The sequence below is a fragment of the Ahaetulla prasina genome, chromosome 1 (genome assembly GCF_028640845.1).
Source record: "Ahaetulla prasina isolate Xishuangbanna chromosome 1, ASM2864084v1, whole genome shotgun sequence".
Taxonomy (NCBI): domain Eukaryota; kingdom Metazoa; phylum Chordata; class Lepidosauria; order Squamata; family Colubridae; genus Ahaetulla; species Ahaetulla prasina.
In genome coordinates, this window is record NC_080539.1 from 360602243 (window position 1) to 360746421 (window position 144179).

The 144179-nt window shown below is 41.4% G+C and overlaps 3 protein-coding genes and 1 non-coding gene across 8 annotated transcripts in view; 2 read left to right on the forward strand and 2 right to left on the reverse strand.

Moving 5' to 3' along the window:
- Positions 1-4093: 4093 nt before the first annotated feature.
- MISP (mitotic spindle positioning) lies at positions 4094-64288 on the forward strand. Of its 3 annotated transcripts, XM_058163293.1 has the most exons (7): positions 4094-4272; positions 36637-38746; positions 45688-45875; positions 47292-47330; positions 48048-53047; positions 54970-55085; positions 62871-64267. In XM_058163293.1, the coding sequence occupies exons 1-5, from the start codon at positions 4096-4098 to the stop codon at positions 48141-48143; spliced, it is 2610 nt and encodes an 869-aa protein (XP_058019276.1). In that variant the 5' UTR covers positions 4094-4095; the 3' UTR covers positions 48144-53047; positions 54970-55085; positions 62871-64267. The 3 variants fall into 3 exon arrangements, with proteins under 3 accessions (XP_058019276.1, XP_058019275.1, XP_058019277.1); XM_058163292.1 differs by having other exon boundaries at positions 48048-55085; positions 62871-64288; XM_058163294.1 differs by lacking the exon at positions 4094-4272 and adding an exon at positions 23741-23925 and having other exon boundaries at positions 48048-55085; positions 62871-64284.
- On the reverse strand, positions 39057-39163 carry LOC131189442 (U6 spliceosomal RNA). Its single transcript, XR_009153047.1, has one exon. It is a non-coding gene; the product is annotated as a U6 spliceosomal RNA (small nuclear RNA).
- Positions 64289-80324: 16036 nt separating the features above from the next.
- PTBP1 (polypyrimidine tract binding protein 1) lies at positions 80325-114958 on the forward strand. Of its 2 annotated transcripts, XM_058163308.1 has the most exons (15): positions 80325-80451; positions 86169-86199; positions 93559-93634; positions 96018-96190; positions 96385-96531; positions 97469-97639; positions 98823-98933; positions 99634-99808; positions 101660-101737; positions 103163-103311; positions 106846-106879; positions 107329-107421; positions 109303-109519; positions 110562-110639; positions 111618-114958. In XM_058163308.1, the coding sequence occupies exons 1-15, from the start codon at positions 80444-80446 to the stop codon at positions 111748-111750; spliced, it is 1674 nt and encodes a 557-aa protein (XP_058019291.1). In that variant the 5' UTR covers positions 80325-80443; the 3' UTR covers positions 111751-114958. The 2 variants fall into 2 exon arrangements, with proteins under 2 accessions (XP_058019291.1, XP_058019292.1); XM_058163309.1 differs by lacking the exon at positions 93559-93634 and having other exon boundaries at positions 80335-80451.
- A 15614-nt stretch (positions 114959-130572) lies between these two features.
- Positions 130573-144179, reverse strand: part of PLPPR3 (phospholipid phosphatase related 3) — a 16546-nt gene continuing 2939 nt past the window's right edge. The window contains exons 3-7 of one of the 2 annotated variants that reach the window (XM_058172003.1): positions 142961-143090; positions 139623-139818; positions 137544-137601; positions 134105-134278; positions 130573-131880 (exon numbers count right to left, since the gene is read on the reverse strand). In XM_058172003.1, coding sequence (XP_058027986.1) covers positions 130573-131880; positions 134105-134278; positions 137544-137601; positions 139623-139818; positions 142961-143090 — 1866 coding nt within the window. The remainder of the gene's footprint in view (positions 131881-134104; positions 134279-137543; positions 137602-139622; positions 139819-142960; positions 143091-144179) is intronic. The other variant, XM_058172013.1, reaches the window with a different exon arrangement.

The window sequence follows — 144179 nt, forward strand, 5'->3', positions numbered from 1 at the left end:
TCTGGCCTTTGTCCCCAAATATTCTTTTTCTCTAGAGAAAGAATGTGGAAGGTGCTGCTTTTAAAAATGCTTACAAAGAGCAAGGATGATCTTCCAGATTTAATTTCCAGATCTCTGGAAATAATATAAAAACCAATCTAAAATTTAGCAAAAAGAAAGGGAGGTATTGCGAATGTGAGCATAATGTAGGTTTAGTTTTCTTTCTTCCCCTTATCCCATGCCTCTAATTTTGTGGGCTATTTCAGCTTTCCATTCTACATTTTGTAAAAACTATTTACCATAACAGATTTCCTCATTTGTTCGCATCTAAGGTAGACTGCCTCTGAAAACTGAAATTCCATTTAGCTATAATGATGAACCTGTGAAAAGCAGGGGGCTTCTTATGTATTAATCCCCAAGCTGCATCATCTGAGGTAGACTGCCTCTGAATACTGAAGTTCCACTCACTTTAATTAAGAATTTATGGAAGGCGAGGATCTTCTTCTGAAGCTGGGGTGTCCTTAGAGGAGTCAAAAAGGTTAAGATGAAGGCTACAACCTTATCAACAAAGTCCTGCCCCCTTTTTATGTGACTCCTTCAGAAAGAATATCCAACTGCTGTTAGCTGAGTTACTTGCAGGACTGTCATTATTTCTGCCTGGCCAGTATGAACTGTCGCCACGTACATTCCTGAAGAGGAGACTCCAAAATACAAGACGTTTATATGAAAGAAACAATAGAGGTTTCACTTTGATCTAGTCATTAAAAAGAGCAGGTTAGAAAGTGGGAGGCAGTGAGTTCTAGTTCTGCCTTTGTTCTGCTTTAACAATATAACAATATAACAACAGAGTTGGAAGGGACCTTGGAGGCCTTCTAGTCCAACCCCCTGCCCAGGCAGGAAACCCTACACCATCTTAGTCAGATGGTTATCCAACATTTTCTCAAAAATTTCCAGTGTTGGAGCATTCACAACTTCTGCAGGCAAGTCTTTCCACTTATTAATTGTTCTAACTGTCAGGAAATTTCTCCTTTAGGCATGGAGTCAGCTGGATAGTCTTAGGCCAGCCACTTTCTCTTAGCCCTGGGAAAAAAGAAGACAAGGGCAAGCATCTTCTGAAAAATATGGTAAAGAAAACTGCAGGGATTTGTCCAGGCAGTCAATAGGCATCAAGACTGCCTAAAACTAATAATTGTAAAACGTGATTTGAGTGCAATCCTAAAACACCCAAAGCACCACGTAAATACAATCAGCATATCCTCATCAGTAATTGCAAAAGGCAGCTTTTCTTGAATGGTTTACATCTCGTGATGATACCTTTAACATCATCAGACAACAATATCTGCCTATCCCAGGTTCTTGGAAGGACTCATAAGTGAACAAAAGTACCAAATCCAGGGTAAACATGTGGCTGACTGGATGATCAACCATAATAATAGTAAGATGTTTGAATTTGTGCTTCCAAACTGGGACTGCAGAGTCACCTCTGTGCCCAACTGTTCGTTTTCTTCAAACCTCAAAGATGACCAACTTAATAATATACAGCTCTCTGTGTTACATATGCATTCCTAATTTCCAATTTAGTTTAGGCCACTAAAACATGAAAAAATGAGGGAAGCCAAAGGCCAAATTTGTGTTTCTGAGGAGAAAAAAGCCCTGGCTGTGTTTTTACCCTGGGTCTCCATCTAGAGTCCAAAGAGGGAATTGCAGGGAATTACCTTCATGTGAAATGTTCCTTTTTTTCTGAAGGTTCTTCTTTTTTCAATCTGATCATTGATTCTTTTATAGTATTGCTCCCGTTCTTCTTAATCTAAGACTCACTCCTCCAAATCTCTCTTTAGATGTTGACAGTCCTGATGATCGAGGATACCTTTTGAACTGGAATGGTGTTTGGAATCTGTCCTTATGCCTTTCTTGTTTTATGTATCTAGATTTTATCAGGGGTGAAATGCTACAGGTTCGCACAGGATAACTGGTAGTGGCGGCTGGTTTGGAGAACCGGTAGCGGCAGCAGCACGAGGCTCCACCCACCTGCCCGGACATTGTAACTTCCTGGTTTGTTGGAAGAAATATCCATCTGGGTTCAGTTTCAAGTGGGGACAAAGACACTGGAAACATGGAGGCTGCTTGGAAAGATGGTTTAATGGTGGTCAGGATCACATGGCTTGAGTTCCTGAACAGAAAAGGGATGAGATCCTGTGTGCTCCCTGGCTTTATGCTTTTTCTGAGCTTTAAACTTTCTGGGGCACAAGAAGAGTACCCTGATTGGCTGTCAGACTCCCAGGGGGTGGGGGTCTTAGCTAGCCTTGCTGGCTGATGTATTCTTCCCAGGTGCCATGTGGTGAGTTTCAGTTGCTAGATGGGTTCTATTATGATGCAGATGATGGCCCATTGACAAAGGTGGGGGGTGGCAGGAAGTTGCAGGGAGCTGCTTTGTCTTTAAAACATGTTTCTCCATTTCTCATCCAGGGAAATATATTCTGCCTTTTTAAATATTTTCTAAAATATTTCATTCTTCTAGGAGGGGGGTGGGTGCTAAATTCCTACAGGTTTTAACCAGGAAGTAACCTGTTTTTTACCCTCTGCGCATGCACAGAAGGTTTTGCACACGCGCAGAGGATCCAAAATCGCATGTGACACCTACATGCTTCTGAACCAATAGAGAAAGTAAGTAGATTTCACCCCTGGGTTTTATGATACAGTGCCATGCCCGCAACTTTTCAGCTTATCTTGTAATCCTTGATTTATGACCACTATGGAGCCCAAAATTTCCATCACTAAACAAGACAGTTATTAAGTGAATTTGGACCTGTTTTACCATCTTTCTTGGCATGGTTGTCAAATGACTCACTGCAGTTGTGTAACATGGTTGTTAAATGAAGCTGGCTTCCCCACTGACGTTGCTTGTCAGATGATCTTCCTGCCCAAGTCAAGATTATCCTTCAAGGCAACTGAATTGGGGGTACTGTGCCATATTGAAGCATCCTCCTTCTCATTCCTTTAGACCCTAGAACCACTCTATATTTAGGTAACACTGATGCCTCCATTATAAAATATTGTTTTTACAAGGTTTTTAAAAATATTTTAATTACCATCATATTTTAATGTTAACTATGCCCAATGAGGGGGTATGATGGCTCAGTCGTTAAAAAGACACTGAGCTTGTCGGTTGGAAAACTGACGGCCTGGGTTTGAGACCCGAGTGCTGCATGACAGGATGAGCTCCCATTACTTGACCCAGCTCCTGCCCACCTAGCAATTCGAAAGCAAGTAAATGCAAGCAGATAAATAGGTACCACTTCGGTGGGAAGATAACAGCATTCCATGTTCCTTAGGTGTATAGCCATGCTGGCCACAGGACCATAGAAAACATCTTTGGACAACACTGCTCCCTCAGCCAAGATACAAGAGATGAGCACTGCACTCTAGAGTCGGACACGACAGGAAAGGGGAAATCTATGCACAAAGATGTAAGTTCTTTCATTCAATTTTTAAGTTTTTGTTATGCAACTTAGAATTTACGGTTGTTTGGATGTTAATATTATTTTATTCAGTGGTGGGATTCAAGTAATTTAACAACCGGTTCTCTGCCCTAGTGATTTCTTCCAACAACCAGTTTGCCAAACTGCTCAGAAAGTTAACAACCGGTTCTCCCAAAGTGATGCGTACCGACTGAATCCCACCACTGTTTTTATTCCCTGTTTTATCTCAGTTCTTTTTAAAAGTAATTTTAAAAAGTTTGGTAAGTTAACTTGAGTAACCTTTGCTGCCAGAGAAAAAGATTGTCCTCCTGACGTGAAACTCCTGCCAATTCTCTCTTTGTTAAGAAAAATCTTCCTCCTTATTCAGTGTAACAACTCTGAAAGGAGACACTGTTTGCTTTGCCCTGATTGCTTTTGACCCATATTCATCTGCAGTTTTCTCATCTTGTTTCCTCCTTCCAGCTTCTCTCTCTCTTACTGGGAGGAGGAGACAATGCGAAGAAGTATATGTCAAGGTGTGGCAATGTGACAGGGAGTTTACCTGGACAGGTGTGTGCCGATTCACTTTCCTTTTCCTCCAGCTCTCAATTTGACTCTGAATCTCAGCAGATGCTGGTTGCGTGCAACATCCGAGACCATGTGGGGTTCGAGAAATGGGAGCCTTTCTTATGACCAGTATACTGAAGCTGAGCCGGAGCATCCTCCTTCTGCCATCTGCAATCCTCAACTCAAACAGGCTGGTTCAAGAACGTCTCTTTTTAAATACACTCCACCGTGGCAGGTTTTCTGTGCAGCTCTAGGTTCCAAGTTGCAGGTAAGAAGATGAAGTTCGAAGTGTGGCTATCAGCTGATTGGTCCAAAGTGTGTTTATTTGTTTATATATCCCACCTGAATTACTTTTACAAATAACTCAAGGGGGCAAACATTCAACACAATAACTCTGTGAGGAAGGTTGGGCTGAGAGAGAGTGACTGGCCCAAAGTCACCCAACTGGCTTTCATGGCTAAAGCGGAATTTGAACTCACAATCTCCTGCTTTCTAGCCTGCTGCCTTAACCACCAGATCAAACTGACTCTCAGTTTTTATTAGTTTGAAGTTTGAATGGTGTGTGTGTGTATGTGCGTGTGTGTTTGTATCATTAACTTTAACTTTGTTTAATTTTGAATCAAATTTAAATCTGGATTAGATTGCCTCATTGTTGGTCTGATCCACTTCTTTATCCTGGTCATGCCCACTTTGGGGGATGTTATTCTGTCCACTCTGAAAGAAACTCTCCCCCACCTCCAATTTATAAGATGGTCCCTGCTGCCTTTCACAGTGCAGAGCTGGCATTGATCCCATCTTAGCTTCCCAAGAGCCCTGTGAGGTAGATTCTTCCTGGGTTTTCTCTTTTTTCATGTTGAAGCCAGGCTGAACAATAAATTGCTGTTCCTCATCCAGAATTCTCCAGAGTCTTAAAGAGTAATAGTAGTTTTAAATAACAGTTGAAGGACTATATTTGATGAGACATTGTCAAAGCTTCCTAGGTACTTAAAACAGCCATCTGTCAGATATTCCCACCTGGATCTAGCTGCAGGTATGGAGGTATTCAGAGTGGGAATCCTGTCTCCTATATAGGGGAAAGCATTGTTCACTAGCAGTGATTCCTCAGGATAGACTGACTCAAAACATGCATGATCTAATCCAACCATCAGATAAACTTCTTTACCAAGAAAATATCAAAATATCTAAACATTTATCTGATTAAACTGAAAATAGTCTAGTTAATACTTTGTTTTTCTATGCTGCAAGTAGTCCTTGTTGAGCCTGCAATTTTGGTCATAAGTTATAACAGTCATTAAGTGAGTCACAATAGGGCCACGCCTGATTTTATGAACTTTTTTGCAATGGTGGTTAAGCAAATGCTATGATCATAAAGCGAATGCCCTGGTTTTTAAGCAGACCCACTGTTCACTATGGGGTGGTTTTTGCTGCAAAACCTGTAGTAAACACAGGTTTCTGGCAAACCCATCATAAATTAGTCACATGATTGTGAGGGAGGGCAGCTATTGAAACTTGAAATCTAGTTACTAAGTAGCTTAGTCTGTCACACCTTTGAATGGTCCCTAAGCAACCGGTTGTAAGTCAAGGACTACCTGTAATCAAATGGAGGCCTTTAGGAAGCACAACGGCATGATTTTAAACGTTAGGGTCCTTTATTCAATCTGGATTTCCGCTGTTGTATTCTGCCATTGTTGGGGGGGAGCTAAGACCCGATTATACAAGCACGCATCCCATTTTATTCTCACAATAAACCTAGAAAGTCACTTTGAACCAGTGACCTAATTAATCACTGAGCACGGATTGCAATCCGAATAAAAGTGCCATTGTTTTCCTTTCAGGACACTGGGTGAACTCTATAGAGATGGTTTTTCTAATGAAACTGAGTAATTTTGCTGCATTGTGAAGGTGTGGGTCTAGTCCAATGTTTCTCCATCTTAGTCATTTTAAGATGCATGGATATCAGTTCCCAGAATGCTCCAGCCAGCATTTGTGTGGGAGTTGGAGTCCACACATCTTTCTTTCTTTCTTTCTTTCTTTCTTTCTTTCTTTCTTTCTTTCTTTCTTTCTTTCTTTATTTATTTATTTATTTATTTATTTATTTATTTATTTTTGTCACAACAATATATGTAGGTATCATACAAAAAGATTATATAGTATATAAACACATATATGAGTAAATATAAGGAGGTATAAGCATATATAGGAAGAAGAAAAGAAAAACAATAGGACAGGAACGGTAGGCACGTTTGTGCGCTTATGCACGCCCCTTATGGTCCTCTTAGGAATGGGGTGAGGTCAATAGTAGAAAGTTTTTGGATAAAACTTTTAGGATTATGGGAAGAGACCACAGAGTCAGGTAAAGTATTCCAAGCACTGATGATTCTGTTACAGAAGTCATATTTTCTGCAATCTAGATTAAAGCGGTTGACATTAAGTTTAAATCTATTAGTTGCTCTAGTATTATTGCAATTAAAGCTGAAGTAGTCTTTAACAGGAAGGACATTACAATAGATGATTCTATGAGTTAAACTTAGGTCTTATTGAAGGCGACAGAGTTCCAAGTTTTCTAAGCCTAGGATTTCAAGTCTGGTGGGATAAGGTATTTTGTTGTTTTCAGAGGAATGGAGAACTCTTCTTGTAAAATATTTCTGGACACGTTCAATTGTATTGATGTCAGAGATGTGGTGAGGGTTCCAAACAGGCGAGCTGTATTCTAGAATTGGTCTAGCAAATGTTTTATATGCTCTGGTTAGTAGTGTGGTGTTTTGGAAAAGAAGCTATGCAAAATTAGGTTTACAACTCTTAGAGCTTTTTGCTATGTAGTTGCAGTGGGCTTTGGCACTTAGATCATTTGACATGAAAACTCCAAGGTCTTTAACGGGATGGGGTCGTCTGTAAGGTAATGTCCATCTAGTATGTACTTAGTTTTGGGTTCTTTTTCCTATATGTAAGACTGAGCATTTGCTGGTTGAAATTTGGAGCTGCCAATTTTTAGACCAAGCGGATAGATGATCAAGGTCGTTTTGAATGATAGAAGTATTGTCTGTGGTGTTAAATAGTTTGATATCATCAGCAAAGAGAACACAATTACTTGAGATGTGGTCACAAAGATCATTAATGTATAGTATAAAAAGTGTTGGTCCAAGGACGCTGCCTTGAGGAACGCCACTCTTGACAGGAACAGGATTTGATAAAGCATTGCCAATTTTGACCACTTGTTGTCTGTTAGACAGAAAAGCAGATATCCATTTGTGGAGGGGTCCTGAGATGCCATAGGATGTTAGTTTTAGGAGAAGTTTATCGTGTACTACTGAGTCGAAAGCTTTGCAGAAGTCTATGTAGATTGCATCTATTGATTTGCCTTGATCGAGATTTGAAGTCCATATGTTTTTGCAGTGGAGAAGTTGTAAGTTACATGATTTTTTCCTGAAACCAAATTGTTTGTTGGAGAGTAGGTTGTTAGTTTCTAAGTGTGAGGTAATGGATTGGTTGATGATAGATTCCATGACTTTGCAAGTGACGCAGCAAAGGGAGATTTTAAGCAAAGATCTTAAAATGGTTAAGGTCGAGAAACGCTGGCCTAAAAAGCCACTTGCTGATCCTTGACTCAAGGGAGGCATCAGCTTTTCAGTGCTCAGTTCTTCATGTAATCCACAGTCCACTTAATTGCTGTTCAATTGCTTCTAACCAGAAGTATCTGCTGGACGGGGTCAAAAAAACCAAGATGGTGGCCACAATCATGTGATCAAAACCTTGCTCTTTTTATGTGTGTCGTAACACCAATAATAGTTTGAGGAACCATCTCCGGATTCATAGTTCAAAAATGTCTATCCTCTTTCTTTTGTTTTTTTGTTGATCTCCAGCTTTTATAACCAACCTTTCTCTTCTCTTGGAAATACCACTGCTTTAAATTATTGTGATGACCATCTTTATTGCCATAAAAATATCCTTCTCTTTTACAATCTTGCCTGCTTGTGTTTATTTATTTTTATTTATTTATTTTATTTATTTATTTTGTCACAACAGTATATATAAGCATAAGCATGAAAGTAACTATATAATATATAAGCATATATATAAGTATAAGCATGCAATAACTATATTAATTGGATATAATGAAAGGAAACAAGAGGACAGGAACGGTAGGCACGTTTGTGCTCTTATGTACACCCCTTACAGACCTCTTAGGAATGGGGTGAGGTCAATAGTAGACAGTTTTTTGTTAAAGCTTTGGGGATTTTGAGAAGAGACCACAGAGTCAGGTAGTGTGTTCCAAGCATTAACAACTCTGTTACAGAAGTCATATTTTCTGCAATCAAGATTGAAGCGGTTAACATATTAAGTTTAAATCTATTGTTTGCTCTTGTATTGTTGTGACTGAAGCTGAAGTAGTCTTCAACAGGAAGGACATTGCAATAGATGATTCTATGAGTTAAACACAGGTCCTGTCAAAGGCGGCGGAGTTCTAAGTTTTCTAAACCCAAGATTTCAAGTCTGGTGGCATAAGGTATTTTGTTGTATTCAGAGGAGTGGAGAACTCTTCTTGTAAAATATTTCTGGACACGTTCAATTGTATTGATGTCTGAAATGTGGTATGTGTTCCAGACAGGCGAGCTGTATTCAAGAATTGGTCTAGCAAATGTTTTATAAGCTCTGGTTAGTAGTGTACTGAGTAGTGTAGTGTAGTGTAATAGTGTTATTGTCTTCCTCCTTAGGATTAATTTCCTCTTTATTTCTTCAACATACCTTTGTCATTATCAATATTTAATCCTCCTCCCTGCAAACAAAGAAATAAGTATGTCCACTAAATATTTTGGTTGACATTACCTTTGACATCTTAATATTCAGTGCTAACCCAGATTTCTTTTTCATGTCTCATTTACTTTTAGCTAGCACAGTAGTATCATCTTCATATCTGGTGTAAATACATGCCGGTTGCCAAGCAACCAAAATTTTGATCACGTGGCTATGGAGATGCTGTGACAGTTATAAGTGGAAGGACAAGTCATGCCACTTTTTATAGTGCCATTGTAACTTTAAATAATCATTAAACAAATAAATCAAGGACTATGTATAATAGAATACCGTATTTTTTAAATATAAGATGCACCTTATTTTTGGAGGAGGAAAATAAGAAAAAAACTGATTGGCAATTGGATCGGCCTCTTGAATACCCCCAGTCAGCTGTTTCTAGAGCGAATTTTAGCAACAGGTTCATTGGTTGAGAGCTCTGTGCCTTGCTTTTTTTTCTGCCTCTGAAAGCCTCCAAAACAGAGCTTCAGAAAAAAAGCCTCTTTTTTTTTGAAGCTTTGTTTCGGAGGCTTTTTTTCCTGAAGCTTCTTTCAGAGGCTTTTTCCAGCCTCTGAAATCTCTGTTTGAGAGGCTGAACGAGGCTACATTCAGAGTATAAGATTTTCACTCTCTTTTTTGGGGGGGAAATCTGCGTCTTATACGCCGAAAAACACAGTACATTATCTGGAAGTTAAATACATTTAAGGTCAAGGTGCATCCTACTGCAATTCTATGCTATATTGTAAACCATTCTTGCTTTCTAAACTTAGTTTTCAGAGTAGCATCTTGTTCACTCTAAAGATTCCTCCAAAGAATAACCAGATGTTTTGGCTCATCGTATATGCCCCATTTTTGTTGACCTGTACAATCAAAGGACTTACTCTAGTTACAAAAACCTGCTCAGCAATGTGAGGCAGCAGCCAAAAAAAAAAGCTAATACAATCCTTGCTTATACAAACAGAGGCATAGAATCAAAACCACATGAAGTATTAGTACTGCTTTATAACTCCTTGGTAAGGCCATACCTAGAATACTGTATCCAGTTTTGGTCACCAGATTACAAAAAAAGATGTTGACATTTTGGAAAAAGTACAAAGAAGAGCAACTAAGACAATTAAGGGCCTGGAGACAAAAACATATGAAGAACAGTTGTAGGAATTGGGTATGGCCAGTCTAGAGAAAAGAAGGACTAGAGGGGACATGATAGCAATATTCCAGTATTTGAGGGACTACTGCCACAAAGAAGAGGAGTCAACTTATTTTCCAAAGCACCAGAAGGCAAGACAAGAAACAATGGAAGGAAACTAATCAAGGAGTGAAGCAACCTGGAATTGAGGAGAAACTTCCTAACCATGAAGACAATTAACCAGAAGGAACAGCTTTCCTTCAGAAGTTGGTCGTGCTTTATCACTGGAGGTTTTTAAGAAAAGACTGGACAGCCACCTATCTGAAATGGTATAGGGTCTCCTGCTTGAGCAGAGGGTTGGACTAGAAGACCTCCAAGATCCCCTTCCAGCTCTGTTCTGATTGATGGATTCCACATCTCTTCTGTGATTACTTCTTGGTAAACATCTATATGGCACAGTGCTGGGTTACATCATCAGGCAAACGCCTTCCCAGAACTAAAATGGCTTGTCTGGTCTGAACATCTTGTGATGACTTCTTGAGGATCCTCATCTCTCAAGACAGCATTTCTAAATCTTGGCAGCTTGAAGATGTCTGGACTTCAACTCCCAGAATTCCCCAACCAGCATTTTTCCCCCCACAACCAGCAATTCTGGGAGTTGAAGTTCACACATCTTCAAGCTGCCAAGTTTGGGTTCATTGCCTGAGAGAAGCAAGCAGTTTAGGGTAAATAATAGGTTTTGTCCCCACTCTTTGAAATGTGCTATATCTCTGGAAGCATCTCTTCTGGTGGGACAAAGGGAGGGAGCAGAGCTTGATGCCAAATTTTGAAAAGCAAAGGCATTGCCTTTTGGTGCCACTCTGGCTGCCTGTTTTATGATAGTTATTCGTGCTTTGTTATTCATCACTCAAAGTCTGATCAGATTGGAGCGTTGGCAAAGATTATCCATAACTGTTTCTACCTGAGTTGCTGGAAGTGGACGCTGTATATTAAGTGTGTTTGTAAGAGAGAGCCTGGATGTGTAAACAATGCAACCTTGAGAAGTGAAAGTGAAATTCAATGGTGGAAAAAGTAAGGTTCTACATTTAGGCAAGAAAAACAAAATGCACAGGTACAGTATATGTGCTAGCTCGCTCAATAGTAGTAACTGTGAGAGGGATCTCACAATATGCACCAAGACAAATTCCTTGTGTGTCCAATTACACTTGGCCAATAAAAAATTCTATTCTATTCTATTCTATTCTATTCTATTCTATTCTATTCTATTCTATTCTACTCTACTCTACTCTACTCTACTCTACTCTACTCTACTCTACTCTACTCTACTCTACTCTACTCTACTCTACTCTATTCTAATCTTGGAGTCCTAGTGGACAACCATTTAGATCTGAGCCAGGAATATGCTGCAGCTGCCAAAAAAGCCAACACAGTTCTAGGCTGCATAAACAGAGGGATAGAATCAAGATCATGTGAAGTCTTAATACCACTTTATAATGCCTTGGTAAGGCCACACTTGGAATACTGCATCCAGTTTGGTTGCCATGATGTAAAAAAGATGTTGAGTTTCTAGAAAGAGTGCAGAGAAGAGTAACAAAAATGATTAGGGGAGTGGAAGCTAAAATATATGAAGAACGATTGCAGGTACTGGGTATGTGTAGTTTGATGAAAAGAAGGACTATGGAGACATGATAGCAGTGTTCCAATATCTCAGGGGCTGCCACAAAGAAGAAGGAGTCAAACTATTCTCCAAAGCACCTGAGGGTAGAACAAGAAGCAATGGGTGGAAACTAATCAAGGAGAGAAGCAACTTAGAACTAAGGAAAATTTTCCTGACAGAACAATTAATCAATGGAACAACTTGCCTCCAGAAGTTGTGAATGCTCCAACACGGAAAGTTTTTAAGAAGCTGTTGGATAACCATTTGTCTGAAGTGGTGTAGGGTTTCCTGTCTAAAAAGGGGATTGGACTAGAAGACCTCCAAGGTCCCTTCAAACTCTGTTATTCTATTCAATTATAAATAAGTAGTTGGTGTATCTCTTATGGCTTGCAGTGAAACTAGGAGACCTCATCTGAACTATATCTTCAGCTATGGGAGTTCAGTTTTATGCTTAGGTGTTCATGCAACACTTATCCCCAAACCTATTAAAGAATCTAGCAGCTGCATTCTCACATTAAACTATGGTAAAGGTAATCCTCAAATTATGATCAGTTGTTTAGCCACTGACATTACAATGGACTCCCAAAAAGGTACTTACAACCCAATTTCAAAGGTATGATAGCTTTCTACGGTTAATGAAATCTGGGGCTCTTTAGGGGATCTATAGTTTTAAATTTTTTAAGGTGGGAGGTTATGTATATTTTGTATACTTTAGCTTGTGATTGTTGGTTATAATACCCGGTATTTGCTCTGGGAAGTCTGGGGGGGGGGAAGGGGGAGGAGTGGGGGAAGGAGGTGGGAAATGAATCAACAAGTGATACATGGACTGATTATTAATGTACAGTAATTTTTGAAGATATGAAATTAAAAAATTTAAAATGATATTGGGGGTGCTCGACTGCCATTTCAGGAAGAAAAGGAGAGAGGAGTAGGAGGAGGGAAGAAAGTAGGTAGGAAAGTGTAGAGAAGGAGGACGGGAATAAGAGGGTTAGATAGGGTGGAAGAAGGGAGGAGTGGAGAAGGAGGAGAGGAAGTAGTAAAGTGAAGGGGATGAAGGATGGGAAAGTAGTAGAGGGTAGAGAGGGAGGTTGTGTAGTAAGGAAGTGGCAGTCGGGCAGGCCTGAATCAGTAATAAATAAAAATTAATGATTAATGATGGATAATAGTTTGTACATAAATATGATGTTGAAAAATGGAAATAAAAAATTATTTAAAAAAAAAAGAAAGAAATCTGGGGCTCTTTAAATATATTGGGTTACATCTGATGCACCTTTTGGCCGGGATCATAGTCAAGAGATCTGGAGGATAAGAAGTTGGGGAGTTACCATTTCTCAAAATTTTTGCAGCAAAGCAGGAATGTATTTTTGTGGCAAGATGGGGGTGCGAAGCCTCATCCTGTGGGAATTTTAAAAAAGTTCTTCAACAGTTGTTGGGCTGAAAGAAAATAAAAATGAAAGCAATATAGTTTCTATTGGGCCATAAAAATGGAACTGTCTCAAGGGTGGTGCCTGATGTTTTCAGCAGTAGCTGTGGACTTTGTCTTGGACATGCCATTAAGGTGAGATTTACAAGGTCATGTACTGGCACCTAACAAGTTTTCCTTTGTCATAAAGAAATATTCTGGGAACTAGACTGACACACACCTATTCTTTCCTGGATCTAGGCTATCTTGGGGTAAGATTGAGTACTTTGAGCCTTCAATGAATTACCGCAGGCTCTAAGAAAGAGGCTCCTGAATGTAGAAGTAGCCCTTGATAAATATATACAAATACCTCAGAGGCAGGGGTGAAATCCAGCAGGTTCTGGAGAACCGGTAGCAGAAATTTTGAGTAGTTCAGAGAACCGGCAAATGCCACCTCTGGCTGGGCCCAGAGTAGGGAGGGAATGGAGATTTTGCAATATCCTTCCCCTGGAGTGGGGAGGGAATGTGGATTTTGCAGTATCCTTCCCGTGGGGTGGGAATGGAGATTTTGCAATATCCTTCCCCTGGAGTAGGGTGGGAATGGAGATTTTGCAATATCCTTCCCCTGGAGTGGGGAGGGAATGGAGATTTTGCAGTATCCTTCCCCTGCCATTCCCACCAAGCCACGCCCACCAAACCACACCCACAGAACCAGTAGTGAAAAAAATGGATTCCACCACTGCTCAGAGGATAAATGGCACCCTTCCAGCCTTGCAAGGGTGAATATGGCAAAAGTTCCTGGTGGTAGAGTACTCAGAATGCATAGAAACAGCTAGTCCTTGACTTACAACAGTTCAAAACTACAATGGCAGTGGAAAAAAGTGACTTAAGACTATTTTTCACACTTACAACCTTTGCGGCATGCAAATGGTCATGTGATCAATCAATCAACCAACCAGTTTATTACAATCTTAGACCACAGCCTAGAACAAATAAAAACGCTCAGTAAATATACCATTGGAAATTCTTGTATAAAATAATAACAACTAAAATCTATAATAAAATCCACTCTGTCAATTATACATGGTCTAACTAAACTAAAATTACAATCCATAAACTGTGTGGCCCGTTGTAGGTTCAACACTAAAAGGGAAATGACTAAGCAGTACAAAGAGTTTGCCACAATTGTTATATAACATAACTGTGATCAAAATGCGGATGCTTGGCAACCGACTCAAATTTATGACAGTTTCAGTGTCCTGGGGTCATATGATCCCCTTTTGTGACCTTCATACAGGTAAAGTCAATGGGGAAGCCAGCTTCACTTAACAGCTGTGTCACTAACTTTAACAACTGCAATGATTTGCTTAGGTTGTAAAATGAGGCAAAACTCACTTAACAAATGTTTCACTTAGCAAGGGAAATTTGGAGCTCAGTTATGGTCGTAAATTGAGGACTGCCTGTATTGGAGGCTAATTCTGCCCACAGTCTGACTGGCTGAAGTTTGACTCAGCCTTCCATCCTTCTGAGGCCAACAAAATGAGGACCCAGATTGTTGGGGGCAATAGGCTATAAACCACTCAGAGTGGGCTGTAAAGCATTATGGAGCAATATATAAACATAAGTGCTGTTGCTACTGCTATGGAGCAGGATTGTCAACCTGGTTATAGAATTTGATTGCTCTTTCTGCCTTGCTACCATGGTCTAAGAACTGAGATACAGATAGCCCTCAACATATGACCACAATAGGGCCTGGAATCACTAAGCAAGTATGGTTATGAATAGAATAGAATAGAATAGAATAGAATAGAATAGAATAGAATAGAATAGAATAGAACAGAATAGAATAGAATAGAATTTATTGGCCAAGTGTGATTGGACACACAAGGAATTTGTCTTGGTGCATATGCTCTCAGTGTACATAAAAGAAAAGATACCTTCATCAAGGTACAACATTTACAACACAAATGATGGTCATAGGGTACAATTTAAAGAAAAAAGAAAAAGAAAAAGAAAGAGATTATGTGAGGATCACACAACTGCACCCAATTTTATGGCTATTTTTCCTGCAGCTGTTATGTGAATCGCTGCAGTCATTAAGCAAGACATTACATGACCATAATTTGCAATCTTCCCTGCTGGCTTTTTCATCTAGTTCAGTGGTTCTCAACCTTTATAGTGCTACGACCCCTTTAATACAATTTCCCACGATGTGGCAATCCCCAACCGTAAAATTATTTTTGTTTTGAATTTATCGCGCCTGAAGCCATATTGGCTAGCGATCTGAACTGCTTGCGATTGCCTTGAGGACGGAGGCATTAAAGCGGAGACTCCTCCCCTATAAAGTTTATCGCGCCTGAAGCCAGATTAGGCCAGCGATTGGGAGTGATTGCAGCTGGCTTGAGAGGGAGACATCAAAGCAAAGATTTATCTCTTCTTTAATTGATCACGCCTGAAGCTGAATTCGCCTAGCGATTTGAAGAGCCTGTAACTGGCTTATGAATTCAACCATTGGAGCACGATTCTTCAACTCGCAAGTATACTTCCCATATTTTCGATGGTCTTAGGCGACCCCTGGCAAATCGTCATTCGACCCCCAACGGGGTCCCGACCCACAGGTTGAGAACCGCTGATCTAGTTGCTGTTGTAACTGCACAACGGTTGCCAAGTCCCTGAATTACAATGAGGTGACTGGGTGGATGCTGAGGTATTTGTAAGTGCTAGTACAGGTCATAAATAACTTTTTTCAGCATCTCTGCAAATTTGAACAGTCATTAAATAAAAGGTTGTATACGGGTAGTCCACAACTCACAACCACAGTTAGGACCAAAGTGGGAAGAAGAGCAACTAAGTAAGAGGATTAAGGGCCTGGAGACTAAAACATATGAACATATTGCAGGAACTGGGTTTGGTCTGTCTAGAGCAGGGTTCTGCAAACTTGGCTCTTTTAAGACTTGTGGACTTCAACTCCCAGAGTTCCTGAGCCAGCAAAGCTGGCTTCCAGTATTTGAGGGGCTGCCAGAAAGAAGAGGGGGTCAACCTATTTTCCAAAGCACCAGAAGGCAGGACAAGTAACAATGGATGGAAACTAATCAACGAGAGAAGCAACCTGGAATTAAGGAGAAATTTCCTAACACTGAGGACAATCATCCAGTGGAACAGCTTGCCTCCAGAAACCATGGGTGCTCCATCACTCGATATTTTTAAGAAAAGACTGGATAGCCACATATCTGAAATAGTATAGGACAGGGGTGTCAAACTCATATCACAACAGCGTAATGTGACATAGCAAGACTTCCCCCCCTTCGCTAAACTGGGTGTGGGCGTGGCTAGCACATGACGCATCGGGCCTGCAGGCCAGGAGTTTAACAGCCCTGGTGTAGGGTCTCCTGCTTGAGCAGGGGGTTGGAGTAGAAGAGGGGTCTGCAACTTTGTCAACTTTAAGACTTGTGGACTTCAACTCCCAGAATTCCTCAGCCAGCAAAGCTTCCCACTCCAAAGCTGGCTGAGGAATTCTGGGAGTTGAAGTCCACAAGTCTTAAAGTTGATAAGGTTGGAGACCCCTGGACTAGAAGACTCCAACATCCCTTCCAGCTCTATTCTGATTGATTGACCAGAATTTCTGTTGCTAAACAATATGATTGTTAAGTGACTTCCGGTGGCGCCACCTCTTCGCTGAACTCCTAATTAAGGGGCTCCGTACTGAACATCGTAAAGCCAAGAAAAGCCGGCTTTAATCTCTTTCCCTGGATGAAAGGGAAAAGATAAGAGCAGCAGGGAAGTGTTGGTAGACCTCCCCAGGGGCTTTGTTTTTAATTAAGCAGAGCCCTGAAGGGTCGACGGTCCCATAAATATTCCTGCCATGCTCCGACTTCAGTGCGTGCCTGCAAAAGCAGGAAAAGAAGAAAGTGTCCATCTCTGCTAGTTGTCTTATCTTTATGGATCTCTTTAAGCAGACGGAATGAGTGCGAGCGAACAATTACTGGATTGCAAGTATTTTTGATTTCCTGACTTCTACCTTTTAAAAAAGAGAAACTTTTTTTCCTTTGTTTTAATTGACTCTTAAAGATGGCGCCTGAAAGGGAGTGAAAGTGACGAATGGAATTTCAAACAGCCTGTGTAACTAAGAAGATAAGAAATGTTATGTGTGGATTTTAATGAAGTGAAGTGAGCTCTCCTATACTTAAAGGGGAAAAGAGAAGTTTCTAGACTTATATTTTGTGAATTTTAAAAACTGAAATGGCTACTAAACCACCTAAGACTGGGGGTAGAAGGGGTTCTGAACCAGCTTTAGAAGATCTGATTAAAGAGCAAGGGAAAGTGTCTGAAGAAAGGTTTAAGGAGATTATGGATAATAATGAGAAAATAAGAGAAGAAATAAAAGAGAATAATAAAAAAATAAGAGAAGATATCTTGATGGCTTTTCAAGGTTTGGCAAAAAGACTGGAGGTGGTGGAGGAGGAGGTGCAAGAAATTGTTCAGTCAAATCAACAAATAGAAAATAGAATGGGGGGAATGCAAATCAAATTGGACAAAAATGAAGATCAAGTGGTGGTGATGCAGTATAGAATGATGGAAGGAGCTCTGAGAATTAGGGGCTTGAATGAGGAGAAAGGGGAAGATTTAAAAAAAATTTTATCAGAAGCTCTGGCTGAATTTATTGAACTTGATCCACAAGAGGTTGCTTATCAAATTGACAAAATTTATAGAGTTAATTCTTGGATTGCTAGGCAAAAGAAACTTCCTAGAGACATTGTGGTTTATTTTTTGAAAAGAACAGTGAGGAATCAAATTTTGCAAGTTGCTTTTCAGAAAAACTTGAAAATAGGAGAACAGGAGTTGAAGGTTTTGAAAGAGATTCCTCCCAAGATGTTAAGGGATAGAAAGGACTTTACATTTTTTACACAAGAACTTAAGAAATACCAGATTCAATTTAGATGGGAGGTTCCAGTTGGTTTGACAGTGTATTATCAAGGAAGGAGATATCGTATTGACACAGTGCTTAAGGCCAAAGATTTTCTTTCTACAGTGCTGAAACTTGAAATAGAAATAATAGAAAAAAGAATTCAAGAGACTCAAATGGGTGTGGAAGCTGAGGTGATTCCAGTGATGTTACCATCTGAGGAACAACCACAAGAACAAAGACTGACGAGGGGAGCCCTTAAGCGTAAAGAAAAGGAGCAACAAACTCAAAGTAAAGTTCAGGATTCTGCTACAGAAGCGGTGGAGGAGCACGGCCGAAGATACGGGAGGACGATCTTCAGTTGATTGCTCAAAAGCTTCAGCAGCCCAGTAATGGCAAATAAAATCTTGACTTGGAATGTCAATGGTTTGAATTCAGCTCAGAAGAGAAGAAAAATATTTCATTATTTGAAACAATTTAAAATGATGTTATTTGCTTACAAGAAACATATTAAATTATCAGATCAAAAGTACTTAATAAACTCAAAGTTAGGTAAACATTTTGTTGCTTCAGCTTTGGAGAAAAAACATGGCATAGTGGTTTATTTGAGAAAAGATATACCAGCCAAGTTAATAGAGGCAGATATTCACGGAAGATATATTGCTATTGAACTTACAATAGAAACAAAAAGGACTCTCTTGTTTGGTATATATGCACCCAATCAGCAACAAGAAAAATTTTATAGAATGTTATATGATAAGTTGATTCTATGGGATTATAAATCGTGCATTATATTGGGAGATTGGAATGGAGTAATAGATACACGAAAGGACAAGAGAATTTCTTCCAAGAAGATACCTGCACATGCAAAGCTGCCTAAATCCTTTTTTGATATGATAGAAGATTTCGAGTTAAGAGATGTATGGAGACTGCGGAATTTGGAGGAAAGAGACTATACTTTTTTCTCTGATAGGCATCAATCCTTCTCACGTATTGATTTTATTTTAATTTCTAATGATTTGCTTTTTAGGGTGAAGAAAACTAAGATATTTCCAAGATGTTTGTCTGATCATAGTCCTGTTTGGATGGAATTGCAATATGGAAAAGAGGGTAGAAGAACTTGGAGATTAAATGAAAATTTGTTTAGATATCAGGATAATGTAAATCAATGTAAAAAGCAGATGAAAGAATTTTTTGATTATAATTTGAATAATGAAACATCGATAGAAATGGTTTGGGACGCCAGTAAAGCTTTTATGAGAGGTGTATTAATATATCTTAATAATAGACAGAGAAATAAGCAACAAAGACAGCGTAGGTATCTAGAAGAGGAAATTTATAAGAAACAACAATTATTAATACATAATCCACATGATCAAAAACTTAAAGATGCAATAAAGTTACTACAGAATCAATTTAATATGATAATGGCTGATCAGGTGGCAACAAATATACAATATGCCAAACATAATACTTTTTGTAACGCAAATAGACCTGGTAGGTGGTTAGCATACACCTTAAGGAAAAGACAAAAACAACGTACTATAGAAAAAATAGAATACAAAGGTAAAGAGAGATATCAACAGGATAAAATTAAAAAAGCTTTTTTAGAATATTATACAAATTTATATCTTAAAGATAATATATTGAATAGGGATATTGATAATTATTTGAAGGAATATAAGGTTAAAAATTTAACTTTAGAACAAACGGATGAACTGAATCGGCCTATAACCTCTGAAGAAATTATTTTGGTAATTAAACAATTAAAATGGGAAATCTCCTGGTACGGATGGGCTCACAGTTAGTTATTATAGGAATTTACAGGATGAGATGTTAGGTCCACTTAAGGAATTATTTAATCAGATACAACTAGGAGAATTCCCCTCATGGAGAACCTCTTTTATTTCATTGATACCAAAGAGGAACAGGATTGTTCTAAACCTGGGAATTATAGGCCAATCTCACTTTTAAATAATGATTATAAGATTTTGTTAAAATAATAGCTAATAGATTAATGTTGATTCTGCAGCGAAGAATTCATAATGATCAATCTGGATTTATAAAAGGGAGACAGATGAGGAATAATGTTAGGCAGATTGTTAATTTACTGGAGTACTTAGAAAAGAAAAATTTTATTCCAGCAGCATTTATTTTTCTCGATGCAGAGAAAGCTTTTGATCGATTGCATTGGGATTTTTTATTTAAATTAATAGAAAAGATGCAATTTGGAGATGGTTTTTTAAGAATAATTAGGGCAATTTATGGAGAGCAAACAGCACAGATTATAATCAATGGTAGCTTAACAGAACCTTTTAAGATTGCGAAAGGAACAAGACAGGGATGTCCTTTATCACCATTATTGTTTATTTTAACTCTAGAACCATTATTGGATAAAATACGAGAAGTAAAGGAGATAGAGGGAATTAGAGTTAGACAATATGAATATAAACTAAGAGCTTTTGCAGATGATTTGGTGATTACTTTAACAAACCCTATAAATTCTAGTAAATCTTTGTTGGAAATAATTGATCAATATGGGAATGTTTCAGGGTTTAAGGTAAATCAGAAAAAGACAAAAGTGATAATAAAAAATATGGCCAGACAACAGAAAGAAAAACTAGAGGAAATAACAGGATTTGAAATTGTAAAGAAGGTTAAGTACTTAGGGATTTATATATATAGACGATATATATATCGTCAAATGTGAAATTGTATAAGAATAACTATGAGGTTTTATGGCAAAAAGTTCAGAAGGAGTTGACTGTTTGGAAAAAATTGCAATTATCTTTGCTGGGGAGAATTGCTGCTATTAAAATGAATGTTTTACCTAGATTTTTATTCCTCTTTCAGATGATACCAATAATTAAGAAAGATAAGAATCTTGAGGAATGGCAGAAGGGAATTAATAAATTTATATGGGAAGGTAAAAAAGCTAGGGTTAAAATGAAAATAATTCAAGATTCTCGGAAAGGGAGGTTTAAAATGCCTAATTTTAAATTATATTATGAAGCAGCTGCTCTCTCTGCAATAAGTGATTGGTTTAATTTAACAGAGGACAGAATTTTGAATATAGAAGGTTATGATTTGCTATATGGATGGCATGCATATTTAATTTATGACAAAAAGTGGATAAGGCCTTTAAAAATCATGTGCTAAGAAATGCCCTTCTGTGTTTGGAAAAATACTCTTATAAACTAAATTATAAGGTTCCTATATGGGCAAGTCCTAGACATACAATAGAAAATATAAACATAGAACAGAATCAGGAAATGATTACATATAAAGATCTTTTGTATACTGAAAGAGGTAATTTGCAGTTAAAATCTCTGCAAGTATTAAGAGAGGAAGGGAAAAATTATACTTGGTTTCAATATGAGCAACTACGTGCTAGATGGAAGGGAGATCAGAAAATTGGTATAGAGCAGAACGAGGGAAATTTGGTAAAGCAAATTAGAAATCAGTCTCAGGAGCATATAAAGAGATTGTATAATGTGTTACTTGAAATAGATTCTGAAAGGGACTTGGTAAAGGACTGTATGATAAAGTGGGCACAAAATTTTCAGGAGCCAATATTATTGGAAACTTGGGAAAAATTTGGGTTAGAAATGTTAAATTCACATGAGGCACAGAATCTGAGGAAAATTTTTATAAAATGTTTTATAGATGGCATCTAGATCCTAAAAAATTATCGTGTATGTATCCAGATATGCAAGCAAAATGTTGGAGATGTAATTGTGATGACGCTACATATTTTCACATTTGGTGGACTTGTAAGGACATAAAGGCCTTTTGGATAAAAATTTGGTGGATTTTACAAAATGTTTTGAAAAAGAAGATAAAGTTCCTGCCGCAATTTTTCTTGTTGGGAATTATTACGGATTGTACAGTAATTGAGACTAAATTGATTTTAAATCTAATAACTGCAGCAAGATTACTAATAGGACAATACTGGAAGAAAAAAGAAGTACCTACAATAGAAGAATGGATATTGAAGGTTGCCAATTTGGCTGAGATGGCGAAGATATCAGCCTTTTTGAAAGACAATACGCAAGAAAGATAAAGGAATGGAAAAAATGGATTGACTATATTCAACGTAGATATCAGACTAAGAGTTATCAGACTGTTTTTGAATGATTATGATGCATTATTCTTGATTGTTTTTGGGGGAAGTTAGGAATTGATGATTGTAGGGGTATAATTAAGTTGGGATGAAAAATTTTTAGCATATGTTTGTTTTATTTTTAACTATACCTTGTGCCCGTTCCGGGAAGTCGGGGGGGGGAGGGGGGTTGTGAAGGGAGGGGAGAGGAGGGGGGGAAAGGGGGAAAAAAAATTTTGTAAAACTTTTTGAATAAAAAAAAAAAAAGATGATTGTTAAGTGAGTCACATCCAATTTTATGACTTTTTTTGGCACAGTTGTTAAGCGACTCATTGCAGATGTTAAATGAATCCGACTTCCCCCATTGACTTTACTTATCAGAAGCCAGATACGATGGTCACAGTGGGCAATCAGGTGATCCTGAGATATTGTAACCATCATCTGTGGTGTGCTATGGTGGCACAGTGGTTAGAATGCAATACTGCAGGCTACTACTTCTACTGACTGCCGGCTGCCTGCAATTTGGCAGTTCGAATCTCACCAGGCTCAAGGTTGACTCAACCTTCCATCCTTCCAAGGTGAGTAAAATGAGGACCCAGATTTTTGGTGGCAATATGCCGACCCTGTAAACTGCTTAGAGAGGGCTGTAAAGCACTGTGAAGCCGTATATAAGTCTATGTGCTATTGCTATCTATTGTACATACTGGTTGCCAAGCACCTGACGTCATACGACTATAGGGATGCTGTAACAATCATAAGTGTGAGGATCAGTTGTAAGTCACTTTTTCAGTGCTGTTGTAACTTTGAAGAGTTGCTAAATGAATGGTTGTAAGTCAAGGACAACCTGCAATGAGCTCCATCATTTAACTAATCTCTTAAAACCCCAAAGCAAAGATATAACAATGAGTTTAGCCATCCTAAACCAATTGTTTAGGAGGGTGCTTCAATGCCAAATGGGTATGACAGAAATTCATCAACACAGGCTTTCAAAGGGCATCCATAGGTTTATTAAATGAATTTTTTTTTCTAAGTCTTATTTTCCAGGCTTCTTGAAATGACAATTGCAGAACAATTGACCATTGTTACACAGGAGATAAAAACCAGCAGAAAGCAACCAAAACAAATCCAGAAACAGATGAAACTGCAAGAACTGTAAAGACTTTTCAAAATGCAAAAAGGGTTAATTAAATCCCCACAAAAGTCTGATGTAACAGATAGGACTTTGCACAGTACTTTGAAAAAGCATGTCATCTCTGGAATCCAGCAGGATTAAACAAACCATCCTCACCTTTAATTTTCATACAGTCTCTAGACAGTTTACAAAAGTGGTTCTGTTTTTTAGATAATTAGGGATCATTTCTGAACAAATGCAACCTGAACGTGTGACCTCAGATAATTAATATCTACCTTAAGGCAGATTCAGGGTAGGAATTTAAGGCCGTGGGGCAGTGGGAGGCTTGGCTAATTTCCTTCTTTGTTGTTTTCCCAGTGTTGACTTTCTTCCTTGAAAAATCAGTAGGAACACTTTCCTTTCCGTAACAGGTGGCAAAGTGAGAAGGGGGCATGCTTTGACCTGAAATTAATTGCATCTCTGCTGTTTCAAGTTCTAGGAATTTGTGTGTGTGTTAGAGTGAGTGTGTGTGGGTGAGATCCTGGTTGAGAAAGCTTATCAGTGTGACACAGCCCACAGACTAGTAGTGTCTCTGCCCCTCCCATTCTTACTCTTGTTCAAAACTGCCAACGCAGCTCAAACTTGCAAATACCTCTCCGATGAGATGCCCCCGAGCAGGCCTCTCACAGCAGACAAGCAATCAAGTTGGGAAGTGTTGGTCTGGACTCAGAAGGCTGGGACTGGCCGACATTTTTGGTTCTGCCTGTGCTAGGCATGGATTTGGGACGCTACCTGTGCAAATTCAGACATGGGTCTCTGGGATCCTGTGCAGGTGAGTCCTCAGGGACGTGGGAAGGGTTTGCTCAAATATGGGCTTGTAAGGAGGAACGAAGAGGGCAAAGATAGGATTCCGAGCCAAATTTTGAACATGGCTCCTGATTCCAGACTTAGGTCCCTGAACAACCTTAGAATGTGGTATCAGACAAGCATGTGAGAAATTGGGTTAGAACAGGGGTCTGCAAACTTGGCTCTTTTAAGACTTATGGACTTCAAACCCCAGAGTTGAAGTCCACAAATCTTAAAGGGACCAAGGTTGGAGACCCCTGGGTTAGAAGGTGTTTGAGGGCAAACTTACCTAATTTCCTTTCTAAACTCAGATGACATTTAACTATGGTTTGAAAGTCACAGCTCTGCCAAGTTTGCAATATATTTGATTAATAATGATGGAAAATGATAGAAGTGAATGTACATACAGTGTAAAATGTAAAAACAGTGAGCAAGCATAATATAGAACTTGGTTTTAACAGGTGAATATCATGCTGAATTGCATATAGGAATCTTGAGTTTCGAGAAATGTTAATGCAATCTTTAAACATATTAATGAAGATTGTGAAAATGAGGGGAACTGAGTATTTGCTTATTCTTAGCAACAGGTAGATTTGTATTCCTAAAATCTTTGGATCTCCTTTTATTTGACTTCCTGGAAGCAAACAACGACTCTGGAAAGTACAGGAAAAACTGAAAGATATTTGAAGAGATGGGTGGTTTAAAAATGTGATTAGATAGATAGATAGATAGATAGATAGATAGATAGATAGATAGATAGATAGATAGATAGATAGATAGATAGATGGTGGATAAGGAGAGATGGCTGCCTAGCCAGAATGCTGGCTGGGGAATTCTGGGAGTTGAAGTCCACACATCTTAAAATTGTCAAGGTTGAAAAAAAACACTGATCTAGTCTCTGAGGGAACACATCCAATGACAGGAAGTCGATCAGTTGAAATGTGCAACTGCTTTTATTGTTACACATTGAAAAGCGACTTTTTTGACTGCACTCTGCAAACACTTGTGATGTAACTTTAATCCATTATTTCTCTCTAGAACAAGAGAGAACAAGTGTTCTTCTTTAGAGTTTTTTTCGAGTTGATCTTTTAATTCCTAAACAAAATGTCAAAAAAAAAATTGAAAATCAGGCAAATAAGGAAGGAAACTAAATAAGACTTATATAAAGATCTCTGCTAGATTCAATCAACGTGCCCCAAACTATTTATATCCCAGCATCCTTTTTCCAGCAGGGTTCAATCAGCAGCCTCTGAGAAACTCAGAATATGGAGGCAAGAGTTCTTCATAATTCAGAGATAGACTGCCTCTGCATCTGGAAGCCATCATGATTAAGTCATTAACTTAATTTGTGTTGTAAATGTTGTACCTTGATGAACGTATCTTTTCTTTTATGTACACTGAGAGCATATGCACCAAGACAAATTCCTTGTGTGTCCAATCACACTTGGCCAATAAAATTCTATTCTATTCTATTCTAACAGTACAATCTTCAATTTGTTTTTGAAATAATTTTGGATGATGCTTTTTACCTTTGGGTGGAAATGTATTTCATAGGTATCATGTAAAGGTGGAATACTGGAATAAATTGTTTCTGAATATGGAGGCACCATTGTTGACCACTTTGGATGGGAGCTGCTGATGGCCAAAGTGAATCTATGAATAACAGAGTTGGAAGGGACCTTGGAGGTCTTCTAGTCCAACCACTTGCTCAGGCAGAAGACATACCATTTCAGACAAATGGTTGTCTAACCTCTTAAAAACCTCCAGTGTTGGAGCATCCGCAACTTCTGGAGGCAAGTCATTCTCCTGATTAATTGTTCTAACTGTCAGGAAATTTCTTTCTTTCTTAGGTTGCTTCTCTACTTAGTTAGTTTCCACCAGTTGTATCTTGTGCTGTCTTTAGGTACTTTGGAGAATAGGTTGACCCACTCTTTACTTTGTGGCAGCCCCTCAAGTCTACTTTTCTCTTTCCAAGATGCCAAGACAGGAGGTGGGCAAATAATGGATGTTCCCTTTTTTCCCCCTCAGCATTTGGTTTTCCAAGCTAGACATCCACTTTGCCTCAGTAATACAAGCTGTGCTGACATATAACAAGTTAACAGTAATCCTCAAACTATTTAGGACAAGACTCCAAATGAATTGTTAATGTGCTTCAAGAAAGACATAAGTAGCTTTCTTTGGATGACCAAACAGGATAGTCTTTGTTCTTCTTATGCTAATTCACTGAAACCTGAAGATGAAAAGGCAGAATCTTTTATTTTTACATAGTGGGGATACATTCTTGGGAAGCAATCAGCCTGGCTCCTCCATTTTGTTATAAAATGCCCCGCCCAATCCGTTTCCCCCCAAGGGTGGAGCCTCTAAACTCAGAGGCAGTATACCTTTTGAGGACCAGTTGCTTAAGTCAAAGATCAGGGGAGTGGGGGAGCATTTGGCCTTCTCAGTGGACCTTGTCTTACAACCATTTGTTTAGTGACCAAGGTTACGACAGCGCTGAAAAAAATTGACTTATACCTGGTCCTCACACTTACAACCATCGTAGCATCCCCACAGCCATGCGATCAAAATTCAAGCACTTGGCAATTGGCATGGATTTTCGATGGTTGGAGCATCCTGGTGTCATATGATTTCCAATAAGCAAAGACAATGGGGGAGGCAAATTTGCTTAACCACCACATGATTCACTTAACACGGGGTGTCAAACTCAAGGCCCAGGGGCTGGATCCGGCCTGCAGGGTGCTTAGATCTGGCCTGCGGGGCCGCCCTAGAAACAGTAAAGGACTGGCCTGTGGTGCCTGTGCCAGCAAAAATGGAGCTCAGGAGGGCCGTGCATTGCCCCCACAGGCCCCATTTTCAGCCACAACTGTCTCCTGCAGCCCTTTGCCAGCGAAAACAGAGATCCGTTTTTGCTGGCAGTGGGTTGCAGGAGGTCATCACGGCTGAAAATGGGGCTTGGAGGGGGCAAGTGCGGCCCTCCCGAGCTCTGTTTTCTCTGGCAGAGGGCTACAGGAGACCATCGCGGCTGAAAACAGAGCTCAGGAGCCCGTTTTTGCTGGCAGAGCGCTCAGGCCACTACAGGCACCCCCGACACATCAAGCTGGGCATGCCCACCCTGGCCACGCAGGTCAAACACAACCCTGATGTGTCCCTCAATGAAATCAAGTCTGACACCCCTAACTCAACAAGTGGAGTGATTCGCTTAACAACCGTGGGAAGAAAGGTCATACCATTGGGCGGGACTCATTTAACGACAGCCTTGCTTAGGAATTCTGGCCCCAATTGGGGTCAAAAGTTGAGGAGTACCTGTATCGAAAAGGGGGTGTTGGACGAGAGGCTGGACCCGTTTGGAGCTCTTTAAATTTCTGGATTAGAGTTCAGACACCGATTATAGCAGAGACACTGATAAGCATGCATGGGAAGTTTACTTTGAAACATGAAAGGGCCAGGTTTCATTCCAACCTGATTTAGGAGGCACTTTACTTGTCAGCCACAGAGGCAATGATTTACAGATGTCTTCTCATTTTTTTTTATTACCTCTGCTACCTGGTCAGCAAGGAAGGAGGGAAGTATCGATTGTAGGGAAAAGAGGACTCTGTGTGTGTGTGTGTGTGTATAAGAGAGGGAGGGAGGGAGGGAGGGAGCGCTTCTAGAGCTTCTAGCAACCTCGCAGTTCATTCCCATCCAGCCTCAGACTGTCCTATCCTGGGTTTGTTCTGAATTTTCTCAGCAACTGCATTCTCCAAACTCAAACAGCAGCCTGAGCAAAGGGAAGGGGGAGGAGGAATATTTCACATTGATGCCAACTATAAGCTAATGCCTGACTGGCGTTTCTGCAAATAGCAAGAACCCTCTTTGGGTGGACTTTTGACTCCCAGGCGTGATAAGCTGAAGAGAGGTCATAAACCTCTATCTTGGCTATGGCCAAAGGTCAGACCGAGAAGACAGAACAAACTGTGGGTGGAATGAGTACAACTCGAAGAATTTGGCAAAAGGGGGGGGGAGAAATACCTGGGGACAGTGGGGATGGGCTGAGGGTGTGGACAGAAATTCCTGAGTTGCTACTTCAGCTTTACCTTGTGGGGGAGGACATGGAACAAAACCGCCTTCCTGCTCTCCGAAAAGCCAAGAAATAGCTGCTGAACTAAGTCAATATCTAACTCAACTAAGCAGAATTCCAGGCGATTAATTCAAAGTACATTTTAATATATTAGGACGTGGGAGATAGCAAGGCATCATAACAAAGGAAGTGTGTCAACAGGTCCTTTTGTCATCCACCCAAAAATAAAAGCAGGCATAAAACAAGAAGAAAACAGGCAGCAGAACAATTTTTGGTACCGCCTTTCTTCAAGACAAATGAGGGTTTTGTTCAGTTTGGTTTGGTAGTTCTTTTGTTTGTTTGTTAACATGTTTTTAAGTGATTTAAATACCCCAACAACAGCCAAGGAATAAAATAACTATTAGCAAAAATCGATGGGGAGAATCCAGAGAAAAGGGGCATGCATTAGAGCACAAATGTGCCTACCGTTCCTGTCCTAATGTTTCCTTTCATTATATCAAATTAATATAATTATTACATACTTTTGCTCATATATATGCTTATATGATATTTTGCTGATTTATGTTGATGCTTGTGTATACTGTTGTGACAAAATAAAAAAAAGAGAGAGAGAGAGAGAGTTGTAGAACCAACCTACCTGATCACGTAAATCAGGTGTGGCAAACCTGTTGCGCTTCTGATGTGGCTGAACAATAAATGGGGGGGAGTCCTTGGTGCTCTCTGACCTTGGTGGTTTTCTTGCAAACATTTCATTACCAAACTAGGTAACATCATCAGCACCAAGGACCCCATAGTTCAACCCTGAGACGTAAATATTTTCTTCTATTTGAACCATAAAACCAGCATCCCTCATCATTTATGATAAGGTGTTTCTGAGGGTGCTGTGAATTATAATTCAGCAACATCTCAATCCCGTTCTCTGATTGGTCCTTCACTGCGTTAGCATACTGCAAGATTGAAACACCTTTTAAGAACTATCGTGCTAATTCAAAGCAAGTTTGTCTAGTTGCTTTGGTATACTATAACAGTGGGAGGGGTATTTCTAGGAAGCCGACAATCAGGCGCATGAAAGCAACAATTCATTCACCCATTACGTATCTGCCATAATAATTATTTGCAGATAGACTGTTTATGCCTACAGAGAATCTGACAAAAATAAATGTTCCTCTGGCTTAAATCAAAAGAGACATCTGGCTCACTCTGGTATGCCAACCAGGTGTTTCTGCAAAGCTTTGGGGGGGGGATAGAATAGAATAGAAGAGAGTTGAGTAGAATAGAATAGTATAGAATAGAACAGAGCAGAGCAGAACAGATCAGAACAGAACAGAACAGAACAGAACAGAACAGAACAGAATAACAGAGTTGGAAGGGACTTTGGAGGTCTTCTAGTCCAACCCCCTCCTCAGGCAGGAAAGCCTATACCATATCAGACAAAAAAGATTCTTCCATTCTTGCCCATACCTACCAGATTCAAGCTGATTGGCCCAGTAGAAGCGGGCCCTTACAAAGCTTGGCTGCTCAAAAATATTTCTTTTTAATTTTCATCAGTCACGGTGAAGTCACTGGTTTCATATCTTGTGCCTGGGCTAAGATGTAATGTGGTTTATCTAGGCCTGGGCCTACGACTAGATTGGGGTGGGCAACCTTCAGCCCTCTTGTAGCTCATCTGCCCATTTTCTAGTACATTTGGGGCCCCGCCAGAATTCAATAGTCCCATTCTGGGTGGTGCTGGAGGAATAAGAGGCGAAAAGATCAAGCAAAAACAGGCCTATCAAATCTCAGCTTGATTTCATCCACTTTTTTTAACCTCCTTCCCTCCGAAAACTGCCTCCTAGAATTGTCCAAACCAGCGTTTCTCAACCATGGCAACTTGAAGATGTGTGGATTTCAACGCGTTAAGTCCATACATCTTCCAGTTTTTTAAGCTGAGAAACGCTGGATCGAACATTTCAATCCTGTTCCCTTGGTTTGTGGCTTGGCACGTGTGAATCCAGTAACAGCAACTCATTTAAAAACCAACAAACCTGGGTTAAACCACAATCTGTGCGCCATCTCAGTTTGCCTGCATAGTGGAGATTCTCGAGTAATTCCTTTCGCACAGAAGCCTCTGAGCTGAGCGTTCAAGGAAAAGAAACAAGGCGGCATTAGATACCAAACACCTGAGAGCACACAATAGATGTGATTCCCACTGCGAGGTGAGAATTAAACAAGGCCAGCTTGTTCTCCTGGGGAGAGAACCTGTGACTCAGATAACGGCAGTCTATTGCACTTTGTTCTCCCCACCCCACATCCGCCTGAAACATCCCTCTGCTCCCTGGGGGGGCAAAGGAAAGCATCTGGCTTGAAGCCTGAACAAACCGAGCTACGTAGTTGGCGGGGGGAGGGAGGCAGCAGCCAAAATATACCTTCTGGACATCAAATTTCCCTTTCCCCACATCACAGTCAAACTAGTCGCCCCCTCTGTTGTCACTGTGGGATTGTTTACACAACAGGCACCATCTGCAGCATCTCTCCAGGTAACGTATAAAGAATGGGATTGGGCTGGGTTCATTTGGGGACATCTAAGCAGTCTGGGGAGATGATAAATCTGGATGAAGCCCTGAGGAGGTTGGTCTTGAGCCCAGAAATTTGGCAGAGGGGTTAGGGGCTCCAATCCAGATTAGGAGTTAGGGGTTTTAATCACCTCAGCTCAGTACAGAAGGTGTACTGAATTAGTTCTCTCCTGGGCTGAAAGTGGCCTGTAAGGGATGTGTTAGCTTCCTCCAATTTGAGGATGGATTTCAATTCCCCTAATCCTTTATTTTATTTTTCTAGTGAACGCTCTTTCAAATGGAGTTGCAGACTGCACTGATGTGTCATTTAATCCTGAGCATCTCAGTGGAGTTTACAAAGTCTCCAGAGGCAATCTTGGAAACAATATATACTGGAGGCTCAAGATGCTCTTTTTCTTTTAATTAAAAGAAACTTCCCTTTAAGGTAAAGGTACATCAGAAGCCTGGCAGGTGCCAAGAAATAGCTCAAAAATGACTCTTAGATAGTACCTCTGGTACCCTTTTGCTGATGTGAATGCTGCTCTGAGACATCAAAGTTTGTCTCCAGCTTGTTGTGTTAAGGTTTCCAAAATCAGCTTGAATTACACCTGGTGTGGGGATGGAAGAGAGATTCTTAGTTCACCACATTTTATTTTTAGGTTGGTGCAAGAATTTACAGCAATCTCAGTTTTGCAATATAGTTCTTTTTTAAAGATAAGAAGATAAAATATAATTTGCAAAATACACATGTGAATGCAAAACACTAGGAAAAGTGCTCACTTGCAAAAACTTTGAGCAGGAAGAGAGACGTGCATACCAAAGCATGTACAAATGTACCTGCAAACTTTTTTTTTAATTCTCAGACTGATGTAGGAAAAGAATAAAATTTAAGATTGCAAAAATGAAAGAAGACGAAATCTGACAGCTCTCCAACTTGGAGCTGGGCAGTTTCTTCTTTTTGGGTCTAATTTTTCTTCTCTTGCAAAGAAATTTGATCCCATTTCTAAAACCAGAATTACTAGCTCCACTGGACTGTGGGTCCTGAAATGCTCTCCAGAGGGAACTTATCTGGGTTTGGTTTCCTTTGGAAGAAGGGCTCCAAAAAAACAGTCAGTAGGGCTTTTTTTTTTTTTTGTATTTTGCATAATAAGTTTTTTTCCCCACAAATGTACAAATTAAATTTAAATGGAAAAAAACAGCATGACGCAGATCTAAATGACATAATCTGAACTGAGGGAGGAAAGCCATTTAATATAGCAGGGGTCTCCAGCCTTGGCAACTTTAAGACTTGTGGACTTCAACTCCCAGAATTCCTCAGCCAGCTTTGCATAACTGTCAATTTTAGTCCTGATTTAGACAGCCAGACACCGGAGTGTATTTGGGCCAGTCCCTTTTCCTCAACTCAAGAACCAGTTTGACATATGGGTGAAGGTGCTGGACTAGAAACATTGAACCTGAGTTCTAATCTTGTTTTGGGTATCAACTCAATTGGGTGACCTTGGGCCAGTCACTCCTACTCAGCCCTAGGAAGAAGCAAGCAATGAGAAGCCACTTTTGAAAAATGTGGCCAAGAAAACTGCAAAGACTTGTCCTGATGCTCAGCAGAAATCAAGATTGATTCAAAGGCAGAAAAAAGAAGTGTATGTGTATTAGTGAAACTTATTTGGTTAGTTTAAGCCCAGTTTTCCACCCCCTTCAACCCAGATTCCTTTTTGTTGTTGTTGTTGTTGTTAAAGAATGAAAAATGAAACTAGCAGATTTCTTCTTGCTGAAATCATCCATCGTTAGCACGTCTTTACGGAATTGTTGAATATCCAAGCCTGAGGAATGGAGTTTAATTGGAAGTTGCATGACCTTTGGGTTTAAAGTTCAGGTAGTCCTTGACTTACAACAGTTTGTTTAGTGACTGTTCAAAGTTACGACGACACTGAAAAAAGTGACTTACGATCATTTTTCATGCTTACAATGTTTGAGCATCCCCATGGGCATATGATCAAAATTCAGATATTTCGCAACTGGTTTGTATTTATGGCAGTTGTGGTGTCCTGGGATCATATGATCACCTTTGGTGACTCGCTGACAAGCAACATTAATGGGAAAGCCAGATTCACTTAACAACTGGGTTGCTAATCTAACAACTGCAATTATTCACTTAACAACTTTGTCGGAAAAGGTCATAAAATGGGGCAAAACTCACTTAACAACATAATTTTTGGGGTCAATTGCAGTATAAGTCAAAGACTACCTGTATACCATTTTCTTGCTGTGAAACAATTTACCACACATATTTTTTGTTTTGCCCCTCATAATTGCAAAACTAATACCGTGTCACGATGCCAAAAACCTCAATTCCGGTTACACAATCTTTAAAAATAAGCTTGGATTCTGCTAATTGTGGATTGTGTGAAAAATAAATGTTTGTTTTTGCAGGTTTTGTTTTTTTCTCTCACCTATTCAACATAAATTGAAACTCTTGATTCATCCAGTAGAGGGTAATAGTTACTCATCTTTTATCACAGGGTAGCCAGCTTGGCTGGGCCATGGATTCTAGGATATTGGTGTCTTATATTTAAAGCTTTGCAGAATTTTATCCAGAACAGACATCATCTTAGGTCTCAATTTCAATGGCAGACACCTCTTCATCTCCGTAACAAATCAACCCATGTAAAGAAAGAATGGCAGCTTGAGCAAGGGCTGACAAATTGCATTTCCCCCCCAAAACCTGATAAAGCTTATGTAGGTAAAATAGGAGCCTGTTAAAATTTTGCCCAACCCTGCCTGCACAAGTCCACAACAAGACTGGAGAGTTGAGGGGTCCCTGGGACACTGGGATGATAATGGGGTAGGCATTATTAAAGGTCTCAACATATAGAACAAGATAAGGGCTCTGGAGGCTAAATTGTACAATGAACGGTTGTGGGAACTAGATATGTCTGGTTTAACAGAAGGACAAGGGGGTGACATGATAGTAGCCTTCCAGTATCTGAGGGGCTGTCACAGAGAAAAGTGGATTGATCTGTTCTCCAAAGCACCTGAAAGCAGGACAAGAAGTAACAGATGAAAACATATCAAGGAGAAAACCAACCTAAAACTAAGGAGAAACTTCCTGGCAGCGAGAACAATTAATCAGTGGAACAACTTGCCTCCAGAAATTGTGGGCGCTCCACAGAGGTAGTTTTCAGCAGGTTCTGACCAGTTCTGGAGAACCGGTAGCAGAAATTTTGAATAGTTCAGAGGACCGGTAGTAAAAATTCTGACTGGCCCCACCCCCATCTATTCTCTGCCGATTGGGAGGAAATGGAGATTTTACAGTATCCTTCCCCTGCCACACCAACCAAGCCATCTCCACCAAGGCACACCCACAGAACCAGTAGTAAAAGTTTTTGAACCCCACCACTGGCGCTCCATCACTGGAGGTTTTTAAGAAGCAATTGGACAGCCATTTGTCCAGAATGTATAGGGTCTCTTGGTATAGAGACTTCTAAGGTCTCTTCCAACCCTGTTATTCAATTGTATATTGTTTTACTGCATGCTTATTCTATTTCTTGACCAACTCTTAACCCATTAACTCTATTCATATAAATAATTTCTCATTGTAGAGTAGTGATGGCAGCATGTCAAAAATTCAGCAAATGCTTAACTTGACTCTGCTAGTGTGGCACCTTCCCTCAACAAAAGAGAAACAATTCTCCACGTATTCATTTATTTAGAAAATGCAGTCCAGTTGTGTGTGAAGTTATATATTATATAAGGAAATGTTGGATAATTACAAAAGTGAAATATAAGTAAAACAAAATCATTTTTGGAGGCTCTGGAGACCACTTGAGAACACGGCAGAGGTGGGTTTCAGCAGGTTCTGACCAGTTCTGGAGAACCGGTAGTAAAAATTCTGACTGGCCCTGCCCCCATCTATTCTTTTCCTCCTGAGTCCCAGCTGATCAGGAGGAAATGGGGATTTTGCAGTATCCTTCACCTGGATTGCGGTGGGAATGGAGCTTTTGCAGTATCCTTCCCTTGGAGTGGGGTGGGAATGGAGATTTTGCAGTATCCTTCCCCTGCCATGCCTACCAAGCCACATGGAACAAGCCATGCCATGCCCACCAAGCCACACCCACAGAAACAGTAGTAAAAATTTTTGAAACCCACCATGTGAGAACACGGCCCCCTTGTTTGATTTCTGGAGAGTCCAGACTCTGTGTGACAGCATACCTATTCTCACACAGCCTTCATAGCTTCTGAAAATCACACAAGAAAGGGGGGGGATGTTTTTGAGTGTGTTGGGTGTTGGTGAATACCAGCATGTCACCCAAACGTTGTGGTGTGTCAGCTTTGACATATACTATCACTATTGCAGATGCTCAGGGTACCACAATGTTTGGGAGCCCCTGTTTTTTTTATTTTTATTTTTTTATTTTTATTTTTTTTAATTTGAATTTATATCCCGCCCTTCTCCAAAGACTCAGGGCGGCTTACATTGTGTAAGGCAATAATCTCATTCTATTTGCATATTTATATACAAAGTCAACTTATTGCCCCCCCAACAAACTGGGTCCTCATTTTACCTACCTTATAAAGGATGGAAGGCTGAGTCAACCTTGGGCCTGGTGGGACTCGAGCCTGCAGTAATTGCAGGCAGCTGTGTGTTAATAACAGGCTACATTAGCTTGTTGAGCCACTTCCCAGCCCTTATATCCCAGCATTTATATCCCGCCCTTCTCCGAAGACTCAGGGCGGCTTACACTATGTCAAGCAATAGTCTTCATCCATTTGTATATTATATACAAAGTCAACTTATTGCCCCCAACAATCTGGGTCCTCATTTTACCTACTTTATAAAGGATGGAAGGCTGAGTCAACCTTGGGCCTGGTGGGACTTGAACCTGCAGTAATTGCAAGCAGCTGCTGTTAATAACAGACTGTCTTAGCAGTCTGAGCCACCAGAAGCCCTTCCCTTTGAAGAAATCTGTGGTGTTTGTACTTTTTCTGGTCACTAAGAAGATGCGGGATGTGGTGGCTCAGTGGATAAGACAGTGAGCTTGTCGATCGAAAGGTTGGCAGTTCAGCGGTTTGAATCCCGAGTGCCGCGTAACGGTGTGAGCTCCCGTTACTTGTCCCAGCTTCTGCCAACCTAGCAGTTCGAAAGCACATAAAAAATACAAGTAGAAAAATAGGGACCATCTTTGGTGGGAAGGTAACAGCGTTCCGTGCGCCTTTGGCATTAAGTCATGCCGGCCACATGACCACGGAGACATCTTCGGACAGCGGTGGCTCTTCAGCTTTGAAACGGAGATGAGCACCACCCCCTAGAGTCGGGAATGACTAGCACATACGTGTGAGGGAAACCTTTACCTTTACCTTTAAGAAGATGAAGAATCACAAAAAAAAGTCATTTGTTCATAGCTCTGGATGTCCAAGGTAGCATTAGAAGTGAGAGTTTCTCCTTAGCCATAAAATCCTTCTTAGATTTGCTTTTCTCCTCTACTCCATGGTGTTACTGTTAAGAACAATTTCATTCTGATAAATTGGTCTGAGCCCTTTGGTGGAAAGAGAAAGAAGGCCTTAACAACTTAATTGTGAGGATTCCTTAATAAGCCTAAACCTACTTTCCAGCAGCAGGTCAAGAAGGAACTTTTCCAGAGGGCCTTTGGAACCAATTAGGAAAGCATCATAAGAAGTATTTATATGTTGCTCTGGTTCTAAATTAAAAATAAGTGCTGATTACGTTGTCATTATTATTATCCTATTACACTGTGGACATTTTCTTTTTTATAAGCCAGTCATGTGGAGAGATGGAGGTGGGGGGACTGGCTACGGTGGAAGACGTTTTAATATGTAGATAATCATGAAAGAGATCCACTTTCTAAGATTTAATCCTGAAACCATATCTACCATATGGTTATCATATCTCTATCACACAATCCTATGAGGTAACTTGAGGAGAGGAGAGGAGAGGAGAGGAGAGGAAGGAGAAGAGGCCCAAAATCACCCAAAGCATTCAGAGTGGAACTTGAGTCTTCCCTGTTTCAGTTCAATGTCTTAAGCACTACCCTGTTTTGTATAATATATATTAGGAAATGTTTTTATCTAAATGTCCTCTCTTGTCCTTTAGAATCGACAAAGCCCAGTTGTTGATGCAAATATTTCTCAAGAAAACTGGATGACCCAAGAGATCCCTATCACTAACGAACATCTTCCACAAACTGAAGACAACATCTATGAAATCTCTCTTCCAAATATGAAGTCCAGCACCAGGGACATTCCCTTCAATTCGCCCCAGAACACAGAGCTCGGTTATGAAGATCAACATGAGCAGAGTGGTCAAGAAGTGGTCTTACAACAAGAAATGAGATCTAAGGACAAAGAAGGTGAGATTCTTGACTTGGGTCAACCTGAATTGAAGGTTGAAAATGGATGGAAGATGTTAGATCCCACAGAAGATCAATCCTGGTGCATGACCAAATCTATAAATGGAAGGACAGATCTCTGGATGCCATCCCCAGACAGAGAATCCAAGTTGGAAGTGCTCAGATCTGGCTCACACTATGACATCCGGGCTTACAAAGGGGAGAAGAAACCTTCCAGACTCTATGAAGAAGATGACGAGGAGTTACAGTATAAGATTCCCTCCAAAGATGTCTCACCAGAAATAGCCAAAGAACTGGAAGATGAACGGCAGGAGGTTATCAGGAGACAAGTTGTGAGGAAAAGCAACACAATGGCAGAAAAATGGAGCTCTACAAATGAGTTGGAAGCCATCGGCACGTCCTCTCTTGGCAAGGTGACCACAGAACCCAGAAAGAAGAACCCCACTAGCTTTGCTCTTTGTTTTGACAATCCTTCCCCGGATTGGACAATCATCCCTGTCAATCCTGAGAACATAGACACAGAACAGATAAATTTTGCTGCTGCCCGACAGCAGTTTCTCGCACTGGAAAAGACTAATCCAAAGATGTTGTTGGAACCCAAGAGACACATTCCTTCTCCAAGGGAGCTGAAGGCAACAAACCATGCTTTTGGGAGCAAAGAACCCCGGAATGCTGAAATGCCAAGGAACAATAAGGAATTAGACGAATTCAGCCAGAGAAAATTGAGAGAAAACTCAATTGGAGGAGACCTCGTTCTCCCCCAAAGAAAAGCCAGTTCTTATTTAGGAACTGCTTTTGTTTCTGCAGGAAAGATACCCTCTGGCTTGGAGGTTGATATGAGCGCAGGCAACGTTAATGAGAGGACATTCGAGAAAGAATCAGGAAATCCTCTGGCCAGAGGCCAAGATCCTGCAAAAGAGCCAGAAGTTAGGAATGAGACCCCCATTGAGCGGGAAATCAGGTTGGCCATGGAGAGGGAAGAGAACCTTTGGAAGGAGAGGGGCATCCAGCGAATCAATACCAAAGAGGATCTGGTGGAGATCCGATCCAAGCCGCTCCTCTCCTCCCCAGTCTCTTCTCCAGCTTCCTCCAGGAAAGGGAAGGATAAACCTCACATTTCCTTTTTTGTCCAGAGGGAGATTGAGCAGGAAGCCAAGCGTGAGGAGGACCTGCAAAAGGAAGGGAGGTTGCTGGGAATGTATGACCGAGGAGGACTTCGCCAAGAGCTTGCAGAACGTCGGAAAATTTTTGAGCGAGAAGAGGAAGAGGTTCCCCTGCCTTCTCTGGACAAACAAAAGAAACAGGGGGAGCTGCTGGAGACCCTCCATGGAGACTCTGCAACACTCTGTTGCAATGTTGTCCCACCCAGAGAAGGGATTGCAAGCCAGAATGTGAACTGGAGCTCGGAGCTCCATCAGCCCTCTTCAGTTCCAACTTTTGGCAAGAAAACCTCAGGAAATGAGCCATCCTTAAAAACGTGCTCCGCTGCTTCTTCTGCGAAGATGGATTTCCCTACTAGCCGATTTCCTCCTTGTAGCCAAGATTTGAAAGCCCCAAGAGACAAGTTTGTGTTAAAGAAGCAACATTTTGCCATTCCGGTTCGCAAATGCCAGTTCTCTTTTCCTGAAGATCAGGGACCCCGAAGCCTTCAGAGAAAAGAGCATAAACCTCAGAAACCAGCTCCACGAGAGGAGCTTTATACTCTGAAGACATGGCGGCCCCGGACATCCATTCTGATTGACCAGGAGATCCAGGATGCTTTGCAAAGAGAACTGGAACTTCAAGAGCAGAGGAGAAAAAACAATTGGACTGCACAGGAGCTCCCAAGTTCACGGGTGTCATCTCAAAGTTCAGGTAAGAGAAACGGAGAATAACAACAAAAGCGTGGTGGGTTCTTCTGACTAGCATAAGTGGAGGAGACACCATACTGCATGCATGTCATGTTTGAAAAATGTCTCCTTGTAAGCAGGGGATTTGTATTGTTCAAGGGTGGTTCCTGTCAAGAGATTTCCAGTATTAACTGAGTTTTATTTATTTATTTGTCAATCATATATAAGATAACAGGTAAAAGTATAAACGTAATTTGGATACATGAAAAGAGTAAGTAAAAAGGAATATTAGGACAGGGACGGTAGGCACGCAGGTGCACTTACGCACGCCCCTTAAAAATATGGAACGCTTCACCAATTTGCGTGTCCTCCTTGCGCAGGGGCCATGCTAATCTTCTCTGTATCATTCCAATTTTAGTATATGTGCTGCCGAAACGAGCAATAAGAGTTAATTAATTTATTTATTAATGTAATTTATTAATTTATTAAGCGAGTTAATAAGAGCGCAAGTCAGCATTTGACATGGTTGGTCGAAATCGCAGGAGCTTTCTTCTTGACGGTTCTGTTTTTGTTTTAGCTCTGTCCTCAAATCTTGTTCTGGGTAGAACAGATAAGTTGCTTTTAATGTAACACTACTCTTCTTTTCACCAAGTTTTTAAAAATTGGGGCAATATTCTTCCACCTGCCCTGCATTTTCAGGCCCTTTTCCTCCCTTTCAATCAGGGGTCTCCAACCTTGGCAACTTTAAGCTGGTCAGACTTCAACTCCCAGAATTCCCCAGCCAGCAAAGAATTCCCCAGAACAGGGGTCTCCAACCTTGGTCCCTTTAAGACTTGTGGACTTCAACTCAAAGCTGGCTGAGGGACTCTGGGAATTGAAGTCCACAAGTCTTAAAGGGACCAAGTTTGGAGACCCCTGTTCTGGGGAATTCTTTGCTGGCTGGGGAATTCTGGGAGTTGAAGTCCGCCAGGCTTAAAGTTGCCAAGGTTGGAGACCTCTGATTCAAATTACTGAGCTTAATATATCTCATAACTCTTTATTTAAAGCTCATTTACAATGATGTAAAATAGGGCAGGAAGTCCTTGACTTGCAACCATTTGTTTAGCGACTATTCAAAGTTACCAGGACAGTGAAAAAAATGACTTACGACGGGTCGGCCACTTACGACCATTGCAGCATCTCTACCGTCATGTGATCAAAATTCAGACTTTTGGGCAACCGGCCTGTAGTTACAAACATTTGTGATGTCCCAGGGTCATGTGGTCACCATTGTAACCCTCCCAGGTGGCTTCCCACACGCAGAGACAATCAGAGATGCCAGATTCTGAAGGACTGTATGATTCATTTAACAATTGCAATGATTCATGTAACCATGGCAAAAAAAAAAAAAAGGCTGTAAAATAGGATATGACTCACCTAATAATTTCCCTGCTTAACAATGGAAATTCAGATCTCAATCATGGTTGTAAGTCGAGGACTATCTGTGTTCTCCAAATATTAGAATAGCAATTTCTGGGAGTTAAGAGCAGAACACCTGAGGCATGGAGGGCACTCTGTTAGAGAAGGCTGGCCTCTATTTTCAAAGACAACTAAACGTTTCTAAATCATAATGCAAGATTGACTGAGCCTTCCATCCTTCCGAGGTGGGTAAAATGAGGAGCCTGAGTGTCGAGGGGCAATAGGCTGACTCCAGTGGTGGGATTCAGCCAGTTCGCACCACTTCGGGAGAACCGGTTGTTAACTTTCTGAGAAGTTTGGCAAACTGGTTGTTGGAAGAAATCATTAGGCCAGAGAACCGGTTGTTAAATTACCTCAATCCCACCACTGGCTGACTCTGTAAACCGCTTAGAGAGGGCTATAAAGCACTGTGAAGCAGTATATAAGTCTAAGTGCTATTGCTCTTGCTATAATCAAAACCACAACAGTCACAATGTAGTTGGTGAAATGATACGGAGGTAACGGATCCTTGCTACCAGGGAAGGCTGTTTAGAATAGAATAACAGAGTTGGAAGGGACCTTGGAGGTCTTCTAGACTAACCCCCTGCTTAGGCAGGAAACCCTACACCACTTCAGTCAAATGGTTATCCAATCTCTTCTTAAAAACTTCCAGTGTTGGAGCATTCACAACTTCTGGAGGCAAGTTGTTCCACTGATTAATTGTTCTAATTGTCAGGAAATTTCTCCTTAGTTCTAAGTTGCTTCTCTCCTTGATTAGTTTCCACCCATTGTTTCTTGTCCTGCCTTCAGGTGCTTTGGAGAATAGCTTGACTCCCTCTTCTTTGTGGCAGCCTCTGAGATATTGGAACACTGCTATCATGTCTCCCTAATCCTTCTTTTTATTAAACTAGACATACCCAGTTCCTGCAACCGTTCTCCAAATGTTTTAGACTCCAGTCCCCTAATCATCTTTGCTGCTCTTCTTTGCACTCTTTCTAGAGTCTCAACATCTTTTTTTACATTGTGGCAACCAAAACTGGATGCAGTATTCCAAATGTGGCCTTACCGAGGCATTATAAAGTGGTATTAAGACTTCACATGATCTTGATTCTATCCCTCTGTTTATACAGCCTAGAACTGTGTTGGCTTTATTGGCAGCTGCTGCACACAGCTGGATCATATTTAAATGGCTGTCCCACTAGGACTCCAAGATCCCTCTCACAGTTACTACTATTGAGTGAGGTACCACGTATACGGTACCTGTGCATTTTGTTTTTCTTGCCTAAATGTAGAACCTTACTTTTTTCGCCATTGAATTGCATTTTGTTAGATAGCAAGTCTGTCCAGATCCTCCTTTATCTTAAGCCTATCTTCCGGAGTTTTGGCTATCCCTGCTAGCTTGGTGTTGTCTGCAAATTTGATGAGTTCCCCATCTATCTCCTTGTCCAAATCATTAGTGAAGATGTTGAAGAGTCCTGGGCCTAAAACAGAGCCTTGGAGGACCCCACTGCATACTTCCATTCATGTAGATGCAGTTCTATTGACTACACCTTGAGTGTGGTTGGTCAGCCAATTACGAATCCATCTGGTGGTGATGCTGTCTAATCCACATTTTTCTATTAGGTCTACATTAGGACCTCCTATCATACTAAGTTTCCTTTTAGTGTATTTAATTACTTATATTTTGTTAATATAAAATTATATTCCATTCCTTTAATGCAAGGGTCCATAAATACCCAAAGAAACTCAGAATGCAGAGTGAGATGGAGTCCATCAAGTGGCTTATTTGATTATTGTCTCCATGGGGATAGGGAATATTGTGGGTTTTTTTCTTGTTTGTAAATTAACTTTAATTTCTGTTAGCTGCCCAGAGTCACTGAGAGTGAGTGGGCAGCCATGCATGTTTTCTTAAATAAATAAGTAATAAAAATGTGAGTTAAATACACAATGATTCAAGTACATTACACAATACTACTTATATGCAGTACCGTATTGCACAATAATGGTGTTCGGGTTGATATACTTATTTGACTGAAGGACAGACTTCAACTGGGGACTCTCTATCAATTAATCGTATAGCCAAGGATTAGGAGCAGAATTAGAGGAGAATAAGTGCCACAGTGCCCACAATTTGATATAAAAATGTACCATTGAATGGAAAAGGTCAATCTTCTAAGCTTAAAGCAACAGTGGGGAAAATGAAATCCCAGCAATGATCACTTTATGAATTTATTTCACATCCAAAGGACTTCCATCACCCCATATTTATTATTCTGGGAGGCAGAATAGAATAGAATAGAATAGAATAGAATAGAATAGAATAGAATAGAATAGAATAGAATAGAATAGAATAGAATCGGAGTTGGAAGGAACCTTGGAGGTCTTCTAGTCCAACCCTCTGCCTAGGCAGGAAAAAAGGGAACAGCTGGAGGAAAACTGGACACAGTGTCAATCACATGCAGGATAGAATAGAATAGAATAGAATAGAATAGAATAGAATAGAATAGAATAGAATAGAATAGAATAGAATAGAATAGAATAGGATCGGAGTTGGAAGGGACCTTGGAGGTCTTCTAGCCCAATCCCATACCTAGGTAGGAAAAAAGGGAATAGCTGGAGGCAAACTGGACATGGTGTCAATCACATGCAGGTCATTAACAGAATAACAGAGTGGGAAGGGACCTTGGTTCTCGACTTACAATCACAATTGGGTTCATAGTGTCTATTGCTAAGCAAGGCAAGTAAGTATTTGCCCATTTTTTTAATTTATTTTTTTTATTTGTCACAACAGTATATATAAGTATAAGCATGAAATAACTATACCATATAAAGCATAAATATAATCATAAGTATGTAATAACTATATGAAATTGGATACTATCAAAGGGAACATTAGGACAGGAACGGTAGGCACGTTGGTGCTCTTATGCATGCCCCATTTTATGACCTTCCGCCTCCACCCCCCAGTTGTGAAGCAAACCACTGCAGTTGTTCAGTGAATCATGTGGTCATTATTAAGCAAATCTGGCTTCCCCCATTGACTTTGGTTGTTGGAAGCGAGCTGGGAAGGTTGCAAATGGCGATCACGTGACACTTACGTATTTGTGAAAAGCAAACCACCTTTAAGTTCATGCTAGTTGCCAAGTGCCCAAATTTTGATCACATGACTGGGAAGCTGCTGCAGTGGTCATGTGCGTGGACCAGTTGTAAGTTGCTTTTTTCAGCACTTTTGTAACTTCGCACGATCGCTAAACGAATGGTTGTAAGTCAAGGACTATCTACAGTCCTTGACTTACAACCAAAAAATCAATTAAAAAATTACAAATCCCCAAAAATTACAAATTAAAAAAATTACAAATTACAAAATTTACAAAAATTACAAAAATTACAAATTACAAAAATTACAATCCCCAAAGCTTCAACCAAAAACTATTATTGACCTCACCCCATTCCTAAGAGGTCTGTAAGGAGCATGCATAAGAGCACAAGAGTGCCTACCGTTCCTGTCCTATTGTTTCCTTTCTTTATATCCAATTAATATAATTATTACATACTCATACTTACATATATGCTTATATATTGTATTTTATTTATTTATTTATTTATTTATTTATTTGATCATATTTATATACCGCCCTATCTCCCGAAGGACTCAGGGCGGTTTACAGGCACTTAAAAAACACATAAATACAATATAAAAACAATTAAGAAACTTATTCTAAAAGCCCAATAATTAAAAATATAGAAATAAAACCCAATTTAAAACCCATAAATTAAAATCTAACTCAGTCCTGCAATTAAATAAGTATGTTTTAAGCTCGCGGAAGGTCGAAGGTCCGAAGCTGACGAAGTCCAGGGGTAGTTCGTTCCAGAGGGTGGGAGCCCCACAGAGAAGGCCCTTCCTGGGCGTCGCCAGGCGACATTGCCTCGCTGGCGGCACCTGAGGAGTCCCTCTCTATGAGAGCGCACGGGTCGGTGAGAGGTATTCGGTAGCAGCAGGCGGTCCCGTAAATAACCCGGCCCTATGCCATGGAGCGCTTTAAAGGTGGTCACCAAAACCTTGAAGCGCACCCAGAAGGCCACAGGTAGCCAATGCAGTCTGCGCAGGATAGGTGTTATGCGGGAGCCACGAGGGGCTCCATCTATCACCCGCGCAGCCGCATTCTGGACTAACTGTAGCCTCCGGATGCCCTTCAAGGGGAGCCCCATGTAGAGAGCATTGCAGTAATCCAGGCGAGACGTCACGAGTGCGTGAGTGACCGTGCATAGGGCATCCCGGTCCAGAAAGGGGCGCAACTGGCGTACCAGGCGAACCTGGTAGACCGCTCCCCGGGAGCCGGCCGTCAAATGATCTCCTAGAGACAGCCGTCCACCCAGGAGGACGCCTAAGTTGCGCACCCTCTCCATCGGGGCCAATGACTCGCCACCGATGGTCAGCCGCGGATTTAGCTGACTGTACCGGGATGCCGGCATCCACAGCCACTCTGTCTTGGAGGGATTGAGCTTGGGCCTGTTTCTCCCCATCCAGACCCGTACGGCCTCCAGACACCGGGACAGCACTTCGATAGCTTCGTTGGGGTGGTCCGGTGTGGAAAAGTACAGCTGGGTGTCATCCGCATACAGCTGGTACCTCACACCGAAACCACTGATGATCTCACCCAGCGGCTTCATGTAGATGTTAAACAGAAGGGGCGAGAGGATCGACCCCTGCGGCACCCCACAAGTGAGGCGCCTCGGGGCCGACCTCTGCCCCCCTGTATAGTTATTTCATGCTTACGCTTATATATACTGTGTGACAAATAAATAAATAAATAAATAAAAATAAAAAGTACGTAATGTAGCCAATGGAGTTTGTTTGCAAACTGAAACATCAACAGAGGGCCTGAATGGAGTTCAGATTTGGACAGAGCTTTTGCAAAAGAAAAAAAAATTCTTCTCCACTCAGTTCAGAACAGCCAAATAAATAAGCCCCTCAATAATAGGATCTGCCCTCTTTTTTTTTTTTGCATATCTACTGTTACTTTAACACTATTCACAGAACAGCCAGTTGCATGCAAAACATCGTGTCCAATTGCCCATCAGAGGAGAGCAAATGATAATGATAAAGTCATGAGTTCAAATTTCACTCCAAACACAACTTCTTCTCTTTCTTCTTTCCGCTTGACTCCTCCTGGGATTAGCAAGGGCATCAGTGGTGGGTTTCAATTTTTTTTACTACCGGCTCTGTGGGTGTGGCATGGCTTGGTGGGCGTGGCAGGGGAAGGATATTGTAAAATCTCCATTCCCCCCCCAATCCAGAGGAAGGTTACTGTAAAATCCCCATTTCTTCCATATAAATTGGGATTTAGGAGGCAAAGATTAGATGGGAGCAGGGCCAATCAGAATTTTTACTACCGGTTCTCCGAACTACTCAAAATTTCCACCACCGGTTTCCAGAACTGGTCAGAACCTGCTGAAACCCACCTCTGAAGGGCATGGTGAAGAAATGGCCTGGCTGAACCTTAACACTCCTATATTTTTCCTCCTCAGCTGCATCGGGAGATGCTGGCAGGTATTCGGTCTCCTCTTCACCTGTTTTTGTTCCTAATTCGCCTGTGAGGTTACCTACTTCGCCCATCCTGTATCGAGCCAGTTTGACAACAAACTCTGCTGAATCAAATTTCAGAAGGTGCCAAAGTCCAATACAATCCAGGATAAGACCAAAGGAGGATGGGAAGGTAATGAGCGGGAAAGGATTTGAATTCATGGAGGGTGGCCTTACACAGGAAGAGGAGATTCTACCTCTAACAAGTTGATCAGGATGGCTACATCAAGCCTCTAGGATCAGAGATAGCTTATCTCAAAACACTCCTGGCCAAGGATCAATAGAAGTACCTTAAAGACCAGTCCAGAAGGATTTTTTTTGGACTGCTATTAAGAATCAGCAGGAATGATGGATAAGCCAGGCTCATCTGTGACCAGAACCACAAAACTCCAATAGAAGAGAATATCTTAGAACATAGAATAATAGAATTGGAAGGGACCTTGGAGATCTTCTAGTCCAACCCCCTGCTTGAGCAGGAGACCCTATATCATTTCAGACAAATGGTTGTCCAGTCTCTTTTTGAAAGTGATGGAGCACCCGCAACTTCTGAAGGCAAGCTATTCCACTGATTAATTGCTCTCACAGTTAGAAAATTTCTCCTTAGTTCTAGATTGCTTCTCTCCTTGGTTAGTTTCCAACCATTGTTTCTTGCCTTGCCTTCTGGTGCTTTGGAAAATAATTTGACCCACTCATCTTTGTAGGAGCCCCTCAAATATTGGAACAGTGCTATCACTGTATATATATATTTATATATATCTGTAGGTCAGGGTTGAACTGTGGAGTTTTTTGTGCTCTCTGAGCATGGTTATTTACCTGCAGATGTTTCATTACCCAACCAGGTAACATCATCAGTGCTAGCAAAGTAACAGTAACAGAGTTGGAAGAGTATGGGGTTTATAAACAGGGTATAAACATTATAAATGGTCCCCGTTTATATGCAGTAGCTTGCCCACCCAGTGTTGGGGGTACATAATTTTCTCCTTGGTAGTTCCTTGATTACGGTATTATTTTCTCCATACTGTAACTAAAGAGAGGCCAAGATCTGTGTTTCTACAAGGTCAGCCTAACATCGTAATTATTATTCACAATGTGATTCGCTTCAGAAATATCCTAATGAAATACACATTTCTGAATGTAAATATGGACTGGTGCTCTTTGCACGTTCAGTTCATATAAGGAACTGCAAGAGTGGGTGTAATACTCTACCTAAAGCAAAATCAGGAAATCTTTTTTCAAGCTGGAGGTAGAACATTCTTTTTGCGCCCTACCTAGAGACCGCAGAGGGTGTGGTCATAAAAATGTGATGACCCTCTTTACGACAGTCACAACTTATGACCGTTATTGCCAGGCTCAGTTACAGTTCTACGTCAAAGACTATCTGCATGCCATGCTTGGCTGCAAAAAGGCTGCCAGTCAGGAGCTGCAGTAGGTTCTTTTTAGCCTAAAAAATATTGGCAGACAGTCAACCGTCCCCAGTTTGCAAACTACAGTTTTAACTTCTGCCTTCTAACTTCTTGTCTAACCTTGTCCCATTTCCCCTATTTTTCAGTATGCTGGTATTGAACTCAACGATGAGATTGACACTGAGGTAACTTTGTGGGAAGAAGTATATCTTGCCATTACTTTGGGGCAACAGGAAAAAGACACTAGTTTGAGGAGCTTTCCCCCTGGTATCTCAGCATCTTCTGTGGCCAACATTTTTACCTGCTGTTTCCCTTGACGGGGCCTTCATCTCATCCCTGGCCATACTGCAGACAGATGGAAGTTATTCTTAGCTATCTTAGTGTTGCAGTAGAGTTTTTTCCTTAAGCAACCAATAAATTGCAGCAGTTTTACCACGGGTAAAAACCAAATACCCTTCACTGACTATATTGGCAGTAGCACTGTCGGGTCCCCTTTTCCTTATCATCCGTAGCTTTATTTATTTTATTTATTTAAGCTGAGCTTCACCCCGGTGACTAAGTGGGCGCACCACATAATTTTATTGGCAAAGGCATAGAAGTGGTTGCCTCTTGCTTTTGTCCTGGAATGATTTTTGACTCCGCTTTTATCCCTGAGATGACGTGATGATCTCCCAGCCACTTAGAAGAGCAGATCCAGTCATGCTTGTCTTCTCTGGGGAGTCTTAACATGCTGCTACATATTGTGCCTAATGGTGGATCTTAAACACTCTACCTGGGTATGGCCAAACTGTGAGTCAGCTCCCCCCCCCCTCTCTCTCTCTGTGTGTGTGTGTGTGTGTGTGTATGGAAAGGCTGAGACAAGAGTGTTCTTCCTATCTGATGGAGGCTTTGCTTTATCACAGGTTGTGAAATCCATCAAGCCCATTTGCCGGAGGAGCGCCCTGGCTCAGCTTTGGGAAACGGGGCAGATCCGTAACATAGATGATGACAGTGACTGATGAAACCATTCACCCCCCCCCTTGTGTTATGCAATTCAAACAAGGAATCAGATCCACCAAAACAACTACGGGCATGTTGCCAGCAGAGCTTTCTTCTGCGTTGTACACACTGAAAACTTCTTCCCTTCCCTTCCCTTTTAATTTAATTCAGTGATCAAATCTCTCTGACTGACCTACATTCAATCACAGAACTGTTTTTTCAATTATAAGAAGTTGCCCATGGCACAGTATGATCTGATCTTGCCAACAGTTTCTGGGGTATCCATTTCTATCTCAAGCCTGCTACCAGATTTGGCACCTGCCTGCTATTTTCTTTAGACTCAGATCGCCTGAAATCCAGAGAAAAGCTTTGTAAAATCAGGGACGATGACTGCCAAGCAATATTTTAATCTCCGAACTTTACAGTGAAGCACTGACTGGGAAAAATAAAAAGGCGGAAAGAAGAACAGAAACCAACCAACCAACCAACTGACAGAATACAGCATTTAAATGAATTTCTCATCTTCAATCTGGTGCATGGACTTCCTTATCTCTTAAATTTTAACTTCTTAGGAATATCTCAATAGTTGGTCACTCCGCAAATAGGTTGCATCCCTGTGTAGCCAAGGTGGTGCAGTGGTTAGAGTGCAGTACTGCAGGCTACTTCAGCTGACTGCTAGCTGCAGTTCGGCAGTTCAAATCTCACAGCTCAAGATTGACTCATTCCTTCTGAGCAGAGGTGGGTAAATTGAGGACCCAGATGATTGGGGGCAATATGCTGACTCTGTAAACTGCTTAGACAGGCCTGTAAAATTACTATGAAGCGGTATATAAGTCTACTGTATGTGCTATTGCTATTATGTTTCTGTGCATATTATGTCCTGATTTATTGAGAGCACTAAACTCCCAGTTGGAAAGACCATATCGACCGTATCGACAATTCTGGAAATTGCATTGCCAATGTATCTAGAACAGGGGTGTCAAACTCGATTTCATTGAGGGCCACATCAGGGTTGTGTTTGACCTCAGGGGGTTGGGGTGGGGGTGGGCAGCTCGACATCGGGGGCACCTGTGATGGCCCGAGCGCTCTGCCAGCGAAAATGGGCTCCCGAGATCCATTTTTGGCTGTGACAACCTCCTGCAACCCTCTGCCAGCGAAAACGGAGCTCCAGAGGGGCAGCCCTCCTGAGCTCCATTTTCACTGGCAGAGGCATTGTGAGCCAGTCCTTCGCTGTTTCCAGGGCAGCCCCGCAGGCCAGATCTAAGCACCCTGCGGACCGGATCTAGCCTCTAGCCCTTGAGTTTCAAACCCCTTATCTAGAAGGTACAAAGTTAAGGAAGACTAGTTTACAGGCAGGCAAGTGTGTGTCAGATTAATTTTGCTCTGCTTTACCAGTCACGCCCTCTTAATTTATGGTTCAATGTATTGTACAACCCTCCAAAAATGGATTAAGCAGGTAACATGAACACAGGATCGTACGAAGCTGTGTGCATTAACAGCAGCAGCTGAATGTTTCAAAGGGTATCCTTGTTTCTTTGCAAGGAAAAATATAGCCATGGACCTCCTGCATTTTGTATATTATTATAGTACTTCCCAACAGAGAATGCCTAACCTTTTCTATCTAAAGACATTCTTCAGCTATTCCCATTCTGTCAACAGATTTTCTGGCTTAAGAAAAAAAGACCGAAAAGCTAGAAGGATTATAAACAAAGATGACTTTGGCTACTTATGCAATTATCTTGTCTCCATTATGGCTTTATGAGAGGTCCAAGGTATTTTCCCTCCCATTTGTCATCTTTTTCACATGGCTTCTTCCATCTCTTTTCTTGCCTCATGAACAAAATGTTAATGTGGGGAAAATGGGATTGTAGCAAAAGGGAAGTCAACAAAATTGGGATACTTAGGTTAAACAGATTTGCATTAAGTTGTTCATCCAGGAGGAACTTAACATTCTCCCAAATGAATAAAAGTAAGAAAAACTATTTGTGTACTTTTGTGGGACCAACTACACTTCCTTTCTTCTTTCCTTGGATTTATCCACCAAAACGGCCATCCTTGTACACCCAGCCAATTTCACTCTGAAATCTTAGATGGTCTTTTCTCAAAAACAAATTATAAATCACTGAATTAGTGATCCCCCTTTAAAAAACAACAATCTTGGAAGCTGAACTCTTAACCTTAACTCCTCTCTTCTAGCACATGCCCTTTTCCCCCCAACCAAAATAAAATATCAGCCTGCTACAGCTTTCCACTATCCTTAGTGTTATTGTTTCTTCAATAGATATTTGGGGATGAAGGATCAAGAGAAGTTGTTGGAACATGGAGGAAAGGTAAACAAAGTATGTGAGAGGAGTACATTCATAGCAAAACATACTATTTGATGCTTTAAGGAAGGATGTTTCAAACAATTTCTAAGAAACCCTTGATTAGATTTCATAAGAGAACTGCAGGGGGAAAAGGGAAAGTTTACTTGAATGTAGCCAGGTGTAGTGGAATGTGTCCATGACCTTCCTTGGGGAGGAGGTGCTGCCTCGGAAACCACCAGACAAGAGAGGCAGGACTCAGGAGCCGCCGGTTGGCTTAATGGTCAGAGGAAGAACGTTAGGAAGGATCAAGCAAATTAAAAGCGGCAGTGAGAAGTTTGTACTTTTAGACTTGCAAGATTCTGTTAATGTAAACCTTACAATAAAATAAGAATTAGTTCAACTAGTCCCATGATGGCGAATTTATGGATTTCATGGAGACAGCAATCTTGCAAGTCTGAAAGTATGAAGTTCCCACCACCACCTTTAACTGCTTGGTGTCTTGAAAACTTCTTTCTCTGACTCTTAAGCCACTGGGGGCTCCTGCCTCTTTTGTCTGATAGTTTCCAAGGTAGCATCTCTTCCCCTCTTTCCCCAAGGTCATCCACACAACCCATTGTCTATCATTACAGCTTGCCTTGGAAGCAGGGGTCCTGCAATGTTTTTAGTTAACATGTTCCATGGCCTGATCAAAAAAAAATTCCTGGAGTAGCTAATACAGTTATTCATACAGTTAAGAAATTGCTCCTGAAATCTAGCCTGAATTTCCTGCCTAGTAATTTGATCGAGATCTCTCTTCTGGTGCAATAAGTTAGCTCACTCTCTCTTTTGCATAACAAGCTTCAAATGTTTGGAATGATATTTTCCTTTCCTTTTATGTTTTGTAGGGTAAACATACCCAGATCCTTTAATTGTTCCTGGTAGGCTTTGCATACCACATCCTTCACCAGCTTGGAAACTCCGTTCCAAAGTGACTCAAATATTTCACCGGCCTCTTTGAATTGACCCCCAAAATACAGTCCTTCAAATGGGCCCAGACCAGGGGAGAGTATAAACCAGTTGCTTCTCATGATTGGGACTCTATGGTCTTCTAATGCAGGGGTTCCCAAACCCCAGTTCATGAATCGGCACCGGACCGTGGCATGCCAGAAAACAGGTCGCGCAAACAAGTGAAGCCTCATCCGCGGGATGCAGGCAACACATGAAACCACGCCCCTCCGGTCTGCGGAAAAACCTCTCCTCACAGAACCGATCCCTGGTGCCCAAAATGTTGGGGGCCACTGATCGAATGCATTTCAATTGCCTTTTCACTAGCAGTAGTGCATTGCTGCCTCATGTTTAACTGATTGTATACTGCTCTAGAAATCACACAAATTATGCACAGCATAGATGATTTTTTGGCCCAAGATAAAGCCCGATAAAACCTTCATCACATGAAACTGTGGTGGAAAATCCTAGGGTAGCACCAGAGGTGGGTTTCAGCAGGTTCTGACCAGTTCTGGAGAACTGATAGCGGAAATTTTGAGTAGTTCAGAGAACCGGTAGTAAAAAATCTGACTGGCCCCACCCAGTGGTGAGATTCAAATAATTTAACAACCGGTTCTCTGCCCCAATGATTTCTTCCAACAACCAGTTCACCAAACTGCTCAGAAAGTTAACAACCGGTTCTCCCGAAGTGGTGCGAACTGGCTAAATCCCACCACTGGCCCCGCCCCCATCTATTCTCTGCCTCCTGAGTCCCAGATGATCGGGAGGAAATGGGGATTTTGCGGTATCCTCCCCCTGCCACGGCCACCAAGCCATGTCCACCAAGCCATGCCATACCCACCAAGCCACACCCACAGAACCAGTAGTAAAAAAAATTGAAACCCACCACTGGGTAGCACCTGGGAGCCAGCAAAAGTAGTTGTGTCCTGCTAAAAAAGAGAATCATAAACAAATAACTATTAACATTAACCCCAAGTTTCGTGTGTGCTGTGCTAATCCATTGGATAAGTTGGCAAAGTAGCTGTTCAAAGCTTGGGCAGAAAGGGAGAAAGATAATTGTCTGTTTAGGACACTTCAGTTCTTGTGACAACCTTGTCATACTTTGCCAACCTTCAGCCGGTCTGTTTGAGTCAGTCTCTTTCACCTTGTTCTGTAAATACTGTGGCTCCCCGATTTTTACAATGTTGTCATGTCCGACCCATCACGACCCCATTGTTATGTCCTCCTCGCCTCCGTCCAAACGATGGCTTAATTAGCCGGCTCTTATCAGCTCTGGCAGCAAAAGACCCAGCGTCAGCCAAGAGCCCTCGTTGGCTGCCAAGATGCTGGTGAGTCACAACCTTCAGCTCTAGTCAATCCGTGGATTTGCCTGATACAAAGAGACACACCAGCTATATCCTGTGGGGTGTGGCTCCATGACTCAGAACTTCCTAGGCCTGCCCCTCCCCTGCTTCGGTTGTTCTCTTCTCTCCTGCCTACAAAACCTGGGATTGAGCCAAGCCTGATTGCTGTCAGCTGGGTCTGCAGGCGTGGCCTGGGTGGGGAAAGAGTCAGGAGAAGAAGGACTCGTTATCTCTTTCGCTTGGCCTGCTTCTGGTTCCTGGAGCTGATCCAGGGAGGCCGGTGCTTCCGAGGTAAGTCCTGATGGCCCTTCCCCCTCACTGTCCAAATCACTTTTTGGCAGCAGGCCCGGCTCCAAGGCACTTTCGGGCATGGGGCCAGTTTCAGGGGCGGGAGCCACAACACCCATGGACAACGTTCCTCCAGGCCTTCCTGTCCTCTACCATCCTCTGAAGTCCATTTAAACTCATGCCGACTGCTTCAGTGACTCCATCCAGCCACCTCATTCTCTGTTGTCCCACTCTTCTTTTGCCCTCAATCTTAATAATAATAATAATAATAACAACAACAGAGTTGGAAGGGATCTTGGAGGCTTTCTAGTCCAACCCCCTGCCCAGGCAGGAAACCCTACATCATCTCAGACAGATGGTTATCCAACATTTTCTTAAAAATTTCCGTGTTGGAGCATTCACAACTTCTGCAGGCAAGTCGTTCCACTTATTTTATTTTATTTATTTATTTTTTGCATTTATATCCCGCCCTTCTCCGAAGACTCAGGGCGGCTTACACTATCTTAGCAATAGTCTTCATCCTATTTGTATATTTATATACAAAGTCAACTTATTGCCCCCAACAATCTGGGTCCTCATTTTACCTACCTTATAAAGGATGGAAGGCTGAGTCAACCTTGGGCCTGGTGGGACTAGAACCTGCAGTAATTGCAAGCAGCTGCTGTTAATAACAGACTGCATTAGCAGTCTGAGCCACTCAAGGAGCCACTCAAGGATTAATTGTTTTAACTGTCAGGAAATTTCTCCTTAGTTCTAAGTTGCTTTTTTCCTTGATCAGTTTCCACCCATTGCTTCTTGTTCTACCATCAGGTGCTTTGGAGAGCAGCCCGACTCCCTCTTTTTTGTGGCAACCCCTGAGATATTGGAACACTGCTATCATGTCTCCCCTACTCCTTCTTTTCATTAAACTAGATATACCCAGTTCCTGCAACCGTTCTTCATATGTTTTAACCTCCAGTCCCCTAATCATCTTTGTTGTCTTCTCTGCACTCTTTCTAGAGTCTCAGCATCTTTTTTACAACGCGACGACCAAAACTGAATGCAGTATTCCAAGTGTGGCCTTACCAAGGCATTATAAAGTGGCACTAACACTTCACGTGATCTTGATTCTATCCCTCTGTTTATGCAGCCCAGAACTGTGTTGGCTTTTTTAGCAGCAGCTGCACACTGCTGGCTCATATCTAAATGGTTGTCCACTAGGACTCCAAGATCCCTCTCACGGGTACTACTGTTGAGCAAGATATCTTTCCCAGCATTAGGCTCTTCACCAGTGAGTCCTTCCTTCTCATTAGATGGACAAAGTATTTGAGTTTCATCTTCAGGATCTGGTCTTCTAAAGAGCAGTCAGGGTTGATCTCCTCTAGGACTGACCGGTTTAATTGCCTTGCTGTCCAAGGGACTCGCAGGAGTCTTCTCCAGCACTCCAGTTTTTGGCATAGCTTTCTCATAAGAGCAATGAGATGTTCTGAGATTTTTACTTTTCTGAGCACATTCCATGGCTTGATGTCACCGGCACAGTCCAAAGCCTTTGAATAATCAAGCTGCCCAGAGTCAGTGGTGGGTTTTTCCCGGTTCGGTCCAGTTCTTGCGAATTGGTAGTAATGGCAGCGAGAGGCCATTACTGACATCGTCGCTGACGATCTGTGCATGTGCAGAAGCTCCTGTGCATGCGCAGAAGCATGCGCGTGCAAGCACACACGCATGCACGGTCCCATTGCGAACTAGTAGTAAAGGTAATTGGAACCCACCCCAGGCCAGAGTCGCCTTATTGGTAAGACGGGCGGCATATAAATTTAATTAATAAATAAACCCTGAAGCCGGAGAGCGGGAGTCACCTGAAGAACAGTTCAACAGCAGCTAGTGTGTGGATTACAGTTAAATAGGGATTTGAACCCAGCGCTTTGTTGTTTCCACTACCTTTCCAGTGTCCTTTCAGCGTCCTTGAAACTTGTCTGTTTACAAGCACGAAGGTTAAAGGGAAGCCCAGCAGCAACCAGCAAAGGCAGCCCCCTTCCTGGTCCTCCCATTGCAGAAACTTTTGGTATGCATAATCTCTCTCTTCTTTTTGGCAAGCTGAGCTTGGGGGGCGGGGGGGGGGGCATAGTCAGTCCACACGGGTCACTTCCTCTCCTGTGTGATTGCACTTTCTCGTGCCAATTTACAGAGTGTGAAAAATCAGACCCGAGGTGACCTTTGCCCCAAACACAACAGCTTTGGATGCTATCTTTTTCTAAAACCAGAAAATCATAGGCTTGGCTGGATCAGCTTGTTGGTGTATAGAATTTTGCGAGGGGTGGGGGTGGGGGCGCAAAAAAACAGACTGCTTTGTTTTTGTTCTTTCCTGAACCTAAGCAAACAATGGAGGAAAGCCAAAGTGGATAGTAGGAACATGACCCTCATTTTATTTTTCCTTTCACTGATGGGTCCCAAATGTTCCCACTTTATTAGGAGCACATCCAACTTCCTGATTCCTCTCCTGAACAAATCATTTGTTTCCTCTCACCAAGGGACAGCATCTGTCACTGTTAGAGGACCATGGCTGAAAAGATCACTTTTAGTGGGCTTCACATCTCTCTCTCTCTCTCTATCTATCTATCTATCTATCTATCTATCTCTCTATCTCTATCTATCTATCTATCTATCTATCTATATATATCTCTATATATCTCTATATTTATATATTTGTTTTCTGAGGTTTTCGCGGGTGTTTGTAACAGGACACACCCCCAGCCAATCAGAGCACAAAAAAACCCCCAGCCAATCAGAGCACAACCAAGCTCCCACCCAATCAGTTCAAACCCCCACTAGCAGTTAAAAAGGAAGAAACAGCTGCAATCACACATTGCTCCCAGAAGCACGAAGCTGAAGCCTGAAGATGACGAATGAGACTTCGTTGAAACGTCGCCAAGACACTTCCAATTTTACGCGGGAGAAAACCCGAATAACCAAAGACCTACATCTATATCTATCTATCTATCTATCTATCTATCTATCTATCTATCTATCTATCTATCTATCTATCTATCTATCTATCTTTCTCCTAGAAGCATGAAGCTGTAGACACCTAGCCTGAAGATGACGAATGGGATTTTGTCGAAACGTCGCCAAGACACCTCCAATTTTACATGGAAGGAAACCCGAATAACCAAATAACCAAATAACCAAAGACCTATCTATTTATCTATCTATCATCTATTTATCTATCATGGGAAGTCCTCCCCCCCAAAGAATGAAATACTTTGAAAAATATTAAAAAGGCAGAATATTATATTTCCCTAAATGAGAAACGGAGAAAACATGTTTTTAGAGGCAGGAAGCAGACTCTGTCTTTCTTAATAGCCCTCCCGCCAGCAGATAATTTGTGCCCATTAAGAAAGATTGGGCCAGCCTATCTGCAAAACAAAAGACCTTCAGCTTCAGGGTGATGGGATTAAGAAGAACAATTTCATAAACCTTCAGGACATAATAGGATTAACCCACTACCATTTAGCAGAAGACACACTCATTACGTTGCACAATCTCCTAAGGGGCATTTCAGACATTGCACCACCACTCCCAGCAGCATCTCTGAAACTTATAAAAATCCATGTACTTATCAAACTAGTTGGTCAGCTGCACCAGAACCATAAACGCTGATGGTTCTGTTCATCATTAAATCATCTGTTCAATCAGCCTCCAGGTTTCCAGTGTCTTTCTCCCAGCTTGGAACTGAACCAGATGGATATTTCTTCCAACACTGCCTGCCTGCCTGCCTGCCTCTCTCTCTCCCTCTCTCTCTCTCTTTCTCCTATCTATCTATCTATCTATCTATCTATCTATCTATCTATCTATCTATCTATCTATCTATCTCTATATATCTCTATATATCTCTATATTTATATATTTGTTTTCTGAGGTTTTCATGGTGTTTGTAACAGGACACACCCCCAGCCAATCAGAGCACAAAAAAAACCCCAGCCAATCAGAGCACAACCAAGCTCCCACCCAATCAGTTCAAACCCCCACTAGCAGTTAAAAAGGAAGAAACAGCTGCAATCACACATTGCTCCCAGAAGCACGAAGCTGAAGCCTGAAGATGACGAATGAGACTTCGTTGAAACGTCGCCAAGACACTTCCAATTTTACGCGGGAGAAAACCCGAATAACCAAAGACCTACATCTATATCTATCTATCTATCTATCTATCTATCTATCTATCTATCTATCTATCTATCTATCTATCTATTTCTCCTAGAAGCATGAAGCTGTAGACACCTAGCCTAAAGATGACGAATGGGATTTTGTCGAAACGTCGCTAAGACACCTCCAATTTTACACGGAAGGAAACCCGAATAACCAAATAACCAAATAACCAAAGACCTATCTATTTATCTATCTATCATCTATTTATCTATCATGGGAAGTCCTCCCCCCCAAAGAATGAAATACTTTGAAAAATATTAAAAAGGCAGAATATTATATTTCCCTAAATGAGAAACGGAGAAAACATGTTTTTAGAGGCAGGAAGCAGACTCTGTCTTTCTTAATAGCCCTCCCGCCAGCAGATAATTTGTGCCCATTAAGAAAGATTGGGCCAGCCTATCTGCAAAACAAAAGACCTTCAGCTTCAGGGTGATGGGATTAAGAAGAACAATTTCATAAACCTTCAGGACATAATAGGATTAACCCACTACCATTTAGCAGAAGACACACTCATTACGTTGCACAATCTCCTAAGGGGCATTTCAGACATTGCACCACCACTCCCAGCAGCATTTCTGAAACTTATAAAAATCCATGTACTTATCAAACTAGTTGGTCAGCTGCACCAGAACCATAAACGCTGATGGTTCTGTTCATCATTAAATCATCTGTTCAATCAGCCTCCAGGTTTCCAGTGTCTTTCTCCCAGCTTGGAACTGAACCAGATGGATATTTCTTCCAACACTGCCTGCCTGCCTACCTGCCTCTCTCTCTCCCTCTCTCCCTCTCTTTCTCCTATCTATCTATCTATCTATCTATCTATCTATCTATCTATCTATCTATCTATCTATCTATCTATCTATCTATCTAATCTATCTATCTATCTTTAAATCTATCTTTATTTATTTATTTTTCACCTGTCCCAATCCAAAGACTCTCACTGCACTAAACCATTTTTGTTTAACTATGGTTTACAGAATAGTTTTCTTAATAGTTTAACAGCTAGTTTGGTCTAGTGGTTAAAGCACGAGGACTGAAACCAGGAGACTGAGTTCTAGTTCCACCTTTGACGTAAAAGCCAGATGAGTGACTTTGGGACAATCACCAGGTGACTGTGAGTTTTGGTCCCACTTTAGGCTTGAAAACCAACTGGGCCAGTCACTCTCACTCAGCCCAACCCACCCTCTCCTTGTTATAGGGAAAATAGGAGGAGAAAAGAGTATTAGGTATGTTCACCACTTTAAGTTATTTATAGAAGAATAAAGGTGGGATGGACAGTCAAGAAACATGAAATATAAATAATAAATAAATAAATTTAAACAAATTTAAATATCAGAAATAATAATGAAATCAGGATATGGATAAATAATAAACCGCAGCTGGCTGAATTCACCCAGCAGATTACACAGTATTGTTAGTTATCACCTAGTTAAGTGAGATCAAGCATAATTCACCATGCTGATGATACCATTCAGGCTCCTAAATAATCTGTGGTCTGACCAGGAGTGAAATCCAGCAGGTTCTCACAAGCTCTGGAGAACCGGTAGCGGAAATTTTGAGTAGTTCAGAGAACTGGCAAATACCACCTCTGGCTGGCCCCAGGGTGGTGTGGGAATGGAGATTTTGCAATATCCTTCCCCTGGAGTAGGATGGGAATGGAGATTTTGCAGTATCCTTCCCCTGTCACATCCACCAAGCCACACCCACCAAGCCACACCATGCCCACCAAACCATGCCCACAGAACCGGTAGTAAAAAAAATTGGATTTCACCACTGGCTCTGACATATTTTAGTGGCTTTTTCCAAACCAATCTAACTATTCCTTAGCATCAAACATCCCTTCACCATTTCCCACCTATTTTAGAAAGAACTTTCAATTCTGCATCTAAACCTGGGGTCTCCAACCTTGGCAACTTTCAGACTTGTGAACGTCAACTCCCAGAATCCCTCAGCCAGCTTTGCTGGCTGAGGGATTCTGGGAGTTGACGTCCACAAGTCTGAAAGTTGCCAAGGTTGGAGACCCCTGATCTAAACTGTGGAAAGTTGCCAAGATTGGAGACCCACAAGTCTGAAAGTTGCCAAGGTTGGAGACCCCTGATCTAAACTGTGGAAAGTTGGAGACCCCTGATCTAAACTGTGGAAAGTTGCCAAGGGAAAGAACTTCCTTTTTAGAAAGGCAGCATTTGCTCCAAAGATATTGGGATATTTTACTTCAAATACATGACTTGCTAACTCTGCATGCTTTAATAATTTGTCATTATTTGGGATGCTTTTTAATATTTTTTTAAATGATTTAAATTTTGTATTAGCCATTTTCAGTGATGCATGTACATTAAAGCAGGAGTCTCCAAACTTGGCAGCTTTAAGAATTGTGGACTTCAACTATCAAAGCTGGCTGAGGAACTCTGGGAGTTGAAATCCACAAGTCTTAAAGTTGCCAAGGTTGGAGACCCTTGCATTAAAGGAATGGAATATAATTTTATATTAACAAAATATAAGTAATTAAATACACTAAAAGGAAACTTAGTATGATGTAGACCTAATAGAAAAATGTGGATTAGACAGCATCACCACCAGATGGATTCGTAATTGGCTGACCAACCACACTCAAGGTGTAGTCAATAGAACTGCATCTACATGAATGGAAGTATGCAGTGGGGTCCTCCAAGGCTCTGTTTTAGGCCCAGGACTCTTCAACATCTTCACTAATGATTTGGACAAGGAGACAGATGGGGAACTCATCAAATTTGCAGACAACACCAAGCTAGCAGGGATAACCAAAACTCCGGAAGATAGGCTTAAGATAAAGGAGGATCTGGACAGACTTGCTATCTAACAAAATGCAATTCAATGGCGAAAAAAGTAAGGTTCTACATTTAGGCAAGAAAAATAAAATGCACAGGTACAGTATATGTGGTACCTCGCTCAACAGTAGAAACTGTGAGAGGGATCTTGGAGTCCTAGTGGACAATCATTTAAATATGAGCCAGCTGTGTGCATCAGCTGCCAAAAAAGCCAACACAATTCTAGGCTGCCTAAACAGAGGGATAGAATCAAGATCACGTGAAATGTTAATAACACTTTATAATGCCTTGGTTAAGCCACATTTGGAATACTGCATCCAGTTTTGGTCGCCACAATGTAAAAAAGATGTGGAGACTCTAGAAAGAGTGCAGAGAAGAGCAACAAAGATGATTAGGGGACTGGAGGCTAAAACATATGAAGAACAGTTGCAGGAACTGGGTATGTCTAGTTTAGTAAAAAGAAGGACTAGGGGAGACATGATAGCTGTGTTCCAATATCTGCCACAAAGAAGAGGGAGTCAAGCTATTCTCCAAAGCACCTGAGGGTAGAACAAGAAGCAGTGGGTGGAAACTAATCAAGGAGAGAAGCAACCTAGAACTAAGGAGAAATTTCCTGACAGTTAGAACAATTAATCAGTGGAACAACTTGCAGATGGTTAAAACTGAAAGTTTTAAAGAAGATATTGGAAAACCATTTGTCTGAAGTGGTGTAGGGTTTCCTACCTAAGCAGGGGATTGGACTAGAAGACCTCCAAGCAGAGGTGAAATCTAAAAATTTTCCCTATCGGTTCTGTGGGCGTGGCTTAATTGGTGGATGTGGCTTGGTGGTCAGGTGACTGAATGGGCATGGTCAATAATAATAAATAATAAAAATAATAAAGTATACAAAACTTGGGAGGCACCAGACTACCTTCTTTAAAAATAGAGGCTTCAGTCTACCAATTGCATTTTACTGAGAGGCACCAGTCTATCTTCTTTAAAAATAGAGGCACCAGTCTACTAGCTTTCTACAGCGCTGATCAGCTATAGTGCGGCCCTTTGAAGTGCCAGGGCAGTCATCTAAGGCCGTTTACAGCTATATCACCACCGAGCACATCAGGGACAGAGAAGAGGAACAGCGAGGCATGGGTAGTGGAGGGGGGCAGGGATTTTTGCTACTGGTTCTCCAAACTACCTGCTCCCATCATTACCGGATCGCGCAATCCAGTCCAAACCGGGAGCATTTCACCTCTGCCTCCAAGGTCCCTTCCAACTCTGCTATTCTGTTTTTTAATGTAAGTACATGTAAGATGGAAGTAGGCAAATTCTATATTGGGGATTAATATTAATATGAAATACACCAGAAATAAACACAATCTATGTATAAGCTAGGCAGACACAGACATAGATAGATGATAGATAGATAGATAGATAGATAGATAGATAGATAGATAGATAGATAGATAGATAGATAGATAGATGGATGATAGATAGTGTCGTGTCCCACTCCTCCGCTGACAGCTGGGTCAGGGAAATCCGAATCAGGCTTGCCTCTGCAGCTCTGCCCAAAGTCCTAGCAAAGTCCTCAGAGCAGGCAGGAGACCAGTAAGTGACTTCAGCAAGATAAGTTCAACTTTTGCCTGACTCAGAGACTGCCAGAAAGTAGATCCTTTATATAGGCCATGGGGTGTGGCTCCATGACTCAGCACTCATTAAGGCCTGCCCCTCCCTTCCCTCTGTTGTCTCCGCCTATCCAATCTTCTGATGCGAGGATTACTCCAATCAGCTGTTGGTAATAAACCCTCCTCAGGCTCACATGCTGTGGAGGAGGGGGAGGGGTCTAGCTGCTCCGTTTGCCTGGGCATGGAGTCAGGGCTGGGGCAGGGAGATTCTCCTTCTTCTGCAGTTTGTGTGGGCATGGAGCCAGGACTGGGACCGGGAGGCATACATTCCTCAGTGTTCGGGAGCAGGTAAGAAGGCCCCGGCTGCTCTGAGGGCGGGCAAGACACAACAGATAGATAGATAGATAGATAGATAGATAGATAGATAGATAGATAGATAGATAGATAGATAGATAGATAGATAGATAATGACAGGCAAACAGACATATAATAAGATAAACAAACAATATTTGCTAATATTAAAATGCATTTATAAACATGTAGCAGATTGCCTTGGAATGTCATCTATGGTGTAGGCCACCACCATGAATTGTTCAGGTTTTGTACATTTCAGCTCAGAGAGGATATTTAACGCTGGAGAAAACACAACCTTGCACACCTGGTCTCCTGCCCAGAGCATTTGAACTGGACTGCATGGCTATAATGGGCCCTTCCAAGTTTAGGAGTCTCTCCATAACGATGCAGTTCATCTGATGAAACTAACGGGTGCCATCAAGTCTATAAAGAGAAGCTGACTTCACCCAGTGCATGGAGAAGTGGGTGAATCTGGTGCTATTGGACATCCGGGTTCCAGAGGTGGCTGTGAAAAGCAACTGGCAGATTCATAAAGGGAAAGGCTGATTAGTGATTCCAACAATGGCATCTCCTGCGTCAAATTTGGGAGTGGGGAAGGTTTCAGTACCAGTGAAAGGGGACCTGGACAGAAGGATAGTGTTGCCCCTATTTCCTGCTCATGAGCTTGGGGGATGCAGCTGGAGGGTCTCTAAGGGGGCAGAAAGCTGGACCAGGGCATCCCTTGGTGGTCTCTCCAGCCTCTTATGCCACACTCTTGTGGATCCCATATTTAATAAAAATATTAAGTCTAGCCTCTCTTTAAAATTTTTGCTGGTTTTAAAAGCATTTAGTAGCTTCTGTTTATTATTATTATTATTATTATAATATTCTGATCCTGCTGTTTAGTTCTTTTCCACTGGAGCAGCTCACAGGATTAAAGACACGAGAGGCAGGAGACACACCAGGCTGCCAGTGTCCTCTCAGCATACATCTCTGCAGAGGCAACATTGCTGCTTTTGATCAGAACAGTCCAATTTGCTCGAAGACAGGTTCAGCTATTCCCTCTGCAGGTGGCTTTGCTTTCCATTTAAAGAAAAAAAATAAATAGTTATCTTAAATGTGGGGAGTCTGTGATGCTTACCCACCACTCCATCTTTGCTGCTTATTTTTCTTTAAAAAAAAAGAAGAAGGAGGACATGGATTTAAGAGACACAGAGAAGAGCATCAAAGATGATTCAGGGTCTAGAGCCCTGATGGCGAACCTATGGCCAGAGGTGGTACACAGAGCCTGTTATGTCCTGCACCGGCAGTGGCGGCCCCTAGTGGTGGAGATGGTTTATTGTTCTGTTCTGATTGGCTCCTGCTTTTGGAGCTGAATATAAAGAGGGCTGTCAAAGCAGGCCTGGTCTGCTGGTTGTTGCTGGTCTCTGTGAGTTAAAATAAACGTTATGTGTGAACATCTGGGGAGCCTCAATTATTACGGAACCCACAGAATATAATAGAGCCCTATCTGTGGACACACGAGCTGGCCAGCTGGTCTTCGAGGGCACCGGAGCACCAGAAAACGGCCCGAAAAACGGCCCAAAAACAGCAGAGGTGGGTTTCAGCAGGTTCTGACCAGTTCTGGAGAACCGGTAGCGGAAATTTTGAGTAGTTCGGAGAACCGGTAGTAAAAATTCTGACTGGCCCCACCCCTATCTATTCTCTGCCTCCCGAGTCCCAGCTGATTGGGAGAAAATGGGGATTTTGCAGTAACAGGCTGTTTTTCAGACGGTTTCTGGGCCATTTTTCAGGTCATTTTCAGGTCGTTTTTTGGGTGATTTTCAAGCCGTTTTCAGGGTGTGAAAACAGCCCAAAGAATGGCCTGAAAACAGCCCAAAAATGCCCCCCCAAAAAACAGCCGGAAAATGGCCCGAAAAACAGCTAAAACAGCCCAAAAACAGACGTGTGCCGTGCTGGCCAGCTGGTTTTCAGGTTTCCAGTGATTCGGCGCACACAAAGATCAGCTGGCCAGCGCGCATGTGCGTACCAGAAACCCGAAGACCAGCTAGCCAGCGCACCCATGTGTGCTGGCCAGGTGGTCTTCGCGTTTCCGGGGCTCCAGTGTATGCTCATGCACACATATGCACACGCATTCCGGTTTGGCCACTCGATGCCAAAAAGGTTCGCCATCACTGGTCTAGAGGCTAAAGCACACAAAGCATGGTTGCAAGGACTTGGTATTTCTAGCCTAAGGAAGAGAAGGACAAAGGGTGACATGATAGTTTTCTAATATTTATGGGGCTGTCGAGGAGCAGAACTGGATAACAACATAATTGTTGGGGCCTGTCGGTGGCGGCCCATCCAGCAGCCGAATCAGAGGAGGAGGAGGAGGTGTGGGAGTCAGGGTCAGCATCAAGGCAACCTGGGAGCTCCGAGGGGGAAGAGAGAATGGAGCTGGCAGAGAGAGACAGACAGAAGTGGAGCCTGGGTCCTCCGTCAGTCCTGAGATGGAGCGCCAACAACCTCCGGGTCTGGAAGTGGCTGATGAGGAAGAGGAGGAACAGCTGGGTCCAGTGCCTGATGCACAGATGCACAGAAGGCAGAGGAGAGGAGAGCAATGGAAATCCATGGGCCGATCCTTGGGAAGGAAGATCCACCGCTGCTAGCAAAGCCCCACCCTAACTCTGGGGATAAAAGGCAGCGGGCGGAGATGAATAGAAGTGGCAGACAACTATTCATCTCGTTGCCGGACGGACTTGTTAGCCTTCGGTGAGAGAGACAGTTTTTGCTGGGGTTGCCGGCGTTCCTAATAAAGGAATCTTTGAGTTAACTTCAGAGGGTTTGTCATGTTTGGGGAGCTAGGTCAGAACAATAATCTCAACCAGATTGTACAGATGGCAGGCAAAATAAAAGTTTTGTCTGTGTCTAGAAAGGACAGAAGAAGAAAAAAAATATGCTCTCATTATTCATTTGAAAAAAGTGAATTTCTAAATAAGGAGGAACTTTTGAAATCTAGAACAGATGGCATCCTAGGAAGAGATTTCTGCTTTTAGAATCTACTTTGTTTAATGGAAGGTGGAAAATCCACTATTGGCTCCAAAGGTTTATTGAAATGTTGAGGTCAGTAAGAGGAATGTTCCAAACATTAAAACAATCTGATTTACTTTTCTGACCACGTTAATATGGTTAGATTCTGGTCCAGCAGCTTGTCTTGACATATTATTTCAAAAATCCACACCAAATTTAATAATGTTTAAGTCATCAAGGAAGCAGTATCTTTATATATATCTCATCTGATGTGTTACATTTTGTTAAGATAAAATGTGTGGGGTTTTTAAAAATTCAAACTATCCTGCCTGAACTCCTGGTTATCTTGATGCACTCTTCAACAGAACCTGCAGGAGCCGAGAGTGGGCGAGGCTAGAGCCATGATAGCTAACCTTTGACACGCGCACCAGTGGTGGCACATAGAGCCCTCTCTGTGGGCACGCACACCGTCGCCAGCTGCTCTTCTGGTTTCAGGCATGCACATGCACGTCAGCCAGCTGGTGGTTGCAGATGCCAGAGCACCAGAAAACGGCCCAGAAAATGGCCCAAAAAACAGCCTGGGAAATAGCCTGAAAACGGCCCAAAAAACAGCTTGAAAATGGCCCCCAAACGACCAAAAAAACAGGCCTGGAAAATGGCCTGAAAACGATCCAAAAAAAGGGGCAAAAAACAGGCATGCACGCGCCAGCCAGCTGGTCTTTGGGTTTCCGGTGCTCCAGCGCGCACAAAGACCAGCTGACCTGCGTGTGTGGGAAATCCGAAGATGCGTGCCGGCCAGCTGGTCTTCAGGTTCCTGGTGCTCCGGCGCACATACATGCACACAATTTCCGATTTGGGCACTCAGTGCGGAAAAGGTTCACCTTTTGGGCTAGAGAAAGAGTTTTCATGGTATTCAAGTCTTGGCCCTATTCTATATGTATCATGCTGACACATACATGCCCAAAGGGGAAGGGGAGCTTGCAGCGTGACATTGCAACACTGCTTTTGTGATGAACATGGTGAAAAGTGGCAGGCACAGCAGGCAGAATTCTTTAATAGGCCTGCAGGGCATTTCAGATTAAATATCCAAGAGGCTTCAGTGTGTGCAGGAGCGCGAAAATAACGTTTATTGAGGGATTTGGGCAGGACTGAGCAGCAGAATATACCAAGGCTGCAATTTAAAGGGTGGCGCTTCACACAGGGCAAGAGGAAAAACAGAAATAAAACATTTAAACAGAGTAAGGGATCTGCGGCTGGCTCAGGGAGGAATGGAATTAAAAAAAGGCTATGGGCAGCAGGTAATGGAAAATAAGAAAACTAGGACAAGGCACCGGTCGTGGAAAATTTGGAGCTGCTCCAGGTTTGGGGGCGTTTGAGTGAAATTAGACTAAAACAGTGAATAAGAAAGTTAGTCCCTTGGCAACACTCACTGTGGAGATGCGTAATGGGCCGAGAGCCAGATGTGAGGCAAAGCTCTCCACAAGCCCAGCAGTGGAAAGAGAAAGAAATTATGTATGAATTTTGAACTTGCAATTCTCCAAGGTCTTGACTCAGATAGTTACTGTATCCAGTTGGCTGGTTGCTCTTATAGCATGCCTACATTTTTTATACAAATGTGACTTCATCACAGCCTTTTCTCAGTCATGTTGAGAGTGACCTTTGCTTTATTTATTAAATTTATATGTTGCCCTCCTCACTATCCAGAGTGACTCTGGGCAGCTTACAATAGTTTGCCATCCTTAAAATGGCTTTCTATCCTTATTTTTAATCAGTGAATCTCATTTGGAACTTTCCTTCCTTCCTTCCTTCCTTCCTTCCTTCCTTCCTTCCTTCCTTCCTTCCTTCCTTCCTTCCTTCGCTCCCCTCTCCCTCCATCCCTCCTTTTTCCCAATATTCCCATTGAACTCTTCACTAATTCCCCAGTACAGTACTGGGAAATTTTGCAAGTCATCTATCAACGGAAATATGTCCATTGTGCTTATAGCCTAAAGTTAGAGAATTATGTACAACAGAAAACAATACAATTGTGTTCTGCCTGGAGTTTTGGTGTCTGTTCGAATTTCATTGTTTACTTCAGAGTCTATATATTTCTGTTGCAAAGCTACACCTTATGAAGCTTTCAAGCAGAAATATTTCTTCCAGTCTAGAAGAAGAAAGCTAAGAGAGGAACTGGATCTGAAACAGAAATTAATGTGTTGGTGCCCCTGGATATAATAGAGTTGTTTTATGGAAAGCATTTTCCTTGGGGTTGAATCAGATCTGTTGTGCAAACAGTTTTTCATCTACTTCTATTATTTAATATTGCAACTGGAGTACAGAATAGCATCTCCAAATCTGCCTTGCAATTTCTCAAAAAGGTTTCTACCTCAACTGTTCTCAGAGTTCTTGAACATTTATTTTAAATTTCGTGGATGAATGGCCTTGAGTAGAATTTCTGTTGGACATTTTCCTAGCAAAACCCATGTACAGTGTCAGAGAAATTATTATATATTACAACAGGACATTCATCACTGAAAAATGCAGTTGAAGTCACACCCTAACCAGCAGAATTTAAACAACATTGTCTTTAAATCTTTTAAAGCAATTGTTAAAACATGACAGGAAAAAAATGCAGGAGGCAACAACAATCAGAATCACAATACAGCTATCTCTGGCCTCGAGGCTCGAATTTAGGGAGTGTGGTGGGATGGGAAAACGACCTGTGACCCTACAGATGTCTGAATGGCAATTATAATTTCCAATATTGGATAAGTTCACAAAAATTCTGGGAAATGCTAAAGTGTCACAGCTAGTAAGACTGCATTACAACAACGTAAAAGGTGGAAGACTGCAAGGAAGCAAAACCAATTTGTATGTATCAGACTTCAAAAGAGCCCAGTAGAGAGAAAATTTGGGGGGAATCTGCAAAGGAATGGGGCTATTTGTCTCAATATATATTCATCCTTGATAGCGTGGAATGAAAAGCATGCAGCTGCAGGGGATGACCCATTTACTAAAGTGGAGGCCAGGGTAAGGGGCAAAACTGGCTTTAGGAGGAGGGCGTAAGAAAAAGGTTTGTGCATATCACCAGAGGAAGAAAGCTGTTTCTGAACTTCCCTGTCTCTCCCTGAAAAGTTAATGGGTAATCTTCTTTAAAATGTGGCAAAATAGTACGTTTTGTCCCTATTTACACACACTTTCTCTCTTTCTCTCTCTCTATCACACAGAGCTTTCTCAGAACAAAAAATATATGTATATGTGCATGTACACGTGTGCACAGGTACACACACACACTGAAAGCCAGTTTGTCTAGTGCAGGGGTTAGCAACCCACGGCTCTGGAGCCGCATGTGGCTCTTTCATCCCTCTGCTGCGGCTCCCTGTCGTCAGTCGGCTCCACAATTGATAGGGCTTTCGGTTAGGACAGGTAGAGGAAAAAGGATGCCGTGCTAGGAGGAGACTCTATGGTGGGGGAACCGGACTTCCGGTCAGCAGAGGAGAAAGGATGCCACGCTAGGACGTGGGGGGGACACTGGACTTCCGGTTGGCTCCAGAATTGAACAGGGGGCTTCCCATTAGGACCTTTTTGGCTCTTTGAGTGTTTAAAGTTGCCGACCCCTGGTCTAGTGGTTAAGGCACTAATCTAGAAACTGGGAGGCCATGAGTTCTAATCTGTATTAGCCATGTAAGCCAACTGGGTGACTTTGGGCCAGTCATGCTCTCTCAGCCCAGCTCACCTCACAAGGTTGTCGTTGAGAGGAAAATAGGAGGAGGAAGATGTGTTGGATGTGTTTGCTGCCGTATGTTTATAAAAATAATAAAGGTGGGATATAAATAAATAAATAAAAATAAAACAAAGTGGGCAATGGTGAACTACTTCTGAAATCGTCAGAAATACACACACACACACACACACATACCTCCCATCCCTATAGCAGCATCTCCTCTAGACCTGTGGGTTTTCTTGACAGCAACAATATTGCAATCAAACTGCTAAGGTGCTTTGCCACAATGGTGCTGCATCAGTCAAGCAAAACTGGGAAATAAACAAAAGAGCTCCTGCCCGTTGGCATCAATGCCATGCACAATCCATTCTGTGATTTATTTTTTGTTTAAAGACAGTTTCCCAAGTGTCTGCCCAACTTTGACAGAGCAACGAGTAAAAAGGACTGCTAGGGATAATGGAGGCCTCTGCATGAATGCTAGCATTTGGGCAGCTGCCTGAAGATATGAATTCCACCCACCTTTGTTTATTTGGCCACAAACCCTGGAGAATCCTAGCTCTAGATTCCTGACTTAGCAAATGCTTTGTTAAAATATTATGACGTATAAATCACCAGCCCCTTTTCCCATGGGAAGGAGGACGTCCCAGGCATGTAAGCTGGTGAATACATAATGTACAGTATCCATAAATCCTAAGGCAGTTCACAAGGCAAGTCCACCATTTCATAGGATGCAGCTGGTGAAACATATTGAAACCTATAGGAATTAAGTCCACAAAACTCAATAATGTCTCATAGCCTAACTTATCCCACAAAATGGCTGTTGTTAGGGGAAATAGGACAAAGGAACATGGGCTATAATGCAGGGATATCAAACTCAAGGCCCGTGCGGCGGGATGCTTAAATCTGGCCTGCGGGGCCAGCCTGGAAAAGCAAAGGACCAGCCTGCGGTGCCTCTGGCAGCCAAAATAGGGCACAGGGGACTGTGCAGACCCTCCTCTGCCCTCTTTGGCTGGCAGGGTGCTGCAGGAGGCCATCCAGGCCGAAAACAGCACACTGTACCCCTTTTTGGCTGGCAGGGTGTTGCAGGAGGCATCCATCCTCTCTCCCCCACCCCCCGGCCAGTCCATGGAGGAGAACTATAATGCTGATCTGGTCCTCGAAGAAATCCAGTTTGACACTCCTAATCCAGCAGTGAAATGCTACTGGTTAGCACCAGTTCGAGCGAACCGGTAGTAAAAAGAAAAAGCTACCGGTTCATTCGAACCGGTATTTCCGATGATCAATTTTCAAGTGAATCTAAATCGCACGGCACAGCTGTTCTCCCCACCCCCCTTGCTGTTCTATTTACCATACCTTCCCAAGCCTCCTTTTTACGCGCGAAGCACACATTTGGTGTGTATTGTGTATACACATGCACACAGCATGAGTTTAGCACACACTGTGTGCACACATGCACAGCATGCATTTGGCACACAAGGTGCATGCATGCGGGCAGCGCACGTTTGGCACGCATGCGTGGGCCGCGAACCATTGGCAAATCGGAGAGGATTTCACCACTGCCCTGATCTAATGGAACAAAGTCAGGAGATCCCTCTCTCTGTACATATCATATAAAATAATGTGCAGCATCTTAATATTTTGAAGGAAGAATACTTCATAAATAAGGGATGACATGATTAATAACATTGTCTGATTTCCCCGTCTTGAAGAATCTAGCCTGCTCCTGTGTCTATGCTTTTAACTGATCAATTCTAAAACAGCTGTATAGCAAAGGAAGGCAGATACTCTCCACTCTTCTCTCACAAGAAATTGGAAATCAATTCTTCTTCAAGTTTTATTTATGCTGTTGGAATATGTTTCAATGACTTGGACGAGGGGATAGATGGGGAACTCATCAAATTTGCAGATGACACCAAGCTGGCAGGAATAGCCAACACTCCAGAAGATAGGCTCAAGTTACAGAAAGATCTTGACAGACTTGAACATTGGGCGCTATCTAACAAAATGAAATTCAACAGTGAAAAAAGTAAGGTTCTACATTTAGGCCAAAAAAACAAAATGCACCAGTACCGTATATGTGGTACCTTGCTCAATAGTAGTACCTGTGAGAGGGATCTTGGAGTCCTAGTGGATAACCATCTAGATATGAGCCAGCAGTGTGCAGCAGCTGTTAAAAAAGCCAACACAGTTCTGGGCTGCATAAACAGAGGGATAGAATCAAGATCACGTGAAGTGTTAGTGCCACTTTATAATGCCTTGGTAAGGCCACACTTGGAATATTGCATCCAGTTTTGGTCGCCACGATGTAAAAAAGATGTTGAGACTCTAGAAAGAGTGCAGAGAAGAGCAACAAAGATGATTAGGGGACTGGAGGATAAAACATATGAAGAACGGTTGCAGGAACTGGGTATGTCTAGTTTAACAAAAAGAAGGACTAGGGGAGACATGATAGCTGTGTTCCAATATCTTAGGGGCTGCCACAAAGAAGAGGGAGTCAGGCTGTTCACCAAAGCACCTGAGGGTAGAACAAGAAGCAATGGGTGGAAACTGGTCAAAGAAAGAAGCAACTTAGAACTAAGGAGAAATTTCCTGACAGTTAGAACAATTAATAAGTGGAACGACTTGCCTTCAGAAGTTGTGAATGCTCCAACACTGGAAATTTTTAAGAAAATGTTGGATAACCATCTGACTGAGATGGTATAGGGTTTCCTGCCTGGGCAGGGGGTTGGACTAGAAGGCTCCAAGGTCCCTTCCAACTCTGATGTTATGTTATGTTAATGTTTTATTGTTTATTCAAAACGTTTCTGGATTGGCTGTCAGGGTATGCATCTGCGAAAGAGATACAGCATTAAAAACCATTAAGATCGCAGATCAAATGCTATGTAATTTAAAATAAAAATATTAAGTAATGAAAGCATTAACATATGTCAAGATGTTCAAAATGTAAAAACCAATGATCAGGTGTGGTAGAGATAAACCTTTGCAAGATGTCACATGCCAAATTGAAAAAAAAATGCTGCTTGTATGCCTCTCAACTGAAATTTGAAGAAAAAAAAATTCAAAAACATTCAGAAATCTCTTGAAAGTTGTTAGATTTCCAATTGCCCCTCCCTGGCAAAACTGTAATGGTATACAGTAGTGTTGAAATGCTGGCTAATTAAATGGCAGATTTTCACAGAAAACAGTAAGAGTTTGATCAGAAATGGAACACAACCCAATGGATTTTTCAAGTTTCTTAGCTCTCTCATTGATAGCAATAAATGCAATTTTGATATTATTTCCTTATCCTTTCCTTAATCTCATTTAATGTATTGATGCCATCCATTTAGAAATTACTAGCAGACTGGTAACCAATTCAATGACAAACTGTTTTGCTGGTCTTTAGGTTTTTGATTTTTTATACGTTCTGCATTTGCAAATAAAATGACATTCATCTCTGGAAAATGGGCCAAGAAAAAAAAGGGGGGTGGATTTTACTCTGTTCTTACAGTAGCAGCTTCTGGACCCATTTACATTATTTTGTCAGGAACTTTCCATGACATGCAGAAAAGATGAAAGAAAAGGAGGACATCGGAGCTCTCCCGCATGAATAAATAATCTAGAAATTGAATTATTTAGCAGTAGATCTCATAGCCTAAGAAGCTGCAATACCCAAGCCTCTCTTGAATGCCATTATCCAGCTTATCATTTCTCTCTTCTCCAACAGACTCAATAGTAAAGCACAAAAATTCAGTAAACTTGAAATATTTTAGGGGGGGGGGAGGAAAGTGGAACAGCACTTTTAGGCTGAGGGGAAGTTTCTAGTCATATTGGGGAAGGACAAGCTGCCCTTCGTATTTCTTTTGTGGGAAGGTGGGAGAGTTGCAATGTGGAAGTAATGACTAAAGGGTAATTACATGAAATTTTAATCACATTTAGGCAGTGCTCACACAATAACCTTAACCCAGAAGTAAGTCCCACTGAACCGAACGAAGCTTTTAGTGGAAGTATGCTTAAGATACGGGTCAACTGCTTGTAACTGGAGAATTAACCATTGGTGAGGGTGAAATGCCTCCTTTGCAAAGATTGCTCTATGTCCTTTTGTAAGGAGGCAAGTCGCTGGAATTTTACATCTAAAATTCAGTTCTGTACAAGGGAAGCTGACCAAATCGGACCTTAAACATATACACAGATGGACATGCCTTTCGGATATCCAGGCTTTGTGGTTTCAACAAAATGTCTTAGCATGGTAGGCAGGAAATGGCTGGGGTTTCTTATGGTTAATACAAGGAAATGAGTAATCAGAAAGTTCTAAAGGAATACAGAAAGCAAGAAAGTGCTGAAAATCCATGGAAAGGGTAATGGGATAAATTTGCCCATTTACAAAAGGTCAGGAAGGCCAGAGGGGGAAAATGTTTTATATTCACATGGGGATTTTGCTTCCATTGATCTATTTGGTTATAGCTTCACTTTAAATAACCTTACGCATAATAAGAAAAGATAGATAAGAAGGGCTAGGCTAGGGAATCATAGAGCTAGTAACTGTATTCATAGATCTCATTAATTTATGATGATTAAGCTACGATTATCTGAATTTTGGAAATTACTGATTAAAGTAATTTCCCTTTGTTTACAATTTGCAACTGCTGAATTCACTTAACACGCAAGGGCCAAACAAATAAAAATATAGCTTAGCATGATCTGTGAACTAGGACAAAGATGCCTTTCTCAATACTAGTGCTACCTGCCTGTCGAATTAGAGCTTCCTAGATTATTGATTGAGGCACACAGTGGCTTAGTGGCTAAGATGCTGAGCTTGTCGATCGAAAGGTCAGCAGTTCAGCGGTTTGAATCCCTGTGCTGCGTAACAGGATGAGCTCCCGTTACTTGTCCCAGCTTCTGCCAACCTAGCAGTTCGAAAGCACATAAAAAATGCAAGTAGAAAAATAGGGACCACTTTTGGTGGGAAGGTAACAGCGTTCTGTGCGCCTTTGACGTTTAGTCACTTATTTATTTATTTATTTATTTATTTCGATTTTTATACCGCCCTTCTCCCAAAGGACTCAGGGCGGTGTACAGCCAAGTAAAAAATTCACTATATACACATTAAAAGAGATTAAAAAGGAACATATTATAATGTGGCCGAAAATTTAAAACAATTTAAAATCTTAAAATATAAATAACCCCAATAAAATTTTAATCCAGTCCCGCTTGAATAACTAGGTGCGTTTTCAGCTCACGGCGAAAAGTCCGAAGATCAGGCACTTGACGTAAACCAGGGGGAAGTTCATTCCAAAGCGTAGGAGCTCCAACAGAGAAGGCCCTTCCCCTGGGGGCCGCCAACCGACATTGCTTGGCGGACGGCACCCTGAGAAGGCCCTCTCTGTGTGAGCGTACGGGTTGGTGGGAGGCAAAAGGTAACAGTAGGCGGTCCCGTAAGTACCCGGGTCCTAAGCCATGGAGCGCTTTAAAGGTGGTAACCAGAATCTTGAAGCGCACCCGAAAGACCACAGGAAGCCAGTGCAAACTGCGCAGGATTGGTGTTACATGGGAGCAACGAGTTGCTCCCACTATTACCCGCGCAGCTGCATTCTGGACTAGCTGCAGCCTCCGGGTGCACTTCAAGGGCAGCCCCATGTAGAGAGCATTGCAATAGTCCAAGCGGGAAGTGACAAGGGCATGAGTGACCGTGCATAAGGCATCCCGGTCAAGGAAGGGGCGGCCACATGACCATGGAGACATCTTCGGACAGTGCTGGCTCTTCAGCTTCGAAACGGAGATGAGCACTGCCACCTAGAGTCAGGAATGATTAGCACATATGTGCAAGGGGAACCTTTACCTTTACCTTTAGATTATTGATTGCAATATGTTCTACCTGGGGTTGCCCTTGAAGATCATCTAGAACAGGGCTGTCAAACTCAAGACTCAGGAGCCGGATCCAGCCCATGGGGTACTTAGATCTGGCCCACAAGGCCACCCTGGAAACAGCGAAGGACCAGCCACGGTGACTCTGCCTATGAAAACAGAGCTTGGGAGGACCACGGGTAGCCCTCCAAAGCTCCGTTTTCGCTGGCAGAGGGTTGCAGGAAGCCATGGCAGCCGAAAATGGAGCTTGACTGGCAGAGCACTCAGGTCACCACAGGTGCCCCCGACATGAGTGACATCGAGCTGCCCCCCCCAAGGTCAAACACAACCTTGATCCGGCCCTCACTGAAATTGAGTTTGACACCCCTGATCTAGAAGCGACAGCTGGTTCAAAATCCAGCAGTGCAAGCAGTAAGGGTAACTTCTTCCTACACCCGTTTGTCATGGTGAGGCAGCTATCTGGCTTCCAGGCGCTGATCGTTATATAAAACTCTTCATGGCATAGAGCCTGGTTAGCTTAGGGTTCCCTGATCTCCCATTGAATCTTTGTGCTGAGTTCATTCAGACAGAATGGCTATGCTCCTGATCTGCTCAAATTAAAGCAGGCCATCTTATGGGACTCAAAAAGCACACCTTCTCTGCTGCTTCTACTGCCTTCTGGGACAACCACCCCAGAAATATAGATGATTAAAAATTTAGCTTTGTTCCTAGGCCTGGAGTTAATATATTATACGTTAATGGGGATCCTGTTATGTTTTTATTGTCATTGTTGTTTATAGTCCAGGCTGTTTTATGTTTTATATCCCTTTAACTGTTTTAATTGTGTATTTGGATTGTGTAAGCTGCCCAGAGTCTATTAGAATAGCCAGCATTTAAATACATTTAATGAAACAAATCTATACATCCATGCATACATCTCCCTCCATATTCCTTCGCTCAGGGAAGGCCATCTTCAAGGATCACAGCCAACTCGGTGGCTGACTCCCCTTATGGAACAGCATTTCTCCAGAAAATTCCTATTCTGTTGACTCTCAGGAAAGGAATTAAAATGTGGTTTTCCAGCAGGCACTGGGAGCAAAATGTTGTGATATTTTTTCCCTTGGACAGTAGAATTTGTCTGCTAAATTATGTTCCCAGTAGTGTGTGTTATAGGTTGTTGCTAACATGTTTCAATATTATATTTTTATATTTTAACTTAACTTAGGAACAGTGGAACATATGCCACAGAAACGTTTGCAAATGGAACAGCTTGTAAATCCATTAAACTGAAATAAAATTAAATATTTCTCATTCTAGATTGTACGGTCACACAGTAACATTAATGAGCTGTTTGCTGCTTATGGAACTTACTGACACAATATGTGGTTGTATGCATTGCTTAGCACCTTTAAACACCTTAGGATCAGATAAATTAACGGAACACACAGAGTTTTCAGTCTCTATTTGTTAAACAAGACCTCCATATTTTATAAAAATCTCTGTCTGAATACTAAGCAATGGGAAGCAGAGGGACCAAAGGAACAATTGTTTATTTCTTCCCCTAGTCACAGATTTCCTAGAATTGTTCTTCCATTTTCAGCAAAATAGTTTTGCACAATTCACGTTAACAGCAGGATCTAGATTTCTTGTATAAATTTAGTGCTTTAGGTGTTTCTCAACCTAAACAACTTTAAGATGTGTGGACCTCAGCTCCCAAAATTCTCCAGCCTATGCCTGGACTAGGGAAATTCTGGAAGCTGAAGTCCACATGTCTTAAAATTGCTGAAGCTGAGAAATATTGCTTTAGGTGCTGTACAGAGAGGATGCTGATCAAACATTTACTAGTTAAAGAGGAAAAGCTATTTAATTTTATCCCAAGTGGTGGGAGTTAGACTGACAGTGAAATGAAATCGCTCCTCAATGAAACTCAATATTGTGAAGTAATATAATAGCATGTGTTATTTTGCTCCTACACACAATTTATTGACATCTGGCAAACTGGAGACAGAACAACTCAGCTGAAATGAAGGTGCAGAAAACTGAACTATAGGCTTCATTCTCTCATATCTTTTACCCTATTTAAGGTTAACAATACCACACTGCTATCTTATCTACATTTTCCTGAGAATAAACCTTACTTCAGGCATTCCATGGGCAAGTTTAACTTTGTACTGTAGGGCTCAGTGACAACAAAGGAACCTGCCAAGAATTCCTATTAATGGTAGCCCATTTTGTTTAATGCTAGGGCTTCTCTGGACTGGGTGGCCACCAGAATGCCTCGATCTGAGGATCACTTGTCCTGAAGAGCCACACAAAATGGCTGCTCAACTATTTTGATATCTTGAAGAAAGCAGACCCGGAAGGCACCTGATCTAGAGAGGTGTCCCAAGACCTTGTTCTGAATAACACATAGAATGAGGCACTTGAACTACTAGTGAGTTAGGAAGGTCCTGGCTAAGGGGTTGATTCTTTTCTTTACCCTTTCTGGCCTGCTGGCTAAGGTGTTATGTCTTAACATTCTGGCTGGCCCTTGGTGGTTTTGATCGAATCACACCATTTTTGTGAAAATTCTTCCCTGATTAGAGCACCAGTGAAGAGAATCTCTTTGAAGTATTCTAACCAACTGCAATATTTCAGCTGAACACGATGGCAGAGTAAAGTTGTCTTATGTATTTTTGTTGCCACTTATTGGTCATTTGGATTTTTGCAGCTTAGATCTGGTAGCCCATTTCTAATGCTATCTTCTAATGTTTCATCCATCCATCTGGGCAATAAGTGGAGCACGGTAATTACCAGGAACCTAGTACCTTGTTCATTCTGGTATTTATTCCTTTTTATGATGATGAACAGGAGGAAAAAAATCTTTGGTGGGGGCAGCAGGACTCATCCGTTCTCTGGAGGCAGGAACTCAAAACACCCTATCCAACAGCAACACTTCAATATCCTCAGCTTAGCATTTGTTCTGGAGGAGCAACTACGAAACAAGTTAATTGGCTCCACTGTGGTCAAAGTCTAGTGCACAGGACTGCCATTCCAGGCTCAAAGACGACACAGAGAAATCTAATTGAGTCCAATTGCTTACACTTACGGACAGAAAATTGCCAAACTAACGGTATAACTAGCATACTAAAGAGCAGATACATCACCCTGCCAACAAAAGTGTATATAGTCAAGGCTATGGTTTTCTCAGTTGCAATGTATGGCTGTGAAAGTTGGACCATAATTTATTTATTTATTTATTTATTTATTCGTACTTTTATACCGCCCTATCTCCCTAGGGACTCAGGGCGGTGTACAGCCATATAAAAACACATAAATATACAAAGTAAAACATTCATCTAAAAAACTTATTATATAGGCCAAAATTTAAAATAGACATATAAACAATAAAACCCAATTTAAAACCAAATCTAAAATTTAGACATTTAAAATTTTTAAAAATTTTAAAAAATCTAGTCCAGTCCTGCGCAAATAAATAGATGTGTCTTGAGCTTAAGAAAGGCTGAGCCTCAAAGAATTGAGGCCTTTGAACTCTGGTGCTGGAGAAGACTCCTGCGAGTCCCTTGGACTGCAAGGGGATCAAAACGATCAGTCCTAGAGGAGATAAACCCTGACTGCTCTTTAGAAGGCCAGATCCTGAAGATGAAACTGAAATACTTTGGCCACCTAATGAGAAGGAAGGACTCATTGGAGAAGAGCCTAATGCTGGGAAGGATTGAGGGCAAAAGAAGAATGGGACGGCAGAAAACAAGGTGGCTGGATGGAGTCACTGAAGCAGTTGGCATCAACTTAAATGAACTCCAGAGGATGGTAGAGGACAGGAAGGCCTGGAAGAACATTGTGGGTCGCGATGGGTCGGACACAACTTCGCAATTAACAACAACAACAAAATGGTATAACTTTCTTACCTACTAGATATATCCTGAGATATGGCTATAACTGAACCTCATCCCCCCCCTCCCCTGGGACTGCACAGTCTCTTAATTTGGGCTTCTCTATTGCCTGGGAAAGCTCTGTGATGCCAAGACTCCCACTCCAGTGTTTCTCCAGGTGCACATTTCACCATAAGTAATGATCTCTACTGTAGTCAGCACACAGTCTCTGTGTTTTAGGTAACTTAGTGTGATATGTAAATCCTTTCAGAGCATTTTCTGTGCATTGTTCACAATCCAAATCCAACATGTATTTTTCTAAGATACAGAGTTGGAAGGTCATCTAGTCCAACCCGCTCCCAAGCAGACGATACACCATTTCTGACAGATGGCAGTCCAGTCTCTTCTTGAAAGGTTCCCGTGATGAAGCTCCCACAGGTGATAATGATGACTAGATTTGTTAAAGGCCATCCAACCCCAAGACTTACAACCCCAAAATAGGGTAGAGCAACATACAGCAATACAGAACAGCTAAAGTATTAGTTTGGATAACAACATCGACACAACTAAAAAACCAAAGACTGACTGATTGAAGCATTGATTGAACTGGCTTTCTAATAAGCAAGGAGAGTTACAGCCAGTGGTGGGATTCCGCCAGTTCGCACCACTTTGGGTGTTTGTTGTTGTTAACTTTCTGAGTAGTTTGGTGAACTGGTTGTTGGAAGAAATCATTAGGGCAGAGAACCGGTTGTTAAATTATTTGAATCCCACCACTGGTTACAGCCACCTATAATTCCAGGATAAGGTGTTCCATCAAGTCAGAACCATCATCAAGACTGGCCTGTTGATCGAGGCCACCAAGCCTAGGAGAATACATGCTAATTATATATTCTTTTGTATATTTCTCTTTTGTGTAAGCCAAGAATGGGCAGCTTGTAGACAGTAGAAGGAGCCATGGCTAGGGGTTGGCACAAATTGTGGTCTGGGGTAGAGTGCGGTTTAAAGACATATAACTAAGTAACTTTTAAAAAAAACTACCAAGAAGGACGACATATCACAAAGAGTCTTACAAAAAAGTCAAATTTTAAGTCACTGGGGACAAAACGGCTTTGAATTCTCCAGAAAGAGAATAAAAGGGACGACATGTGCTGGTTTCAAATATATTTATTTATTTATTTTATTTTGTCAAACACAACAATATATGTAAGTATAAGCTTGAAATAACCACACAAATTGAATGCAACCAAAGGGAACATTAGGACAGGGACGGTAGGCATGCTGGTGCTCTTATGCACGACCTCTTAGGAATGGGGTGAGGTCAACAGTAGACAGTTTTTGGTTAAAGTTCTGGGGATTTTGGGATGAGACCACGGAGTGCATTCCATATATTAATGTAGATACTATATAAATTCTTTTCAATGAAAAACGAGCTCGAAGAACAATCAACGAATCTAGCAAACTGCGCTACAATCACCGTCTTTCTGTTCTTCCTCAACTTGCCCGGCCAACTTTTTAAAGATTTCCCCGGCGGAGTCTGGTTCTGCCATCTTTCAAAAGAGCCGCCACGGCTTCAACCCCTGGCTTTCCAACTATGGCCGTCTCGAGAGCAAGTCGCCCTCTGGATTAATTTGCCCGTAGCCACAATGGCGGTCGGGACAGACCTGGTTCAAACAGCGGAGGGAACAAAAAATAATAATAAAAAAATCCCAACCCTCCCACCTCTTTTAAGATGGCCGCTCCCCGTCTTCACCGCCAGAGCTCAAGAAGGCCCCGCGAATCCCACAGCGGACAATCCAGCCGCGAGCCGGAGTCCAACTTCGCTCCAGTCGCTTAGTTTCCACCAATGAGAAATCCTAGTCGGCTCGCGCTGGGCCGAAACGGCGAGGTTCCGTTGCCTGCCCCTTCCAAGCGACAGGCCAAGCAGCCAATCAGTTTTCAGCGTCGGGAAGGAGTCGAGGGCGGAGCCTTTTCGAGCCGCCATTTTGTGAGTCTATATAACACGTAGCCGTTGAATCCGCTCCTGCTACTCCGGCGCCTGCACTCCGCTTCCCTTCGGGTTGCCTTCGTGTGCCATGGACGGGTAAGCGATAACGAGGACTAGGGGTGGGATGGCGTCACTTGTGAGGCGATATTGTTTCCGGAGTGGCTCCCAGCTCACCTGGCCGTGTGGCATAACTGAGGCGAGGGAGCGGCCGCTCTCCGCCCGGCGTGAGAGAAATCGCCGGACGCGGGCGTGTAAAGGGAAGGCGGAAACTAGGCCACTCGCACCATGGCAAAAACTTTGGCCGAGTTCTGGAAACAGAATTGAAGAGACTCGGGGATACACGTACAGCCGTCCCACGATAGCACCCCCCCCCTCTCTTCCCTCTACCGGAATTTGCCCTCCCTTTTTAAAAAAAAAAAGTTCTGCGCCGCCATCGTTTCCCCCCTCCCCCCCTTTTCCTCGCTAGCGGGCTGCGCGCGCACGCTCCCGACCCTCCCTCGGACGTTCTAAAAACCTTCCACCACCGCTACCCTCGCGCGCGCGCCCCCCTCTTCCCGCGGTCGCGACCTAAATCCGGATGCCCGATATTCTGCGCCTCGAGTTCTGTCTTGCTGCCCTTTTCCGCCTACCGTTTCCGGCACATGGTTCGTGGTTTTTCCACCAACCTGGTCTCCCCCCCCCCCCCACCTCCCACTCCGGTTGCTCTATAATTCACAGGAATGTGCTCGGGGGTGGGTGGGGGGGAAAGCTCGTGTAGTTTTAGATGTGGGGTGTGCCGGGTTGGAGTAACTGTTTTGCTCCCATATTCTCCTTTACTTCCTGCGCTTTTACTCAAAGTCCCAAATGCGGCCGGGCGTCCTCACCCCTTTCCCTCGCTTCTCTTATTTTTTTTTTAAATTAACTCTCAAGATAGTTCCTGCTGGCTTCGGCTGCCTCGTGCTCCTGTTCTGGCCACGCCCCCTTCCGACATTTGGCCGCCTTCCGTCGCCCGGATATTAATTAGCCCAAAGGGCTTTTCTTTTTTGCCTCCGCCCTAATCCCACTCTTGCTTCTCTAACGTCTTAAAAGACAAAATTATTTCGGAGAGGGGAAGAGCATTAAAGAAAATAAAAGGTATAGTCCCTTTTTACGCGGTTTATATATGCTGAACGATGACCCCCCAAAAAGTTGGAGGCATCTAAGAAAAGTTAAAATACGTTTGGGATTTTTTTTTTTTTAAAAAAATGGTGGGATGATCTCTGAGATGGACACAGTTGGGAAGATCCGTTTAGCTTAAAAGGGTAAGAGTTGTGGAGGGGAAGATAAACGATTTGGGGGAGAGAAAGAGAAATTTAATAAGCCTTTCTAGTTGCCTCTGAATGTTCAGTTGTAATGCAATTCCGGATGATGTGATGATCTGTGTTCAAAGTAGGCTCTTTCATCTAATTGGTTTCACACCCATCTTTTAAAAATCAAAGTTACATTTGAATCCTAGGTACTTTGCCTTCATTTGTCTTGTTTCAAATATTTTCTAAAAGTGAAACCTACTAGTGTCCTTCTCATTAAGCCCTAAGGATTGTAATATGACAGATCTGCAGTGTAGCCTTCAAGTTTACAGTTCATTTAAAAAATGAAAGTCTTGAAAGTAAGAAAAGCAGGGAAGCAGCTTCACATATAGTTTGTGCTATTAAGACCAGCTCAGGTATAAATAGCTAATGAATCATTATCCAGCAGGTAATAACTGCAGAAACCCAAAAGCAAATGGAATCAACAAATATTGAATTTTTTAAAAACCCTTTCTGACCCCATAGTAGAATATTTTAAAGAGGCCTGTAGGACACCTGGAAAACTATAAGCTGGGTAGTTCTAAGGCTAAACAAACTGTTAGTAATGAAAAGAAAAATAACTAAACAAAGTGAACAAATATCAATTCCATAAGGATAAACTTTGTTCCATTATTTGAATGTGTCACAACTTTGTTCCATTATTTGAACATGTCAGCAACACTTTTCAATATGCTGTAGTTGGATTTTCACAAAGTCTTTGATGAAGTTCTTCATTAAGGGCTCTTGAGTAAACGTAGTGGTCATGAGATAAAAGCCTGTTTTTGAAGGCAGGAATGAAGGAAATAAGATGTGTTGATTGTGGTAGGCAAAAAGAGCTCAGTGTTTAGATTGGTGCTTTTTAACCTTCATAAATTATCTTAATATAGGAGCAAAAGCTTGTTCGTAAATTGTTTGTAAAGCTAGCAACCCAAATTCATAAATAACGCTAAATAATCTGGATGATAGGAACCAATTTTTATTGTAAATATATATTTTTTATTTGGTGAATTGTCAACCAAATGACAGATAGTTTAAGTATTTAAGGGTAAAATTTAGAGAGTAAAATAGTGTTCACTGAGGGAGAAAAATCACATATATAATGAATTGTCTAAGAAACTAAAGTTTTGGGTTTATGGTAGATAGCTCAATAAATAAAACTGGCAGCTGTGTAAAAGATTAATGCTAGCAATGTCAAAGGGATTGAAAATAAAAAATGCCAACATTGTAGTGTCTTTTTAAGTTTAGTTCTCTTTTGTTCTTATTACTGTTAAAAATAGGAAAAAGCATAGAACACAACTACAATGATCAATGGATTTGAACATGATTAAATAAATAAATAAATAAATAAATAAATGTTTCCTATAAGGAAAAAAAATACTTGCTTGCATGAGAAAAAACAAGTTAGTGGAAACATGATCCAGGTTTTTAAAAGCAAGCATGACATAGAAGTTTTTCTTTTTATTCTCAAAAATTAGAACTAATTGGAAAAAGTTTTGGAATAGATAAAAAGATAATGCTTTACATAGAATATATAGAAATGATTATCATCTGATGATGGTTGTTGCCTGGGAATGGTTGAAAGGAGATTAGATAAATTACAGGATTGTTCAAGGGATATTAATCTTGATACGCCATGCTACTTTGTTACCATATTATCTTGGATGCAACATTCTTCTAAATCAAATTTCAGGGAAACCACAATTGGATGGGAATATGTCTTCATCTCCTAATGTAAATATTTCTTTGGCTTTATTGTAAAATAAAAGAAGCTAATCCATCAAGACTATTCTGATATTCTTGCAAATACTCTGGTTTTGCTTCTGTTCTTTATTTACTCCATACTGGTAACTGAGTTCAAAATCTAGACTTGAAATATATTTAGAAAGTGTGATCTTCTTTGCTGTTGATATCTTTAAACAAGGTCTTTAAAGCTATTTCATAGAATAATAATTTTCCCCCTTTCTTGATGATTTTATTACATTTTATGCTTGAAGTTATAGCCTTTTATCTTCCTTTTTGTGGATGTGGTCAGAACTGTATCTTAGAAATACATTCTCATCATGTCATCAACCTTCAGAAGAGAGGGCAAGTGATAAAATGCAGATGACTGCAAAAATCCACTTACCAACTCATGTAAGATATTGAGATGCAATTATAAAAGAGTGACCTTTTGTTTTGATGTCATACTATATGTTCTGTCATTTTAGTGTCACTTTCACTAGTTGTAGAAACTGTTCTACATCCATCCCATTTTTCATATATCAGACATTTGTTATTTTTAACTGTTCATTGTGAACCTGGTCAAGTTTTTAAATTCAGTAGAATGTTTTTGTTTGGTGACTTGACAAGCTGGACAAAAGTTAAAACTCTGAATGATGGATATTATGTGTAGATATGGTAATTGGAGAAGAAGTACTGTACTTCAGTTTCTTCATTTGCAAAGAATAGTTACAGAAAAAGTTCCCTCCCTATAACTTTTCTCAATCCATTTTTGGAATCAAGTTGGCCAGTCTTCACTTTCTTAAAAAAAAGTTTAGCATGGCCAGTGTACTGTAATTCTTGCTTTATGGTCCTCTTAGAGTGGTTTTATTATGCCAAGAAAGGTTTTCACTTTTTTTCAGTTAATTGTAGATATTCTTGGTGAGAACTGCATCATTTCTTCCTTCTGAAAACTTAGAAGAATAAAAATTACATTTTGCATGAGACTGATACTCTGTGATGTCATCTTGTATAATGGCATTTGTATTATGTCACAGCATAAGAGTCGCTATTTTGGTATCACTGCCATTGTTACAGATACTACTGTGTGTTCAAATTTGGGTCTTATTTCAGATAACAGAACAAAATAAGAATTGGAAGGGACCTTAGAGGTCTTCTAGTCCAACCCTTTGCTCATGCAGGAGACCCAATACCATTTTAGATAAACGGTTGTCCAACATGTAACACTACATATTCTTCATTTTAGCTAATCTGTCAGGCCAATCATTGTCTCTGAAAGTATAAAAAATAATTTCTGCCATAATGAATTAGATGGTGACTACATTGCCAGATTGGCTTTTTATCTAAAGTTAGCTTCTGGAGCTAAATTGTAAGCTGATGCAGTAAACATTTTGGTGATTTAATAAAGGGATCACCAACCTTTGGTCTCTGGACTGGCACTGGGCTGTGGCATGCCAGAAACCAAGCCAGGCAGACAAGCGAAGTCGTATCCACTGGATGCAGGGAACACACAAAACCACACACCCTCCAATCTACAGAAAAACCTCCACGAAACCAGTCCCTGGTGACAAAAGTTTGGGGGCTGCTGACTTATTTTTTACATTATTATACCTTACACCTTATTTTTCAAAAAAAGCTATAGAAAAATGCGCTGATGATATGCAGTAGCTTGCAGTTGCTTTTGGTGGTGTTTCTGAAGGGATTCATCAGTCGTGAAAAGACTTAAATTTGTCAGACACCTTTGAATAATGGGCCGATGACTGTGGTTCATGTCCTGGTGAACATGAACCCCTCATCCATCTAACCTCTTATGAGCAGGAACTGTGGGAGATGAAAATCAAACATCTGAGAGATAACAATTATGTAGCATATATTACTGAGTTTAGTATCTGTAATGACCCAAGCTGATTAAAGCAAATAAAGCAGTTAGAGAACAATCATAACATTTCTTGAAAAAACTTAAAAGCCTTTTATGCAGCCTTTGTTCTTTTCCCATGTATTTCTTTGTCCTTGTGACTACTATTTCAGCGTCATTCATGGAAATTCTTATATGCAGTGCTAATGCTGGGAAAGGGGTGTGTAATATGTGCATGCAGGGGCAGTGTCAGCTCCCTTAGGGCTGCCCTAGCTGCCGAGAGAGTATAGGATGTGTTGAAACTGTTGTAGGCTCCAGAGTGAGGGCTGATGAGTTCATTAAATCCAGGATAAAAAAAAACCTTACTTGATGCATAAGATTTAAAACAAAGGGTGCAACCTTGTTATTTAGTCTTGAAAGTCAGGTTTTAGATGTAGTTATACATCTGCAGGAACAATTAACCTTGTGCTACCATAAAGCTTAATTTGATGTGGGAGGCATTATCATATTCAAAAGCCTACTTCTCTGAACTATATAGAGTTGGGTGGAGTACCTTTTTTCAAGTTAATAGAATTTGTTTCATTCAGTTTATCCTCTAACTTGTTTTAAGCATATGGAGATAAATGTCATATGGCTTTTACATATTGAAATGTATGTGCAATACTGTATATTTGGCTTGAATATAGTCTGACGTCTAATTGTATCACATTCTTAGGAAGAGCAGTTTTTGTGGTATTTGCAGTAATCTTATTGGGAGATAGGTATCTTCCTATAAATTAAATTTCTGATTACTTTTTGGTTCCAGCACTATTTTAAGCATACAGTGTCTGCTCGGAATTTCATATTTTAACTTCATTTCGCTTTGTTTTATTTCACATATCTTTGATGTATACATGTAAATCGACTAACTATGTAATCTTTTTCTTCTTTTATAGCATTGTCCAAGATATAACAGTTGGAACAAAGGTAGGTGTTTTTATTCCTCTCATTGTTTCAGCAACTACAAGTTGTAAAACCATTCTCACAAAACCAAGCTATTTTAAGACTTAGGTTTCTGAATGGCTTTGTTAATGAAATGAGATTGTAATTATCACATTGATATTGTCTAATGCTTTTTTTGAGAGGGGGTTGCTATATTCCAGGGGGACAGGTTCCATGAAGACCTCTTTGGAAGATTGCTAATACCACACAGACTTCTTTGGAAAGCAATTTCCCCTCTCATCCACTCTTCAGGACTGAAAAATTCAAAAAGAAAATAATTGCATTATTGTATGCAGAGTAATAGCGAAATTATAGAGGAACTTGCCAGAATTGTGTGAACTCTAGAATGCTTCAGGGATATTTGATGATATGCAAGAGGTCTTTGATAGATTAGTGCAAAGAAGGTAACTCAGTTTGATATTTTAAACAGTATTAGATCAGTTTTCTTTGTGGGAAATAATTTTTTTTAACTTTCAGGTTTCCTCAATGCTTATTGAGAAGTCTTTGTTGAAAGGACTGGTTCTTAATTAAAAACTAGTCAAACATCTTTGAATACAACAAAACATGACTATTCAGTCTGGATATTTTGGCCCTAGATTTATCACCGTTAATTATAGAGATGACAATGATGAGTAAACACACATCAGCGGTAATGAGAAATAGGTGTTCGGAGAATGCATCACATCGCTTGGCTATGAAACATTGCAGTCTTATTAATGTGTTGCTATCTATGAAATGTGAATCTTCTATTCAGCAAGATTTCCAATCAATTAAATTTATCAGAATTATATTCAAATTGGTAAGCAGGAAGGGAAGGTGATGTGATTAAAATCTGAATTGTGCAGAAAAAGAACTCTTAATTTTGAAAATTATGCTATACTGGTTATGTTGAAGACTGCTTGAAGTCTGAAATAGTTGAAATATTTGAGATGCCTCAGTTTTTTTGTATTTAAGATAGCTGTTTTTTAAGCTGTTGAAAGACTTGTTTTACCAAAAAAAAATATTTCTCAAGTGCTATTGTTGTTACACTATTGATAATCCAAGAAGTGAAATAAAAAATCCAAGAAGTGAAATAATAAACAACTTCAATTGCAGAGAAGAGCAGCAAAAATAAGGAATCTGAAGGCTAAATCATATAATGATCGACTAAGGGAACTACTTATATTTAGCCTAATGAAGAGAAAGTTTAGGGATGACATGATAGCCATCTTCCAATACTTGGAAGGGTTGTCACAGGGAAGAGGGTCTGATTTGTTCTCCAAAGCAGCTGAGGGCAGGACAAGGAACAATGGGTGTAAGTTCCTCAGAGGAAAATCCAAACTTCCTGGAACTAAGGAGAAATTTCCTGATTGAGCAATCATTGAACTAGCTTGCCTCCAGAGCGTTCCATTGCTGGAGATTTTCAAGAAAAGATTGGTCAACCATCTGAGATGGAGTAAGAACTCCTGCCTTGGGCAGGAGGTTGGACTAAAAGACCTTCCAGTCTTATGATTTTATGGTTCTCACCTAATATTTCGATAAAGTACTATATTATTATAAAATTGTGCCTCATATCAGCTTTAACTATGGAAAATATAGTTCGCTAACTTGGCATTAAATTTATGCCCTCATCGCATAAAGACTTGGAATACCTGTGTATTACTACAGAAGTAGTGCAGTGTAAATGTGCTTCATTACACACTGCCTTGACCTTGTTAGAGAACATTCACTCTGTCAGGCTAGATAGACCTACTGTTGTACAGAGACTAGGATCTTTGCCATGGAAACAGGGAATATGGCTTCAGGCCCCAAGCCAAGAATGTCAGTGGAGACATTCCAGGCCTAAATGTGCATCTTCAGTTCTATTACAAGCTGGCTTTTGATGGGCTTGCTGTAACAGGCTTTATCACATATGTGAGCCACATGTGTTGACAAAGAAATATTAACTAATGCTTCTCAGTTTGAAAATATGGAAAGCATGTGGAATATGCATCTTTGTCAGTTTTTTGCAAAATTTAACCCTTTAATTCATGAAATTCTTGTAGGAAGTAAATTATTGTCCTTGCTTTAAAAAATGGTTAATTCTAAAATGAGAAATGAGGTGTTAAGGGAAAAGACAAAAAGAAAGTTAAATCTAGGCTTAAACATTTGATTGCTGTATTCACATAACTGCTGGTGAATTGTGTTTTAGGGAGCCACTTTGTGCTAATTGGCTGGTGTTAATGAGGGTTTTAATTCTTGTTAGTCACCCCAACTTCATTTGTAAGGTGCGTAGCCATATAAATTTTACATAGATACATAAATGTGTGTGCATGTGTGCTATGCCCAAATATATGAACCGTTATGGCTTAATGTGGTGGGTTAGTTCACAAGAAATGCTGAATCAAATTATTCTAGCCTAAGTCAGTACTAAACCCAATTGTTGTATTGCAAATTAAGGAGCATTTAGAATCGTAGTTCTCATCCAGAATCTGAAGGGTTAAGGTTAAAACAAAATTTTTGTGTTTTAGATTCTGAAAAATGAAAATCATGATAACTATTCTGGCAGGAAATATTGGTTATCAGTGTGGAGAAAACAGTTTCTGAAAAGCTGTGCTAATCAATCAGCAATAAATGTTAAATTGGGTAGAGGTGGTCCTCGTTTCATAGTTGCCTCAGAGAGTGAACTTTTGCATTTACAGATGTGATGAAAAAATAACTTTGGCAACAGTTACAAACTCTACATGTCTGTAAAGCAAAGGAATGATAAGTAAGATCAAAAGAATAGTTGGGGTTTAACTTAGCAATTAGTTTTAAGTTGCAACTCTAAGAAGCAACTTAGAACTAAGGAGAAATTTCCTGACAGTTAGAACAATTAATAAGTGGAACGACTTGCCTGCAGAAGTTGTGAATGCTCCAACACTGGAAATTTTTAAGAAAATGTTGGATAATCATCTGAGATGGTGTAGGGTTTCCTGCCTGGGCAGGGGGTTGGACTAGAAGGCCTCCAAGGTCCCTTCCAACTCTGTTGTTGTTATTATTATTATTTCATTTAATAGCTGAGTTACCAGTCCCAACTGTGTTGCTAAACAAGGACTGTCTATCTTGTTTTAAATACAACAGCTAGGATCACATTTTTTGATAATTTAGTTTTCAAATCCCTGAAGATTAACAAGGATTGAAGAAAGGTATCTTTGTCTCAATAAGTGGCTAGGAGTAGATAAACCGGTATCAAGTCAATCCTCTAGTGAACAATAATTCTGATACTCCTGAAAATTTATTTATTTTTAAATCAATCTTTATAACCTAAACATATTTATGTGAACTTTCTATAATTAGACCAGGGCCAAGTGTTTGTGCTGGAGCCCTGCTGCTCCCTTGGGTTATTTTGGGGTGGGGTGTTGTCATAATTGAACCAATTTAAGGCTGAAATTAATGTTAATAGTTTCATTTGTAACTGCCAATCTTTTGATTCAAAGGTTCAGTGATGAGATAAGAGTTATCTCCACATCTATCTCTGTCTATCCTCTATCATATCAAAACAGACATCCTGTTTGGCCTCTAGCAGCACAATGCTTCCATTACCAACATTATCCAGTGGAACAGCTGGACATTTCAACTGAGAGACTTAACTAGACTAGACACAGTGCTATGTTGCATTTTATTTTGCCATAGTTTGCTGAATATTTTGTAGTCTGATTTGTACAAACTAAGTAAACTTTTAACTGTATAAACGTGCAGGAATATGTAAGCAAACTTAGTCAAGAGATTCATTGTTCCCTGTAATGAAATAAAATCATTAAAACCTGGTGTGGATGAGAATCTTGCAGTGCAATGCGCTTGTAAATGTTGGCAGCTGTAAACCTGGGTGTGGAGTTCTGTATCAGACAAGAAAGACTGCATAACTTTGATTATTCTGAGTTCAAGAACTCTGAGCCATTTGACAGCCACACCCTTCAGATCCATTCAGAGCAGAGGTTTATTTTATGACTAGTCTCTATAGTAACTGGAAAAAGTCTGAGAAGGCTAAGGAGGGTAATGCAGCAGAAGAGAGCTGTGCTTTTGAGCAGTCAAGAGACCTTTATGAAAGGTAGACAAAAATGGATTAACATCTGAGGGCCCAACAGGACCAACAGTTGAAGAGGTGGGGAAGGACTCCTATTGTCTTCCAGATTTGCTGAACAAAAATTGCAGAATTCCCAAGCACCAACAATAGTGATAAGGGTATTTGGAAGTTCCAATATATTATAAAGGGCATCAGTTCTATGGGTTAGCTAGAGTTAGTAGAGCACATAATTCAATCTAAAATCGTTGGAGGCAAGTTTTCTAATCTAATTCAAATATTTTGTGCCATAAAAAACAGGATATTTGAGTTGCTGAAAGATTTGAAAGAAGTACAACTAACCAGGATTCCTTTTGTGCCAGCATTGAAAATCTGAGCCCCCCCTTCCATCCCCAAAAATAGTTTTGAATAATAAAGGAGAGGTCCTTTCTGGTTTAAAAGGTGATTAAGTCATCTTGTTCCTCATAGCCAATGTGGCTGATAAAAAAAACAGCTTCATTGGGCATGGTTAACACTGAATTGGGAACCAAGAAATGGCGAGGATACAGACTTAGAGAAGAAATGGTGAGAGGGGAAATGTAGGAAGAAGGCAGTAAGAAATGGCTTCTGTATTTTTTACCCAGCATGATGTATCCATGAAGTCACATTGAGTTAAAGGAGGCTTCTTGTGTTCTTAAGTTGCAGAGGAAAGTTGTCATAAAATTAATTCATAATAGGATGGAGCAATTCTGTTATAATAGAAATATTTTTTTCTTGTGATTTTTTGCTTTAAAAACAAAATGATACTAAAATAAGTTTATATAAAATAATTTAGCCTAGGTTTTTATTAAAATTTTATTAAAATTAAAAAGTTTTTCTTTTTCACTGCAGTATGTAGTCTCGGGCCACTAAATGGTACCTATATGGACAGGTGCTTCTAGCTTATTTGTCCAGCTGTTCTGAAATGTTTTAAACTATCGCAAGCATTTAATAAATGTGTAAATCAGCACTTTTCTGTAATAACTAGGGGTATTCATGGAATGGAAACATAGTTTTGTTTTAAACTTGGAACAAATCACTGCATTCCATAAGTTCTGCTGGGGTCAGCCCTAGCTTGGCAGAACTGAAACCTGGATCATTTTCAGGAGTCAGATTAAAAAAAAATACAGACATTGCTGGTGTGCCCTGCACCCTTCCTCATCTGAGTTGTCTTCTGCATGTCCCAGGCTGGTGGCTCACCACCAATCCCCAAAATTTCCTAGCACTTGCTCTTTGTTTCCTTTTTTCAGCCAATGGTGAAAATTTCATTGCTGCATGCCTCACCTTCAATTTTCCCAGCACCTTCCCTGCCTCCCTCCTGAGGGAACAGCCAACAAAGATAACCCATTTTAATTCTGATTTCCTTTCAGAGATATAGGTAGTCTTGAATTACAGCCGTTTGTTTAGTGACCATTCGAAGTTACAACAGCGTTGAAAAAAGTGACTTATGTTTTTTCACAAATGGCCATTGCAGCATCCCTCTGGTCACGTGATCAAAACCCGGCTGTTTGGCAATTGGCATGTGTTTATGATAGTTGCAGTGTCCCTGGGTCATGTGATCACCTTTGTGATCTGACAAGCAAAATCATTGGGGAAGCTAGAGTCACTTTAATAAGCATGTACCTAACTTAACTGTGGCAAGAAAAGTTGTAAAATGGAGGCAAAACTCACTTAACTGTCTTGTTTTGGCTTGGTTTTTGTAGAAAATTGAGGATTTAACTGTACACAGTGCAGATATTACTAGTTGAGTGGATTACTTATACAACATAACTATTTTGGAATGCTGCTTTTGGGGGGGGTGTTAAGATGGAATTTTCATATAAAAATTTACATTTTTGTTACAAGGTTTTTGTACAAATGTTACAATCTGGAAACTTTGTGTTTTTTTCTTTTTGAGACAGCAATAGAAAATACGTATTGGCTGCATAATTTTAGACAATGGCCTCTATTATTGCCATGACTAACTGATTCCAAGCTACTCTTCTTCAGCAGCAATGGCCACCTTTTCAATATAAATTCAGAGTGTGGCGGGGGTGGGGGATATTACCATGCTGGGACATGTGATGACTAAGCAAAAGAAACTTACTTGGGCCTGCTGAATGAAAAGTGATGTGACACACTTCAGTCTGGTTTTTCTCACACACTTTTCAGTTGTTGCCTGAGTCCTTGTGTTTTTCACCTTTGTCATGGTACAGATATTCAGATCATAATATTCAGTTCCCAATTTAGATAAACGTCTGTTTTGGTTTGATATGGACATGGGGCAAACTGATTGGCATAAAAAGAATTTCAATGTGGTAAAAAACATAAAAAGCTTCAATATATCTCGTAACTTGCAGACCCTGTTAGTCAAGAATTTTCCCTAGTTTCCCTTATCTGTCTTCTAACTACAATGCTTTCTCAAATGAAGACCGTCTAGAGAAATAATACTATTTTTGCAAACATGCAGCATGTATTCTCTAAGTTTCAGCTGCAATTTTGATATCTCACCAATCTGATTGGCTATATCAAGCTTTGTCCAAATTTCTGCTAAATTAGATAGGTATTCCTCTTACAATAAGAGGTGGATAATGCCAAGCTTTCTGCCTGAGGAAAAGCTTGAATTCAAAAATGTTGCCAGACTCATTTGCACCTGAAAACTTTAACCCCCTAGCCTTCTTATCAATACAGCAAGTAAATGTGATTTGCTAATTTTATAGTGCAGCTAGAGTCACCGTGCCCCATAAATGCCTTCCCCCTTTTCTGTCACCTTTGGGGCAAAAGATGCTGCTTTTGAAAAATGCATTTTGAGAAAGAACTCAATTTCACATGCTTTAATTGGTTTGCTGTCCATCTAAGAATCTATTTCCTTTTTCATATGGGAAAAGTATCCTACTATTTTCACTAATATTTCACTCAAATAAAACAAAATTGTTTCAAAGTGGATTGAATTGCAAGGTTTGATTTTACCTTCATGTTGCAAAGCCAAGCTATGGCTCTTTGTAGTTCCCTTGCTTTAAGAGAGGAAGGCTGCAGCCTAAACAATCATTCAAATAAATTGTTTCTTTTCTTATATTTTCAGAATATAAATCTTACTCTTGGTTATGGGCACTGTTGGAGTTGCTCTATTCTTGCTTGTATGGTTCTTAACATGTCGTTGCTGATTCCATTATATGTAGGGTTGAGTGGAATATCAAGCTTTCCCTTTACTTTCTCCACCCATCTCAGTTTCTCTACCACTTTTAATTCTTGTTTTCATAGCACCTGGATAAAAATTAGCAAAGTGCTGTCAACTTACTTTTTTTCCCTTTCTGTTTCTCTTTCAGCGGGGATCTGACGAACTTTTTTCTACTTGTGTCACTAACGGACCCTTTATCATGAGCAGCAACTCTGCTTCTGCAGGTAACACTGATAGCCCCAAGATTTTAACATTTCTTTAGCATTTACTTGCCAGGGGAAATTGACCTCTAAGGCAACCTGAATACTTATTCCAGTCAGTTAGGTAGCAACTGGCTCCAAAGGAGCTTTTGCTGCCATTTATTAAAGGGTTTCAGCAGTCTTAAGTTCCCTAGTGCTGATACCTGAAATAATGTCTCAAATTTTATATAGGTGATTAATGCAGATGAAATATTTTGCATAGCTTAGAAGAGCAAGTAACAGCCATTTGCAGAAAAAGAAATTATTGCAAAATGGACTTGTCTTCATGTAAGGGTTATTTTCTGAATATGTGACACACACTGGTAAGATCACTGTATAAAGATTACTTTCTGATGTCTGCAACTGAATAGTATTTGTTTGAAGTGTACTGGAGGTTTTTATTTTGGTTTTGTTCTCCTGACCTTCACTGTTGTGCCTACAGTCTTGTTTCATCAGAGTTCCCTCTTAAGACTAGCTTTTGGGCATTCTGTAGCAAATCTATTGCTGCAGAATGATATTCTTCTGAATATTTAACTATGTTTTACAAAGCCAGTCAATATTTACTTGTCTGGCTTTATTTATTTATTTACATATATTTATTTAAGAGATTGTTCAACACTGGGTGGCTTATAAAGGATAGAAAACAAAAAAAGCATGTCCAGACACAGTACACACCAAATAATACAAAATACAACCAATAGCAGTTCTACAACCTCCTTGCCCAAAGACCAAGTTTTGAAAGGCATTTGAAAAATCAGGGAGGTGGTTACAGAAATTTTGGGAGGGGGGGGATATTGTTCCAGAAGGCAGATTTCATGACAGAGAACACCCTTTCTAGATCCTGCTGGATGGCATCAAGCTCATCAACTCTGCCTGATCTTGCCAGTTAGGCAGAAACCATGGGAGTAGATGGTCTTTCAAATAATCCAATGCAGTATCCTGAAGGGCTTTAAAAGTGATAACCAGACCTTGAACTGTACCTGGAAACCACCTGATAATAGCGAAGCAGTGGTGCAACATGGGACATAGTGGGGCATGCCCATCACTACTGGAACCATTGCATTCTGGATCAGCTAATTAGCTTATTAAGATATAAATTGCTTATTTTTGCTTGTTTGCTTGCCTTGTACTTTCTATTTGCTGGTATTAGTCTTTAGAACTAGGCGACTGTGAATTAAAATGAAATTATAAAGTTGCCCTCGCTGTCTAAATCATGATATCTTTGGATCGAAACGTATGCTTAAGTGCCTCATGCCCAACTCTGTTGGAGTATAAAAATGCTATTGTATTGATCAGCTGTGTTTTTATGGAAGCATTATGAAATTGTTGTTATTAGGGCTAGGTGATTAGCTAGTGAACATGTTCTTAAGCTGTATGTAATAGTTTTAAAGCACCATTGGTTGCCAGTCTTAAATTGCTACTGTTGGTTGCAAGTTGCCGTACAGCAAACAGACATGGAGGTAAATGTATGTAGGAGGTAAAATTCCCATCTGAGTTTAAATTATGAGTAAGGTAAGGTAATTTTATGATTATCGGTATAATAGGTTATTACAGTGTACAAGCTGCTACGATGACTGCTGGTAGCAAAACCTGAAGTAGAAGTTCACTGGATTAGTTTTGTATATATTGTACATATATGGCCATGTCAATATAATTAACTATATTAAGCAATCTCATTAGAATAAATTAGTCTGTTCCATAAGTAACAGTTTTGCTGATGTGCATATTTGAAAACTTGAAATTGTGTCATACAAATTTTCATCACATAGCTATTATGAGTTGATGTATACATTTACAAAATGACTGCACAGGGGAGAATAACCTAAATAGTGTACAAAATTAATATCCATGATTCCGTTAGACTCCAGGATATCCTGTAGCACTGTAATTTAACTTCGCTTTTTATTCCAAAATAAAACAACTACCTGCCATTTTATTTTCTAAAAAGATGCCTGTAAATTTTATGAATAATGAAATCCTGGAGAACTTTTGGAAATAGTTGTTTTGAAGAGAAATATTTACTGTATTGTTTAATTTGATGTTCCATACCAGTTTTTAAATCTGAGTATAGGCTTTTAAAAATGAAAAATTGATGGGAGAACAGTGGAGATCAGATTGGGCATCAGGTGGGCAATCAGATTGGGCATTTCTGCTATAATCTAGCAAACTGCAGTGTGTTTGGAGCCAATTAATTTATAATACAATTGGGCTGGCTAGAACTTCTTAAAAGGGAAGTTGTCTTTTGAACAGAAGCAGTGAAGTAACTGAAACTTTTTCCCATCTTGTGTTCAATTTCTAGTCTATGATAAATGAACTATTTGTCTTGATTGTATCAGAAACTACCTATTCTTGTGTAATCTTTTTGTAGCCAATGGAAATGATAGCAAAAAATTCAAAGGTGACAGCAGAAGTGCAGGAGTTCCATCACGAGTAATCCATATCCGTAAATTACCTAGTGACGTAACAGAAGCTGAGGTTATTTCCTTGGGATTGCCTTTTGGGAAGGTCACAAACCTATTAATGTTAAAAGGAAAAAATCAGGTAAGTCGTTTTCAGATTTTATTTTTAAACAAAATTTAGTTTAGCTATGCCAAAACTTTGATTCTATTTTGTATTTAAAGGCTTATCTGCCTATATGAGAATAGAGACAGCTTTATAAAAAATGATTTCCAGATTGTGGTTAGAAATCTTTGTGCAAATGCAATATAATTTTGTTGTTCCTTATAATCTACCAGGCTTTTATAGAAATGAACACAGAAGAAGCAGCTAATACTATGGTGAGCTACTACACCACAATTGCTCCTGTCCTCCGGAGTCAGCAGATCTACATCCAATTTTCTAATCACAAAGAATTGAAGACAGATAATTCTCCAAACCAGGCAGTGAGTATTGCAGCTAATCTCATAATTATTGCTAAGGTGAAACACTGGTAGTCCTTGGTTAACAACCACTCATTCAATGACAGCACTGAATGAGTAGTATTTTAAACAGCCATCTTATGATGGCTTATCCCGTGGCTGTGTGATTACCATCTACAACCTTCGCTGCTGACTTCCCACAAGCAAAGTCAATGGGGAAGCTAGCAGGTAAGGTTGCTCCCTCTCCCATAGATTTTTCTTCCAAGGAGCCCCACCAGACAAAATAAGATCAGGGATCTTGTACTCTGCAGTGCACACCTACATCCCTGCCCACACTCTACAGTCTACACATAGTTGCCTGGCTATGTTTGTGCTATGCCGCAACACTACAGCACTGTTCACCCATTGGCCTGTTTACAGGCCACTTAATAAAAGGTTTGTTGTGACTGGGACTTTCCAGCTTCTCCGTTAACTTTGCTTGTTGGCAGCTGGCAGGAAGTTGCAATTCCTGGTCATATGAGGTCCTCTCTTAATGACCTGCCATCTTCAACATTGGGAATTGGGTTGGTGTCACTAAGTGATGCTGTCACATAACATCATAACGTTACATTGCTTAGTAATGAAAATTCTGGTCCTAATGAACATTGTTAAGTGAGGACTACCTGTTGCTGTATTCCGGATTCTTTTTATGTTTGCATATCTGCACTCATTGAAAAACCCTTTATCTTATATGAAGAGCAGATTTATCCGGCTTCTTCCTAATAATTTGTCGTGAACCATCCTTTCATAAAGAGCAGAATCACAAGACAACATCTGTAGAATTTTTTTTCTTCATAAAGTAGCAACAATGTCATATTTGAGAGAGTTTGAAAGAAAATAATTTTGCTAGTATAGAATAATGGATATGTGCTTTTTTTCTATTTACTACTTTATTGATGCATTATAACGTTTGATTCCATAGCGTGCTCAAGCCGCCTTGCAAGCAGTCAATTCTGTCCAGTCTGGGAATCTGGCACTGTCTGCTTCTGCTGCAGCTGTGGATGCTGGTATGGCCATGGCTGGTCAGAGCCCAGTCCTGAGGATCATTGTGGAAAACCTCTTCTATCCTGTTACTCTAGATGTCCTCCATCAGGTGAGATGTGACTTCCAGCTTTTAGCAGCCAGCATGTGGCAGAGAATTAGCTGTGATAACTTCTGCCCCAAGTGGCATGACTATTTATGATTTCTTTCATTAACCCTCACAGTTTTTTTCTGACATTTGCTTAGATTAGGAGCATAAACAGTATATTCTTACTTACACAGCATTATTTTTATTCCCATCCTTACAAAATAGATTGGATTCTTGAGGTCCAAAAGCTGCTTTTGTGTTAGATCTAGGTCCTCTAACCTTGCTTTCGCCCACCAAATAATTTACTCTAGCTTCTATTTTTACTATTTATCGTGCTTATTCAAACTAGTGGGAATTGCACTACAGACACCTTCAGTTTGAGGAACATTGTTCTAGTTACCATGTGTAATTCGCTTTTATTCACTATGGGTGCATTGGGGAAAAATTCTGATACGCCTTGTGGATAAAACTCTGGCATGTGCCCATGTAAATAAGAGTACCTGTGTCCTTATCAGCTAATATGGTACACATTGCTACATATATTAGACATTGTTTCACAAGGGCTGTGGAACACTTTGGATTTAATCCCTGGAACATGTTTTTGAACATAAAAGTTCTCAAATGTGGCACTTCTCTGCAATACCTTAAAGAAGCTGTGATTTTTTTGCTTAGATCACACACAAAAAAAAACAATCTTCAGATGTACTGATGTATCTTTTGCAGATTGAATCCAAACCACTGTGTTGTCATGTTTTTAAAAAATTCTCCAGTCTTTCTAAAATATTAGCAGAAAGCAAAGCACAGGGGGATCAAGTTTCTGTAAATGTTTACAAGCAGGCTTTGCTCTGGAAGGAGCAATTGGTTCACTGCATGCAAAATGAAGGAAAAGTTGGGAAAGAGGCCTACAAGGTTTCTTTTTACTGTACCTCTAGTGCCACCTAGAGTTGCTAAATTCAAGATGGAATGCTAAAAAATGGGATCCGCCCCTTGAGATTGGGCAAAGATGTCTTACGTAATGTAACTTCTTCCTCACAAAGAATTTGTCAGTACATCCTTTACATGTTTGAATCTTTTGGCTTTTTCCTCTGGAGTTTGTGGTGCAATTCTGTTGTGTTAAGTTGTTATCATTCCCCAACCTATTTCATAATTGCAGAAAAGACTTGGAAGCAATTGCTTTATGACTTCTTTGTGTTTTTTGCGAACACAGATTTTCTCCAAATTTGGGACAGTGCTGAAAATAATCACATTTACCAAGAACAACCAGTTTCAAGCACTCTTGCAATATGCAGACCCTGTGAGTGCCCAGCATGCCAAATTGGTGAGTTCTTTTCTTGCTTCTGTTTCCAGTCTATAATGTCTTCAACATATTATACCAATACATTACAATAAGCAAGCCTATGCAGCAGGACCAAACTCAAACAATTGTGACTAGTACTGTCTGGGACATTTTGGGTGACTTAGAGGAATGTTGTAAATTTTAGAAAAGTAAAGATATTGTGCAAATTTTATGAATTAGGTCTTAAGTTTTAAACATAGAGTTTTAAATTGTTAATTGGGGTGGTAATTTTGAAAGTGCTTAAATCTGAAATATATAATTACTTTGACCAGGTAAGGAATAGTACCTATCCCTTAACATTAGGAAGAAGGAAATCTTGCTAAAACTACATAGCATGATGGAGAAGCAGTACAAGGAGTGCTACTGATTTCCATCCTCTGAGACATTGCCTGCTCCTGTGTACTCTTTCCAGAGGAATACAGTATCGTTCTAGATTAGATTTTAGCTACAGCATTGTATTACGTTATGTACTGTACATTACTCAGAGATTTAAAGATTTAATCTCATGTTTATCTAAATGTAACTGTCAGGTCTTTGCAAACAATTGTATGGGCACTCAAAGACTTCCTCTCTTTAAGATTATTTCTCAGTTTTATACATTGGATGAATATGGAGTGTGTAGAATTTTTTTTCCTGAAGTAATTTGCTTGACTTAGAGGTACTCTGCTCTGGTTTTCTATAGTCTCTTGATGGGCAGAACATCTACAATGCTTGCTGCACCCTCCGTATTGACTTTTCCAAGCTCACAAGCCTCAATGTAAAATACAACAATGATAAGAGCAGAGATTACACCAGGCCAGACCTGCCTTCTGGAGACAACCAGCCTTCCCTTGATCAGACCATGGCAGCTGCTTTTGGTAAGGGATTGACAAGATTTTAACTGGGAAATCTGAGATAATCTTTATTTCTTCTTAGCAATAATTAACTGGCAAATTAGACAGCTGACTTTTCATCTTTCCTTCCTCCTAACTCTCAGATCACCCTACTTTATACAGTGTTGGTTAGGACAGAAAGCACAACGAACACAAGTGCTAATGTAGCTACAAGCTTCCTTTCCATGTTTTGCTAGCTTATGGCATTATGTTACTCCAAACAACTAGGTACAGATAGTCCACAACTTATGACTGTTTGTTTACCAACAGTTCAAAGTTTCAGTGGCCTCAGGAAAAATGAATTACAACCATTGCAGCTCCCAATGGCCATATGTTTGGGTGTTTTGCAACTGACTTGCATTTATAATAGCTGCAGCATCTTGCAGTCAAGTGATTGCAATTTGTGCCCTTCTCAACCAGCTTCCAACAGGCAAAGTTAATTGGGGAAGCCAAATTTGTTTAGTGACAATGATGACCCCTGTAAAAAGTCATAAATTGGGTCCAATCACACAATAACTCGCTTAATGACCATTACTTACCGACTAAAATTCCCAGTTTAAGTAAATGGTTGTATTTTTTTTCCACTTGTTAATAGGTGAAAATATTAATATCCAAACCCGACAATTAGTTCAATCTCTAAGAGCAGTAAACAGCTAATGAAATAAAATGTTTAAGTTATATTATCATTCATAAATAGACTCTCAGTACAGTTAAGCCTTTCATATTTCTTCCTTCTTCGCATACATAAAAATCCCTTGATGTAAAAGATATATCAAGTTCTCTTAGAGCCATGAGTTGAGTGGTGTTCTAGAGGCACCTGAGGCTCTATTTATCAGGAAAGAAAAGACAAGGGAATTTCCTTCATTTCCTGTGAGACAACTGTTTATGAAGAGTAAAAAAATCATGTGACACGTTTAAGGTAAAATTAGTGGGCAGAAGCCTTTACTGGAAATAATTGGCAGGGTGAACTCTGTATCATAGAAATTTACTTTGCAGATTTAAAATGTCAAAAAAGTTGTTCAAGCATTCTATTTTGCTCTAAAAAAGAATAGAGATTTCGGATTTTCTCTCCTTATAAAGCAAATTTACTTGTCAAATGTACCTGTTTCTAATACAACTTTCCAGGCATTCCCCACAGAAATTCTTGCTTTTCTAGTTTTACAAATACCTGTGAAGAAAAATGTAATTAAGCTTTCTTTATAATTTACACCGTTACTAGAATACCCAATCCAAAAGGAAACTTGTGAACAATTTAACCAGTTAAATTAGTTCAGTTCCCTCTAAGAAAATTTGTAAATCTTATGCAATGCAGAGAAGTTACCACCTTGTCAATTAACAAATATTGGAAACCAGTTGTCCTGATGGCAATAACAGTTTATTAAACTTTATCTGCCCACACCTTCCTATGAAGGGACAAATCTGAAATATTGATCCAAATGAGGACAGCATTAGCACTTAAACTTATATACCACTTCATAGCGCTTTACAGTCTTCTCTAAGCAGCTTTACAGAGTCAGCACATTGCCCCCAACAATCTAGGTCCTCATTTTACTGACCTCTGAAGGATGGAAGGTTGAGTCAGTGAGGATGAGTCACTCCTGACAGTGAGTTGAATTAGCCTGCAATACTGCATTCTAACCACTGCACCACCACAGCTCCTAGGATGTTAATTAAGGGGAGTGAGACTTGTATGCTTTTTAAAATAGGGATTGGGAAGGAGGGGGAAGCAGGAGGGAGAGAGACAGATACATGCAGTGAGATAACCTTGTTTAAAACGTGCCCTAGTAGGGATAACTGCCATGTCTAATGAACTATCCAATCTTTTCTATTTTGTAGGTGCTCCAGGGATCATTTCAGCCTCTCCTTATACAGGAGCTGGCTTCCCTCCTGCTTTTGCAATTCCTCAAGCTGCAGGTACTGTTTCTTTAAACATTGCTCACCTTTTTGTTGTACCATTGCCCTTCCTCCTCCCTCTTATTTTGGACTCCTAAATGTTAGTAGCAGATTGGGAATCGTAATCAGTACCATTTGAGAAATCTATGACCACAGGCTCATAAGATTCCTATATTCTATGATGATGGAAAACGTCCTTAGTTCCAGTAGTGGGTTTTCCATGTGCCCAAAGTCCTCTTACTTACACGTAGTGGCTTAGATCCTAATGAGGATGTGCATTACATATCATTTTTGTTTCAACATTTGCTTGGAACATTTTGTCCTAGTAAGATAAAAACCTTCAGATTGATTTACAGTATGGATACCATAAAGGCAATATATTAAAAAGAGTTCGCCTAGATAGTTAGGCTGTGGTAACGTCTCAGTTTATCTGAACAAAATGTATTTTACCTTGAGGAAAGCACATGGGCATGTTGACTTTATAGTTGATAGGAAGGGAAGAGGCTGAAAAGTCTTAGATTTGAGATTTGGCACTATAGCAATAGCACTGTTTACGAAGTCAGCATATTTCCCCCAACAATCTGGGTCCTCATTTTACCAACTTTCAGAAGGATGAAAGACTGAGTGAACCTTGAACCAGTGTAGAAATTCTAATAATTTCAATGTCTCAAATGAAAAATTTCTGTTAATAACTTTTGATGGATTTTTTTATTAAATTTTGCTGGATGTAGTGCTTGGAAGGGACTATTTGAAGCACACACTGATAATCATTGCACAATATACATACTTTTCCTCCCATTGGTCCTATAAAAAAACAAAGCAGAACTATTCATATTCCCACAATAATCCCTGTTCTCATGGACAAAGGAGGTAAATGACTTTTATGTGCCCTTCAGGATTATGTGCTTTTGATACAATGGAAGAAGCTCGTGTTTAGATGCTTGTATTGGGATGATGTCATTTGTCAGTGACTGGAATGTACATAGTTATGGTTTTAATACCTGCATGATAAAAAAGAATGAGGCACTTCCAGCATGCCTTGGTGGAAAAAACGTACAAATGCACTGCTTTGTGTGTGTCATCTCCCTTCCTGCTTCCCCTTCCCCTCAGTGACTTTGCTTAAATAAGCCTATGAAATTTTGCAGAACTTATTTAAAAGCAGGCGTCTGATTCACACATCACCCAAGGAGAGCCAAATGCAGCCCCACCAGGCTTATTCCTTCTGTCAGAAGTTGAGAGCAGAGTCCTGAGCAATGCCAGAACTGGAGATGCTTCAGCCCATTAATGTTCAAGCGTATCTGGTTTCTGGGTCCTTGAATGAAAGAAAATGTACACTAAAGTACTTCTTTTAAGAAACATGTTGGTCAAAGGTCCTTATTTCCACTGCAAATCGTAGCAGGGAATGTGCTATGGACTCTACTAGTTAATACTTTTTAATTTTTTCAGGCCTCTCAGTTCCAAATGTACATGGAGCACTTGCTCCTTTGGCTATCCCATCAGCCGCAGCAGCCGCAGCTGCCGCAGGACGGCTTGGTATTCCCGGCCTTACCGGGGCAGGGAACTCCGTTCTGCTGGTTAGCAATTTGAACCCAGAGGTTAGTGGAAGCCTTGTAATCTTTTCTATCCAACTTATCTCATTTATTTTTTGCTTCCTTCCAATTTCTGACCTTGCTTCTATCTCAACTATTCCTTCCCCCAAAAATCTTGTGCTGAAGCTTCAAATGCTGATTTTTTTTCCTCCCCGAAATGGAGTGTCTAAAATCAAAGTCCAGCAGCTGATTCAAAAGTAAATAAGGGGCGTGGACTACGATACCTGGCCCTCAACCATGGTGGAAATTGTATGCCTTAGAAGTTGTCGTCCAGAATAGCTGTAGGCACACTCATCTGCGTTTTGATATTTGATGGGCTGTGGGTGGAAGGCTTAACATCGTTGCTCCTCTCTTTATGTGAGCCAAAGTGTTTGCTGGCCTGCTCTCACTGCCTAAAGCAAAATTTTAAGACCATTTCATTGCGAAATTTTCCGCCGTACTTTTTACCCTAATGGTTTTGTCTCTACTTGGGTCTTCCTCACCACAGCAAAAACCCTGTAGTCCTCCCCCTGGCATGTTGTAACTTTCAAACCCTGCAGTTGGAGTGACAGTGTTCATTCTGTCCTCTTTATGGGTGCCTTGATCTTTGCCTCCCCTGCCAGCTTAGCTTCGTTTTATCTTTTGCCAAGTATGTATTTTCTTTGACGTGCATTGATACATTTTCCTTTACCAAAATTCTTTGAAGTTGTGTGCCTTATTCTGTTCTTTAAGTTCTTAAATAATTTTACATTTTCAGTTCCATTTAACTTTCTCCCCTTTTTGATTGAAACATTTGGCTGCCTTAAAATGGACCTTGAAGGCATGTTAAACGATCTTCTGCACAAAGGATGTAATTCAATAGATCCACTTGGACTTTGAAGTGGGTACTGAAGAAGTAGAAATTACATTCAGTTTTGCCTCTGCAGTGAGCTTATTGCTTGAACCCCGGTGCTTAAAGCTATGCTTTAAAGTTAAATTTCTGCTTACATTACTTATGTCAGAAGCTCTACTGCAGAGGGATGGATGAAAGAATTATCAATTTGAAAATTAATAGGAAATTAACCATTCGTAATCCATTTTGTTGTTTTTACCTATCCACTATAACTATTCTTTTCAGGACATGAGATTTTGCCAGCAATACTCAGCTCATTCCAGGACCCTCTGGAATCCTGTGCTAGAATTCTGACAGCAGATCTCTCTTTTTCATTAGGAAAAATTTGGCATGGATGATAAATTGTAGAGCAAACACCCTAAATTGAGATCCTAGAGGGGGCTTGGATAAAGGAGGAAGCAGTAACAATGTTTCAATTCTCCCTGAGCATTTTCTTATTCTCTTTCCAAAATAAAAATTAAGCATTCAAGCACCTGATTGATGGCTACAGAGTTTCCTGAAGTGAGTGAGCAATTAATGAACTTAAGCAAAGACTGTAGCATCAGGTGTGCTATTGTTCAATCCTTTTTCATGTTCAGTAACATAATAGGAGGAAATTCCTAATAAACTTATGGATTTAACTCAAATTGCGACAGAGTGGAAGCATATTCTATCCTATATTATCCTAGCAATCAGATATCTCTACATTTTTAATGGAAAATACCTTTTGTAAAGATCAGAAAATGAGTAGGTAAATTCTTTAAAATTAGAAAAGGATAGTTGAAGCCGGTGCTTCTGAAAATAGAGGGAAAGTAAATGTCTGGAATTGAATTCTAAAGAGCTGAATACTAGACTAGAGAGGTGCTGAAAATACAAGTTACTATGAAATTGATTGGATCTCTTTTTGCATCTTAAATTTAGTACCTCTGACCTCAAGTTTGCATGAAAAATACTCTACCGCTTTTTAGTTAGTATATCTTTGAGAAATGTTACAACCAAAATTCTGAGGCTATTTTACTCAGTAGCTATGCCTAAGTGAGTATTGCTGAGCAACTGATTTCATGCCTCTTTGTGTGTTTATTTTACTCATTCATCCAGTTTCTCTTTTGGGCTAGAAGCTACGATATCTCTAGTGAAGCTGAACTAACGACTTCAACTTTTTATTTTTCATTGCTTGTATAATCAGTGTTATAGAAACTTAATCTGTGCATACAGTTGAGAGGCAGTATTCTCCAGAGGGACTCTTACTCTCCCTCTCCCCCCCCCCCCCCGCCACCATTGGAAACTATATATAAGAGACAGGAGACTGGCAAACCATTCTGGCTGAGGAGATGCAGACTAGTATGGATTCTCAGACTTTTGTCGGGTTTTCTATTGATTACTCTTGATTTATAAATGTTGCCTGCAGTCTCAAAGCTAAAGTGCTACTAAAGTGTACCTGTCAGTTGGTATATGGACATTTTAGGGTATCAGGGTGGTATTTCAAATGCAGGGTGCACAATGCTGCTTCACACTTTGGGTTTTGGAAAGACCACTCGAGGCACCTTTGTGCCACCCATTTACTTTATTATGAATATAGAGTTTTTCTTGAGACACTATTTCTCAGGAAGAAGAATCTACAAGGAGAAATTGGGCTAGATTTAGTTCAATAGCTACGTTGTCATAGCTTGAGCTTTACCCCTAAATATTGGGTGAGGAAAGAAGAATCCAGCCCTCATCCAGATTAAAGCTGGATTTTTCTTCAGTTTGGTATAAATTTGATGCCAGATTAGTCTGAATTTAAAGCCAGATTGATTTAACTTTCAGCAGATGATGATTATCTTAAGAGAAGATATAGATTTAAAACCGAATGACTCCATGGGGCCTTAACATTTCTCACAATAATCAGTTTCCACCAGATTTTGGAGAGAAGCTTAAAACTTTTTGAGATTGAAGAGAGAACCTTTTCACCTGTTGCTTGAAAACCTCTCCAGGGTTGTTTAAAGGTAGAACTAAGTAAACACTTCTGCTTTAGAAAGCTGATGGGAGTCCTTGGCAGGTTTTTCTTTGGAGCATTAAATGGGCCTCTGCCTCTGTTTCTTGGCACTGTCATGAATGTTGCCCTTTAGTCACTCTGTTGCAATACTGCCTCTCCTTCTTAGTTATATCTTACTTAAGTAAAGTGCTCTTCTTTTATTGTTGTGTTCCACTAGGCTAAAAAAAAACCTATTAACTAGTTTTTTTTCTGTTGAAAGTGTTGTATGTTTTAGAAATCTATAAATCTTTACTGATGGAACACGACATATTTCTTTTATGTATTTACTGACCTGTTTTTTGCTACTTTTTTTCTTTTCTCTCCACCCCATCCCTCAATATTTTTTTTCCTCCCCTTCTCCCTGATCCGGAATTTCTTTGCCAACTGACTGCACGGTACTTCTGCTTCCTGTTGTTGCTTGAAACAAATATATATACATATATATAAAAATGCCCCTCTCAAAAAAAAAAAAAAAACCTTCCTGCTCTTCGGAAACCAACTTGCCCTTCAATATTAACCATCTTGAAAACTTCATCATCCATCAACCAATTTCGCCATTTCCTGCGGGGACTCTACCTTTCCTTCGTTGTCGACGATTTGCGCAACCTTCACTCTCCCCTCCGATTCCTTACCTCTTCCCTGTCCCTCCGCTGCCTTGCTCTGCTGTTCTCTAAAGAGAGTTACACCCCAATGCCTCTTTATTCTTTTCGGTATGTTATCATTCACACTTTTTTTATTACCTTTTTTCATTTTGAGATTTTACTTTGGGGAAAGCAAGTGTGGTTGAGGGAGGGTTTGCTGTCGGTTGAATGCTCTAGTTACGAAATTTGTGCTGGTTTAGTTTCATTTTACCTGTTGTGCATGGTTTTGATTGCTTTGCATGTTGGTTGGGCAGGTCAGAAACAGACAGCATGTGAAATGGTACATCTCAGCTCTGCTGTCGGCATTTGGCATTTCGTTGGGTGCTCCCCAGTATGCTTATAAATACAGTACTCCAAAGAATTGCTCCAGTTTTCTGTTGCTGATCAGATTTATCCTCAGCAGAATAAAGCAACTTTTAAGTGGAGTGAAAACAGTCTGGGGTTTGAATGGGTCTTGGATGAATTTGAGAAAAGTTTTTTTCTGAATACTTGCTTTTTTCTTTGCTGACTTCCCTAAGGGGTATATGGTGATGTACAAAGAGTGAAGATTTTGTTCAATAAAAAGGAGAATGCCTTGGTTCAAATGGCAGATGGCAATCAATCTCAACTGGGTAAATATACACTTTTTTATTATTCTGTGGTGAATAAAGTGGATCTATTGTTTGTTTTGCTGAAACTCATTTTATTAAAAACAGGTTTATGGTTTGCCATGTGTATGTTTTTTGAGGTTGAAATAGTCTTGTGCATCAGGCATATTTAAGGAGGTGCAGATATTCAGGACCAAAGTGGGAAAGTGCTTTGGGTCTTCCATTCCCACCCCCCACCCCATTTTGTCAGGTGCATCTGTAAAATGTCATGCCTTTTCTTGGTTCCCACTGACAGCAGCAAGGCTTTGACTGAGCTGGGTCCAAAGGGTGTCTTTTACTTTGGGCCCTCTTAAACATTAGTGATAACACCTCAGTGAGGAAATACAGTAATAGCACAGAAAATTAATTTCTATTAAATCTAGTGTACTGACATTATCTGACTGGCAACAGTCTTGCATATAAATCATAAAAAGCATAACATAATCCTGAGAGGTTTCTCTTTTGAAGCTTTTCAGGATTTTTCTGTGCCTTTTATAGCATTAAACCTTGTGGCAGTACATAGCTGTAACATACATTTTTTCGTCTTAAGAATTGCAGAGCATTATGAAAGCTGTTACCTGTCCAGATCAGAAATTAGGTTTGTTAACATACATTTTGAAACTCACATCTTTCAGTTGAGTGATGGAAATGTAGGAACCGATTCTCTGCATTCTTCCATGAACAGGTTTTTCAGCTAGGAATCTAATTCTATTGATTATTCCACCCCAAGAATCAGGTTAACACTGCAAATAACGACATGCGAAGAATGTCATTATTTTAGCCTAGAGCAGTGTACGATGTAAGCTAGGTTCCATCCATACCAATTTGTCCTCTTGTCTTGATGGCAGAAAAATAGACTTGGCTCTGAATTCAACAATGAACCTTATTGTTTATCCTTGAGAGAATACCACTTAGATATTTTCATTACCTAAAGCATTTTTATTCTTCTCCTCTTCAACTATAGGCTCTCAGGATGGTTTAATCATTCTTAAGGTTACTGCCTAAATAGATATCTAAAAAGATTTTTAAGAGGGAAAAAAAAGTGCAGCTGCTTCTATTTCCTTGGTCTGAGGGGGGCAGAAGGACCCCGAATCATATGGTGAAAGCCATAGAAAGAGAAGAAGGCATTCCTTATTGTTATTTTTTTTTAATAATTTCTTTCTCCAAGGGGCATTTATAGTGGACAGAATACAGTAGTCTTTAACTTACAACCACAGTTGGGACCAGAGATTCTGTTACTAAGTAAGGTGGTTGTTAAATGTCACATTCAATTTTATGACCTTTTTGCCACAGTTGTTAAGCAAATCACTGTAGTTGTTAAGTGAATTGTGCAGTTTATTAAGCAAATCTGGCTTCCCCCATTGACTTTGCCTGCCAGAAGCTGGCCAGGAAGATCACAGGTGACAGTCATATTTCCCTGAGGCCATTGCAGCTGATATAAATACATGGCCAGTTACCAAGAGCTGAATTTTAATCGTGACCAGGGAAGCTGCAAAAATCATAAGCACCTGTTGTAATTTTGGATGTTCAGTGAATGTAAGTCAAAGACAACTTGTATTTTCTTATTAAAACCATTCCTCAAGTTTTGTGTCTTATGTATGACTCTCCAGAACCCTTTGACTCTCCTATGAGAATAGCACAGCTAAGGGATTTTGGCATTGTCTGAACCAAGGTCTTATGCAATGAGGTTTAAGTCAGCAGAGTTTTATTTCTTCACAAATTAAGTGCTATGCTGTATTGAAAGTGGAACTTTTGTACCTGCTGGTGGAGAGGTTTGTACAAGTCCATTAAATAATGCATTTGAATCTGCACTGGAAGCCAAACTACTATAGATTATCCTCTTTTTTTTTCTCCAATTTTTGGCAGCCATGAGCCATCTCAATGGTCAAAAGCTTCACGGGAAGCCCATCCGCATCACTCTGTCAAAACATCAGACAGTGCAGTTGCCCCGTGAAGGACAGGAAGACCAAGGGCTTACCAAGGATTATGGCAACTCCCCTCTTCATCGCTTTAAGAAGCCAGGTTCCAAGAACTTTCAAAACATCTTTCCCCCTTCTGCCACTCTTCACCTCTCCAATATTCCGTAAGTAGTCTACTTGTTTGTTTTCAGGTCTAAGAGCAACTCATACCAGCAATACTCAAAGTTATGTCATGACTTTATCATATACTATGTTTTTTAGGGCTTCAAGCATATCAACTTGTTACATGGATTTGTATCAGCAGAGAAAGATCCTACATGTTCTCCATTTATTCAGCTCTCCCTTGTCTACTCTCCCATTGATCTCAGATATACTGAGTCTCAGATGAGATTTTGTGCTCACAGTGGTGGCTGATAAGCTCAGATCCCTGAGGCCTGTATTTGGGGCAAGAGCAACAATTTCAGATGCAACGTATAAGTAATCAGTTCAGTCCCCTAGCAAGGATTATCTAATCTTTCTATGATAGTTTGCTGTTTGGGAGAAAGATGTCAGCTTCAGAGACAAAGAGAGAAGAAATGGGCCGTTAATACTTCGTATTCTTAGCTTTGCCCAGTGCTGTAGCCTTCACACATATTATTTGGGGGAAATGAGATTCCTTAATTAAAACAGGCTCTTAAACTTAATTAATTTTGAGCATAGTACCTAAATACCTTAACAAGTAGCCCTGTATTTTTTGTTTTTGGGTATCATTATGTGAGCTTGTCATGTACCTCAAATGCAACGTGACTATGTTCAGGATAGCTCAGAAATTCATGGCCTCCATGATGCCTGTGAGCTTGTCCCACTTGGAACAGGCTCAACAGGTCCAGGTGATCGCACTCTGGATTTGCCTTGGAGCAGTTGGCATATGACCGGAAGGTGGAAGATATCTCCTCCTTGATCATGTAGCTGGTAAATTGCCTTGTTTGTATGTAGTTTGCCCATATCATTGGTCTATATCAGAGTGGGAAAAGTAATTAAGTCTTTATCTGTTAATGACTGATGATTCTATAAGTCATAGAATTATGATTAGAAATAAATGACGTTGGAATGATACTTGTTGATGATTGCAGAAATGAAGGAAGGATTCCACATTTGGGGGGGCGGGGGATCTGAAATCCCAGTCTCAGTTGTTCAATTTCTGCCCAATTGTTCCTCCTGCTCCAGGCCTTCAATAATAGAAGACGACCTCAAGCTGCTCTTCTCAAGCAACGGTGGGATGGTGAAAGGCTTCAAATTCTTCCAGTAAGTGGCCTTAGTTTCCCTGGAGAAGGGAGGAGGATAGTCAGTGGTTTCCTTGAATGCTTTTCTGCTTCGTGCTTGAGGATTCCCTGTCCCTCTGAAGGTTTCTGTTTGCTACGTGGGAACATCTAGCTTTCTATAGGCAATAGGGGGAGCAGCCTTTCTTAAACTGGGGTATATCCTGTGAATAATGGCTCATTTGTGAGTTTGGGGCTGCTGCCACCACCCAAATGTTCGTGCCAAACAACAGTCCTTTTCTCTCCCCCCACCTCTCCCCCCCTTCCCGCCACCAAATTTTATTAAAAGCAGCCTTTTTTTTTTTTTTGGTGGGGATAATATTCAAGACTGGGAAAGGGAGTAATTAAGTCAAACAATTCAAGAACGACTGGTTCTATATAAATTATTACAGGTAGTCCTCAACTTACAACTGTTTAATACTGGTTCTAAGTTATAACCGCTTTGGTCCCCCCTATGGTCATGTGTTTGCTATTTGGGCATTTGGCAACTGGCTTACATTTATAATTAGTTGCAGCATCCTGCAGTCACATGGTTGCAATTTGCTACAATTTGGCAAATTTTCAGTTAAAAAAAACCCCATTGGGGAAGCTGTGCTTGCTTAACGACCACAGTGATTTCCTTAAATGACTGCTGTAAAAATTGTCACAAAATCAGGTCTGACTCGACTTATGACTGCGAGGAGTTACGGCAGAAATTCCAGTCCCAATTATGGCCATAGGTTGAGGATTATCTGTTGGATTTTGTGTCCGACTTTTAGCATTTCTCTAATTTAAAACCTCTGAAAATAAGTGTTAGCTTATTTTTTCATAAGAAATTCTCCATGAAAGCACCTCACATCGGAATGTAAGAGATTACTATCCATGATGGTTGATGCTAGATTCTAATGTTTGAAATGAACTTAATTTTGTTTAGGACACATTTGCTTGTTCCTCTTTCTCCTCTGACCGAAGTTTTTTTTGGCAGGAGAGACCGCAAGATGGCTCTCATCCAGATGGGATCCGTGGAAGAAGCCATTCAGTCACTCATCGACCTCCATAACCACGACCTTGGTGAGAATCACCACTTGCGTGTCTCCTTTTCAAAATCCACAATTTAAGTGCTTTGGGAAAGCATGCAGCAAGATGGACCTGACTGAAAAACAAATCACCACTCTTCTTAATAGGCTCAGCCTTGCATTTTTTTTTCAACGGCTGGACCACCAGCATGGGGTGGGACAACTTACATCATTCCAGAAACAAAAAGAAGCCACTTTATAAGAGAGAAAGAGAGAATGCAACTGAAGTGACCTTAAACAGATTTTATTTTTTTAAGGAAGAAAACAGTTTACTGTTTTTTTAAAAAAACAAAACAATGAGTAAATCTTAATTCATATTGCTATAATTTTTCTTGCAGAGTGTGAGATAACAATCTTTGACCAGGAAAAAAAAATTCACAAGCTTAAACGTTTACATTCTTTGTTGGAAGCCTCTCTGGGAGTCTTTTACCTTTTCTCCCATACTTAAACAAAACAGTCCCTCCCCTCCCCCAAACAGCTTATCAACTTCACAGTGATGCCTTTATCCATGAGCTCTGGAAGAGACCCCCAAACTGTGCAGTTAGCTTTAGCATCTTTTTTTATTATTCCCCAAACACAGATGCCTTGGGAAGGGGAGAGGGAGCAGAAACATTGCCTTTTTCCTCAGCCTTTCATTGATTATCCTCTGGTGCCTTAGACATTTTCTTTACCTGAGGTAGAAGGAACAGCAGATACTGGGAAAAGTTGAAGGTTACTGTCTTCCACAGAGGAGGAGACAAGACAGATACCTTTCTCAGTTAAGCAATCTAGACATTTCTGCCTAAAATGTCTGAACTTGCAGATGGTGTTAATTTCCATGCCCACAATGTTTCTCACGGTGAAGGCTGATTAAAAATAAATCCTTCATTAATAGTCTACTGAATCTCAGATTGATGGGGGAAGAGGAAGAGGGAAGTTTCCTTATCCTGCTCGTCAACATTTCATTGTCTGCAATAAGTTTCATCAAGTTCTGTTTGATACAAGTAGTCCCAGACTTCATAAATTGAAATCCAAGAACAGACCTGTTTAGAGTATCAAACTCCATGAACTTGAGTTTGAAATTAATATATTTTGGGCTCTTACTTAAAGGGTTAAGATGCTGTTTAAACTCCACTCCTAGATTCACCCCTTACAGCAAGACCTCTCGTAGTAGTAGCTTCAACTTCTTGTTTTAATTCCTTTTATTATAATTTTTTTTACATATGATCTGTTTTTGCCTAGCAATACTTTCCAGTTGACCAAATATTCTAATTAATTCATATATAAAAAGGCAATAGTATATTTTCTTTTATAGATAAGATGGTATGAATATATCTGACTTGCTTTTCTATTACCCTTGTATCCTGTACTCTTGTATTTTTGTTTGTAAGCTGGAAAACTAGTGCAGGAATTTAGTTTATCAAGGTGATTTCATGGCTGAAAATTAATGTTATACTTTGAACAATATTTAAAGTAGCGACCGTCACTCGTTTTGAAAAAAGAGATCCATGTTTAAAGGGTCATCTTAGTTTAATAACCATGTTTTATTTAAAGAATATAAACTAAACATCTTTTTCAGAGTAGCACCTAAAATGCCATCCTTAGTGGCCTCCAACTTTTCCATGCTGATCTACCTTCTTTGTATTCCAGTGTTGCCTTACATTGCGTTCCAACTCATGTAAGATTTTTAAAGATAAACCAGAATCTTATACTTAATATCAGGGTTACTTACTCAAATTGTGGACCAAAGTTATTTTTTTTTTCAATGTATGTGATGTTGTCTCTCAAGTCACTGTGTTCCCTGCTGTTTCACATGAGCTGTTGATGTGCTTTTGTCATTGCTTTTGGGAAAGTCTTAACTTTGGAAAAAAAAAATCCTCCCCAATATTATGGGGAACCAAACTATGCTGGAGGAATGTGTGATATTTTGAGTGAGGTTCTGCTTGGATTGCCAGCATATAATACAGATTTGAGCTATTTAACAACTGTCCTCTTTTGGCCAAAGGTGTACCATCTCAGAACGTTAGAATAACACTATCTGCTAAACAATTCCCCTATTCTCATCACAAATATTGATTCACACAATAAGAGGGTGCTAACTTTGGGATAAAGGGTAGCATGGCACAACTTGGAGTCTGACCACATGCACAGGGCAGCTCCATTCCAAACCTCTATAGCCACAGATAGAGATAGCCAGAGGGCCAGAGCAAGAAGTTTGCCACTGAGATGTCTTTATGCAGTGCTGTTGGAGAATATTATGTCTGTGTAAAAAGTTGAATGTGTTCTTGGCCAACTTGCCCCAGTAAAGCCATAGTTTCAAATCAGTTGTTGGGATGGACAGTAAAAGCCTCTATTTCCCTCTGCAGTACTGGGCTGGCAGCAAGATTGGCAGTAGCCATTCTTGGAGGATTTTGCAGGCAGTGGAGGAATAGTCTTTCCTATATACCTAGCTCTGTTCTAAATGCCCAGAACAAGGATGAGGGGCATTAGAAGGGGGGTTCCCAGTGGCTGCAAGCTCACAGCCAATACTTTTTGAAATTCACCAGAACAATATTAAAAATTAAAGGGACAAGTGCTAAAGATCCTTTCGGATTTAAGCCTTCACAATGATTCAGCCACCAGTGGCACTCAGAAATAACACTAGATCCTAGCAGAACCTTAGTTAGAATTGTCTGAAGTTTAACTTTCTAAGTGTTCCATAAGCCTCTCTTGTCCTCAGAACTCAGCCTCCTTGCTGACCTCTTCGATCACTTGAATCAGTCAGCAAGACATTAAGATTTTTCTTTTGTGTGTTTTCCAAGAAGCACACAAATCTTATTGTAGTTAATTGGGAAGAGGGGCTTCATCTTTTTTCCCCCTGATTCTATTTTTTTTTTGTTTTTGTTTTTTTTTGTTTTTTTTTTGCATGTAAATGTGAGTAATGAGAAAAAAGGTGTAAATATTTATAATTTTTTATACCTGTTGTAAGACATGAGGGGATGGCAGAACTCGAGTTTTTACAGCAAAACAAATGTATTGTATATTTTGATAACCAACTATTAAAGGTTCAGTATTGGGGTTGGGCTGGGAGGGCTACCAAACACACCACAAATTTGATTGCTTGGCTTAAAAAAATGTAATGCAAAAAAAAATTGAAATTAAAAGTATTTTATAACAAAACGTAGTACCCTTTTCTGTAGTGTTTAGCTATTTGCTTGTTTGGATTGTAGAAAGCAGTAAATGGCCTATCTGTACTACTTTTTATTTTGGCTTTCAATAAATGTCTTCTGTATTCTTTGCTTCTGTTTTTTTCCTACCTATATTATTGTGCTATTTTTGTTTTGGCTTAACACCCTTTCCTCCTGTAATGTGACTCTAGCTGCCTCCCATTTTATGCAATCTTTTTTCTCCCATATGGTATACATTGTCTACATCTATTGATGTAGGGATCGGGACTCTTTAACACATAGGTCCTCCTTTGGATTATGAAAACAAAAATGCCAATAAGATGATTTGAACTAAGCTTCTGTAACAAGTATCACTTTGGCGACTTGTAGCAAACTATATTATGTCCCTTACAATGATGACGTGTACTGGTAGTCCTCAACTTACAACTTGTCACTTAGGACCTCCTGAAAGCTACTTACTGCCCAGTTTCTGTGTTCCAACCACAAACACGTCACATGATTTTGGGTGCTTGGCATTTATAGTCGTTTGTGATGCCCGCATCATGTGACTCATAAAAATAATAAAATCTGGTTCTGTCCTGTGGTAACCAATTTTATGACTATCATAACTTAACAACTGAAATTGCAGGGTCAATTACGGTTAGTCAAGGACTGCCTGTATGAGCTCTTTTAGACCCAAATCTCCTCACTGGATTTCTTACACTCTAACTTGATTTATGAAATTACATCATCCTATTAAAAATGTAGCTTCCTCTGGGTATTCTTAAGGTGGAATTTTATTTACACATGTCTTGGCTTCTGAATACGTGTGCGGAATTTGACACAAGCCTGCTCAGAAGGGAAGGCAGTCTGGGTCTTAGTGGGAAAACTGACAAGTTGCCTGGCACAACAAGGAGAAAAAGAACATTTCTAGAAGAGTTTGGGGGGAAAACAATCCCATTGCATTTACTGCTGCTGCCTGGTATAAATCTTTCAAACTCCTTCAGACTGAGCCTCATTTCTCATTCTATCTAGTCTGAACAGAATGAGATTAACATTTAATAATCTGCCCCTTTTAGTTTTGATTATTTTCTGGTGTACCTTTTTTTATTGAGAAACTTAATGGAGAAATTGAAAGTGTGGGGTACTTATAATATGCCGAATCCTGATGACTTTTTTGGGGTTTTGCTGGAAAATAAATGCCATAAGATAAATTCACTGGAAAATAAATTTTGTTACACAAAGAAATATTGTTTTTATTTTTATAGTTATAATGTACACTGAAGATGACATTTAATTTCATTGTACCATGTGCAATGGCAATAAACTAAACTATGTAGATAATACCAAAATTAGGAAACACAGTAGAAAAGAAAAGCTTCAGAAGATACTATGATATTTGTCTGAAAAGTCTTACTACGTTGCCACTCATGCATTTGCAGTTCTATCCAAAAATGTGGTCAAACTACGCACATTTTTAAATACACCATTCCCAACTCGTTGATGCAAATTGTATTCACCATTCGCCAACGGTGTGGGCTTGCAGAATTGAGGTCAGCTGAACCTCAGGTGGCACGAAGAGAGCAGGCGTAGCTACAGAAAAGGTGTATTACCTGACAATCCCCATTCTTCCCTACTTACGGTAGCATCTTCCAGGTGTGTTTGGTTACTTGTAAGGCATTCTGGGAACGACCGTCCCAAAGCATCTCAAGGGACATCAAAATAAGGAAGACTTTAAATAAATTAAAAGCTCCACTTGGGCCATTATCCACTGATCAGTGACTTTGTTCCCATTTCTGCCTGGCTGCTAATAACTAAATGTTATGTGCCAGCTAAAATTTAAGTAGGAGGCGCTTCTGGTGTGGGTGGTGGCTATCTTGCCTTTGCTGTTCAGATTACCATGCATACTGATGAGCTGTTCATTATTGGCTATTTATAGGAGTCTGTTCAAGTTTATTATAGGAAACGAGCATCTTTATATTAAATAGTGGAAAGGGACAAATGGGATGGCTATTTTCCGTTCTTGACTCCTCTTTCCATGAGCTGAACTCCAAATGTACCTTATTTGACAATAATTTGAATAGTCTGTTCTAGAAATTCTATTAAATGGGAGGGTGTTATTTTTATTTTGACGGTATCCTGCTTTGCTTTGTCATGCACAGGTTATGTTGCCCTTAACATAATCCAAGTTCGGCAATGATTTTCATAATCATTTGTTTTTTTCTTCCTCTGCCATTTATTAACCCATTTTTAAATCTTACATGGCTATTTTCTGTTATCTTTAACAACAGGTTGCATTGCTTTGGTTTTAAAATAATTGGATTAAGGTTACCAATCTGTGTAAAAAACACAGGCTCTTTATTTTCGGATGGTTCAGTATGCATTCATCTTTCAGTATTGACTGAGCTGCATCCACACCTTTTCAGAGTTTTATCTAGAGGAAGAGGCGGGAGAACTCAAAACATCCTACAAAAAGGAAATCTGATTTATATGGGAAAGTTTTAAAGGAGTGTGTCCCACCTGGGTAATGAAGCTGGCTGGCTGTAGATTCTCCAGGCATACTTAAAACAATTTACAAGCCGGTTGTTCATTATTCTGGGCTTTCCCTGGCGAACCATCAAGATCAGAAGTGGACAAGTATAGCAACTTTACAACTTGTTTATAGGTTGTAAACAGATCATACAAGCTGGTCATAGTTGCCCATCCCTGATCAAGATGGCAGTACAATAGTGAGATTTTTGTAGATCCACCAAAATATTTCCAAGAATGGTGTGTTGGTTCAAATGAGAAAGTCTGCAGCCGCCCCCATATTTTTGTGTAGCAAGTTGATTAAAAACGAACAGGCCTGCTGTATGTACCCTACTACCCTATGGAATACAGAGATCACATTACAAAAGTTTGGAGATCCATTATGAAGTAGGTGTGCCGCAACAGATGGCAATTTATTAATATTGGGGGTAAAATTCTGATCCTGCATCATGATGATGATGCTTCTTGCAAGCTTTGATAGGCAAGAAAAAAAAAAAGAATTTGACTTTTCTCCCTGCTACATATTAACAATATGGGGCCTCTTGTGGCTCAACAGGCTAATGCAGTCTGTTATTAACACAGCTGCCTGCAATTACAATTACTGCAGGTTCAGTCCCACCAGGCCCAAGGTTGACTCAGCCTTCCATCCTTTATAAGGTAGGTAACATGAGGACCCAGATTGTTGCGGGGGCAATACAAGTTGACTTTGTATATAATATACAAATGGATGAGACTATTGCTTAACACAATGTAAGCCACCCTGAGTCTTCGGAGAAGGGCGGGATATAAATTCAAATTAAAAAAACAACAACCCCTGAGACAAATGCTCTGTTGTAGAATTGGGGGTTCCCCCCCCCCCATGCACTGCACCTTTTACCAAACACTGATAAGGTTTGCAGTTGTGAAATGGCTTGACTTCTCAGGCCTTGAAAATCGCTGGAAAACCACTCCTCTTTGGAGGAGTTGGCATTTAATGTGATTTTTTTCCCCCCCTACCAGAATGGACCACCAAAAAAACTTTTCCCTTGGGAAAATGCGAAGCATGTCTGGCTATTAATCGACAGTGGTGGGAAGTGATGCCCAGAACTGGGGGTGGGGGGAATCTGTTGCTATGGCGACAGCAAGGTCAGTAAGGGAGCCAGGGCAGCCCCATAAATCATCCAAATGAGTTGTGACCTGAGACAGTATCTCCCTTGGAACAAACCCTTCTATTTCCCTCCCCCCTCCCTCTGGAGTCTTCAACAGGTGGCATCCATCACACTCTTGACCAAAAGAGGAAAATCAAGTTTCACAACTGGCTTATTTTTGACCTGTGGGCAGCCCGGCTGCTTCCCTTATTTGGCTTAACTTTTTTTTTTTTCTCTAACTTTTCCATGACAACCTGGTCCCTCCACCCAACCTCTCTGGATTCCCACACTGAGCCGGCCCCAGGGAGACCCCCTCCCCAATCTCTCCCTGGGCATGTTTTGTAATAGATGAGGCCCCCTTCGCTGACTCTGCCCCTGCCCGCTGAACTGGCTCATCTTGGATAAATAGAGCAATTATGGCTTTGTCAAATTCTTTTACATCTCGGCAGGGTGGGGGTTGGGGAATGTCGCGTTTCTTTGGAGAAAGTTCCTCTTGCAGAATATCCAGGAAAAGAAAATGTCTTCGCAAATTAATAAGCAAGGCGCAGCGACTTTTTGCGCACTAAAAGGTGTCACATTCCGGAAAAGGATTATGCGGTTGTCCTTTGGGTGTCTTTGAAATGAAAGGGGATTTACCTCCATGCATATTTTATGCTTCCCTTTGCCTCTTCCTGCCAGAATATTTCTGTGATCTACTTTAGCACGTTAAGATTTTGAAGCTTTCTGCTTCAGTTGGAGGAGGGCTAAGTTCTCTCGTGTGGCAGAGGACGGACACCCAATATGGAAAGCCATCGCAGGCCTCCTTGTCCTAATAGGACACCATGTTTGAAATGCACACGAAGTCCCTTCAAAGACCAGTATGGCTTGGAGAGTTTGATTAGATGACACATCTAATTCTTAGGGCGCATAGAAAAATTAATGCTGGTCAAAAGATGTTACACAAATTGTAGTTCACTATCCGTGGTAGTACTTTAGGACAGGAGTCTCCAACCTTGTCAACTTTAAGACTTGTGGATTTCAACTCCCAAAATTCCTCAGCCAGCAAAGCTGGCTAAGGAATTCTGGGAGTTGAAGTCCACAAGTCTTAAAGTTGACATGGTTGGAGACCCCTGCTATAGGAGATGACCAGACTCGGGCAGAGGGAGGGGTAAAACGCATCATCAGTCATGAGTCTGCGCACCTACAAGAGATCTAGAATTCCTTTATATCTTTAATTCCAATTTCCCTTGACAGTAAAATAGTTCAGATCATTGATCTTAAGCTTGCAATAAATCTTTATACTCATTTGAACTGTCTGAATTTTCTGATTTCCCCTGCACTTGACAAGAGCCTTGTGATAGGGTGTGTGGGCTACCCAGACGTGCACTAGATGTCATAAGAGGGAATAACCCAGGGGTGAAATCTACTTACCTTCCATACCGATTCAGAAGTGTGTGTATGTGCCATCATCACATCCGCTTTTTGACCCTCTGCGCATGCGCAGAAGGTAAAAAACGGGTTACTTCCTGGTCAACCTTCCTGTTTAAAACCAGGAAGTAATGACGTCTGGGTGGGTGGGCGGAGCCTCACGCTGCTGCTGCTACCGGTTCACCAAACCATGTGCCCCTACCGCTACCGGTTCGCATGAGCCAAACAGAACCAGCAGGATTTCACCACCGGAATAAACTGTCCAGAAGATCCCACTTTTCCTCATTTGAAAGAGGTTTAATTAGAGTGCTCTCCAAGAAAAAAAATGTTTATTCCACAAAGGAGCTATGCTACAAATTGGCCATTACGTCTTTTGGCATCATTTTTATCTCTTGCCCATTCTAAAGAGTTGAGTCTTCAAGCTTGTCGCTTAAATTTCTCCCAGGAGAAACGTAAGTGAAATATGAATAACTTGGTAGGGAGGGAATTGAAGCAGAGTAATTCTGCAATTATCTCTAGAGCTTCTTTTTCTTCCTTCTTGCTTCTGGTTCCCTGTTTTTAGCTTGCTTCTGTGTGCCAACCATTCAAATTAAAATGTTTCCTTGCCCTGAAAGAAGCTGGATCAAATTCTCCCCACCCCCCACCCCCAATGCTATCTCACACACCAATCCACAATGTCCCTTGTGTCACGTGCAAGAAAATATAATTACTAATACAGTGCAACAACTGAGTACTTTTTAAAACTTAAAAAAAAGAGTGGAAAGGTCTTAAATTCTGAACTTCAGGTTCAAGAGCGTTTCGCTACAGTGGTTCCTTCTAATAAAAGGCAGCCAAGCTTGTTAAGCCATAACATATTCCTGACACAATTGGTTTGGTTGGTGTGTGTGTGTATGTGTGTGTGCGTGCACACGCGCGTGTCCAGAGAGGTAAGGATGCGATTTGATTAGCAAACAGCAGCTTTGCAAACCTTGAAGCCTTGAAATGGAGACCAGTCTCATGCTGCAAGCCATCTTTTCCCCTGTCAATGTCTTATAGCCACGTTCAACCATGGTATAACATTTGCAGGACCTTAAAAGTATTTATGGAGGTACACGGTCATCAGTCATGCCACGGATTGTGTACTATCCTTTTAACTAACCTTGTCTGCGGATATTAATGGCCCAATCTTATGTGCACTTGAAACTTAAAAGAGATAATTATAGCGCATTCAGTAATGGTTGCTCCTGGCTTAGAACAGAGAGTCCTCTGTTTTTCACATGTATGACCCTTGCAGCATCTCCAGGATCATGTGATCATAATTCAGATGCTTGGCCACTGACTCATGTTTATGACAGTCACAGTGTCCCTGGGTCATGTGATCAACCTTCTGACCAGCAAAGTCAATGGGGAGACCAGATTCAGTTAACGATATTTGTAACTGTTAAGTTAGTATAGCATGGTTGTTAAGTGAAACTAGCTTCCCCATTAACTTTGCTTATCAGAAGGTCCCAAAAGCAGATCACATGATCCCGGGACACTGCAACTGTCATAAATATGAGCCAGTTGCCAGGCAGCCAAATTTTGATCCCATGACCATGGGGATGCTGCAACGGCCATGTGAAAAACAGTTGTTTCAGTGTCATTGTAACTTCAAACGGTCGCAAAACGAATAGTAAACCGAGGACTACCTGTATATAAACTCAACCACGATCTAACTTTTGATCTGCCATGTACAATATTGGTGACCATTTAGGCTGGAAGAGGATATACAGATGGTTTTAACTCTTCATTTTCCAAAGGATGCGTACGATTTCTCACATCTAAACAAAACAGGTAACAACAAAATTTCTGGACTAATATATTTTGTAGTATACAAGTGAATTATCTGACCTTTGCAGCTGTAAACTTGAAAATATCTTAATATCATGAATAATGTAACATTTACATTGGGTTACAGTAGGAACACGCAAACAAATCCAGATGTGTTTTTGTCACAATTAAATTTTGGGAAATATCAGACATTTATTAGATGTTGAGGAGAACAATGGAATGCTTCCGATTTAAAGGGGAAAAGATGCTTTGAAACGTGCACACTACATCTGTTTCCAACAGCTTAAATCAAGTACCCCTTTTTTCTCACCTCATCCCAGCCTGCTTTATTAGAAGCTCATCCTTAGTTTTGCAGAGATGCACAATCCAAAAATACTGACTGCTAATCCAAAATGAGATGTAAAAATGGTAGAGGACCCCCTACAGATTTTACTCCGCTAGTTGTTGCCAACTATAGTGGGGCGGTGTGCATCTCCATTTCAAGGCCATTGAGGCAGCACTGTGCAAAGACATTTCCACAGTCATTTGGCCAGCATGACATCACAGAGTGCTGTTACCTTCCCACCAAAGTGGTACCTATTTATCTACTTGCATTTGCTAGGTTGGCAGGAGCGGGGGCGAGGATGGGAGCTCATCCTATTGTGTGGCGCTTGGGTCTCGAACCTAGGCTACCAGCTTTCCGGCCAACAAGCCCAATGTTTTAATCGCTGAGCCACTGCGCCACCCCAAAGCTAGATGTACCCTGCCACCAAATTGTAAAACCAAGAACGAAATAAATGGAGAAGGATGCATTAGTGTAAGAAATTACACTAATATTCCAGCTACTGGATGCTTAAGAAATGATCATACTCTTTAGGGCTGGGCTGGAAGTAGCTTTTGTGGGGTGTGTGTGTGTGTGTGTGTGTGTGTGTTTAGGGAGAAAGCATTGCCGAGTACATATTTATGTCTCTGCAACTCAGTGCAAGCTGGCTGCTTGTTAGTCACTACGGAAACAGGCAAGGGAAGGTTAGAGGGACATATAATTATTCACCAAACTGATGTAACTTAGCTTGTGAATTGCCCAATGTACAGGCAGTCCTCAACTTACAACCATAATGGGGACCAGAATTTCCATTGTTAAGCAGCGTAATTGTTAAGTAAGTGGTACCTGATTTTACGACATTTTTGCAGTGCCTGTTGATGCCAATCACTGTAGCTGTTAAGTATCCAGCTTCCTCCATTGATGTTTGCTTGTCTGAAGTCGGCTGAGAAGGTTGCAAATCATGATTACATGACCCTGAGACTCTGTAACCATCATAAATACATGCCAGTTGTCAAGCTGAATTTTGGTCACATGGCCTTGGGTCACTTTTTTCCAGTGCCATTATAACTTCATAAATGGTTGCTGAATGAATGGAGGTAAGTCAAGGAGGATCTGTATTTGCAGACTGATCTACCGTGTGCCCAATGGAAGCACTACAAGGACCTGATGGGGAAATGTTTTGCCACAGGTTGTGTCTTGAAACAAGGAGTTTCTTTTTGACCCAGGTCTACCACTGTCAGTATTTTGTTTCTGAAATGATAAAGAGACCAGCTGTGTTGAAAATACAGTATTTTAGACAATTCGGTGATAACTCTGTTTAGGTGAACACCCAGATGTTAACAGAACTCCAGCTTTCATCTATATGGCTATGAGCAATTAATCCCAAGCATTTGCCTTGAGAAATAATTTGACAAATAATTACGGAATACGTTAAAACAGGGGTCTCCAACCTTGGCAACTTTATTTATTTATTTTATTTATTTATAATTTAATTTCTATACCGCCCTTCTCCCGAAGGACTCAGGGCGGTTTACAGCCATATTAAAACACAAAATACAAATAACAAATTTAAAACAAAGTTAAAAACAAAAGCAAAGCTGGCTCAGGAATTCTGGGAGTTGAAGTCCACAAGTCTTAAAGTTGCCAAGGTTGGAGACCCCTGCGTTAAAAGACATTTGTCTTTAGAGACAACAAAACAAGAGACAGGTGGCACTATTTCCGATTAACATTTTCTTAAAAGGTATGAGTTCTTGTGAGCTGCAGACCTCAGCATTAGAGACTTGGTGTGAGCTTTTTAATAAAATGCGTTAGTTGGAAAGGATGCTAGTGGCTTCCTGACATTTTTTGTCACCCTACACCAACACAATTCTCCTCGCTTGAGGAAGTCGACTTGAAGCATCTCTGTGTGATTTACACAAGGCAATTTTGTCCAGTGGTTAAGGCACCACTCTAGAAACCAAGAGACTTGAGTTCTAGTTCTGCCTTAGGCTAAAGTGACCAAATTTCAGCGATGGCAAAGCGGGACACCATTGACTAGGGTGGGGGGTGGGGGGCTGCGCATGCGCGCTGAGTCTCGCCACCTGGCTGAAGGAGGAGCAGCTGCTGCTTCTCGGCTCTTCCAGGCAGGCTCGGCTCTCCTCTCGGCTCTTCCAGGCAGCGGGCGATCTCGCGCCCCCTTCTCCGCCACTCCCCCTTTTCCTCCTCCTCTTGCGTTGCCGCCTCCCATTTTCAGAATGGGAGTGGGGGGAAAAAGGGACTTTTTTGAAATGCTGCGGGACACGGGACAAATTATTAAAAAGCGGGACTGTCCCGCCAAAAGCGGGACGTCTGGTCACTATACCTTAGGCATGAAAGCCAGCTGGGTGTCTTGGGCCTATCACCAGGAAACTGTGAGTTCTAGTCCTGCTTTTGCCTTAGGCATGAAAACTGGCCAGGTGACTTTAGGCCAATCACTAGGGGACTGTGAGTTCTAGTCACACCTTAGGCACGAAAGTTGGCTGGGTGACCGTAGGCCAGTCACTCTCTCTCAGCCCCACCAATCTCACAGGGCTGGTGTTATGGGGACACTAGGAGGAGAAAAAAGTATTTTGTATGTTCATCACCTTGATTTATTTATAAAAAATAAAGACAGGATAAAAATAAATCAAAATTTCTGTGTGATAGGATTTTTCAATTGAGTTATCTTGTGGCAAGAGGGGCAGTTTATACATTTTATAAATAAATAAGTAATAAATTGGATAGCATCGTCACCCGAGGCCTACGTTGAGTGAGTCCATTGCTTCCAAAGCAGATAAGATTCCCCGCCTGAAAAAGTTATATGTCTCTGGCCATTGTGTTGGATGTCCTTTGTCTCTATCCAAGAATTCATCTGCTTTCAACATGATGGTCAATTCTACAAGCTCTCTATAGTAGGGATGATAGAATTCATCTCTCATGTTGTGATGAAGACACCACAAAACACTGAAAGGGCTTTCCTGTTGTGTCAAAATAGGAACGGCTGCCCCGGATCTGCTCCATCTACGGCAAAATTCCTGCAGAATTTAACTGGGTTCATCAGGATGAATGCAAGCCTTTTTATACAATTAGAACTTTTCCTCTTGATCAGAAGTTTTGGGCACTTTTTAAACTTGAAGTATGGGAAAAAAACAACTCCGCATTATGCTACCCAAAAAGATCGCTTGGCCTCATTTCCTTACTTGTTTCATTATGGATTATGGCCCCCGTTTCAAGCCTCAAAGCCTGACATCTCTCATAAAAAACCACCAGAGACAGAAATAGCAAATGCCAAGATTGGTGGTGGCAGGAACCAGCTGCAGTGTTAGTGCTGACATTGTCTGTCAGATCCAGTGGGACTACATAGCATCCTTTCTCTCTCTCCCTCCCTCTCCAATGTTTAGTCAGGTGGGTATAACTGCACAGCAGTGCATCCTACAAAGCTCCAGCTAGGTCTTAACATTTTCACTTCTGTTGATATTTCCAAAGGGGGAAAAATGTATTCCATCACCATCTGGCAAGTCAGGTAGGCTGCCAAGAAGCAGCCAATAAAGGACTGGTAATAGGAGCAACAAAGCCTGGAGCAAGAAATAGAAAATAAAATGCAGTGGTTTTTAACCTTGGCAACTTTAAGATGGATGGACAGAATTCCCCGGCCAGCATAACATCTTATTTTCTGTTCCTTCTGCTAAGGTTGAGAAACATTACAATAGAGCTGGAGGTTGATTGATTTGTTCCAGAGTTGGAAGGGAGATCTTAGAGGTCTTCTAGTCCAACCCTCTGCCCAAGCAGGAGACCCTATTTCACAGTGATGGCGAACCTTTTTGGGTGTGATGTATAGCCATAACAACATTCCTTCCCTGGGAGTTTCGAGGACATTCAGCCTGCACCTGAGAGGCGTGACTGGGATGCAACTCCATTTAGGAGGGTGACCTGATTGGACCATGTGATGGACATGTGGATGCAGAGGAAGGGACCTTGACTTTCCTTGGAGTGGAGAAAACCCGGGAGACTTCAGATTCGGGGTTTCCCAGATGTGCCAATATGACATCTCTAATAAAATGGAACTTTGAGGAAATGCCTGCCTCAGAGTCTTACTTGGTTGGGGGGTGTTACTTAGCACCCTGACAGCTATATCATGTCAGACAAATGGTTGTCCAATCTCTTCTTAAAAACTTCCAGTGTTGGAGCATCAGCAACTTGTGGCAAGTCACTCCACTGATTAATTGTTCGGAGTGTCAGGAAATCTCTCCTTAGCTCTAGGTTTGTTCTCACCTTGATGAGCAGGACTATTGTCCTGATCTGACCTGATATCTACAGGGAGTCCTCAAATTACGACATTCAGCAACTGTTCAAAGTGATGATGGCATTGAAAGGACTTACAACTAGTCCTCAAACTTCCAGCCCTTGCCACACCTGCATTGGCCAGATCCTTCTTAACCTAGGATCAACAGAAGCTGCTACAAGGGTTCTTTATTTTGTTTTTCAGTGCCCAAGCACACACTTACAACTTTGGAGGGGAATCATAGTTACAAATTTTAATTGAAATAACAGAGTTCCAAACATATTTAAATCATTGACAGCTTTTAGGTACCTGGCTTACAGCTGGCTTTTGTAATATCTTAATACATCCTGGCATGGAGAAACCAAGGAGTTGTATTGGCGAAACCCGAAAACACCATGAATTTCTAACTCAACCTTTTTCCCTCATGCTTCCCCTTTCACTAACGAACACCACTATCTAAGCATTCTTATGTCCTCAATGGAAGGCTTATTCCCCCCAAACCCACCCACCAAACCATACGGTTATATATATGCCCTCCTTCTAGATAAAACCTTTGATTCATGCCAACATTCCTTTAAAAGAACCTTTACCTGTCACAGTTGCTATGGAGATAAACTGAATTCCCTCAAGGCATCATCACACAAATGGAAAACATGAGCAAAATCCACAGGAAGATAGAAGCTGCCATCTTGGATCTTGGTTTGGGCCTACTCTTCTAGTGAGTCTCATGAAAAACAGAAGACCTATATCTGGAAGGGGGTGATTAGGCAAAGAAAACCCCACTGAATCCCACTAGCCCTCCTCCAGCATAGATTAATCCTGCTAAATGTATCTAGATATCAGGGCACCATCTTTCCTCATCCAGTTGTGGTTCTGTGATTGCAAGCCACTCTCAAAAGTGGTCTGTGTGAGAGACTATTTCAACATCTCAGTAACACTCAGCCTGAAATAAGCCCTCATTTGATTTGAATGTGATTAGATCCTTAAAATGCATTAAATACAGAAAGTTGGGACCCAAAATTCTATTTTGCATGAATAAACTCATTTTGCTCTAACAAGGGGCACTTTCCATTAAATACCTCCTGCAAGAAAAGTTTCCTCACTTTGTAAGATAGGCGGTTCTGCTGCTGAGCATTTCTTACTGTTAGGAAGTTTCTCTAATATTTAACTGATACCCACTCATTAGTTTTAGCATCCATGCTCACAAAACAATGGAGTAAAGGGTTGCCCTACAGTCTAGGGGTCAGCTTTTTAGGTATTGGACAACTGCTGTTTTACATTGTTTCCATCCCTGCTTTGAAGAAATCCTCACTCCATTCTCAAAACGATGAAGATGCAGTAAAACAGATCCAAAATTTCCCACTAAATTCTGTGAAATAACTATCGTTTTTGAGAAATGCCTCTTCAAAGGTAAATAGGGTCTAAAATTTCACGGCTGTCCAACACGGTTTATAGTTCTAACTTGATTGACAATCAGGGGCATTAGATCCTTCAGTTTAAGTGCCTGTTAAGTCTTTGTGCAAAGAATTCAGCCTCTTGACCAGTGTCTCTCAAACTTAGCAACATGAGGATAAGTGGACTTCAACTCCCAGAATTTTCCAGCCAGCATGGAGAATTTCGGGAGTTGGAAGTCCACCTATCTTCATATTACCAAGGTTGAGAAACATTCCTCTTGACAATTATACTTCAAGTTAAATATGTAAACTCTGTGACTATATTTAACATCTCTTGAAATCTCAGGTGCTATAGGATGGAGGAATGATCCTAAAATGGATACTGAATTCTGTGTATATTTCCCTCTGTCCCAAATAATTTTACACGTTTCTCTGTGGTTCTTTGAAGCTAAGCAGATATTGTAAGCTCAGTGGGCTTCAGAAAATACTCTTTGATAGTGATGGGCAGTATTCTTAAACTCACTCTCTAAGAGTTGTCTAATTCAGGGGTCTCCAACCTTGGTCCCTGTAACACTCGTGGATTTCAACTCCCAGAGTCCCTCAGCCAGCAAAGCTGGCTGAGGAACTCTGGGAGTTGAAGTCCACGAGTCTTAAAGGGACCAAGGTTGGAGACCCCTGGTCTAATTTATCATGACTGTACTTAGGGACTATTTCCACTGCCTGGTATATGACCTATTCTTGTGTATGACAGAAGGACAACTACAGCCAAATTACATTCTCCAAAATGCTTGTGACAACTGTTTTATTTACATCCCCTTCTCTCTTCACTTTCAAGCACTTTGATATTTACAGATTCCTAGTTTAGTCTGGAATGGAAAAAAAATCTCTCTCTAAAGCAGTGTTTCTCAAACTTGGCAACAGGCATAGACTTTGACTTCTGAGTGAGGAATGGTGAGCTAGCATGTCTCTGAGCAAGTGGAGATGACGTTGCAGTCATGACTGAGAGAATAGTGAGCAGACTGGTCTCATAGAACCTCTCTGAACATGGAGAGGACTCCGTGTAAGGAGATTGCTCACTTACGCTCCGGATGGCTCCTTCTCCTAAGAAGACTGCAGGATAGCAAGGTTGACTCAGCCTTCCATCCTACTGAGGTTGGTAAAATGAGGACGCACGCAGATTGTTGGGGGCAATATGTTGACTCTCTAAACCGCTTAGAGAGGGCTATAAAACACTGTGAAATGGTTTATAAGTCTAAATGCTGCTGCTATTGTTATAGCAGTTTTCTCCAAGTTTGAGCCCTCGGTGACAGGCTTAGGTCGTCACTAAGACAAATGGCAGAAAATTGCAGGACATTTGAATTACTCCAGGAAATATTGGATATGGATTATAAGGTGGAGATGACAGTAAAAGTGAAAATATATGTCTCTGGTCAAAGAAACCAACCATGTACTCTTTTTACTTCTAGCAATCCTGCATTCATTCAGATACTGTGTAAATAAATACAAATGATACGCCAAAAGAATGTCCTTACTGGTTTTACAAAAGGTTTGCTAAAGCTTCAAAGGAGCCTTTGAGATGGGAAAACTGAAGAAAGATGACACCCTACAACAGCATTTGAATTCAAGATGTTGAATTCAGTTGCTACAAGCAAAGGAATACAAAGTTGGTTTGTTTGACCAAGGTGAAACTAAAACATTTTTCTATAAAATTATGGGGACCCTTTATCAACTTTTTGTTATTACTAGGATTGAAGTGTTAATAATTTATGAATTTGAATGTGAGTAAGGGATCAGCTATGGAAAGAAAAGACACTTGCATATACCTTATAAGAGGTGAAGAATGACTGTTTGTACATGTGATGAACAATCAAAAATCACTTCTTTAAATATTTTCTCTTTTTTTCCCTCTCTCCTTTTTTTCTTCTTTTCTACATTTTCCTTTTCCTTTCTGGGTTTACTTTGTATTGTCTATTATTATTGTTTCTTTTTTAAAAAAAAAATCCATATATGTATATATATTTTTAAAAGGTATGACTTCAACTCCCAGAATTCATAGGGGTTGAAGTCCACCTATCTTCCCCATCTATTCAAAGATGAGGAATCCTGGAAATTGAAGCCCAGTATCTCAGGTTGCCAGGTTTGAGAAACACTGCTCCAAAACATCTCAGAACTTTTAGAGGTACATTCTCCCACCCCTTTGTCACACTTGACCCCATTTTTAGTACTACAACCTCCCCACACACATATAGGGATTCCGGGAGGTGGGGGCGGAGAGGGGGAATTTGATCTCAGGGTTCCCAAGCAAGGGCTCACCAAAGGACAGGTTTGGAAATCCAACCGTTCTGAAAGGCATCAGATTAGGAAAGGCTGGGTTATATATCCAACCGGCACTGCTGAGAAGGACACCCCAAATAAATCCAGACTGAATTGTTCCATTCTCACCTTCTCACTCTTGTTATCGTTACAATCACTAGTTAGAAATAATCTGTGATTATTTTAATACCACCCACGTTTGTGTTTTTGTTTGTTTGTAAGTCCTCCGGAAAATCCAGCCAAGGGTTCTTCGACCGCATCCACTCCTAGCACAGTAGAAGGTAAAATAATCCCAAAGGTGACTTGATCCAAACCTTCTGTTTAAAAAATTGTCTTCCATGTGAATCCTAGAAGTTTGGCCCATTCGGGAGACTCTCTACTTCACCATTATTGTTAATGTATATACAGTCCTTTGAATGACTGTGGCACCAGGTAAAAGAAACGGTTTTACCTCGGTTTTTGAATATAATCATTATGAAGTCCCACCATCTGAAATTCGAGGCGTGCTTGAAAAAAAAGTCACCATTTTAATCATAGTTTGGTCCAAGGTAAGGAGTGACCAGAGAGGTAGGTGATGGGATTATTCCTTAAATCCCCGGTTGGCTTGCATCTTCTTATAATAGTTTTCCGTCTCGTCTGCTTGCCCATCCTTTTCCCCCACCGTTAAGCTAGCTGGTTTTCTCCGCAGCGTGGATTCCCGACTGGAGGCTCCCAGGAGGCTTTCTCCTGGGCTGGTTTCTGCTGAAATCAATGATGCACTTCCTCCCAGACCCACTGACACATTGATGGTGGCCACACTGCCGTAACGGGCCTCCTCCTGTTCAATGTCGCTGACGGAGGAACCCGGTGAGACGCCGGCACTTTTGGCAGGCCGGAACCCATGGTAATCTTTGCTCATCTCGTTGAGCTCGTAAGCATCTTGACTATCCGAAGCTTTCTGGGTGGCCTTCCATTCCCAAGGGCCATTTCCAGAAGACAGATGTACAACTGGGTGGTGAGGGGCGTGAGCGTCGATGGTAACCACGCTAGAGCTGTCTCTTTCTGAGGGAGAGCAGTACTGTGAGGAGTCAGAGCTGGTGGAGGACGAAGATGTCTCTGAATGCTTGGGTGTCACCGACACCATCCCGGGTTGCTTGGACATGGCAATCACCTGCATGAGGCGCGGTGGGTTGGCCACCCGTTGGGCGGCCCCCTTCTCAGCCATCATCATCCACTTGGCCCTCACAGCTGAGCTGCTTTTGGGTGAAATATTAGCACCGGCGTTCGCTTGACTTTCCTCAGGGATGTGGACCAGTTGAGTGGCTCTGGGTCTTGGCTGGATGAGGACCCGAGGACCCATGGAGGCACGCTCAGCCGTTCGAGCCTGGACGGTGGGGTACAAGGAAGGTGGGATATGATCCTCCTCTTCTCCAGCCAAAGAATCTGAGGCAACCCGCCGCGCCACCTCTTCTGCCAAGGTCATTCCACGGCCTTCCACTGATTTCTGTTTCCATTCAGTGATCAGCTGTTTAGATCGGGAGGCATCCACCGGGACATGGATGGTCATATGGCGGCGAGCAGGGTCATCCATGGAGGGGGTGCTGACTCGTGGTAACGTGTTGCTGAAGGTCACCATGTTTTCTTTGCCCATAGGGCTCCGGGGTGCCAAAAGGTCCACGTCAACACTTGCCCGTTTCAAACTCCCCAGCGAGTTTTTCTCACGTGGCACTTGCCGGTTCATCCCTTCCAGCCGAGTCTGGGGGTTGAGCTCATCAGTGCTGACTGATTTGTTCTGGTGATAAACGGAGTCATGCCCACGTTGAGTCAGGGCTCGGAGAGCGTCCTTGGCTGGAGGGTGAGAGGGAGCCTTTTCTATTGGTGCCCGGAAGTTGCCCACTGCGTGATAAGCCTGTGTATAGCAAGGAACATGGGGTAAAGATCTGAAAAAGCTCAGAGATGAGTGGGAATAGATACTGTCCTGTTCCCTAGTTTTATATAAGTTAAACTTATTTGGTATAGCTCTCTGGGATTGTATGTTCTGACCCAGCCTTCGCAAGTAATGATAAGACCTTTACTCACGAGTAAAACAAACCCCTTTTTATAACCGGGCAGTAACAGTTTTTTATGCACATGGATAAACAAAAAAATCAAATGTAATCAGCCCCAACAAACCTGGATTTAGCCAAGAAATCTCAATTGCTTGCTGTATACTAGAAACGAACAGTTGTCTGCAACAACCGGCCACTCCCAAACCCCTCCTATTTATTTCCCAGCCAGGGAGGGGCTGACTATCATCTGCGCATGCCTCTCCCTGAGAGCCGGCTTATTGTTTTCCTTTGCTCTCCTCTCTTTTCCTCTCTGTACATATGCGCATCTGGGATGGGCCCCACCTGTCCCTTCCTCTCACTCAGCTCAGGCCCCGAAGACAGCTGCCTCTCCACCTGGGGGAGGATGGAAGGCTCCGGCTCTGTCTCTGATACTGTTTCCTTATCAGAGCCTTCCAAAGGCTCCGAAGCTGGCCCAGGCTCTCCCTCCACCTCCTACTCTTCTGACTCTGCAGCTAGCTCTGCTGGCAACCAATGGGCCACATATAGGAGGAGAGTCTAGGGGAGAGTTAAAAGAGGGATCAGCCTAGACTCCCTAAGCAGTCTAACTCCCCATGGACCCTTATCTAACTCCAAGTAGGTGCTAACCATTAGTTGAGAAGATTCCTGTGCTTTTTAGCAATAAATCAGTTTAATTGGACCTTCACTTATGGACCCTGGTCTTTCCTGCCTGACATTGTATTACTTAATAATGTGGGGCAAAAGAGAGATCTAATGGCTGGATACAGGTAGTCCTCTACTAACTTAAAGTTATAACAGATCTTGAAGAAGCTACTTTTGAAGTTTTAATGTCCTCCCATTTTGGGCACTTGGCTCTCATTTATGACCCTGAAGTCCTGTGACCGCAATTTATGACAGACAGGCACGATTGAGAGTGTTTTAACAAACTGCATCATTGTTTGGTTTGGTGGCAGCCTCAGATAGAAAGTCCATACAGAGAGTGGTAAGGACAGCTGAGAAGATTATAGGAAACTCGCTTCCTGTCATTCAGGATATTGCTTATAAGCACTATGTGCTTAGAGCTCAAATCATTGTTAGTGACCCACACAAACACACACACACACTTTAGGGCCTATTTCTGTTGCTCCCCTCTGGGAGGAGGTTTCTAAGTATTTCTAACAGGACTACCAGATTCTGTAACAGCTTTGTTCCCTATGTTATCCATCGGGTAAATTTGCAAGATTCGTTTTTCTCACCATGTAAATGTATACATCTGAATTAGATTGTGTTGTTTCTCTGTGTCATATGATATATGCATAATTTTGTATTATGTATGTATGTATGTATGTATATCATGTTTATGTAGTGTATATTGGAGGTGGTGGCCCTTTGAGAGCTGTACGCAATGGAATTTCATTTGAATGTATGCCAATTAGTGTACATTCAAAGTGACAATATAGTTATTATTCCATTCCATTCCATTCCATTCTCTACTACTTTTAGTAAACAGGTGCCCTGCTGTCGTGTCCCACTCCTCCGCTGACGGCTGGGTCCGGGAAATCCGAATCAGGCTTGCCTCTGCAGCTCTGCCCAAAGTCCTAGCAAAGTCCTCAGAGCAGGCAGGAGACCAGTAAGTGACTTCAGCAAGATAAGTTTGACTTTTGCCTGACTCAGAGACTGCCAGAAAGTAGATCCTTTATATAGGCCATGGGGTGTGGCTCCATGACTCAGCACTCATTAAGGCCTGCCCCTCCCTTCCCTCTGTAGCCTCCGCCTCTCCAATCTTCTGATGCGAGGGTCACACCAATCAGCTGTTGGTAATAAACCCTCCTCAGGCTCACCTGCTGTGGAGGAGGGGGAGGGGTCTAGCTGCTCCGTTTGCCTGGGCATGGAGTCAGGGCTCGGGCAGGGAGATTCTCCTTCTGCAGTTTGTGTGGGCATGGAGCCAGGACTGGGACCGGGAGGCATACATTCCTCAGTGTGCGGGAGCAGGTAAGAAGGCCCCGGCTGCTCTGAGGGCGGGCAAGACACAACACCTGCTGCTCCCTGCCCTTTCCTCCCATAGCACTTGGAAAGACAGGCACTTACCAAGTAAGCAGCAATGCCGGAACCAATCAAGAAGCCCACGTAAACATCAATAGGGTGGCTGCGGTACTGGGTGATCTGCGTCAAGCCACAGATGCCAGCTGCGATGGCGAAACCAAACACCAAGATTGGCTTGAGGAGCTTGGTGCTGTCTGAGATTATGGAGTTGAAATACATCTGTGGATGATAACGGAGACGGTCGTCTTTCCAGGGTAAACGAGACAGGAAACACCACTAGATGAATTGCTACTACTTTATTGTAATGCTACATAAACAGATTCTTGCAAGTCTGAAAGTACAAACTTCCCACCTGCCACTTCTAAATACTAGATCCATGAGGGGGCGGGGTGGTTTCTTCCTAAGTTTCTTTCTTTGACCGTTGAACAATTTGTGGGCTCCTGCCTTTGTTTCATTGTCTCCTAGGCAGCATCTCTCTCCCCTCTTCTTTCCCTAAGATCATCTATGCCAGTATCGGCAAACCTATGGCATGCATGCCGGAAGCGGGCAAGGGCCGTAATAGCTCAGGCTGTTAGAAGCCTGTTATTAGAACACAGCAGCCTGCAATTACTGCAGGTTCAAGCCCGGCCCGAGGTTGACTCAGCCTTCCATCCTTTATAAGGTAGGTAAAATGAGGACCCAGATTGTTGGGGGGGGCAATAAGTTGACTTTGTAAATATACAAATAGAAAGAGACTATTGCCTTATACACTGTAAGCCGCCCTGAGTCTTCGGAGAAGGGCGGGATATAAATGTAAATTAAAAAAAACAAAAACATCCCGAGAAGAATGTGTGGCCTTGCTGGCTCCTCTTCCACGTTCCTGTGATCACACACGCACCGGTCAGCTGGCCACTGCGCATGTGGGGGAGCAGTGGAACCCAGAAGAGCGGCGTTCCGGCACACATGCGGAGGCCGGCCCTTGACCTTGCATGGTTGACGTTGCACGCATGCACAATGGCCAGCTTTTCATCGGGCATGCTTCCATGCAGGTATCCGGGTGTTTGGGTGCTGGCTCGTGCATGTGCGATGGACCGCCACTCTTCCGGGTATCGGTTCTCCCGCGCGTGCGAGGGCCAGCAGAGCCGCTCATACCTCGCGGGATGGTTTCGCGTGTCACTTCCGGCATGCAGGCCGGCACACAGGAACGTCAAAGGTTCGCCATCACGGATCTATGCATTCCATTACAGAGACATTATATATAGCACCCCAGTCCCTTATTATCTAGAACTTTCCACTGGATTGTGATTGAGATAGTAATAGCCCAATCACACGGAGATGCTGAGCAGCGTATCAATATAATCAATTATGATCTTTTCACAACAATATGAAGTCACAGCTACCAATACTTTAGCTGGTGTTGGCCTTCATTTACATCACATTCTTCCCGAGAACCAAGGATGTGGCAGAATGGATGGATGACGGACAAACAAAAGAACCTAGGCCAGTGATGGCTATCCTTTTTGCCGTCACGTGCCAAAAGCGGGGGGGATAGTGTGCGTGCGTGCTCACACCCATAATTCAGTGCCCCCCACGCCCCACCCCTTGCATGCGTGCGTGACCCCTCCACGCTCCCCCAACTTTTGGTACGCAACGGCAAAAAGATTACTGGTGGGCCCGGTAGACCCGTTTTTCACCCTCCCCGGGCTCCAGAGGCTTTCTTGGAGCCTGGGGAGGGCGAAAATGGCCTTCCCCACCCTCCCCAGAGTCCCTCCGGAGGCCGGAAACAGCCTGTTTCCCGAATTCTGGTGGGCCCAGAAGGCCCGAAAATCAGCTGGCCGGTGCATGCATGTACACTGGAGCTGAGCTAGGGCAATGCTCGTGTGCCCACAGATATGGCTCCGTGTGCCACTTGTGGCACTCGTGCCATAGGTTCGCCATCATGGACCTAGGCTGTCATAATGTATTGGTGTAGTATATGTGCAGATCCAAGCAGAACGGCTTTTGTAACTGACAGATGGATGTTTTGTCAATGCCCAGATCTAAGTGTTATCTAAGGTTTTTTGGTATGGTACTCAGTGTACTGATAATTGCTGGTTTATACCATAATTTTTCACCTTTGATTTTTACGATCTTCTCCAATTCTTTGCTTTCTATTCAACACCCCGATTTTGCCACATCAATTATCCACACTTTCTTCTTTTGAACCACAGTTAGCTCAAACCTTGTAAGGTTGACTCAGTCTTCCCTCCGAGATCAGTAAAATGAGGACCCAGATTTTTGGGGGCAATAGGCTGACCCTGTAAACCGCTTCGAGAGGGCTGTAAAAGCACGATGAAGCAGTATAAAAGTCTAAGTCCTGTTGCTATTTGGAAATCGTACAAAAACCTGCCTTTTTTACTACTTTTTCAACTATACGTTCCTACCAGTTTTTCATTATCGACATGTAATAATTGTTACATTCCAGTGAGTCATTTTGGCAACACCGTTGTCTAGTTGCTTGCGGTCAGTTTGTGCTTCCGTCTTGCATAAGTTGAGTATACGATCCACTGTTTCTTCTGCTTCTTTGCACGATCTGAACTTCGAATCGTTTGGTGTGTTTTTTTCAGATCGAGCCGTGACACCATTAGTTTGAATCGCTTGCTCTTGAGCAATCGAAATCAAGCCTTCAGTTTCTTTCCGTTCCAAGTGTAAGCCATTTCCAGGTTTTATCTTTATCCAGTTTCCCTTCAATAATCTCCTTTTCCTCCCCCTCCTCCCCCTTTCTCTTTCAAAAGGACTTTTTCAAACTGGTATCCTGCAGATTCCTGTAAAACCCCAAGCAGGTGGGTTTCGGTCCCTTCCCTGCTCCCATTTTTGCTAATGGGAAACATAGTTGGACGCTCAGCTCTGAGCTCCAGACAATGCTAGGGCTGTGCACAAAATCATGGGGTGATTTTGACTATAGAGATTCTCAATCATCCAGGTCACAGATGGCCCAAAAATGCTTTTTTCAAAAGGCATTGGGCGTCATTTTTCCTTGAAGACGTTTCACTTCTCATCCAAGAAGCTTCTTCTGTTCTGACTGAATGGCAGAGAATGGAAGAATTTACATTCCTTGCGATCACCTGGTCGTTAGCACTCTTTCTGGGAGTCATTGAGGCCACTTGGAGGTTTATCTGTGCCCTCAGGATCACCTGAATATTGATTTTTGGGTGATTTTTTTTTTCAATGACATGTTGAGGCAGGGGCAAACGGGAAGCATTCTGTTGCAGTATCAAAGGGGGAAAAAAATGAAATTTCATTTCATTAGGTTTAAATGTAATTAGAGTTCATTGCAGTTAATATGATTATGCCCCAGTATGTCTTTAATAACCTTCTCTTTCTGTTGCATTAAAAACATAATTGCATCTCAGCTATTGGAGGCTTTGTCGGTCTTAAATAGCACTTCTCTATTCTACGACAGGCAGGATTCTTTATGAGCCTGACTTTTTTTTCCCCGGTATTGACATTAACAAGTGAAACTCACGGATACGTAGACGGCAGCAAATGCAGACAGGGTGGCATGCTGAGAAGGGAACGTTTTCCTGGAAGGGAGAAAGACATTATACAAACATCCATGATCCATTTGCTGTCAGGAGACCTTAATTTCACAACACACTGACAAGTTCATCCAGAACGGCACTGAGGAAGAAGGGCATTTCTTAAAACTTTCTGCTTTCCAGACCCCTTCCCAATTTTAAAAATTATGGTGGACTCTAAAAAAAGCTTTTGTTGATATGGGTTATATTTAGTGATATTCATCGTGTTAAAAATTAAAACTGACACATTCACAGAATATATACGAAATCATGTAAAAAATAGCAACGTTAAACCCGTTCAGGTAGTTTGTTCTGACCCAAGCTTCCCAAGAGCATGAAGCAGATTCCTTGCCCTGACAAAAACCCCTTTTTATTAAATTACTGTGAATTCCTCTCATTCACATCCAGCGAAGTCTTTTAAGGGAGAATTTACAGTCACAGACCTTATCTGGCTTGGAGAGCTGCCAGGATGATATCTTCAAAACTTGGCAAGGAGTCTCTGAGAGTCATGAACCAATTAAGCAAACTAATTGTCTCCTGCAAACTCCACTCCCCTTTCGCTCCTCTTTATTCCCTATGGAAGGGGCCATTCACCGTCCACCTGTGGCTTTACTGCTGAGTCGACCCTTAGCTATTCCCTTCTCCTGGCAGCTCTGCGCATGCACACACTGGGAACAGGCTCCAGCTATTCTTCTGCCGCACTGATGTCCGACTCCGAAGGCAGCTGACAACTGTCAAGACGACCCTGGCCCCATCTCTGCCTCCAATGCAGAGCACTCCTCACAGCCTTTCCCAGACTCCAGGACTGGCCCATGTTCCTCCCCAATCTCCTCACTCTCTGAGTCTGCCACCGCACAGACTTTGAGGTATGACGGCTATTGGGACTGGGATCGTCCCTAAGTGATACAGCCATAAAGCATAATGTCATGTGACTGCATCGCTTAGCGGCAGAAATTGAGGCAATTCCTGTTGTCATAACCCCAAGACATGCGGGTCATTAAGTGGGAAGTTAAAAGCAAACGGAAAAACGGGTACAATCAAGCTACATATGTCTGGCTTTATAAGTACAGCAGAATGAGACAGTGAATCTATAGGTAGCAAAATAGATTATTATTGTGCTACTGGCACTCAGTCATAATAATAATAATTAACCAACTATGTAAGCAGAAACTAGTATACATGTAGTCCTTGATTTACAACAGTTCATTTAGTGACCGTTCAAAGTTACAATGGCATTGAAAGAAGTGACTTATGACCATTTTCACAGTTACGATCTTTGCAGCATCTCCAGGAACATGTCATCAAAATTCAGATGCTCAGCAACTGATTCATATTTATGACGATTGCAGGGATCATGCGTTCACTTTTTGCGACCTTCTGACAAGCAAAGTCAATGAGGAAGCTAGATTCACTTAACGACCAGGTTACTAACTTATCAATTGAAGTGATTCACTTAAGAACTGAGGCAAAAAGATTAAAAAATGGAGCAAAATTCACTTAACAAATGTCTCATTTAACAAGAGAAATTTTGGGCTCTGTTGTGGTTGTAAGTTGAGGAGTACCTGTATAAGGGACTAAATGCTAGTTTCCTGTTGCAAAAAAATGTTTATTTAAGAAAGGAATCTTAACTAGGAGCATTAACATATATTTTTAATATCTTAGTACCTCTTATCGCTTGGATGTTGGCTAAACCTGGCTTTAAAAAGGTGCAAGAAAGAAGCACAATGCAATTTTAACAGTAAATTTTCAAATGACTGTCAGATTCTCCCCAAAAATTGACCCACATTTTCTAACGAACTGTGGCTGACAATATTGTTGTGATAGCAACAGATCCACTGAGATAAGTTTGAATGAATGACACGTATTCATTTATTAAATTTATATGCCGACCATCAGGCTATCCAGAGTGACTCTGGGAGGAATATAAAGGGAAGTTATAACAATTTTTAATTAGAAATAACCAGACTGTACATGATAGCAAAGGTTAGTTTCCAGAGAAGATGTAAAACAACGGTAGATAGACTCACCTGGCTGACAGAATGGCATGCTGGTCTTGCCCTGAGCAGATATCTTGAGTGATGTAAGGGTTGGACTCACAGGAGATAGCCAAGAGTGTGTAGTTGGGCTTACAGACAGTCAAGAAGAAAGGGGCGTGGTATCCTGTGGCTAATTGGATGACATCAGTCACCAGGGCTGTGGCACAGAGGCCAAACACATGGACACCTGAAGGGGGGAGCAAATTCAGGTAAGGTTAGGACCTGGGAGTCACTAGTGGAATGAATGAAAGGACAAGAATAAGGAGGGATCCTTTGGTACATACCATGCAAAAGAGACAATCAACAAGCCCCAAAAAGGGAACAAAAAGATCAAAATATTTCCCCCACCAGCAATCAGCATCTAGATAAGCTGAGATTAACATCAAACTAACAATCAAGAGGTAAACAATAACCCAGTCAAGGAACTGCCAAAGAAGCTAACAGTAAACAGCCCAACCACAGAATCTCCAAGATCACCAACACCTGACAGGCCAACCCACTAGAATATTGGTGTCAAACTCAAGGATGCTTAGATCTGGCCCGTGGAGCTGCCCTGGAAACAGTGAAGGACCACCCCATGGTGCCTCTGCCAGCAAAAACGTGCTGGCAGAAGGTTGCAGGAAGCCATCGCAGCTGAAAACGGAGCTCGGGAGCCCACTTTCGCTGGCACTCGGGCCGCCACAGGCGCCCCCTGTCGTGTCCCACTCCTCCGCTGACGGCCGGGTCAGGGAAATCCGAATCAGGCTTGCCTCTGCAGCTCTGCCCAAAGTCCTAGCAAAGTCCTCAGAGCAGGCAGGAGACCAGAAAGTGACTTCAGCAAGATAAGTTCGACTTTGCCTGACTCAGAGACTGCCAGAAAGCAGATCCTTTATATAGGCCATGGGGTGTGGCTCCATGACTCAGCACTCATTAAGGCCTGCCCCTCCCTTCCTTCTGTTGCCTCCGCCTATCCAATCTTCTGATGCGAGGGTCACTCCAATCAGCTGTTGTTGGAAGTAAACTTTCTTCAGGCTCACATGCTGTGGAGGAGAGGGAGGGGTCTAGCTGCTCCGTTTGCCTGGGCATGGAGCCAGGGCTGGGGCCGGGGGATGCTCCCTCCTCTGCAGCTTGTCTGGGCATAGAGCCAGGACTGGGGCCGGGAGGCATACATTCCTCCGTGTTCGGGAGCAGATAAGCAGACCCCGGCTGTGGTGAGGGCGGACAAGACACAACACCCCCTGACATGAGTGATGTCAAGCTGCCCATCACCACCACCCTGTCCAACACCCCCACCCCCACCCCCTCCCAAGGTCAAACACAGCCCTGATGCAGCCCTCAATGAAATTGAGTTTGACACCCCTGCACTAGAATGTAAACCCCGCTCCCTGCTAGCAGTGATGATGTTACCTAGTTGAGGCAATGAAGCGTCTGCAAGAAAACAGCCAAGCTCAGAGAGCACCAAGGACCCCCTCCCTTCCAACCCTGAGCTACAAATATTCTCTTCTGTTGGTACAAAGAGTAACCTTGAGCATATGAAGGTTTATTCTTAGTTTTCAAAGGGTAAGGTAAAGGTAAAAGTTCCTCTCGCACATATGTGCTAGTTGTTCCTGACTCTAGGGGGCGGTGCTCATCTCCGTGTCAAAGCCGAAGAGCCAGCGCTGTCCGAAGATGCCTCCGTGGTCATGTGGCCGGCATGACTAAATGCCAAAGGTGCACAGAATGCTGTAACCTTCCCACCAAAGGTGGTCCCTATTTTTCTACCTGCATTTTTTACGAGCTTTCAAACTGCTAGGTTGGCAGAAGCTGGGACAAGTAACGGCAGCTCACCCCATTACACGGCACTAGGGATTCGAACCGCTGAACTGCTGACCTTTCGATCGACATGCTCAGCGTCTCAGCCACTGAGTCACAGCTTTGCCAATTACCGTACCCTTGGTGGAGAAAGCAGAAGGATGCTTTGACCAAGGGCACCTTGCAGCCTCCACTCCAAAAACAGGAGCTGTCTGCCAGACCCTCATCGCACAAAGTGAAGGATGGCAGTTTTCTAGCAAGGTTTCTTCTTTCTTACAAGGAAACTCTTCTAAATTTTAAGGCCAATCTTTTTTTTTTTTTAAAGGGGAGGGGCAAATTTAGTCCAGTGGACTAGAAATGAAAAATAAAAGAGAAAAGTGATGGAGGGGAATGATCTACTGGAATTTTGTTCAAAAAAGTGCTTTACTGATGACCGAATCATTAATGAAATAATTGATTTGATGATCAAAAAAATAGGGAATCTTAATCCGACTGAAAAAAGAACCCACTGCTTTTCTATGACAACAAGCAAAACAGGTGTTTTTGCAATCAATGCTGATTCTTTGTATTCATTTTCTATTTTTTTTATTTTTTTAAAATTTGGAATCTGCTGGGGAAAAAAAACCTTTGTAGTCCAACACTTTGTCTCTCAGACTCAGGGATGCAGCTAGTCCTCCATGTATGGACATTCTCTTAACAACCGTTCAAAGTTACAAGAGCACTGAAAGAGGCGGCTTACAATCTGTCCTCACACTCATGACCATTGCAACGGCCCCACAGGCGTGTAGTCAAAATTTGAGCACTTGGCAATCGGTATGTATTTATGATAATCGCAGCATCTTGGCATCACGTGATTTCTTTTTATCGCCTTCCTAGGAGGCTTCTGACAAGCAATCAATGGGGGGGGGGAGATGGATTCACTTAATGACTGCATGATTCAATTAGCAGGCACAGCAAAAAGGTTGCTCAATCAGGCGTAGGATTTCCAGTCCCAATCACGGTTTACCTGAGGATTATCTATAAATAGTTGAGGGAGGGCCTATGTTAGGGGTGTCAAATTCAAGGCCCAGAGGCCAGGTTGGCCCGTGGGGTGCTTAAATCTGTCCCGCAGGGCCATCCTGGAAAAAGTGAAGGACCAGCCCATGGTGCCTCTGCCAGCAAAAACAGGCTGGCGAGCTCCGTTTTTGGCTGTGATGGCCTCCTGCAACCCTTTGCCAGCGAAAATGGAGCTCGGGAGGGCTGCCCATGGCCCTCCCGAGTTCCGTTTTCGTTGGCAGAGGGTTGCAGGAGGCCGTCGCAGCCAAAAACAGAGCTCACCAGCCCGTTTTCGCTGGCAAATGCTTGGGCCGCCACAGGCGCCCCTGACACGAGTGATGTCAAGTTGGCCACGCCCACCCCAGCCACTCCCACTCCGCACCCCGAGGCCAAACACAACCCTGATGCGGCCCTCAATGGAATTGAGTTTGACATCCCTGGCCTAGATGTCCGCTTCAACAGCGTGGTTGTGGCAGCATTAGGGCATTCGATTCCAAAAAGAGGAAGGGTGCAAATAGGCTTACCTACAAATCGGACCGTCCTGCGGAGAAAAGAGTTGAAATTGCAACCGCCGGCGTTTATGCTGCCTTCAGTATTGCTACGGCCCTTCATCTTTGACTGCAAGCAATACACGATGCCTTCGCCCACCATGATCTGCCAAGCAAAGCAGCAGCGTCAGGCGCCAGCTCCTTCTTTCCATCTCCCTGCCCTGGACTCTCTCTCTCTCTCTCTCTATTTGAGGATGGACTTAATTCCTAGAATTCCCCAGTCAGCATGATGAATTAGATGGGCCCATGGACGCCCTCAATCCCGGGTTGCCTATTTCATCTGAACTGCTGCGCAACCCTCTTTTTGCAACCCTCTTTTCTGATCTTTAGGATCTGCCTGGGGGCTTCTCCTGGTGGACCAAATGGGCTTTCTGACCAACAATCCAACTCGGAGGGCCAAATTAGATAGAAAAACTAAGCAGAGCACTCTTGATTTCAAGCCCATTGGGTGAGCATCTGCTGGTCACTGTTGGAAACGGTGGGATTAATAGGGTTTTGGGAATCGATCCAGCAGAATTCATATGCCACCTTCCTCCAGCCAGCTCTCTACCAGATGCCTTGGGTCTTTAACTCCCAGATGGTGACTAGGAATTGTAGTCCCAAACCATGTGGAAGGTCCCTGCTGGAGTAGGTTGCCAGGTGAGGGAACTGTATGTGGGGGGGAAAGATAACTGTTAATGTGAGAAAGTAGGACTTCGATCAAAAAGGTTCAGAGCAGGGGTGAAATCCAGCAGGTTCTGACAGGTTCTGAAGAACTGGTAGCGGAAATTTTGAGCAGTTCGGAAAACTGAGAAATACCACCTCTGGCTGGCCCCAGAGTGGGGTGGGAATGGAGATTTAGCAATATCCTTTCCCAGGAGTGAGGACGGAATGGGGATTTTACAGTATCCTTCTCCTGCCACGCCCACCAAGCCACACCACACCCACCAAGCCACGCCGACAGAACTGATAGTAAAAAAAAATTGGATTTCACCACTGGTTCAGAGGCCATCTTGAATCCCTTCCTCCAGTGTAGACACTCCAGAGAACTTGACATTTTGGATACGAGTTTTCCAATGAGCAAACAGGATGAAATGTCTGAACCGAGAGCCAGTGTGGAATACAGGTTAAGGTGCTTAGAGCAGTGTTTCTCAATCTTGGCAACTTTAAGATGTGTGGACCATCTCCCAGAATTCTCCAGTCAACATGCTTGCTG

What these genes read in the sequence shown, in the direction of transcription:
- MISP (XM_058163292.1), top strand. Translation starts at nt 4,096, where the DNA reads ATGTGGGGTTCGAGAAATGGGAGCCTTTCTTATGACCAGTATACTGAA. An exon ending in CTCTAGGTTCCAAGTTGCAG is followed by an intron (nt 4,273 to 36,636) that starts GTAAGAAGATGA and finishes CTTGTCCTTTAG; the next exon opens with AATCGACAAAGCCCAGTTGT. An exon ending in GACCAAAGGAGGATGGGAAG is followed by an intron (nt 45,876 to 47,291) that starts GTAATGAGCGGG and finishes CCTATTTTTCAG; the next exon opens with TATGCTGGTATTGAACTCAA.
- PTBP1 (XM_058163308.1), top strand. An exon ending in CTCTAGATGTCCTCCATCAG is followed by an intron (nt 97,640 to 98,822) that starts GTGAGATGTGAC and finishes TTGCGAACACAG; the next exon opens with ATTTTCTCCAAATTTGGGAC. An exon ending in TTAGCAATTTGAACCCAGAG is followed by an intron (nt 103,312 to 106,845) that starts GTTAGTGGAAGC and finishes TGTTCTCTAAAG; the next exon opens with AGAGTTACACCCCAATGCCT.